The sequence below is a fragment of the Phacochoerus africanus genome, chromosome 2, assembly GCF_016906955.1.
Source record: "Phacochoerus africanus isolate WHEZ1 chromosome 2, ROS_Pafr_v1, whole genome shotgun sequence".
Classification (NCBI taxonomy): Eukaryota; Metazoa; Chordata; class Mammalia; order Artiodactyla; family Suidae; genus Phacochoerus; species Phacochoerus africanus.
Genome location: NC_062545.1, coordinates 263,288,681 through 263,432,859, shown reverse-complemented (window position 1 = coordinate 263,432,859; position 144,179 = coordinate 263,288,681). Strand labels below are relative to the sequence as shown.

The window sequence follows — 144,179 nt, the reverse complement described above, 5'->3', positions numbered from 1 at the left end:
AAAATGCTGAGTTTGGTGGAGTTCCCATCGTGGCGCAGTGGTTAACGAATCTGACTAGGAACCATGAGGTTGCGGGTTCGGTCCCTGCCCTTGCTCAGAGGGTTAACGATCCGGCCTTGCCGTGAGCTGTGGTGTAGGTTGCAGATGCGGCTCGGATCCCGCGTTGCTGTGGCTCTGGCGTAGGCCGGTGGCTACAGCTCGGATTAGACCCCTAGCCTGGGAACCTCCATATGCCGCGGGAGCGGCCCTAGAAAAGACAAATAAAAAATAAAAATAAAAATAAAATAAAATGCTGAGTTTGGGGTTTCTCTTGTAGCTCAGTGGGTTAAGGATCTGGCGTTGTCACTGCAGCAGTTCAGGTTGCTGCTGTGGTGAGGGTTTGATCCCTGGCCCAGGAACTTCCACATGTCATAGGCGCAGCCAAAAGGAATAACAGATTAAATAAATTAAATTAAATGCTGAGTTTTGTCCCAAAAATAGAAATAAATAATATTTCCTAAATTAATAAAAAATTACTTTCCCTTTGGGGAACAAATCAAATCTATTATTTTTTCCATTTTTCAACATTCAGCGAATATTTATTGAGCACCTTCCTGGTGCTAGGCTATGTTCTAAGTGCTGGGAAAACAGTAATAAACCAAAATGACTACTGTTATGAAGTTTTACATTCTAGGTGGAGAAGATGGGCAATAAGCAAAGAAATATTTAATGTTATGTCAGGAGCACTGTATTTTTGTAATAACACAAAGAAGAAATAAATAAAGCAAGGTAAGAGGAAAGAGAGTGTTGTGGGTGGCTATTTTAGATACATTTTATTTTAATTTATTCTTTCTTTTTCAGCCTCAGCCATGGCATATGGAAGTCCCCAGACCAGGAATTGAATCCAAGCTGCAGAAATACAAGATCCTTAACCCACTGCACCAGGCCAGGGATCTAACTGGCACTGCCACAAGAGACAAGCTAGAACATTAACCCATTGCACCACAGCGGGAACTCCTAGATACATTTTAAATTACATTAAAGTTCCATCTAACAGGAATGACTCAAAGTAACCTGCTATAGAAACATAGCTATACTCAGAAACATACTTGTTAACCTGATAAATTTCTCTCACATAGAAAAATTCAAATTCTTCCCTCCTCAGTGCCTTCCTTTTTATGATCTTTTTTTTTTTTTTAAAGCAATGTAATGTTACTGTATGCTATTTGAAAGTCAGCTATATTGTGGAGCCAATGTCTTTTAAAATTAATTCTATTGCTTTGGTATCGTATTCTACATATCATTTGCCCTCCTGGGGTGTTGTGCCTTAATAGAAAGAACTCTTAGTCATTTGTAATAGTATTAATATCATCTTTTTGAAAATATGCTATCTTGGTCAAAAAGGACATAATAGATCATTGCAGGCTTGGATTCCAGAACTGGAATGTCCTGTCGGAACTATATGCCATGTATTCCAGAAGAGTAGCATTATGCCTGGCACATAGTAGATGTTTACTAATTATCTGGCTAAGGAGTGAATGAAAGGATCTGAATTCTAGATATTTTTTTTGTTATTCTAATTGCAATCAGCATTGTTCAAATTTAACACTAAAATGCCCTTTTTTTCCCCTGTATCTGAAGACTAAAGAAGAACCTACAGAAGATCCATCTCTGCTGGTAAGAATCTTTGTTCTATAAGTATTTTACAAACTCTATGAAGGGCAAACTGGCTGGAGTCAAGTGGATTCTAATGGTAATGACAATCAAAAAGAACAGAAAACTAGACTGAATTCTCTAGAGGTAATCACTGACAAATGCCTTGGGTATCAATTCAGAAATATTCTATGCACATGTGTATATGCATGCGTGTGAGTTTGCATGGATGAGTATAGGCATATATTTTGCAGTTTTGTTCCCAGGGCACACTCATCTGCTTATACCAGACAAAGTTTTTGACATTTGCTATAGTTTAAGTACCTCTGTCCAGGATGATCTTTTTCTTTAGATTGATAACCATATTTTTCTTTAGTCAACCATGTTTTCTATCATTGATCATTATGTAGGACCCAAGAAATTAGTGAAACCAAACTTAAAAGAAAAAAAATAACTTTTTTTAAAGTTCTCCATTTGTCACTGTATATTTTTAATAAAGTTGGGCATGGACAATTCGGATTTTAAAAGAGCACAAATCTTGAGCATTCCTATAATGAAATATCTTTGGCTAAAAACACCAATGAAATGTCAAAAAGGGATAATTTTTTTTCTTCTTTTTTTAGGGTCACACTCACGGCATACACAATTTCCCAGACGAGGATTTGAATCGGAGCTGTAGCCGCTGGCCTACGCCACAGCCACAGCAACGCCAGATCTGAGTTGGGTTTGCGACCTACACCACAGTTCACGGCAATCCTGGATCCTTAACCCACTGAGCAGGCCAGGGTTCGAAACTGCGTCCTCATGGATCCTAGTCAGATTTGTTACCACTGAGCCACAAAGGAACTCCAGGGATCCATTTTTAAAGTTATTTTTTAAGGCTTCCCTTCGTGGCTCAGTAGTAACAAACCTGACTAGGATCCATGAGGATGTAGATTCAATCCCTGGCTTCACTCAGTGGGTTAAGGATCCAGCATTGCTGTGAGCTGTGGTGTAAGTTGAAGATGTGGCTCAGATGTGGCTGTGGTGCAGGTGCAGCTCCAATTCAACCCCTAGCCTGGGAACTTCCATATGTCCCGGGTGCGGCCCTCAAAAGACAAAAAAAAGCTATTCTTTAGTATTTGATTTTAAAATAATTATAGATTCACAGGGAGTTGCAAAGGTAGTACAAAGAAGTCACATGTATCTTTTGCCCCATTTCTCCCTATGTTACATCGTACATAATCATCATGTAATAACAAAATAGGAAATCAATGTTGGGACACTGTATGTGTATAACTATATGACATTTTATCTCATGTGTCAATTCATGCAATCACAGCAGTCAAGATACAAAACTATTCCATCACAAAGATCTCTGAGCTACCATTTATACCCACACCCAACTCTTCTCCCTGACTCTCCCCCACCCCTTAGTACCACTAATCTATTTTTATCTCTATAATTTTGCCTCTTCAAAAATGTTTTTTAAGTGAAATCATATAGTATATGATGTATTGAGATGAGCTTTTTTCACTCAGCATAATGCTTTGAGATTCAGCTAGGTTGTTGCCCACAGTAATAGGCCATTCCTTTTCTTGCTGTGTAGTATTCCATGAAGGGATGTACGAAAGTTTGCTTAGGCATTCACCTACCGAGGGACACTTTAAAAATTGTTCTTACTGAAGTAGAGTTGCTTTACAATGCCATGTAAATACACATACACACACTCACACATATACATATATATATATATGAGAATATAAATACATATTCTTTTTCAGATTCGTTTCCCTTGTAGGTTATTACAAAATATTGAGTATAGTACCCTGTGCTATAATAGGTCCTTGCTGGTTATCTATTTCATATATAGTAGTGGATATATGTTAATCCCAAACTCCTAATTTATCCCTCCCCCATTTCCCCTTTGGTAATCATAAGTTTGTTTCCCATGTCTGTAGGTATATTTCTTTTTTGTATATAAGTTCGTTTGTATAATTTTTTTAAGACTCCATTTATAAAAAATAGCATGTGATATTTCATATATTTGTCTCTAAGTCCACCCATGTTGCTTCAAATGGCATTATTTCATTCCTTCTTATGGCTGAGTAATATTCTACTATATAAATATAGCACATCTTCTTTATCCACTCATCTGTCGATGGACATTTAGGTTGCTTCCATGTCTTGGCTATCATAAATAGTGCTTCAATGAACAAACAACCCAATCAAAAAATGGGCAGAAGATCTAAATAGACATTTCTCCAAAGAATACATACAGATAGCCAAAAGGTACATGAAAAGATGCTCATAATCTTAAGGAAATGCACATCAAGACTGTCAGAACAGCCTTCATCAAAAAGTCTACAAGTAATAAATACCAGAGAGGATGTGGAGAAAAGGGAACCCTCCTACACTGTTGGTAGGAATGTAGGTTGGTAGAGCCACTATGGAGAACAGTATGGAAGTTCCTTAAAAAACTAAAAATAGAGCTACCATATGATCCTGAAATCCCACTCCTGGGCATATATTCAAAGAAAATTATAATTTGAAAAGCTGCATACACCCCAATGTTCATTGCAGCGCAATAGCCAAGAAGCCAAGGGATATTTTGATTGACAGTTAGGTTCATTCCATTTGGGATTCACCCAGCTTATTGAATCTGTATGTTTGTATCTTTTACCAAATTTTCGGGAATGTTCAGCCATTTAAAAAGTAATTTCTAGCCCCATCCTCTTTCTTCCCCTCTGGGACTCCAATTATATGAAGATTAGATCTGTTCTGAGATGGTGTGGGTTTCTGTTTGTTTGTATTTTCCTCTCTGTGGTTCAGTTTGAGTAATTCCTATTATTCTACCTTCAGGTTCACTGAATTTTTCCTCCATCCTCTCCATTCTACTGTTAAGATTATCCATTTAGTTTTTATTTCAGGAATTGTATGTTTAAGCTCTAAACTTTATATTTGGTTCTTCTTTTATCTTCTACATCCTTGATTTTCTATATCTTTGACTTACTACTTCTTTGCTGTGACTTTCTACTTTTCATGTTTCAAGTGTTTGTAATTGCCCATTGAGGCATTTTTACAATGACTGCTTTAAAGTCTTTGTCCAATATCTGTGTTATCAAGGCATCTTCTTATTGTCATTTCTCATTCAAGTTGTCTTCCTAATTCTTGGTATGACAACCATTTTTTTTTATTGAAACCTGGACATTTTGGGTATTATGAGACTCTGGTTCTTATTTAAATCTTGTATTTTCACAGGCATCCTCTAATACTGCTCCAGCTGGGAAATAGGTTGGCACCTCCCTGCTACTGTCAATTGAAGGGTGAAATTTCAGGTTCTCAATTCTGCCTCCAGTAGAACTCAGTGGAGAGGTGCTCCTTGTAACTAATGAGATGAGCGTTTAGGCTCCCCACAGGGTCTCCGCTGACACAGACCACAGGAAAATGGCCATACTTGCTGAGAAGTGGTGAAGGTTCCAACTCCCACTAACCTGTTCCAACTCCACGCCAGTAAGGAGGGGAGGGGAGCCTCATTACAGTCTGGTGAGGGTGGAAGTTTAAGCTCTCCACATGGTCTTTGCTGGAGAGATGGATAATGGGGGGCACAGTTTGTCTGTGGTATTGGGCTGGAGTACAGTGATTAGTACTTAAAGTTTTGTGTCTTGCTGGGTTGCCCTTTTCCTGGTCCTTTAGTTGTAAAGAGTAGGCTTTTCTCAGGGCTCTTTTTGTGTCTATACCCACTGGCATTTCTGGGTTGCTCACTTCTCTTGCACCCAATATGGGATACATGGGGCAGAAAACCCAGGGAACTCACTGCCATGTCGATCCTTGAGTTCCAAGTTGCCTACCTGAACTGCCTTCTCTTTCAGAGTCTTCGTTTGCTTGCTTTCTATATAATGACCAGGCTTTTTAGATATACTTAGTGGTAGCAATAGGGGAAATTAGGACTATTCCATTTTTCTGGAAGCACAAGTTACTTAAAGTTATTTTATAAAAATCCCCAGTTTATGAAAGTAAATTCCCTCATTACCTTGTTAATTATGTAATTAACTTTTAAAAGTACAAAAACTTAGGTGCATCCTATCTTTAAGAGGAAGTCCATGACAAATATCTGGACCCCAACTCCAACCCCTTTATTTTAATGCATAAGAGTATTTATCATATAATAAGCTACTAATGTTTGATAAATTAAATATGCATTTTTCTATGAATATGCATTATTTTTCTGGCTCTGTTAATTTTTAAGATATATCCTCCCCCGCCCCCCAAGAACCCTACTGTTCCTTGCCTTCCTTCCCTTGGTCATAACCTCCTCACCCTACACCACTTTCCTAATGCAGCACTTATCCTCCCAGGCTCAGTTTACATATTTCTTCTCCAAGTGGTTTTCCCTAATCCCAAATCTAGTTTGGATAGCTCATTTATATGGTCCCATGGAGATCTGTTTTCCTATTGGCACTTATTACTCTGTATTGTAATTATCTACTCAATAGCCTCTTTCCCACTCTCAGCTTCCTGAGGGCAAGAGCTGGTCTAAATTTTCAGTTATAGAACACCAAACAGTGCCTGTCATATTATAGGGTTGTGACATATATTTGTTGAATGAGTGGATTGTTCTTAACTTGATTTTCTCTTTGTATCCAGGGATCAAGAAGCAAGAGAACATCAGCTCTCAGACTGGTTTAAACCTAAGTAAGAACAAAAAATTCTGCTCATAAAATAATAATAATGATGATAATGACTTTATTTGAATGGGAGAAATCTTTTTTCATCATCAAATTTTAGCTATCCTCTGAGGTTTCTAGGACTTGGAATTTCTACTTTTAAGGCTTTTATATAAATCCTAGGGCCTATTTATCGAAAATTAGGCAATTAAAGTTCATAATGACAAAGCTGTTATCTGGTTTAACATTCCTGGAATGTTAATAAACATTCTTTTATTAGGGAAAAGAAAAAAATCTCTTTAGTAACAGCCTGAAAATGCCATTAATGATGCCTTTGGGTTTTGGCATTAACATTTGGGGGAGAATTTCATTCTTTATAAGGGCTGTATACCACAATTTAATTAGCCATTCCCTGTTGGTTTTGTACTGTTTGCAATTTGGGGGCTACTGTAAGTAATATTTCAATGAATATCTTTGACTATTATAGGATAGCAAATATTTGGCAGCAAATATTTAATCCCTGGGGTTCTATATGCAGCCCTCCTTGCCAACATTGTGTAACTGCCTCTTGGTAATAAAGATGAGCCACCCCAGCCAGTGAAGTAATGCCATTTTCTGCTTCTTAACTAAGCAGCATGAAGAATCCCAGTGACCTGCTCTCAGGTTCCTAGAACCATGACTTATTTCCTTCCTTGGGGTCTAGTCGATATAAACCTACTGAATCTAAGGTCACAACCATGGCAAGTAAACATTCTGTAAGTGAGTTGTTAGATGCAATCATGAGCTAGAATATCTTCATATCCATCTTGCTTTATGGACCATGTATTTTAGCCTTGGAAGGAATAGTACCTCATATCGCTCATTTATTCAAAGCATGAGTGGTGTACTGTAGGACAGTACATCAACATTTCAGGGAACAATCTCTGAACTAACACTGAATTGAGACATTCCCCGGCCATTTCACCTTCTACCAGGCCAGCTGCTCTAGACAATGAGGCACATTAGTCAAACCAGAGAACTTCATGGAAGTGAGCCAAATGCCATACTATTTTCACCATGAGCTGTACCTTAGGTAGAGGTAACGTTATGTGCGATATGATGGCAATGAATAAGATGTCTGCAAGTCCACTAAGCTGACAGATGTGTAGGCAGAGAAAGCAAATGTCTATCCAGAACATGAAACAGTCCCCTGAGAGAAAGGTGCTATCCTTTCATCATGGGTCTAATATAATCAAGCAGCCATCAGTTGGCTGCTGTCCCTGAAGAATGGTGTCATATAGTGAGCTCAGAGTTGGCCCCTGCTATTGGCAGGTTGGGCACTCATCACTGGGGGATATTTATGCATAATCTCCACTGGAGTCCAAGTAGCTGGGGCCATTCTGTATATAGACACTAAGCCAGCCACAAGGGAGACTAGGCAAGACATCTGGCTAACATCTAGAGGGTAGGTCATCTGGTCCACTGAAAGCCACCTTTGCAGGGGATGTCCTCTGGCCAGAGTTTACCTTCCAGGTGAAGAGTTTCATATCTATAATGTAAATCTAATGACTCTTAAGTCTCTTCTTCCTCTTCTGTTTTATCAAACAATTTCTAAACAAAGGTTTGTAATTGCTTTCTGCTTTCAAAGACTCTTTATCTTTCATTCTGGAAGCAAATATTTAATCTGATCTAATGAGGAAAGAAGGATAATCTTCAATCCCTTTCATTCTCTCAAATAGATATTGATTTGCATGTATAGCATGCCTAATTTCTAAGCATCGTCACTGTAACAAGGATATATCTGGCCAGTTTTAAGGTGGAGTTTGAGACTTATGAGTCAAATATAAGTGCATGACTATTAATTTGAAGAACAGAGAGGTCTAAAAATAAATGTGTGATAAATAAATATATAAGCTAAAACAGTAAGAGGGTCACTTTTGAAGAATTTGTTATTATATTATTATCAATATACTATTACGGGTTGCCAAATCCTACCCTTGTCCAGGTCTGGATTTGGGGTTAAAACCTGCAGTCACTAATAACAAAGTAGTTTCTCACTTTGTATTCAGTTCCTTCCAAAATGAAGGCCTTAATTGGCTTTAAGAGATTAAATGCCCTGCCTTCAGCCAAACTATTTATGACTGCTGCTACTACTGCTGTGGTTTTGTTATTATTAGAAGCAAATCTAATGTCACTCTTCCTTTATGGAATAATGATATTTTCTTCCAGCTTACAGTGATGGGCCTAAAACATTAAGGAGAAGGTGAAAAGAAAATACTTTGATCTTCTAGGAAAAGAGGAGAGAGAAAGAGGGGAAGGATGAAGAGGGCAGGGAGAGAAAGAGGTAAGGATACAGAAGTGCTGTCTGCTTTAGGCAACAATCAGAGAAATGTCCAGACAGTGGGATACTCCACTTTAAGCTGCAGAGCTCAAAGAAAAAAAAAAATCCCTGGGCTCAAAGGCCCTATGGTTTAATGACTAAAGCATAGATTCTGAAGCTCAATTGGTTGATATAGAGCCCTGACTGCCATTTATTAGCTGTGTGATACTAAGCAAATCACTCAACCAATCTGTGCCTAAATTTCCTCACTTGAAAACATGGATAATAATAGTACTTATGTTATAGGACAATTCAAGGATTAAATGGGTAATGGAAAGCACTTAATCACCATGACTAGCACATATTAAGTACTTGATAATCACTAGCTATTATCTCTTGGACAATAAATTTTCCTGTCATAATAAAGTGGTACCTGTTTAATTTATTTCTTGACTGTTCAACAGAGAACGTTCTGGCTTGCTCCAGTCATATGGGAAGGAACTTACAATAGACAGGTCCTGGAAAAATATTACAAAAGGCTGAACATTACTATAGGCTTGGCTGTACTACATTTCTGGAAAGCAGGTGCTCCTTTTCTGTTTTTTTAATTTTGAAAAAAATGTAGTTAAGCACCCACAGTCTTTCTATATTCAAAGAGCTATTCCTACTTAATTCTAATTATTATTTCTGGCTTACCTGTATAATTATTTTTAGTAATTACTTTCTCTAGCCATGTCTGAGTCCTTAACACTACTTGGGAATCCTTTCATTAGTATCTAGTAGCTCTTCTTCATCACAAAGTTCTAGATCCAATTGCTCTACCCTTACCTACTGATAGTTCTTAAGCAACAATGACACATGTGTTAGCATGTTTAAGTGAAAGGTAATTTCCTCATGATTTTCAGCAAAATACATCTTTTCTGCTGTGTGCGTTTCATGTTTCACAGGTTTTCAGCTCAGGACCTGCAAGAGTTCATCCACTCTGCTAATAAGCACTTTATGACTGGCTACAATGTTATCTTTTACATCTTGGTGGATAATTTCACCACACTGTCTCCCATAGAGTGAGGTCCCCTTAGAACATTTAAAGTATTTTTTGGTGTCCAAAGGTGGTAAGAAGAACTTATATCACTATACCGTAACACACATCCAGCATGAAGTCAACTTTCTCTTCGTGATGACTGCAAACCAGATGTTCAAGGATGACTTTGGAGTGGAAACCCTGGGAGACTCTGGAGCTCAACTTAGCGCATGGTGGTATTTTAAAAATGCTAAAAATTTCCCTTATGAGAGACCTAAATCAGCAGCTTTCATCCCTTTTGAAGAGGGAGATTTTTACTATCAGTGCAGTTGTTGGTGGCACAGTCCAGGAGGTTTTAGACCTTCTGAAAGAATATCAGGAGTTCCCGTCGTGGCGCAGTGGTTAACGAATCCGACCAGGAACCATGAGGTTGCGGGTTCAGTCCCTGCCCTTGCTCAGTGGGTTAACGATCCGGCGTTGCCGTGAGCTGTGGTGTAGGTTGCAGACGCAGCTCGGATCCCGCGTTGCTGTGGCTCTGGCGTAGGCCGGTGGCTACAGCTCTGATTCGACCCCTAGCCTGGGAACCTCCATATGCCGCGGGAGCGGCCCAAGAAATAGCAACAACAACAACAACAACAACAGCAACAAAAAAGAATATCAGGAAGGAACTATTCAAGATATCAAAAATAGACTTAGCAGCACATATGAGCATCACCTAAACAAATATTTTTTTTTATCAAGAAGCTGTTATCACCAGAATACAATTGGGGTCCAAGTTTTAAAACTCCTCCACAAATTAAGTGTGTTAAGATAGCATGGCAGCCTAAAAGTATTTGATGGTTATATCATTAGATTTGTGGAATAATAAATTAATGACAATAATTCCTCAAACATAAAACTTATTAGAATTTTCATTGTATTAGACTTATAAAAATGTGCAACCTTCCAAAATGTTTCTCTCCTTGCAATTTTGAACCATCTAAATCTACCTATGCTGGATTAAGAATAAATGAATGTTATTTAATGTTAATGCACAGTGATGTTACTATATATATATTATAAATAATGTATAAATACTTTCTGAGGCATAAAATGGATGTTTTATGAAGAAACACAACCAGAATCTAGTTCAGAAAACAATAATAGATAAATAGGTAGATAGGTAGATAAACAGATACACATACACAAACTATCAAAGGAGGATATGCATAAGGGGAAAAATATTCATCAACTCACTCATCAAATATTTACTCAATTTTTTAGAGTTGGGATATGTATTGACTTGTTATTAATCTCTTCAATTAGTATGCACTCTATCTAGTATCTGATTGAACTTAAGTGAACTAGAGACATTCTGTCAAATATATATCTTACTTTTATTGTTTCAAATATGTTGAGTTCACTTTTTTAATGCTACAAGAATTTTATTTTAAAAAATTAGATATCTAAGTGTTCTAAACAGAAAAAAAAAATAGATATCTAATGAATTCCATGGTATATATATCAGGTACAGTCAGGGATAGAAAAAATGTTTCAAAAATATATATTGTGCCCTCGAGCAGCCTACAATATAACAAAGGGAGATAAAACTAATCATAAATATCTCTTTTACAAGTTTATAAGTGCTAAAAACCCATAAGGAAGACACGGCTAGGATGGCACAGTGGTTAAGGAAAGGGAGTAATCACCTCCTTCAGAATCTTTCTGTAGTTATACCCACTATGTTTCCATAAATTAATGGGGCATTATAGCATAGTTATAAGAACTAGAGGTTTTAAAGTCAAAATAAGCTATTATTTTAATCCTCTTTTATTTTTTGTTTGTTTATTTGTTTTTACAGCCACCCCTGCAGGATATGGAAGTTCCTGGGGTAGGAACCGAATCAGAGCTGCAGCTGCCAGCTTACACCACAGCCACAGCTGGATTTCAGCCCCATTTGCAACCTACACTGCAGCTTGCAGCAACACCAGATCCTTAACCCACTGATCGAGGCTGGGAATCAAATCCGCATCCTCAGATACTATTCGGGTTCTTAACCCTCTGAGCCACAAAGGGAACTCCTATTTTAATCCTCTTTTATGGGAGAAAAACTGAGGCTTAGTAAGTAGTCTATAAAAGGCAAGGATTATTAGCTATTAAAACACTAAAATTATAAGGAATATTGATGATGACTGTGGCAGGCAGACTTATGAAGGTTCCCAATGATCCCTCTATCCTGGTATTTGTGTCCTTGTATAGTCCTCTTCCACCACCACCCACCTGTAGTGTGAGCTCAATGTAGTGACTTTCTTCCAACCTATGGAAGGACCAAGATGATGGGATGTCCCTTTTTTTTTAGCAGCATATGGAAGTTCCCAGGCTAGGGGCCAAATTGGAGCCGCACCTGCAATCCTATGCTACAGGCACAGCATACTGGATCCCAGCTGCATCTGTGACCTACACCACAGCTTGCAGCAACACCAGATCTTTAACCCACTGAGCGAGACCCACTATGTTGAGATCTGAACCTGCTGAAGCACAAAGGAACCTCCGATGTCACTCTAATGATTAGGTTACATAAGACTGTGATTTCTTTTTCTTTTTTTTTTTTTTTTGTCTTTTCTATGGCCACACCCGAGGCATATGGAGGTTCCCAGCCTAGGGTCCAACTGGAGCTGTAGCTGCTGGCCTGCGCCAGAGCTGCAGCAGCATGGGATCCAAGCTGCATCTGTGACCTACACCATAGCTCACGGCAATGCCGGATCCTTAAGCCACTGAGTGAGGCCAGGGATCGAACCCGAAACCTCATGGTTCCTAGTTGGATTCATTAACCACTGAGTCACAATGGGAACTCCCAAGACTGTGATTTCTATCTTACTAGCAGACTCTCTTTCTTGCTGTCTTCGATGAAGGAAGTTGAAATGTTAGAGAGTCCCTTGCAGCAAGAAACTGGGGGAAGTCATCAGCCAATAGCTAGAAAGGAACTGAGGAACTGAGGGTCCAACAACCCTCAAGGAACTAAATTCTAACAACCATGTAAATGAGTTTAGAAGCAGATCTTTCCCCAGTTGAGTCTTCAAGTGAGATCTTATCTCCAGACATCTTGATTGCAACCTTGTGAGAGACCCGGAAGTAGAAGATCCAGCTTAACCCCTGCCCAGATTCCTGAATCACCGAAACTGTGAGATAATAAAGGTGTGCTACTTTAAGACATCAAGTTTTGGGATAATTTGTTATGCAGCAATAGGTAACTAATAGAGATATCATACCTGGAAGTGAGGTGATGCCATAAAAAGACACTAAAATGGTGGTGGGAATGGTATTGGAACTGGGCAGTGGATGGAAGCTGGAAAGACTTTCCAGCATGTGATAGAGAAAGCCTAAACTGCTTCAAGCAGACTGTTAGTAGAAATCTGAACTTTGAGGATATTGCCAGTGAGAGCTCAAAAGGACCCAAGGACCTATGATTGGTAACTGGACGAAGGGGCACCTTTGTAAGACAGTGACAGAAAGCATGACAACACTGCACTGTCCAGTTACATGAAAAATAGAACATGTATCTAATGAGCTTGGTTTTGTAGATGAGGAGATTTCTAAGCTTTCTTCCTGCTATTTATATTTAAATGCGTGGAAATAGACTGAGGAAAAACTATAAAAGAAAATAGCCTATTTCTTTGTGACTTCTGGCCTTAGACAAGATGACAAAGACTCACTTTCCCTGTTATTCCCCTCTAAATACAACTTAAAATCCTGGAAACAATTACAGACAACCATAAAAGGACTCTGAAAGGTAGAAAGAGGAAGGCAGGCCGGCTACGGAACTTAGAACTTGAGGAACAACATGGTGGTGAGTTCCCTGCAATTTCTTTTCATCTCCCATATATCCCAGCTCCATCTTCACTCCATACATGGCTGGCCCTGCTCTGCCTACACCAGCAGCACCTGCAAGAGTGGGCAGCTAATTCCATCCAGAAGCACCAACAAGTTGAGTGTCTCCTGGCCCTCCACTCAGCAGTAGAGGGAGACTCATATCCAGCATCTCCTGGTCTCCATTCAGTGGCAAAGGATGAACCCCCAGCACTACCACCAGACACAGAAGGAGGCCCAGGTAGATGCTTCCCTCTTTCAGTGGTACTGGCCCAGATCAAATAAGAAACTTGTTGGCACCAGGTGACCTAGAGAGAAGGCCCTGAAAAACTCACCATCCTACAGGCTCACCATCCTCCGGAGGCTCACCATCCTCCGGAGGCTCACCATCCTCCGGAGGCTCACCATCCTCCGGAGGCTCACCATCCTCCGGAGGCTCACCACTTGGCAGCGCCGGGGAGCCTAGGAAAGCACCTTCCACCCACCTCAGGCATCACCATCAGTGGTTAGGCAGGTATTGCATGGTACCCTGGAGAACAGCTTCCGGGAAGCATTCACTACCCCATGGCCCAGCATCTCCCACACATCCCCTAACAGGAGCTGCCTGGGAAAGTGCACTCAGCCCCTGCAGGCAGCATCATCAGGCTCAAGCAGGAGCACCACTAGTGCCAGGTGAATGAAGTGGACCAGAAAAGCACTGTATAGGATCTGAAACCTATATTGTCATTGGAACCAGAGCCAAAAAAATAAGCTAAGGACTATGCACTAAACATAAACAAGGTGACTGCTTGCTGAAGGAAAAGACTTAAATAGAGTCTTATAACTCAATTCTCAAAAGGTCCAGAATACAACAGGAAAAAAAAAATCACTCATCATACTAAGAACCAGAAAAGTCACAACCTAAATAAGAAAAGGCAATCAAGCGATGCCAATAGAGAGATGAATCAGGTGTTGGAATTATCTGACAAAGATTTTAGAGCATCCATCCTCAAATAGTGCTTCAACAAGCAATTCCAAGTTATCATCTCATAACAAATGAAAAATAGAAAACTTTAGCAAAAACATTTCTAACTGTAGAAGGACATATACCATACACTATCATTTATATAAGACTTTATAAATCACAAAGTTAATCTACATACTACTTAGGGATATATACATATGGCAAAAATATAAAGATATGAATTGCAAGAAGGATCACCAAATTTGTGATTGTGGTTACCTTTGTGATAGAAAAGAAACCCAATTAGAAAGGGATACACAGTATACTTCGGTGAGATATGAAACGTTTCACTCCTTAAGCTTGAAATGAAATGTTTCACTTCTTAAGCTTGATTTGTTGGTGCATGTTCATTATAACAGTCTTCACATTTTTATGTCTGAAATATTTCATAAGAAAAATGACTTTATTAAAACACTCTACTAAGTGATGGTCTGTCTCTTATAGTTTGAAACAAAGCATTAGAGCTTAATGTGGTTAAGTTTTGCTTTAACTTTTAAAGTTTCAAAAAATATAAATATAAAATATAAACATAAAAGTAGAGAATTAGAATATTTCAAAGAATTTGAGTAGAAGGGGAAAATATCTTTTCACAAAAATAACTCTAGACTCTTACCTCATACATTTTACAAAAATAAAAATCATTCAAACATCTAAATATAAGAGATAAAACGCTAAAATTCTTAGAAGAAAACATAAAGATAAATCATGACCTTGGATTTGGCACTGGTTTCTTTAACATCAAAAATACAAGCGAAAAAGAAAAAAATATATAGTGTAACCCCTCAAAGTTCAAAACTTTTGTGTATCAAAGGACATAATCAAGAAAGTTAAAAGACAACCACAGCATGGGGAAAAATATTTGCAAATAATTTATCTGATAAGTCTAGTATCTTCCTGGCTCTAGACTTATCTATACAAAGAATTCTTGGGGAGTTCCTGTCGTGGTGCAGTGGTTAACGAATCCAGCTAAGAACCAAGAGGTTGAGGGTTCAATCCCTGGCCTTGCTCAGTGGGTTAAGGATCCGGCGTTGCCATGAGCTGTGGTGTAGGTCGCAGACACGACTCGGATCCCACCTTGCTGTGGCTCTGGTGTAGGCTGGCGGCCACAGCTCCGATTTGACCTCTAGCCTGGGAACCTCCATATGCCACGGGAGCGGCCCAAGAAATGGCAAAAAGAAAAAAAAAAAAAAAGAATTCTTGGAGTTCTCTGGTAGCTCAGTAGGTTAAGGATCCAGCATTGTATTGCTGTGGCACAGGTTCCTGGCCTGGGAACTTCCACATGTTGCAAGTGTGGACAAAACCAAAAATAATAATAATTCTTACATCTCAAACAACAGGACAAACAACCCAATTTACAAATGGAATGAACATTTCTCAAATATATGTATATATATAAATGGCCAAAAAGCACATGAAAAGATGCTTGCTGATGCCACAGCAAGAACTCCTATTTGCAGAATTTTTGATGATGGCCACTCTGACCAGTGTGAGGAGATACCTCATTGTAGTTTTAACTTGCATTTCTTTGGTAATTAGCAGTATGGAGCATCTTTTCATGCACCTGTTGGCCATCTGTATGTCTTTAGAGAGAGGCCTATTTAGGACTTCTGCCCATGTTTTTGACTGGGTTGGTTGGGCTTTTTATATTAAGCTGTATGAGCTGTGAAGCCATCTGATCCTGGACATTTGTCTGTTGGAAGTTTTTGTTTTTTATTTTTATTTCTTTAGCCACACTGGCAGAATGGATGTGGAAGTTCCCAGGCCAGGGATCAAGTTCCCACCACAGCAGCAATCTGAGCCACAGCAGTAACAATGCCAGATCCTTAACCCACTGTGCCACCAGGGGAACTCCCCGTTGCAAGTTTTTAAATCACAGTTTCAATGTCAGTACTTGTGATTGGTCTGTTCATATTTTCTATTTCTTCCTGGCTCAGTCTTGGGAAATCGTGCCTTTCTAAAAATTTGTCCATTTCTTCCAAGTTGTCCATTTTATTGTTATATTGCTGCTTGTAGTACTCTCTTATGAGTCGTTGTAATTTCTGTAACTTCTCCTTTTTAATTTCTAATTTCACTGATTTGGGCCCTCTCCCTTTTTTCTTGATGACTCTGGATAAAGGTTTATCAGTTCCATTTATCTATTCAAAGAAACAGCTTTTAGTTTCATTGACACTTTCTCTCTTTTTAAGTTTCATTCTCATTTATCTCTGAATTTATGGTTTCTTTTCTTCTACTAACTTTGGCTTTCATTTGTTCTTCTTTCTCTAGCTCCTTTAGGCATAAGGTTAGTTGCTTATTTGAGATTTTTCTTGATTCCTGAGGTAAGTTTGTATCACAATAAACTATAGGTTTTGGATCATTGTGTTTTTCATTTTCATTTGTCTCTGGATATTTTTTATCTCCTCTGCGATTTCTTCAGTGATCCATTGTTATTTAGCAGCATATTTATTTATTTATTGCCCTTGGTCCTGGCGAACATGAGGCTTTGTGCTCCCCCCTTAAGAGTGAAGTCTCTATTTCTACCAATCCTGTGGAGCTTCTGCAATCAAACCCTGCTGACCTTCAAAGCCAAATGCTCTGGGGGCTCCTCTTCCTGGTGCCGGACTCCTAGCCTGGGAGGCCTGACAAGGTCTCAGAACTCTATCCCCCCCTGGGAGAACTTCTGTAATGTAATTTTTCTCCAGTTTGTGGGTTGCCCACCCAGGGGGGTGTGAGATCTGACTATATCACGAATCCACCTCTCCTACTGGTCTCACTGCAGTTCCTTCTTTTATGTCTCTATTTGTAGACAATCTATTCTGGTAGGTTTCAGTCTTTTTCAGTGATGACGGTTATGCAGATTGCTGTGATTCTGGTGTGCTCTTAAGAGGAGGTGAGCTTAGGGTACTTCCACTCTGCCTTCTTGGCCACTCTCCTCTGCCCTTGCTTCCTTTCAGTCTCTTCTTAACACATCCAGCCAATGTGATGATATTAAATTGGACATAGGACCATACCCCTGCTCAAAACTCTGATAATTTCCCATCTAATTTAGAATAAATGTAATAGTCCTTGCTGTGACCCTGAATGCCCTCATCTCCTAACACCGTCCCCCTAGTTCAGTCTACTCTTCCCCACTGTTCCTTGAACTCACCAGGCACACTTTCACCTCAGGGCCGTTGCATTATTTCCTCTGCTTGACATGCTCCTTCACTACCTCTGTCTTTTACTCACAGGTCATATTCTCGGTGAGGCTTCCCTGATCACTTGGTCTAAAATTATCAAGTCCCACCCCCCCAAAATTTTTTTAAACTTAATTCTTCCTTCTTTAATTTATTTTTTCTCTTTACCATTCATAACTACATAGCATACTATATATTTTACTTATTTATTGTCTTTCTCCCCATAAGAATGTAAGCTTTCATGGGTTCAGATGTTTTGTCCGTTTTGTTCATAGCTGTACTTCCAACACCTAGAAGAGTAACTGGCATATAGAAGGTATTCAGGCAGTACTTGTTGATAAACAAAAGAACACATGACTGATGACTTTAGAAACTGTCCTCAGATTCTTAATTCACTGGCTTTTTAATCCTTTAACTAGCACAAAGGAGTACATGAAAAGTAACACTAGATGGCGCAATATCATTGGTAATATTTGGAAAGTAACCCTAACCCATTCCTCTGGACTGGAATTGCTTCAAGAAAAGTCTAAGCGTTGCCAAGTTGCCTCAGGCCTCCCTACTCCCCAGCCTGCTGATGTTATGTTTTGCTGTAATAACTTAAATTTGACTGATTTATGCCCATCTGTATAAATATTATTCTGCCCTGCTAAGTATTCTAGTGCTTCTGTGTGCCAGTCCACATTACCAAGCTCTTCCTCCCATTCCTTGTAACCTCCAAATCCATCTTTAACTGAAGTCACCAGTGCACTGAAGCCCTCAAGTTTCTAGAGCTGTGAGTGGTCTGCGGAGAGAAAGAATCTGTCCCCTCTGGGTTACACTCTGTTGGGTGCAGGGGTCATAGATTTTACCCCCAACCTCCTCTCTCCCTAGAGAACACATTGCACCCATGGGTTCCAAAGACTGAGGATAGATTTGAATGACAGCTACCACAGAGACTTAAGAATCAGCATTTCTCTTCACCAGTAAAGGGTCTCTTACTGGGTCAAACTTAAGGCATATTAACTGTTCACTCCCTTAAGACCTGGTTATCCCAGAAGGTGCCTCGACATTCATGCCAAAAAGTTCCTGTCACTAATTAGCTTTTGCCGTTCATAGTAGGATGTGGTGACCAACTCATCCTGGTTTGCCAGGGACTTTCCCTGGTTTGATTCAGTTTTGTTGCCATTGTTTTTGCCATGCCCTCAGCATGCAAAATCTCCCGGGCCAGGGATCGAACCTGCACCACGGCAGCAACCTGAGTCACAGCAAAGACAATGCAAGAGGTTTTAGGTTCCAGAAAATCCTTCAGTCTGGGGCAAACCTGGACACTTGACAATTCTACATTAAGCCCAGATCTCACTTCACTCAAACGTAAACCAGAACTGTGTCACATTTGTATGAAATGTTTAACAAAAATATAGATTCTTGTTCTCTCTCCTCCTACCCTACTGTTGTCAGTCACCAAGTCAATTCTGTCTACTTTGTATCACATATATCTATTTTCTGCTCTATATTCTCACTGCAAAAGTTAGTGGGAAACCCAGTAACCATGAAAAGATAGGACCAATGAAGATCCAGAACCTTCAGGAATAAAGTTTTATTTTATTTTATTTTATTTTTTTCCGCTTTTTAGGGCCGCACCCACAGCATGCGGAGGTTCCCAAGCCATGGGTCAAATAGGAGCTGCAGCCGCCAGCCTACACCACAGCCACAGCAACGTGGGATCCGAGCCACGTCTGTAACCTACACCACAGCTCACGGCAACATTGGATCTTTAACCCACTGAGCAAGGCCAGGCATCGAACCTACGTCCTCATGGATGCTAGTCAGATTCATTAACCGCATGCCGGGAACTCCAGTAATGAAGTTTTAGATCACTCCACCTGGTACAGGTGCTGGCTCAGAGCAAAGGAAACATGAAATGAGTAGAGGAAGAAGGAAGTTACAAATATCAACTACAGACTCATGACCAGAGAGAAGAAAGGAATAACACACAAACATTATTTTCCTCTTTAAGGTATTTTTGTATATGTGTGTATCTATGTATTTGTGTATACACAAAATAATTCTTCTTTCTTTTTTTCTTCTTTTAATTAATTGTAAGAATTAATGCCAGTGGTTAACTTCATAGTTTCATCTTTAGCTTACAGAATATTCAAGAGGGAGTCAGAACTTGAGTAATTCACATCATCAGAGAGCAATAAAATGACATTTGCAACCTTTTTTTGTGTGTGCAAAAGGTCAGAGTGCCTATTTCTACAAAGGACAGTTATATCTTGTTAAAGAAAATCTGAAATTTATTACTGCTGTAAGGAAGTTGAAATGTATGTAGAAAGCTGTGTACAGATAATGGGCAAAGTGATGAGCTGTCCCAGTTATTACACCATTGTCTCTCAGGCCAAACCCACACTTTTATACTCTGCTTGGTGACGCTAGGGTTGGGACTATGAGAGCAATATTCCTACTTTGCCAGTTGACTTCCTGTTTGATTCTGCAAAGTGGAGGAGGAAGAAAGGATACACTCCCTTCCTGACAAGTGGTTATAAACTATATTTAGCTTTGGGGGGGGACTCCGAGAACTAGCCTCATCATGCCTAATCAAAGATATCAGCAGGAGTTCTGGTCGTGGCTCAGCGGAAATGAATCTAACTAGTAACCATAAGGATGCAGTTTTGATCCCTGGCCTCACTCAATGGGTTAAGGACCCGGCATTGCTGTTTCCTGTAGTGTAGGTTGCAGATGTGGCTCAGATCTGGTGTTGCTGTGGCTGTGGTGTATGTAGGCCAGCAGCTACAGCTCCGATTCAACTCCTAGCCTGGGAACCTCCATATGCCATGGATGTGGCCCTAAATGGAGGGGATATCAGCAATAGTCAGCCAGTGCCCAGCCTCTGAGTCTCAGGGTCCTCTCCTCCAAGCTTCTTTTTGTCCCCCCAGTCCCAGGAGAGACAGCTTCATCATAAGATTCCTACCTCTGGGTTAGCTCGGTATCCCCTTTTTGGCTTTTTCAGTTCTCCAAAACTGCTTAACCAAGTCCTTCTATTCAATTCTCTCTTGGAAAGCCAAGTATGTTTTCTGTTCTTGTGAATAGATCCTGACAGTCACTCTGTGATGTAAAGAACCCTAACCACCTGCAGAGCTAGCTGAAAACAAAGGAAATACAGACTGAGTGGTAGAAGAGGAAAGTGATCACTATCAACTATAACCTTTTTACTACAACAAAGACTATAGCACTAATACATATTTTTGTTATGTACTTATTAACCAATGATTTCTACTCTTCTCCCTTCCCTTCCTTCTACAGTTTTGTATGGAGTGTTGGTGGAACTTAATTTAAAATTTCGTTCAGTAGGTCACCAGGCTACAGAACGTCACATTCTGGGCCTGCGGGAGAGGAGGGAGGCTCACCAGTGGATCTTGAAGTCCAGAAGGAGACAATGACTAATGGGACTTTAAGTCCCTCATCTTGTTTGGGGACAAGGGGAGAGTGTCACTGCATGACAGGCAGAAGTATGACGGTATTAAACATGGGCAGAAGGGTGAACTTGAATGCTGAGTAGCAAAAGGGATGGGCTATATGATTTTGCCCTCAAATCCATTCTTTGCCCTTCCACTGCTCTGCTCTGGACTGCAGGGGGCTTGACCTCTGTGAGCCATCTTGCTCATGCTCACTATGAGCTGGTTTCTGAAAGACAGAAAGATAAGGAGAGAAGGAATAGGCCAGGATATTTCTCTCCCTCTCTTCTTCTTCTTTCTGTTTTTTTTTGTTTGTTTGTTTTTTTTTTTTTTTTTTTTTGGTCTTTTTGGGGCTGCACCAATGGCATAATCAGAGCTACAGCCGCCGGCCTACACCACAGCCACAGCAAAGCAGGATCTGAACTGTGTCTGCAACCTACACCACAGGTCACGGCAATATTCAATGCTTGACACACTGAGCAAGGCCAGGGACTGAACCCACATCCTCATGGATACTAGTCAGGTTCATGACCTGCTGAGCCACAACAGGAATTCCCTCTCCCTCTCTCTTCTAACTCAGGCACTTCTCTGGCAGTGACTGTACCTCCTTAGTGGCCCCAGCTCCCTATAGACAGGTCCCTAGAGGTCCTAAACTCCACCCTCCAGCTCTGAGACTCAGTAACACAGGCTTCTTACTTTTGTTACAGGCTACAAGCTGTGGCTCTTCTGCTTCATTTTTTCACTTAGGTTCTCAGTTCTTCTATCACCTGGCAACCACTTCCCTGCATTATATTTTCTTTGTGGTAAATACTAGAAGTGGTTGCTATTTTCCTGGCTGTCCCTGACTGTTAAAACAGATGATAGCTAATCCCATTCTAGGTATACTGTAATACTAAGTCAATATTATGCAACTCTCCTACTTTTGGGTATTTATATAAATACACCTACATGCCTACAAAATGAGGTTTATACAAATTATTCATTACAGTGCTGTTTGCAAAGCCAAAAATGAGAAACAAACCTCAGTCATTTTCTATAATGAACTCCTTAAACAAACTGGGACATCCATGGAGCTGTAAAAAAGAATAAAACTCTCTATATACTAATGTACATTAGTCAATGAAGAAAGTAGAGTACAGAACAGTGTAAATAGTGTTATTATCTTTTATGTAAGAAGGAGAAGAATAAGAATATATGTTTCTATTTGCATAAAGAAACACCAAAAAGGCACACAAGAAGCTAATAAAAACGGTTACTAATGGGGGACAGAGCAAGGAAGAGCAAGGTAGACAGAGACAGGAGGGAGAATTTTCAATATACATTCTTTATTTTATTTTGTTTTTTGAGATGAGAAGATGCATTACCTATTGAAAAAGCAATAAAAATTATTAAGATGCATAAAAAAATTGCAGCTGAGTCACTAAATGATAAACATAACTGATATCAAAACAGCATAAGGAGTTCCCGTTGTGGCGCAGTGGTTATCGAATCCGACTAGGAACCATGGGGTTGCGGGTTCGGTCCCTGCCCTTGCTCAGTGGGTTAACGATCCGGCGTTGCCGTGAGCTGTGGTGTAGGTTGCAGATGCGGCTCGGATCCCGCGTTGCTGTGGCTCTGGCGTAGGCCAGTGGCTGCGGCTCCGATTGGACCCCTAGCCTGGGAACCTCCATATGCCGCAGGAGTGGCCCAAAGAAATAGCAAAAAGACCAAAAAAAAAAAAAAAAGCATAAAACACTTTTTATGGTGCCGTGGGTTAAGAATCGACTGCAGTGCCTCGGGTTGCTGTGGAGGAGTGGGTTCAATCCCCAGTCTGGCAGTTGGTTAAAGGATCTGGTATTGTTGCAGCTGTGGCATAGGTCACAGCTGCATTTCAGATTCAATCCCGGGCCAAGGAACTTCCATAGGCCACAGGTATGGCCTTACACTCAGAAAAAGCTACGAAAACAGTAAGAAGATCAGTGGTTATTAGGGACTGGGGGAAGGATGAATAGGCAAAACACAGAGAATTTTTAGGTAATAAAAATACTCTGAATATTGTACTGATGGATACATGTCATACATTTGTCCAAACCCAAAGAATGTACACCAGGAGTGAACCCCAACGTAAACTATGGACTTTGGGTGACTATGACATGTCAGTGTACGTTTATCCTTGGTAACGAATGAACATTCTGGTGAGTGACGTTGATCACAGTGGAGGCTATGCATATGTGGGGCCAGGGAGTACAGGTATACCTCACAGATGCTGCAGGTTTGGTTTCAGACCACTGCACTAAAGCAAATAATGCAATGAAGCAAGTCACATGAAGTTTTTGTTTTTCCAATGCATATAAAAGTTATGTTTATCCACACTGCAGTCCATTAAGTGTGCAACGGTAGTATATGTAAAAAAAGAATATACCTACCTTGATTAAAAAGATACATTACTGCTTTAAAAAATGCTAGCCATCACCTGAGCCTTCAGTGAGTTGTAATCTTTTTGCTGGTAGAGGGTCCTGCCTCAATATTGATGACTGCTGACTGAACAGGGGGGTGGTTGCTGAAGGTCAGGATGGCAATTTCTTTTTTTTGAAATTTTATTTTTATTTTTTTTTACAGAATAAAATACATATATTTAAACACAATTACATTCACACAGATTATTACATCATGGATCTTAAGAAACAGATTAAGTGACTCCCACTAGAGAAGTGGAATGGAAAATATGCTGAGACAAATAGGAAATTTATTCTATACTTTATCCCATTTTGTATGGCTTTCATCTTTACTACTTAGTATTATCTATTACATTTCAATTTTTCTTTAAAAATTAGCATTATACTAAAATTATGTATATTATGCAACTAAAAACTTATAAAGAAGAAAGCCTTTTATACCATTAAATATTTTATATAGCATAATAAAAAGAATAACTTAACTGGTAAGAATAACAAAAATAATACACCCTCTGAAAATAAGTAAAATATGAAATGCATAAATTGGTTAAAAAACAGTGTCACTATATAAATATGTCCTCCCAATTTGTTGCATCTTATTGATTCTTCAATATTGGCATTACGCCATTCTAGGTGATGTGATAAACAAGACATTATAGACCTTACATTGTACCATGGAGAGAAATGGTTATTAATAATACAATTGTAGAACTGTATTATTTAATTGTACAGTGGCATTATTTAATTATAATTATCATAAATTCTTTGATGGAGAGGAAATCAGAATCAGATCTAAGAAGACTTCAGCATTCCAAGAATGATGTCAAATGACCCCCTTCATGGTGGATTATGCACTTATTTACTATGAGATATATTTCTTCTCCAGAGATTCCTTGTTTGTGTATCAATTGTAGATTTTTGGTTTGCAGTTATTCTGAAGTTTTGACGTAAGAGTCTATATGTATATGAGATTATTTTAAGTTGTTGGTCTCTTAATTGCAAGTTCATCTCCAGTGTCCCACATTTGTACCCACCTCTTCTCATGATTTCTGATTTTGGTGGTATAATTGTGCATGGATGATTTCATTATCTTTACTGTATATATACCTTTACTGGTGAGCATTGTCATTTGTGGCATTTTTGTTTCTGATTGTGGCCTTTTCTTTTCTGCCTAGAGAAGTTCCTTTAGTATTTGTTGTAAGGCTGGTTTAGAGTTGCTGAATTCTCTCAGCTTTTGCTTATCTGTGAAGGTTTTGATTTCTCCTTCAAATCTGAATGAGAGCCTTGCCGGTAGAGTAATCTTGGTTGGAGGTTTTTTCCTTTCATCATGTTAAGTATATCATGCCACTCCCTTCTGGCCTGCAGAGTTTCTGCTGAAAAATCTGCTGATAACCTTATTGGGGTTTCCTTGTATGTTACCTTTTTCTTTTCCCTAGCTGCTTTCAAGATTTTCTCTTTGTCTTTAATTTTGGTTAGTTTGATTAATATGTGTCTCAGTGTATTCCTCCTTGGGTTTATTTTATATAGTACTCGTTGTGCTTCCTGATTTTGAGTGAGTGGTTCCTTTCCCATATTAGGGAAGTTTTCGGCTATTATCGCTTGGAATATTTTTTCTGTCCCCTTCTCTCTCTCTTCTCCTTCTGGTACCCCTATAATACGGATGTTGGAGCATTTCACGTTGTCCCAGAGTTCTCTGAGACTCTCTTCATTTCTTTTCAATCTTTTTTCTCTTTTCTGTTCTGCATCCATAATTTCTTCTAATCTTTCCTCCACCTCGATTATTCGTTCTTCTGCCTTCTGTATTCTGCTGTTAGCTGCTTCTAGTGAATTTTTTATTTAGTTATTGTATTTTTCATCTCTTCTTGTTTAAGTTTTATATCTTGTATCTCTTTGCTCAGTGTTTCGTGTAAGTTATCCATCTTTGCCTCCAGTTTATTTCCAATGTCTTGCATCATCTTCAGCATCAACAATCTAAAGTCTTTTTCCTGGAGGCTGAGAATCTCATCACTTAGATGATTTTCTGGGGTTTTTCCTTTCTTCCTCATCTGAGTTATAGTTCTCTGTCTTTTCATTTTTATAGGTTTTTGGTGTGGTGACCTTTTTATAGATACTAGAGTTGTAGCCTCTCTTACTTCTGGTGTCTTCCCCCCTTGTGGCTGAAGTTTGTACAGGGCTTGCTATAGGTTTCCTGATGGGAGGGGCTGATGCCTGCCCACTGGTAGGTGGAGCTGATTCCAATCCCTCTGGTGGGTGGGGCTTAGTCTCTGGATGGGATTAGAGGCAGCTGTGTGCCTGAGGGGTCTTTAGGTAGCCTCTTTACTGAGGGGTTGGGCTGTGATCCCACCTGGATTGTTGTTTGCCCTGGGGCTTCTCAGTGCTGACTGATGGGTGGGGCCAGAGTTTCCCAAAATGGCCACCTCCAGAGAAAGGCACACTGCTGAATATTCCCGAGAGCATTGCTTTCAATGTCCATCCCTCACAACAAGCCACATTCACCCCTGTTTTCCCAGGATGTCCTACAAGAACTGCAGTCAGGTTTGACCCAGATTCCTATGGAGACTTCGCTCTGCCCTGGGATCCAGTGCATGCGAAAGTCTGTGTGCCTTTTAAGAATGGGGTCTCCGTTTCCCCCAGTCCTGTGGAGCTCCTGCGCACAACCCCCAGATGCTCCAGGGGCTCTTTCTCCCAATGCCAGATCCCCACACGCGAGGGTTTGATGTGAGGCTCAGAACTCTCACTCCTGTAGGTGAGTCTCTCTCTGTGAACCAGTTAGTTTTCAGTCTGTGGAGCTTCCCACCCAGGAGGAATGGGGTTGTTTATACCGTGAAATCGCCCCTCCTACCTCTTGATGTGGCCTCCTCTTTTTATTCTGGAGTAGGGTATCTTTTTTAAGGTTTCCAGTCCATTTGGGTGGAGATTGCTCAGCCTTTACTTGTGAATTTTGTTGTTTTTAGGAGAGAAGTTGAGCTCCAGTCCTTCTATTCCACCATCTTAATCCTCTCTCCCCAAATCAGCAATTTCTTAAAACAAGACAACAATGAAGTTCCCCATACCAACTGAATTTTTATTTCACGAATGATTTCTCTGTGGCAGGCTATGCTGTTTGATAGCATTTTACCCACAGAACTTTTTCAAAATTGGAGCTAATCTTTTCAAACCCTGCTGATGCTTTATGAATTAAGTTTTTGTAATATTCTAAATCCTTATTGTCTTTCAATAATCATCACAGCATCTTTGCCAGGAATAGTTTCCAGCTCAAGAAGCCAACCTCTTTGCTCATCTATGAGAAGAAACTCCTTATCCATTAAGTTTTATCATGAAATTGGAGCAATTCAGTCACATCTTCGGGTGCACGTCTTATTCTAGTTCTCTTCTACCATATCTGCAGTTACTTTCAACTTAAATCTTGAATCCCTCAAAGTCATCTATGTGGGCTAGAATCCACTTCTTCCAAACTCCCATTCACATTGATATTTTCACCTATTCCCAGGAATCAGGAATGTTCTTTCTTTTTTTTTTCTTTTTTTTCTTTTTTTTTTTTTTTTTTTTTTTGTCTGTGCCTACAGTATGTAGAAGTTCCCAAGCCAGGGATCAAACCTGAGCCACTACAGTGACACCAGATCCTTAACTCACTGCACCACAAGGGAACTCCGTGATTGTTCTTAATGGCATCTTAAATGGTGAATTCTTTCAAGAAGTTTTGCAATTTACTTTTCCAGATCCATCAGAGGAATCACTATGTACAGCAGCTATAGCCTTATGAAATTATATTTCTTAAATAATAACTTGAAAGTTGAAATTACTCCTTGATCCATGGGCTACAAAAATGGACAGTTAGCAGGCATGAAAACAACATTAATCTCATTATACATCTCCTTCAGAGCTCATGGGTGACTAGATGTATTGTCAATGAGCAGTAATATTTCGAAAAGAATCTTTTTTTTGAGCAGTAGGTCTCAGTCATGGGCTTAAAATAGTAAATCATGTTATAAATATATGTGCTGGAATTTGGGCTTTATTGTTTCATTTCCAGAGCATAGACAGAGTAGAATTAGGGGGTCACTGGATATTCAAAATGGTAAATGAGCACCGGCTTCAACTTCAAGTCACCACCTACACTAGCCTCTAACAAGAGTCTGTCTGTCCTTTGAAGCCAGGCATGACTTCTCCTCTCTAGTTATGAAAGTCCCAGATGGTATCTTACTCCAATATAAGCCTGTTTTGTTTACAGTGAAAATTTCTTGTAGCCACCTTCATTAATTATCTTAGCTAGATTTTCTGGAAATTTTGCCGCAGCTTCTACTATCAACTCTTGCTGCTTCACCTTGTACTTTTATGTTATGGAGACATTTTAAATTTTATGTTAAATTTCATACCAGCCTCTGCTGGCTTTAAGCTTTTCTTCTGCAGCTTCCACACCTCTCTCAGCTTTCATGGAATTGAAGATGGTTAAAGACTTGCTCTGAGTTAGACTTTGACTGGAGGGCATGTTATGGCTGGTTTGATCCTCTATCTGGACCACTAAAACCTTCTCCACATCAACAATAAAGCTGTTTCACTTTCTTGTCATTTGTGTGTTCACTGGAGTAGCATTTTTTTGGGGGGGTGGGGGGCTGCACTTGAGACATGCAGAAGTTTCCAGACTAGGGATTGAACCTGCTCTACGGCAGTAACCAGAGCCACAGCAGTGACAACACTAGATCCTTCACGTGCTAAGCCACCAGGGAACTCCTGGAGTAGCACTTTTAATTTCTTGCCAGAACATTTCCTTTGTATTCACAACTTGGTTAACTGGTGAAAGAGGCCTAGCTTTTGGCCTATCTTAGCTTTCCCTGTGCCTTTCTCACTAAACTTAATCATTTCTAGCTTTTAATTTAAAGTGAGAAATATGTGACTCTTCCTTTCACTTGAATGGTGAAACTTAAGAGTTTCACTTAGAGACTATTCTGAGGTTATTAACTGGCCTAATTTCAATATTGTTGTGTCTTAGGGAACAGGAAGGCCCAAGGAGAGAGTCACAGGGAACATTTATCGGTTAAGCCTACCATCTTATATGAGCATGGCTCGTGACTCCCCAAAATAACTGCAATACTAACATCAAGGATCACTGATCATAAATCACCATAACAAATGTAATAATAATAAAAAAAGTTTGAAATACCGCAGTAATTACAAAAATTGACACAGAGACAAGAGATGAGCAAATGCTGTTGGAAAAAAATTACACCAATCGACTTGCTCAATGAAGGGTTGCCACAGACCTTCAATTTGTAAAAAACAGTATTGACAAAGCACAATAAAACAAGATATGCCTGTATGTGGGAAACCTCTGTACTTTCCTCTCTATTTCATTACACCTAAAGCTGCTCTTTAAATGCCTTTTTAAAAAGAAGAAGAACGATGAGAGATAAGGAAAGGAAAGAGAAAGAGAGCACATATACAGAAGGCTACAGTCCTCATTTACACAAATGGCCAAGAAGCCATAGCGGAATTTTTTTTTTTTCCTTTTTAGGGCCACACCCATGACATATGGAAGTTTCCAGGCTAGGGGTCGAATAGGAGCTGCAGCTGCCGGCCTACACCACAACCACAACAACTGTGGGATCAGAGCAGCGTCTGCAACCTACACCACAGCTCATAGCAATGCTGGATCCCCGACCCACTAAGTGAGGCCAGGGATTGAACCCACATCCTTATGGACCCTAGTCAGATTCGTTTCCACTGCGCCACGAAGGGAACTACCCCCACAGCGGACATTTTAACTCCCCTCCTCTACTCATTTAAGCTATGGTTGCCTTTGCCCAGTGTAAGTCAGTTAAAGTTCTTTTCCTGGACAAGTGACTCAAATTTTGATTCCTGAGGTATCCTAGCCTGCTTTATTTTTTGAAACTTAATAACTGGGCATGTAAAAGGAAGATTCTAGACTCTGTGTAAACCTCACTTACAGCAGTTAACTCTAATTTACCTTTGATAACCACTGCCAATAACATCAACCAATACTAGAAGCCTAATTTCTCTAGCTGTGAATTGTGTTTTTTGACTGATCACAATGTTTTATGAAACATAGCAATAGTACCAAAAAAAAAGGCATTCAATTATTATACAGATTATATCAATGGTAGAATTATGACAAAAAAAAGAAATGGCAAATAATGCAGATTAAATGTCAGTTTTAATAATTAAGAAATGTTTTCCCCAAGGCTTCCAGATAAAGATGGCAAGTTCAACATAATAATTCAATTTCACTTCCTCTGAAATTCCACTAAAACCACAGTAAAGGTATATTTTTAAAACCCATAAACTCATAAATCCAGAAAGAAGAGAAAAGGAGACAACAGCAATAAAACTGTGGACACTGGAATGCAGAAAAAGTGACTTCGAATATAGTGGGAAAAGCTAAGAACTAAGTTGATGTGTATCACAGACTCTTCCAAAGGCTCAGGAGCTAAGTGGACTTCCAGAAGTGGGAGGTGGGGAGTAGTAAGAAGGGATATTAAATAAGCAATGATAGAATACAGGTATGTTTTGGGGGTTCTTTTGGTCTTTTTAAGGGCCTACCCCCAGCATATGGAAGTTCCCAGGCTAGGGGTTGAATCAGAGCTGTAGCTGCTGGCCTGCACCCCACCCACAGCCACAGTAATGTGGATCCGAGCTGCATCTGCCACCAACACCACAGCTCACAGCAACGTCGGATCCTTAACCCACTGAGCAGGGCCAGGGATCCAACCCGCGTCGTCATGGATACTAATCAGGTTTGTTACCTCTGAGCCACAATGGGAACTCCATGAATGCAGTTTTAAAATACATTCCCCACCCCTAGAGGAGTGCTGGCTGGGCTTGGTGACTTTCTTCCAAAAAACAGGGTATGGAAAGAAAGATACAAGTAACTAGAGAAACCAGAGACGCCACTTTAGCCAAGTGAGCACTCAGGGTTAAGGTCACCAGTCATAAGTCGTGTTGCTGTCATGGACTCCTGATAGGATACAATGAAAAAGGCAGTTCATCCCTGTGACTTTCTTCCTCCATATTCCTGATGTAATCATGGCAAACCCAAACATTAGGCAAACTCAAATTGAAGGACGGCCTATAAACTACCTGACCAGGACTCTTCAAAACCGCCAAGACCATGGAAGACAAAGAAAAAACTGTCACAGCTTGGAGACCAAGGGAGCATGATTACTGAATGCAGTGTAATATCCTGAAACAGAGAAAGGGAACTGGCGAAAAAACTGTTGAAATCCAAACAAAGTCTGCGGTGATGTTTTCACAGTGTTGCACTCACGGCAATTTCTTGGTTTTGGTAAATGCCGCTGGATTATGGAAGATATTACCATTCAGGGAAGCTTGGGGAAGAGTATACCCAAGCCTGTACCATCTTTGCAAATTTTTGTAAATCAAAATTACTTCAAAATAAAAAAATTTTAAATATTAAAAAAAAAGAAAAGGAGCTAGAGCGCTAGCTCCCCTCCCTCATGGTATTAACTCCTACAGAAAACTGGAACTGGTGGCAGAACGATGGAACAGCTGTGGGAACAGGTACCCAACTGGGAAACAGGAGGACCATCTAAGCATGTGGACACTGAATGATAAGAGCCAGTACCAGCCTTAGAGCTGGGCGCATGGGCCCCACTAGTTAGAGAGCCCCACCTATCAGAGAGATAGAGAAAATAAGTTCATGAAAGACCATATGGGTATCGTTATCAAGTCGCCGCACTCAGCACTGGCATAGTACCATCTGTAACTTTAAATATGTCCCTTTTGTGCCTCTAACTTCATTTGAGCCCCAGGGAGATGCTTCTCTACATCTCTTGCTCTTGTCCTCCTTTCTCCTCTAAATAAAAGGTGACTGTCCCTGAATGCTGTGTAGGTGTGTGGGTTGTGCTCTTATGTCAGACAGACTTTGCTATGGAAAGAATGTGAACAGCAGAAGCACTTCGCTAAGAGAAAATACAAATTAATTAGTTTGACAAATCGTTCTGAGAGCCTGTGTGAAATAGATACTTATGTATTAAATTCTCAGAGCATCGGATGTCCATTTTTTTTATTTCATTTTGAATTCCAGTTGGAGGATCCGGTGACATTCGCTAATTAACATACTATTCAGCACCATTATGCATGACAGCTGAGAAACATTTTGCAGTATTAAATAATTCATATTACTTTTTTTTTGGCTGTGCCCACAGCATATGGAAGTTCCCAGGGCAGGGGTCAAACCCAGCACCTCTACAATGACCTGAGCCACTGCAGAGACCCCATCAGATCCTTAACCTGCTGCACCACAGCGAGAACTTCCATATTACTCTCTTGATGTTGTTTTATTTTTTTAATTTTTTATTATAGTTGATTTACAATCCCATATTACTTAAGTCTGTGTGTACATATATCTAGATGTAGAAAGTGTGAAGTGAACTGTATATTTCACAGTGAATGATGGATAGTGATTCTAGGATTGCTATTTGTTTTACTTTTACAAAATTTTTAATGATTTAAATAAAATGTTAAATGTGAATTACCAGACAAGCAACGAGAGAAAGCATGAGATGACTTCTCAGTTCTCTCTCTCGATAAGTTACAGTTTCCTCAAGCAAGGTTTGCACAACAGGTAACACTTATCCAATGTTTCTCAAACCCGAGGCAATTTCCTTCCCTGCCTCACCTTGGGGACAGGCATTTGGCAATACCTGGAGACGTTTTTGATTGCCATGACTCAAGGATGGGCTGCTACTGGTGTCTGGTAGGTAGAGGCCAAGAATGCTGCTAAACATCTCACAATGCACAGGGCAGCCCCCCGCAACAAAAAATCCATTCCAAAACGTTAATAGTGCCACAGTTGTGAATTCTGTTTTACGTATGTCCAGGAGTTTGGGGTTCTCTAAGCCTTGTTGTCTCTCACATACTGCTATTCCAGTTGTCAAGACCCCACTCTTCCCTAATCTAACTTAACCTGACATTCACAAAATGTCTAGCAAAGTATGTGAACTCATGTACTAATATAATTTGCCAAATCATGGAATCAATCTCTGAATATGGTAGTTACCTCAGCCCTATGACTACAAGCTGCAAGAGATTTTTTACAACATTATCCCATAAAGGCTTTAAGTTTCATTCCATTAAGGCAATGCTTTTGCAATGTGAGTATGTCACCCGCTTGCTTTAAATTATCCCATGCCATTAAAGGCATCTATCATGGCTCAATCACTCCTGTTCCCCTTTTTAAACTGGTCTATGGCAGCAGCTATCTGATTCACCAGAGCTTTCTTCTCAGTGAGTACACAGTCCCACATAACCTACAAGATAACTGCATTAGCTATTTTTCAATCTCATAGTATGGAATACCACTTTACCACCACGGAGTATGAAGGGAAGTCTCTGCATTTTGCCTGACCTCTATGTAATGACCATTTCCCTGAGGTCATGTCTGCAATCCACTGTCTGGAACCACTAGACAGTAAGCTCCGTGGAGGAAGGGACCACACCTGTATTATCAATCACTGTATCCCCAGTGCCTAGGCTGTACTTGGCACATAGCAGGTACCTAGTTAAATTTGCTGAAAGAATTAATAAAGTCAAATGTCAATTCCTCTAAGAAACTTTTTTTACTACAATGCTTATTACATATTTTTCTTCATCTGTTTTTCCTCCTCAACTGAGTCTCTCGAGACAGAGGCCTAATAATAAAGATATGTAGTAACCTAGTAACCAAGGTACAAGAAAGACCTTTCAAACAACTCAAATAATAAAACCAACATCTCCACTACCACTGCCAAAAGAGACAGCATTAAAGAACTGAGAACTTAAGAATTTACGGGCTTTTCACATAGGGAAGTAAAGCTGTGGAAAGGCTGGAACAGCTTAGGTTTCTAAGTACATGCAGAACTTGTCTCTAAGAGATAACCAAACTGCTTTCACTCCTACCAAAAAAAAAAAAAAAGGCCTCCATGGAGTTCCCGTCATGGCTCAGTGGTTAACGAATCCGACTAGGAACCATGAAGCTGCGGGTTCGATCCCTGGCCTTGCTCAGTGGGTTAAGGATCCAGCGTTGCCGTGAGCTGTGGTGTAGGCTGCAGATGTGGCTCAGATCCCGAGTTGCTGTGGCCCTGGTGGTAGGCCGGTGGCTATAGGTCCGATTAGACCCCTAGCCTGGGAACCTCCATATGCCAGGGGAGAGGCCCCAGAAAAGGCAAAAAGACAAAAAAAAAAAAAGCCTCTTGAAACAACCTTTTTTTTTTTTTTTTTTTTAACATCCTATCAATTAAACAAATTCTTTGGGAGTTCCTGTCGTGGCTCAGCGGAAACGAATCTGACTACTAACCATGAGGATGCGGGTTCAATCCCTGGCCTCTCTGCGTGGGTTAAGGATCCAGCATTGCCATGAACTGTGGTGTAGGTTGCAGACATGGCTCAGATCTGGTATTGCTATGGCTGTGGTGTAGGCCGGCAGTTATAGCTCTGATTGGACCCTTAGCCTAAGAACCTCCATATGCCACTGGTGTTGCCCTAAAAAGACAAAAAACAAACAAACACTTTTATAAATTACTGTATTGTCATTCTATAAAAACATGGTAGCTTTTACATTAAAAAAAAAAGATGGGAGTTCCTGTCGTGGCTCAGTGGTTAACGAATCCAACTAGGAACCATGAGGTTTCAGGTTTGATCCCTGGCCTTGCTCAGTGGGTTAGGGATCCAGCGTTGCTGTGAGCTGTGGTGTAGGTTGCAGACGTGGCTCGGATCCCACATTGCTGTGGCTCTGGTGGAGGCTGGTGGCTACAGCTCCGATTAGACCCCTAGCCTGAGAACCTCCATGTGCCGCGGGTGAGGCCCTATAAAGACAAAAGACAAAATAAATAAATAAATAAATAAATAAATAAAGATAGATAGATGAAACTAGAGACTTTCATACTAAGTGGAGTAAGTCAGAAAGAGAAAGACAAATACCATATGATATCACTTATATCTGGAATCTAATATATAGCACAAATGAACCTTTATACAGAACAGAAAGTCATGGACTTGGAGAACAGACTTGTTGCCAAGGGGGAGAAGGAGAGACTGGGATGGGCTGGGAATCTGGTGCTAACAGATGCAAACTATTGCATTTGGAATGGATAAGCAATGAGATCCTGCTGTATAGTGCTGGGAACTATATCTAGTCACATGTAATGGAGGATAATGTGAGAAAAAGAATGGGTATATATGTGTGTGTGTGTGACTGGGTCATTTTTCTGTATAGTAAAAAACTGACAGAAAACTGAGCCAAGCATAATGGAAAAAATAAAAATCATTTAAAAAAAAAGACAGTTAAAAAAAAAAGACAGTTCTAGGAGATGGGATTAAGACGGCTGAATAGAAGGACTGGAGCTCACCTTCTCTCATAAAAACAACAAAATTACAACCAAATGTTGAACAAACTTCAACCAAATGGACTGGAAACTTTCAAAAAGATACTTACTCCAGAAGACAAAGAGGTGGCCACATCAAGAGGTAGGAGGGGAGATAACAATATAAGCAAGCCCATACCTGCCATGTGGGAACCGACAGACTGGAAAGTAACTATCACAGAGACTCACCTATGGGAGTCGGAGTTTTGAGCCCCACATCAGGTCCCCACGCCTAGGATCTGGCACTGGGAGAAAGAGCCCTGGAGCATTTGGCATTGAAGGCCAGTGAGGCTTGTGTGCAGGAGTTCCACGGGACTGGGGGAAATGGAGACCCTATTCTTGAAAGGTGGACACAGACTTTCATGTGCACTGGGTCCCAGGACAAAGCAGAGGCTCCATAGGAATCTGAGTTGGACCTGACTGCAGTTCTTGGTGGATCTCCTGGGAAAACGGGGTGACTATGGCTCATTGTGGGGGAAGGACATTGGAGGCAAAGCTCCTGGCAATATTCATCAGTGTGTGTTCCTCTAGAAGTGGTCATAACAGGAAAATCTGCCCCCCCATCAGCGCAGAAAACCCCCAGGCCAGACTTACCAAGAAAAAAAGAGAGAGGACTCAAATCAATAAAATTAGAAATGAAAAAGGAGAAATTACAATGGATATCACAGAAATACAAAGGATCTACTATATAAAACAATATGCCAATAAAACAGAAAACCTAGAAGAAATGGACAAATTCTTAGAAAAGTACAACCTTCCAAGACTAAACCAAGATGAAATAGAAAAGATGAATGGACTAACCACAAGTATTGAAATTGAAACTGTGATAAAAAAAGCTTCCAACAAACAAAAGTACAGGACCAGATGGTTTCACAGGTAAATTCTATCAAAGTTTTGGAGAAAAGGAGTTCCTGTTGTGGCTCAGTGGTTAACAAATCTGACTAGGAACCATGAGATTGCAGGTTTGATCCCTGGCCTTGCTCAGTGGGTTAAGGGTCCAGTGTTGCTGTGAGTATGGTGTAGATTTCAGATGCAGCTTGGATTCCACATTTCTGGGGCTGTGGCATAGGCCAGCAGCTACAGCTCCAGTTAGACCTCCTAGCCTGGGAACCTCCATATGCAACGGCTGCAGCCCTATAAAAGACAAAAAGACAAAACAAAACAAAAAACTTTTGGAGAAGAGCTAACACTTACACTTCTGAAACTATTCCAAAAAATTCCAGAGAGGAAGGAACACTCCCAAACTCATTCTAAGAGGCCACCATCACCCTGATACCAAAACCAGACAAAGATACCACAAAAAAAGAAATTACAGGCCAACTTCACTGATGAACAAGATGCAAAAATCCTCAACAAAATACTAGCAAACCAAATCCAACAATACCTTAAAAGAACTGTACCTCATGATCAAGTGGGATTTATCCCAGGGATGCAAAGATTCTTCAATATCTGAAAATCAATCAGTGTGATACACCACATTAACAAACTGAAGAATAAAAACCATATGATCCTCTCCATAAATACAGAAAAAGCCTTTGACAAAATCCAACACCCATTTCTGATAAAAAAAAAAAAAAGCCTTCAGAAAGTGGGCATAGAGAGAATATACTCAACACAATAAAGGCCATATATGACAAACCCATAGCTAACATCATTCTCAGTGGTGAAAAGCTGAAAGAATTCCCACTGAGATACATGTACTTCGGGAGATACATGTACTCATGTACTCCTGAAAAGATACATGTATTCCAATATTCATTGTAGCACTACATACAATTGCCAAGACATGGAAACAACCTAAATGTCCATCGAAAGAGGAGTAGATAAAGAAGATATGGTACATACACACAGTGGAATATTACTCAGCCATTAAAAGGCATTTTTAGCAACATGGATGGACCTAGAAATTATCATGCTAAGTGAAGTTAGTCAAATAGTGAGATACCAACATCATATGCTATCACTTACATGTGGAATCTAAAAAAAAGACACAATGAACTTCTTTGCAGAAAAGATACTCAGAGACTTTGAAAAACTTACGGTTTCCAAATGAGACGGGTTGGGGGGTAGGGGATGCACTGGGGGTTTGGGATGGAAATGCTATAATTTGGTTGTGATGATTGTTGTATAATTATAAATGTAATAAAACTCCTTGAGTAATTAAAAAAAGTGTAAACCACCATCATTCCTCATTGCTTTGGCTCATAGGAAGCTCAAAGTCAAGCAGAATGCACAAGGATGCCAAGGGGCCTAAGGACATGTTCTAGGAAGCAACCTCTTCCTACCTCCATGAAAAGCGATTGTGACTTTGCTATGAGAGGGGAGTGGCTGTGTTGTTTAAAAAGGCATATTAAGTATTTTCATACAATTGTATATCTGAACAGCAAAATAGCAATTGTTTTGATAATACAAATTATGGAAAATATAGCTCAATAAAATCTCCTTGCTTCACAATGATATACCAATGACACAAGATCAGTTCCTGGATTTGAAAAAACTGGCCTAAGAAACTGTCGGAAGGAGTTTCTGATGCCCATGTTGACTTTTTAATTAACTGGAGGCTTGCATATATGTTCTTACTATAACCACCTAAAATATATTTTTGGAAGTTGGGGGGAAATTATTAATAAATATCACAAAAGCCCCAACCATATCAACAGCCCTGACTTAGGGCAAGGACTTTCTTTGGAGAGAATCTCAAGAATTGTCCTCATTAACAGTTATCACATTTTGTAACATGCAATTATGTGATGGTTTGATGTTTTGTAGGGCCTGGACTACAGGAGGTGCTTGGTTAACTATTTCTTAGATGAATGGATGAATCATTTATTTCAAGAGACCCCAGCAGTACAAAAGTTATATATGTAAACTGACAAATAGAATAAAGTAAATTTTAAGTGAACATAGTATCGTATTAGGGAGGTAGGATTTGGGGTTATCTTTTAAAGTTTTTTTTTTTAATCTTCATTCTATTGTTTTTATAATTTAAAAAAGGGACAAAAGGAAATGATGTATGCAACAGTTCAGAAAAAGTAATATGTATATAAAGCAAATGTACTGAAACATTAAAAACTGGTAAATCTGGATGATGGGTGTATGGGAGTTCTAACAACTTAGCTGTACATTTAAGAATTATTTCAAAATAGAAAGTTTTTTTTTTAAAAAAAGATACTTCCACTATACTGACTTAAAACTACTTTGTTGAATGTAACCATACTTTTACCAATTTTGAAATTTGCATAAAATTGCTCTAATTTTATGAAATGCAGATAACAACACAGACTGATTGCTATGATTTCATGCATAGCTTGTCTTTTTATTTTCCTTTCAGTCTATGTATAATTGCTTAACAAACAATAAAAATAGAATTAAACACAGCAATAGTTCTCAGCTTCTTTTCCTCCAGTTTCCATATCTCCATGGAGAAACCAACACTTAAGGGAATCATAGGGTGACAAAAAGCCATTAGTTTTTACATCTCAAGAAAAATAAAGTGAAAGGACAAAGTAATCATTATCTTATTTCCTACATACAGTTTGACTAACTTTTAGCAACCACAACCCCTATGTTTAGAACAGATTAGAAGAAACCTTATACTTAGACCACTTTAACTTTTCAGGGGATGTGGATTCTACCAGGAATAAACTTTTTATTAATCTTTAACTGAAACTCCGTGTTTACCATTAAAGAAAACCACATGCCACAGAGAGGCATAAGAGAAGACTTGAATAAATGAGATGTGTATTTATGGATCATAAAACTGGCCTTGCAACTATCCATGCACTGCCAACTTCTGCCAGAGGTTAACTTCCCCAAGCCTGTCATGATCTCCTGGTTCCCCAACTAGTCAGCTGGCATCTCTGGATTTTCTGTTTCACTCTGAGCCACCTGCCATCATCTCTCTGCCTTTCAAATTCTATACACTATAGCCTTCGAGTTTCCTAAAAATGACCCTTCATTGCCATTTTCTGTTCTTGGTTAAGAGGCAACACTTTTTCCCCAGAACATGCCAGCGAAGGGTAAGGTGGGATCTCAGTAAGTCTCCCAAATCCATGTCTCTGACTCAGAATCTGACTTGACTCTGAACTTCACGAGCTCCAGCTTCCCTGCAACAGCTTTGGGTGCTCGAATGGCTGCCTCATGGATACTCTACAGAAAAATCCTCTGGGTTACCCACATGGTTGGCACATTTGCTCCTCTGCTGGTGATTTTCCCTGGTGCTAGTAATGAACAAAACAAGAGCCAGGCCCACTGATGGCACTAAAGCCACCTATTGGGACCCACCAACAGGTACCAGTGCTGATGGAACCTTCCAATGTCTGTGCCATGAGTCCTGTCCCATGGCACTTTCCAAGCTTTGCAATAGATGTTACTGACATTTTCTGTTCTCATTGTTACAGCCACTATAATTCCTACACCATTTTCCACTGCAGCTACCAAGCTATATCATCCCAGGTCTAGGAGCCAGGCTGTAGAAGCCTCTGCTACACTCAGATCATTTGTCCACTACAATGCTAGCCAAATGTCCTTCAATCATACATAGGCTCCTGCAAAATCTTTTCTAAGGAATTAGGCATTTACTTATGCTGCCTTTTTAGGAAAAACTTAATTTATCTCCAGTTGATAAAGGAAAGCTCTTCTTTTTTAAAGAATGCTTGATAATGATACCAAATGTAGAAAGAATGCTAGAATTAGAAAATAACCATTTGGCACCCTCTGCCCCTCAATGAAGCAATTGCTTCAGGCACAATCATCAGTGGATGTCCAAAACAAAGCAAGTAAAACAAATATGGCAAAATGCTGGCACTTACTGAATTAAGTGGTTGGTAAATTCTTCTTCTGTATGATTAAATTTTTTTCAATAAAAAGTTGGGGCAGGGTCAACTTAAGGTAAGGTCTTTCTCATGAGGGTTGGTACTCCCTTATATAAATGGAAACCTGGAGTCATCCAGGCATGCCATAAGTCAGGTATACTGACTTGTGAGGTGAGCACAGCTTCAGTCTGTGTTGAGAACCTTGCTGTGCTAAGACATCATTTATGCCCTGATGCCTTTTTCTTTCTGACCTTTTCAACCATTTTTTCCCCACCTGTCTTAAGAGCAACACTTGAAAACAAATAACTGCATAGTTACAACAGGGAGCAAACCAGAACCTCTGGGCAGCTTTGTTGAGATACACATGGAGAGCCTGACCTTGAGATATTTCGATTTACTAGGTCTTGGGTGGAATCTGGGCACAAGATTTTGAAAAGTCTCCAGATAACTCTGATATACTCCTCTGAAAGGGAGGTGTTTCTCTGAAACTGTATTTAGGCTTTTCCCAAAGATTCTACACAGATAGCCCCCAACTTAACAATGGTTCGACTTACCATTTTTTGACTTTACAATGGCACAAAAGCAACATGCACTCAGTAGAAGCTGTACTCTAAACTATGAATTTTGATCTTTTTCCAGGTTATCGACAATACTCCCTCTCAATGCTGGGCAGTCACAACTCCCAGTCAGCTTCCCGATCATGAGGGAAAACTACCTATACACTTACAACCATTCTGGTTTTCACTGTCAGCAAGGTCTTCATAAATTGCGTGAGATAGTCAACACTGTTATAGGGGAGCTCCTGTTGTGGCTCAGGGGAAACAATCTGACTAGGATCCATGAGGATGCAAGTTCAGTCCTTGGCCTCGCTCAGTGGGCTGTAGTGTGGGTCGAAGACGTGGCTGGGATCTGGAGTTGCTGTGGCTGTGGTGTAGGCCGGCAGCTATAGTTCCTATTCAACTCCTAGCCTGGGAACCTCCATGGGCCATGGGTGCAGCCCTAAAAAAGACAAAAAAAAAAAAAAACCACTGTATTATAAAATAGGCTTTCTGTGAGATAACTTAGCTCAACTGTAGGCTAACATAAGTGTTCTCAGCACCTTTAAGGAAGGCTAGGCTAAGCTACGATGATCGGTAAGTTGGGTGTACTAAAAGCATTTTTAACTTACAGTATTTTCAACTTATTGGAATATAGCCCCATCATAAGTCAAGAAAGATCTGCATATCTAAGAAAGGTGGGAGGCAGATTTAGAAACTGAAAAGATAAATATCAAATTAGGAAACTGAAAAAACTCAAATTATTGGTATGGTAGTCATTAATGCTGCTCACTGATGTCTAATTCTCCTCCTCTGCTAAACCCAGAAAACTGAACTTTTCCTTGTGTGTCTGACGTTAGAACTGGCTGTGTTTTTTGCTTTGGCCAATGAAATATAAGCAGAAGCAGCAGTGCCTGTGTCACTTCCAAGCAGGAACCTCCAAGAGACAGTGCACAAGTCACCATGTCCCTTTTGCCTTCCCTTGGTGATGGTGGAAGCACCTGTCAAGACGGAGCTGCCATCAGCTGGGATCCCTGGGTGACTATGATGACAAAGCCTCTGTCATTCCCATGTAGGACATGAAATGGGAATAAGAAATAAAATTTTTTGTGATTAATCACTGAAATATGAAGGTTGTTCTTTAAGGCAACATAATCTACTCTAACCTGACTAATAAACTGGCAAACCTCTGACACAGCCTAAGCAATTTAAAGAGAATTAGTTCTGTCTTCATCAATAACTAAAAATTTAGAGAGACAGTGTTGAATAGAGGGAAATGGAGGAGATTTAGGGTCAGAATGACCTAAGTGTAAGTGTAAAACCATAATGTCACTCATTTGTTGTAATAATCAAAATAGTATGTAATCTCTGTATAATATACAATTACTTTTAGTAACCACTAACATTTATGAAGTGCTTACTATGTGTGAGGCACTGTGCTGAGCACTTTCACATGAATTATTTCCTTATTCTTCCATTTTACAGATGAGAACCATGAAGTTTAAAGGAGTTAATTAACTTGCTCAAAGTTAGAGAGCTAGGAAATGGTGGAACAAGGATTCTAACACAGGCAACGAGACCACAAAGCCTGTGATCTTCACCATGCCTCTGTACTGTTTCCCACAGTGACTTTGACCAAATTATCTGATGTCTTTGAATCTTAGCTTCCTCAACTTAGAATGTGGTTGAGAAGCACCAGGCGGGGTTTTTCATGAGGATTAAAGCAGATAATTGGGTAAAGCAATTACTATGATTCCTGACGTAGAGTAAGCATTTAAGATATGGTAGCTATTATTTTCCAGTAGCTAATATGTCACTCATTTGCCTCATCTACAGAGATTAGACAATACGAAAAAAAGGTAACATGACAATACTTGTACTGACCTATGAGAATTCTTTAGTCCTGTCAAAGACAGACACATAATCAAATCCTACATTACTATGCTTGCATTACTTTTTTTTTTTTTTTTTTTTAAGGGCCGCACCAGTGGTGTATGGAGGTTCCCAGGCTAGGGGTCGAAGCTGTAGCTGCCAGCCTACACCACAGCTGTAGCAACTCAGGGATCCGAGCCATGTCTGTGACCTACACCACAGCTCATGGCAACACTGGATTCTTAACCCACTGAGCGAGGCCAGGGATCAAACCCACATCCTCATGGATACCAGTGGCATTAGTTTTCTGCTGCATCACAGCAGGAACTCCCCTGCTTGCATTACCTAATGGTCAGTAGTGAAATAATCATTGTTGATCCCTTAAAATAAACATCTTTAAATTTTTTGTATTCTTTTTTTTTTTTTTTTTTTTTACTGTCACACTCTAGGAATATGGACGTTCCCAAGCTAGGAGTCAAGTTAGAGCTACAGCTGCCAACCTATGCCAGAGCCACAGCCACTTGGGATCCACGCTGCATCTGCAACCTATACAACTTGCGGCAATGCCAGATCCCCAACCCACTGAGCGAGGCCAGGGATCGAACCCGCACCCTCAAGGATACTGGTCTGATTCATTTCCACTGAGCCACAATGAGAACTCATAAACTTTTTTTTAAAATAAAGATACAGTGTACAAATAGCACCCATAAAATTCCCAATGATGTAGTAACTACATCCAGTAGCTTCAAGCCATTATGTCTGAAGGTCCAATAAAAAAGATTTCAAGGATAGTGAGAAGATATTTTATGCCCAGCAAGTCCCAAATGATATACTGGGATTGATTCATTTCAGTAAACTTATGTTCATATATTAATTGTGAACGACATAAGAAAACACCTTATTAAATGTAAAACTATTTGTTATGGGTCTTTAACTTCCTTTTCTGCTTCCTTATGTAATACTGGAAGAGTCCAAGTACAAACTGTTCCATAGACAATCATGTCTTCTGCAAACAAAGACAGTTTTATTTTCTTCCCTTCCCAATCTGTACACCCTTTTACTTCCTTTTCCTGACTTATTCATTAGCTAGGACTTCCAGTAAAATGTTGAAAAGGAGTTGCCCTGCCCCGATTTTGCGGGAAAAACTTCAAGTTTCTCACCATTAAGTGTGATGTTCACTATAGGTTTTTTGTATGTTCTTTGTCATGGTTGAGGAAGTTCTCTCTATTCCTAGTTTACTCAGAGTTTTTATGATGAATAAGTATTGGATTTTGTCAAATGCTTTTTTTCTCCATCTATTAACAGGATCATGAAACTTCTTTTAGTCTGTGGATGTGATGAATTACATTAACTGATTTTCAAATGTTGAACCACTGTATATGAAATTGTATATAATTTTTTATACCTTGTTGGATTCATTTTGCTAATATTTTGTTGAGAACTTTTATGCCTCTGTTCATGAGAGAGATTGGTCTGTAGTTTTTCTTTTACATAATCTCCTTATTTGATTTTGGTATTAGAGTAATGCTGGCCTCATAAAATGAGTTAGTTTTCTCTACTTCTATCTTATTGAAGAGATTGTAGGGAACTGGTATAGTTTCTTACTTAAATTTTTGGTAGAAATCACCAGTGACCCCATCTGGGCCTTGTACTTTCAGTATCAGAAGATGACTAGTTATTCAATTTGGTTAATAAAGGCCTATTCAGATTGTCTATTACATGATCTTTTTATAAGAGGGGTTCATTCCACCCCTCTTGCTACGATCATTCATAGCTTACAGCTTCATAATTACCTCCTAAGTTTGGCATATGCCTTTTAGTCCATTGTCATCTCTTATCACTCCCACTCCCTGCATATCTGACTACTTACATTTCCCCCCAGATATCGAACTCTGTTATACTCCCATGCATTTATAAGGGCTTTTCTGTATTCTTACACAATCTTTTTTTTTTTTTTTTCTTTTTAGGGCCTTACCTGAAGCATATGGAAGTTCCCTGGCTAGGGGGTCAAACTGAGCTGGAGCTGCCAGCCACAGCAACAGCAATGAGGGATCCAAGCTGCCTCTGCAAACTACACCACAGCGCATGGAAACACTGGATCATTAACCAACGGAGCGAGGCCAGGGATTGAACCCACATCCTCGTAGAGACTAGTTGGGTTCATTACCGATAAGCCACAGCAGGAACGCCCATATATTCTTAAGGCGTCCTTTTAATATCTTTTTACATATTCTTAAGGCATCCTTTTTTATTCATCCTGCTAAACCCAACTTTCCACATAAGATTTTCTTAATGTCTCCAGGCAGTTAGCTTCCCCATTCAACTTTCACAACAGGAAAAAAAAAAAAATTCTTTAAAACTACCAAAAAAAAAACCAAACTTTTTAACAGTTTTTTTAAATGTTCAATGTAATTCAAGGTAATACAATGAAGATACTGACCTAGTTGTGGATTGTGTCCTTTATAAATTCAATATCTAACACTAAAAGACACATTTTGACACATCATATCAACCATAACACAAACTCTGAATAATAAGGTATCATTTCAGGATAAAGGTTAAGTATACATCAATACTGAAGACAAATGTGAATACTCATTTAGGTGTATTCTTAGATGTGTCACTTATCAGGAATGCATTATGAAATGTTTGAGTCTTTTTGTTTCTTTTTATTTATTCTGAATGATTAAGGGCTTACACTCTGGAGTCACATAGACTTGGAGGAAACGGTACTTATAATCTGTGAGTCCTTGGGCAAGGGATTAAACCCAGTCTCAGCTTCCTCATGAAGATATAGGTAAATAGTAATTGATGGTGACAGTAAATGATAATATTGCTATTACTTGAATAATTAAAAATAATGTCATTATGTAGACCTCTCTTTCTTTCCACATATAACAGTGGAAAAAAATATTTTCTATCATGAATCCTTAGTGCTGAGTAAATAATAACACATTGAAAAGAGAACCCCTTTCCAACACAGTTCCCTTTATTCATTTTTATAACTTTGACCAAAGTAGTTGAATATGGTGGTCACTAGATGGAGCAACATTCCTAGCAAAGTAATCCTTCCTAACCAAGTACTTACCTTTTATTATTTAAGAAAAATAAATCACGTTTAGAAAAATAATAAACGTAATAACAGATTACCTGGATACCATTTGCAGGGAAACATAAATGACTGTGAATACCTCAGAGATATCGATATGAGAAAACAGGCAAGACGAAGATTTGGACACACCACTGTCATATGTGGTTTTATGGGCTGAATTCTGTTCCCTCAAAATTCATATGTTGAAATCCTAACCCTCAGTACCATGTGACTGTTTTTAGAGGCAGGGTCTTTAAGAGGTAATTAAGTTAAAATGCAGTCATTAAGGTGGGCTCTAATCCAACATGACTGGGGTCCTTAAAAGAAAAGAAAATTTGGACGTAGACATGTACAGAGAGATGACACTGTAAAGACAAGAAGACATATAAGTCTCATAAAACTCAAAGAGAGAGACCTGAAACAGATGTTTCCCTCTGACCCCTTAGAAGAAACCAACTCTGTTGAACCTTGATCTTGGACTTCCCATAGCCAAAACTGTAAGAAAAATAAACTTCTGTTGTTTTTAGCCATCAAGTCTGTGGTACTTTGTAATATAAGCTCTAGCAAATATCATACATGTGAAATGGAATACCAGAATGTAAGCTCCATGAAGACAGACATTTTTGTCTTTTTTGTTGACTGATATATCCCAAGCACCTGGAACAATGCATGGCACATAATAGGTGTTCAATAAATATCTTCTTTGTGAACTAATAAAGCAGATTAATAAAATTCTTGCCATAGATGACTCTATAAGATATTAATATTTCAGTAATTTTTTTATTTTCATAAGACCTGAGAACATGAACACCCAGTGCTCTTACCACATGCTGCCACAGCCCAAAGGTATAAAATCCTCTGTGAAACTCTTGTTATGACTCAGTTCCTGGAGTACTTTCCTGAAGAGCTAAGAAGACAAAAATGCTGCTGTAATACAATAAATGTGAATGAGTCTACACAGAAACAGATCAACCTTGTTAGATGCATCCTGGGGAAAATGCCACAAACACATGTAGCTTACTGGTACTGCTGTTCATTCAAAAGCATCTGGTTGGCTAACTTCACTATAGGCATTGAGAACAGCCAGGAATCACAATCTAAAGCGGAAAAAATGACTTTACTGTTCTCAAAGCATTTCTTATGTGGACACAGGGAAAAGACTAATTAAATTTCCTTTGGACTTATTCAATTATGAATTCATGGTACATGTCTGTCTTCAAGCCCATCTCCATGTCTTAATGTCATCACTATCACCATCAATCAGTACTGAATATGCTAGGGAAATAACAGCAAAATAAAGCAAGAAGGAAAATATGAAATACATACTCGGATTTTTACTTATATGCAAATATCCTTTAACTAATAGCTAGAGGAGAAATTCACCAAAATGATAACAATTCTGTTAGAGGCAATAATACTGTAAGTGATTCTTTCTTCACATTATTTGTAATTTTATACGTCTCAATTTTAGGTCCTCAAAAATTATTCTTTTTTTTTTTAGGGCTGCACCTGTAGCATATGGAAGTCCCAGGCCAGGGGCTGAATCAGAGCTACACCACGGCTACAGCCACAGACAGCAACGCAGGATCCAAGCTGCATCTGTGACCTATACCACAGCTCACGGCAATGCCAGATCCTTAACTCACTTAGTGAGGCCAGGAAATTAAACCCACATCCTCACAGATACTAGTCAGATTGGTTTCCACTGCGCCACATTGGGAACTCCCTCAAAAAACATTCTAACTTCTAACCATTACTGGAAGAAAACTTAGGATTAAAAATCCTCCGCAAAGGGAGAGGACGATACACTAATATTTATGTTTAAAGTATGTTTAATCAATACACTTATAAAGAATATGCATGAGAGGCAGAATACACCAGTTCATGGTAAGTGAAATTCAGCATTATAAAATCAAAATCTGTAAACTCCCATCTATCCTGAAAGTCATTTAAAAATCGAGTCAAAACTTGTTCTTAGTTTGGGGCCTGAAATTAGCTCCTGAACTGATGCAATCTGAAACCAGAGCCAGCAAGTGTTTACCAAAGTCTTTTTCCCAAAGGGAAAAGTCTCTTGTCTAATTCTCTAGAAGTGATGCTGTTGAGATTGCCTTGAGAATTGAACAAAGGTAGCAGGTAGGAGTACAAAAAATAAATTCATTCTGAAATATTTTCCTTTCCAGCAAAAACGAAAGCTAAATACTTTTCCACAATATGCAATTTTTAATCAAGCCCTTTTTTTTTTCTGGACCCGTGGCTTATGGAAGTTCTTAGGCCAGGGATCAACCTGGAACCCAAGCCTCCACAGCCACCCAAGCCGCTTCAGTGACTCCAGATCCATAAACCACTGCACCACAATGGGAACTCCAAGCCCTCCTTTACTAGAGGTTTTAATTAGCTGCTTGTGCATTTGCTCCTCTTTCCTGGAAACCGCAGCATAAACAGGAAATCCAGGCCTCTGGGGCTTATTCATTGCGGAATGGAAAAAATGAAGCCATGGACTTTCTCAAGGATGATTTAGAAAAGGATCATTAAATTACTGTACTCCCCTCCTTATCTTCTCCAGAAGGCTTATAAACCAAGTGACTGCACAAGCTGTATTCCACCTCCAGGAATATAAACAGCTCTTTTCCCACATGTGGCTGGAAATAAACTTGAGAGCTCTGCACCAGGCTAGTATCACATGCTAGAGTGTACACCCCAAAGCAAAGGTGATCAGCCACTCCCCTAACACCTGTTACAATTGTGGGTGCTCCACTTTCTACCCTGACAACCACAAGGCAGAGCTACAACTAGAGAGAAACCCTACCATTTCAATTATGCAGACACCACAGGGTTGGGTGTTACACAGCCAAAGGGAGATCTTGGTGGTGATGGAACAGTGCTGTTATCTTGACTGCAGTGGTGGTTATATGAATCTATGCATGAGACAATATGGCATAGAACTATGTGTACACTTGTGCCACTCTCAACTTCCTGGCTTTGATATTACAGTTAAGTAAGACATAACCATTGGGGGAAACTGGGTAGCGGGTACACATAACCTCTCCGTACTGTCTTTGCAACTTCCTGTGAATCTGTATTTATTTCAAAATAAAATGTTTTTACAAGTGCACCTGCTGGTGCACATCACCCTGCTTTGGACGGTTTGCATTAGGACAAGTCATGGAGAATACAACAGAGCCTGGTTTTCAAATGTGAAGTTTCAGTCACCACCTAACGCAAAGCTTGAGGTCGGGGATACCCTTGCCTGTGCTTTTCCCTCCTCCTGGAATTCCCTTTCTGACCTCCTGTGTCCCGCCTGTCCCCCTTCCCAAGGCCGGCTCCTTTTCATCGTTGAGGTCACAGGTCAATGCCACCGCCTTACAGAGGTCTTTCCTTGTCCCCGTAACTAATGTAGCTGCCTTCGGCTATCCTGAGTCCCCTGCGCCCTTCCTCGAGATCTTCCCCACGCGTGACGATTTGGCTTGTTTGCTTGCTGGTTACCTGTGTCAATGCCACGGGGGCGGGCCCGCTCTACACCCAGCAATGAGCACGCTGCTCGGCGACGACAGGAGCTCAGAAAGGATTGTATTTGAATAAACGCACCTCACTCGAATTCATTCCCTTAGGCTCGAGGGTGGTGGCACGGTTTCTTCCCCTCACACCATCGGTCCTCTCAGGTCAGGGCGGGCCTCGTCCCCCTCACTTTGGCACACGGGTGCCCCTCCGCCTCCTCCCCTCATTCGGAGCCCACCCCGCCCAATGAGGGCACCATTTTCCTCTAAGTCTTCGGTCCAGAAGGGCGCCTTTTTCTTTTTCGTAGCCTTTTCTCAGGCCATCACTCAACTTCCCCTCCCCTCTCTCTTCAGCAGCCGCCCCCCGGCTCCGCGACTTCTGCCTCTCCCTTCCGGTGCCTTCTCTCCCTTCCGGTGCTGCCAGAGTCCGGATCCCCTCTTTCGGGGCGCCTCGCCCCTCAGGCCACGCCCCCCAGCCCGGGAACTTGAGGGAAGCGCCCCAGAAGCGGCAGCACCGGAGGGGAGGGCGGCGGAGGGTGGGGGCGTGTCCTCCTTGGTCCTGGGCGTCGATTGGCCCGGCCTCAGGGAGGGGGCGGGACCGCTGCCTGGGTCTCGAGATCCTGAGTCTTCGCGGGGCATTCCGCTCAGCTCCCTCTCCAGCGCCGGACCTGGTGACTGCGACGCAAGAGTAGATACTCTGGTTCGGGCAGCATGTCTGACAAGCGGCCAGCAGCGGACGCCCAAGCTCGGCGGCTCCCCGACTCCTTCAAGGGTGAGCCCCGTGCCCCTGACGAGGCCCTTGGGGTCTCCCGCCCACCCCTTAACCCTCCCCTCGGAAACTAGCCCCAGCCCAAAGGTTCCAGGACTGTGTCCAATGTTTCTTAGACGAGCGACCGCTGCCCAAAGCCGCGGTTTCCCCACTTGTGCGCTGAGGATGACGAGCCCTGCTTCTCGGGCTAGGGGTCAGGTTTAGGGATGTTAAGGTGCAGAGTGCACACCCGGTGCTCGGCACTGAGTGGAAGCGCCAACAGAGGGCGCGTCTCCGATGCTCACAGCCAGAGCAGGGGCTTGCGTTATCCAGCGGCTGCCAGATGCCAGGCCCTGTGCCAGCGCTTTCCGCTCATTATCTCGTGGCACGCACGCGGATGTGGAAATGCAAGAGAGACTGGAGGCCAGCGAGTGATGCAGCCGCGATCCAAAGGCGCACGCCACACCCAGGGCCTGCTTTTCCCTTCCCTCTTCCTCGGAGGCCAGCTCCACCACCCCGCCTTCGCCCACCCCGAGTGAGCCTCCCTCCGCCTGAACTGGAAAGAATTCCTGCTCCCCACCCTGGCCAATTTCCTATTAGCCACAAGACAGACCTGTATGGTTTCTCCACAAGTTCCTGACATATTTGCGGAAGAAAAGAAGAAAGTCTCTTTTTGGCATTCTTCCCATATCTCTTAGCAGCTTCACTTTCTGCCCCCTTTACTTCCTTTGTCCTAGGAACCTCGCCTTCAGGGCTTTTGTTCCTCACAAAGCACAAGTTCCCTACCCTATCAGGGCCTTCCCGATCTTGAAGGCAGAAATCGTGTGAGTGGCTCAGTGTGTTCCCATGTGAAGGAACTAGTACCCTTGAGAGGGGTATCACCTTGAACCTTTATGGCTAACTCCTTGGGGAGGAGGGCGGGTTTCATAAAGAGAGGCAGTAAACCCCTCTGGGTACCGGTTCCTCCCAGAGGCGCTTAGAGGTCCAAAGGAATTATTTCTAAGGATGGAATTTCAGATGGAATGATATAGTGAAAGAAATTTAAAGGACTGGGTGGGCTTTTACAGCACCGCACAAAGAACACTGTGCTGGCCGCATCTATTCTGATTATTTTGTAATTCCAGCCTTGTCCACTGATCCTGTCTTTCCCAGTTTCCCTTCACCAGCAATCTTTGTCTTTAGTTCCTTCAGGAACATCAAAGGAATTATAAAAAATCTTAATCCCTCACTTGTCTCTGCTAAGTACATTGGAGAGTTATCTTCCCAAAGCCGGGGAATGTAACAGGGAGGATGTTTTGAAGTCACAAATTTCTAAGGAATGGAGCCATACTTTAAGTCTGAGTTTGCCCATATAAAAATTGTGCAGTCTGCCTCTTTGATAGTTGTCATTTCCTAGAAAGGGAGGTGGCAGGATCCTTTCCTCTGTGCCCTGACCTGGAGGGAGACTAAAGGGCTGTGGGAACAAGGTTAGGAGTTTGGTGAAACTGCAGTGGGAAATCTGCAACCTGTAGAAGTTCTTTTGGAATAAGCATGATCTTTGTACTTAATGTTAGTTGTTTTTCATGGTTACAGACCAACTTTCACTCCCAGGTTCTTTTTCTTGGTTCTACGCTTCACTAATTTTTAGACAGAAATCTTTTAAGAATCTGATGAAAGCTATGCACCCTCTCCTCTGAAAATCATACATACAAACACAATTTTGCTTGGTCTATGTCACCTTTTTTCATTTTTCTTTAATTATTTCTTTATTTTGCTTTTTATGGCTGCACCTGTGGTATGTGGAAGTTAATCAGAGCTGCAGCTCTGGTCTATGCCACAGCCACAGCAGTGCAGGATCCAAGCTGCATCTGTGACCTACACTACAGCTCTCAGCAGTGCCAGATCCTTTAACACCTTGAGCAGGGCCAGGGATTGAACCCGCATCCTCGTGGACACTAATTGGGTTCATTACTGCTGAGCCACAAGGGGACCTCCCTGTCACCCTTTTTCAAAACGTAAGCCTTAAAGATCTGGTAGGAAATCCATTACTAGAATTTATTAAATAGAATTTATCAAGTGCTTGTCAAATGCCTGAAAGCTTTATAAGCATTATCTAATGCAATCCTCTAACAGTTCCACAAGGAGGATGTCATTAGCTGACATTTTACAGCGAGGAAACTGAGGTTCAGAGTGGAAAAATCACCCACACCTGTGAACTAGGTTCAACCTTGGGCTGATATTCCAAATCATTTTCCCTATCCTAGAGCTACCTCCAAAGTGCATACCCAAAAGGAGGAACTTGTCAGACATCAGTACTTCACTGAAAATGAGAGACAGCAAAGCCCAAAGGAACTTCGCTTTCATTAAGATCTCTTGGATATGACAGCTCCAGGGGGCTGCTTCTGAGAGAAGCAATGGAATCTAAAAAAAAAAAAAAAAATGCCCAAACTGTCCCTTTATGATTTTCCTGACAGTTAGTCTTAGGAATGTAATAGGACCAAAGCAAGGGCAGGACTAGTTTTTCTTTTTTTTTTTTCTTTTTTTTTCTTTTTTTGTCTTTTTGTCTTTTTTAAGGACTAGTTTTTCTTAAAGCCAATGCATTCGATTTGTAATGAAATAATGCAGGTGGATTGCAAAGAAATGTACGATTATAATTAAGAGCCGTGTCAACAGAATAAATCTCTTTGGGAGAATGCCTGAAAATAAGCAGAATCAAGGGACTGATTTGTTTATTTCAGTTGTTACACATGATCCGATTGGGGAGAATTTTGTAACTTATTTAGTAATTAATCTGAGTTGAACCGTCAAGGTCATAAATTAACTCAAATGACAGAAAACTAAGTCTACAAAAGTTGGCATTTATATGTTTTTTATAATTAAATAGGTTAAAAAGACAGAGTGGCTGATCACCTGGTCAGCTCTGAAGAAAAAAACTTTAGATGTTGGTAATGTGATAAAGATTGGATTCAAAGTCTGTTTTTTAAGAAGGCGTGGAAAAATGTTTTCCTGAAAACTGTTGTAACTGGAAAAAGGGATCACTTCCCCCCTTGTCTACCTGGCATCCTATGTCTACCTCTATCATAATGTTTATGACACAATATTGTCAATTATAACCACCTTTGTTAGACCAGGAGAGCTTCGGAAAGCAGAGAATGTATCCTTCCTCATGTAATAAGCTCAAGATCAAGTGCGTAGTAGGTTTGCAAAAATGTTTGTTGAAATAAAAAGGAGTGACTCAAGCTATTTACATTATTACATTGTTACAGCGTTGGTGAAGACATTTTTGCTGTTTATAATTTATTTTATTCAGTTATTATCCACACTATTGATTTTAGGGTGTGAACATCATTTCCTCATTACAGATAGCCTGTTTGGGCTTATATTATCAATAAAGGGGTTATAATTGTCATGATAATATATTGTACTTAATAAGGAATCTCCTTTTATTTATTAAAGGGTGGAAAGAGCGGTCACCGTCAATAGAAAGAAGGAAGTGTGTGTCAGTTCCCTGTTGACACACACATTGTTTCTCCATTCTTTTTGAACCTTCGCCTATATTGTGAGATTAGTAAAGACACCTGTACCCCAAGCATTTAGCCTGACATTTCAGCAGATTAGCCTTGGGGATGGGAGCAATAACCTAATGTATCTGTCCTAAAATATAAGACAATGAAAGTTACATACCAACCTTGCCTAGTTGTGGATGTGCACTGATGGTAAGATGGTAGAGGATAGCAAAATGAGAGTGGAATTTAGAACTTGGAGACCTGAATTGAGACCCCAGTAGCATCCCTTACCACGTGGGTCACCTTGGGAAAGTGTCTCAGTCTCCAGAGTCACTTCCTTGTCTAACTATTGAGCATAATCTAACTGAGGTATCAGTCTCCCAAGGTTTGAGTTATGAAATGAGAACATCTATGCAAAGGTACGTATGAAACTTTAAAGTGGAAATTACTAAGATACTATTTAATGAGGAAAACAAAGAATAAAAACAGTTAACAATAACTATTCAGGAAGCCTAGTAATTATACAGGAAATTAAAATTTATGGACAAAAAGTGATATGAAAGACAGGCCATGGGATATTCTTGTGACTCAGTGGTAATGAACCCAATTAGTGTCTATGAGGATGTGGGTTTGATCCCTGGCCTCACTCAGTGGGTTAAGGATCTGGCGTTGCCATGAGCTGTGGTGTAGTTTGCAGACGCGGCTCGGATCTGCTATTGCTGTGGCTGTGGTGTAGGCCAGTAGCTGCAGCTCCAGTTGGAGCCCCTAACCTGGGAACTTTCATATACCACAGGTGCAGCCCTTTAAAAAAAAGAAAAAGAAAAAAAAAAGGCAGGCCAAGAAAGTTTAGGACTCTGACTTATCTCCCCAAAGTGGTCTGTTTCTTCTCCAGAGACAAAGTCCCCAAGCATGTTGTTAGTCTTGATATTTTCTCCATGGTGTGCAGGTCCCAGAAGGCAATTCACTTAACACCAAGTTTATTCCTATCAACTGTGGCAGCAATGATCTTAAGGTTCTGACAACAATGATGGCTCTTCTTTACTGAACACTTCCTAAGTGTCAAGCGCTTTCTATATTTTCTCATAGGAGAAAACGACTGTTCTCTTCCCTTATTTTACTAGTGAGAAAATGTAGTGGTAGAATGAAAATCTGACACCACAACCCCAAGCTCTTAGCCACTGCTTTGCTACTCAGCCTCAGTTCCTCAGCTGAAGAATTGAGACCCTTATGATCTGGTTTCCTTATGCTTGTTGCCCATTTTTTAATTAAAAGGATGTTACTCTCCAAAGACTTGCATGAAAAAAAATTAATTATAGATGCTTTTAAGATGTCCAAGTGAAAGAGCTGGAGGGGAAAAAAAAGAAAGAAGAGGGTTTTGTTATGTTTAATGTATTTCAGGCCTCGTCTAAATTCAATTAACTTAATAACATTGTGAAATTGTTTTTCTCTCCAGTTTTTCTGAACATAAATATTTTTATCTTTCCAAACATGCATCATATTCAGCCCATTCTTCTTCCTTCCTGAATTCTCTAACCTCATGGGTGAGAAGGTCTGATTTTAAAAAGAGAAAAGGGAAGAAGATATTTGGGGGAAGGAGTATGACTACTGCTTTGGGACAGAGGATGATTCCGAACTGTATTCTTTTTTTTTTTTTTTTTAAGTTACATTGGTTTGTAACATAAGTTTCATGAGTACAACATTTTATTTACACTACAGCATGCTCACCACCGAAAACTGATTAACTGTATTTTGGGATCCTCTATGCAGACGTGTAATTTCCATGTATCTTATGTAATAGCCTCTTCTTCCCCTCCTCCAAACCTGGCAGAATCACTCAACTCATCAGCAGCTGTTTACTTAACAGATGTTGTTTGAGCACCTGTTATGTACTGGGTATCTTCCATTTTAGCTCACTTACGCTTCACACTAACTCTCTGAAGAGGTACCCTTATTAACCCTCTTTTTAGACGGGCAGACTGAAGCACAGAGAATTAAGACACTTTCCAAAGATCACACAGCCAACAAGTGGCAGAGCCAACCCTGAAGTCATTATGCTACACTGCTTTAACAAGACCAAAATCTCATGAGGACGGATATTGGATAAGATCATGACAGTTATGATAAATGATGTTTACAGAAGGTGAAGTGCTATAGATGAGGAGAGGGAGTCCTATTTAAGACACGGGGTTCAAGCTTAAAATATTATTATTATTATGATATTCTCACCTGTTTTTTCCCTCCCATTTTCTGTTTAGAAACATTTGAATGAAGGGAAGCTACCAAAAAAATCCTCAAGATGCTTGGGAAATAAAACATGTATTCTTATTTAATTTCCTTATTCTTTGCAAGCTAAGCACGGTTCCCCTTATTTCAATTTTTATGGGGAAATCTTTCTCAAAAGGACCTGTGCATTTCCTTTCCTTACTGTCTCATGGTAAACACATTTTAAGTTTTGTAATTCAGGTCACGTTATGCTTCATCAGTATCAGTTCTTTTAGTCTAGTATTTAGAGGTTTGTAATAGGGAGGAAAAGTTACAGTCTTCAGTCATGGTTCTTAACTGGATACCATCTGGCCTACAGCCACTCCAGCCCAGAGAATAATTTCTTCCCCAGTGGTTTAAGGATAAGGGCATTCGAAGAACAATAAACCATGCCTAATTAGAATAATCATTTGAAAGTTGGGTTATAGTGTGTGCCTGTTTGCTTTCAAAGCCTCTGCCCAAATGAACTGTAAATTGTGGTCTCCAAGTAAATACCGTAATTTATTTGGACATATATTTCTTGATACCCCACTGTGTGCTAACCTCTGCCTCTCTCCCTTCTACCTGTTTTAGTTTTTCTCTCTACTCTTCTCCATTTCTCTTATTTTCCTTTCCTTTTATTGTTTCCTTCCCTTCTCTTTCTCCTAAAAGCTCAGTCATGGGAAAAACTTAGTTATAGTACAATGTTGATTAATTGGAGACATTTACATTCGCACATTTTCTCTGCTCTTTTGCCTGTTTCCACCTTGAATTCTTATTTATTAGGTCTTTTGAAAGCGCTCTTTCAAAGCAATTAAAGGGAAGAAAAACTGGGAATCTGGAAACTGTACCCTTATTTGAAAAGCTGGAAGAAGGATCAGATATACTATTTAATTTATGTTGTCCTCCTCCTCAAATTACATAACATAGAACAGGAATGGGTCCTATGGCCTGTGCACCAAATTTGGCCAAGTGCCTGCTTTTGTATGCCCCACAAGCTAAGAAACAGTTTTCATATTTATCCTTTTTTTTTTTTTTAAAGTGTATGAAATTCAGATTTCAGTGCTTATAAATTGTTTTCCTGGAACACAGCCATATTCATTCATGTGTGTGTAGTTTATGACTGCTTTTGAATAGTATTCCATGGTTGTGACAGGCTTTATGGCCTGTGAAGCCTAAAGTGTTTATTCTCTGGCTCTTTACGGGAAAAGTTTGCCAAACTTTGGCAGAGAGTCTCCAGTAAGGAATAGTCATGACCCAAAAAAGCACTTATATTGCTGAACAGATAAGCTTCTAATTTAAGAAAAACTCGAAAAATGCCAAGACCTTTCATTTTGCCTTACTGTTGCTCCTTAGAACTTGCTGTTAGAAGCAGATAACCTGTTTTTGAGACCAAGTTCCTAGCCATTCTATCTTTCACCACCCAGGCAACACTGTTTTTTGGCAACTTACAACATGAAGTATTTCACCTGCATTCTGGGAAAGAGGAAGGAAAAGGGTGTGCTTAAATATTGGTATTTCAATTGTTTTTTTGGCTCACCTTTTCCTCCTGTGTGTAGTAAAGCATGTGACCCACTCAGGTTTTCAGCTATGGCGTTAAGGTATGTTTCTGACCTTTGCTTGAAGAGGAAATCAGTATCTTTTGAACTTTAGAATGAAGTCCAATAATAAATGGATTTATTACTTCACATGATTTCCAGTGGTGCCAGATTCAATAGACCTTAAAAGACGTCATCTGATGTAGGATCATTAACAATATTATGCCTGTTATCGTGAAAAGAATATTTTACTGCTTCTCTGGAAGCCAGCCAGAGTAGTACACTGAAAGTTACTGTACAACTTGTTTTGCTTTTGTTTTTTTCATTTGTTTCATGGTTTCGTTTTATTTTCCTTTTTTTCTTATGGCCACACCCACAGCATATGAAAGTTCCCAGGCCAGGGATTGAATCCAAGCCACAGCTACAACCTATGCCACAGTTGCGGCAGCAAAGGATCCTTTATCCCACTGCATGAGCCAGGGATCAAACCTGCACCTCCGCAGCCACCCGAGCCACTGCAGTCAGATTCTTAACCCACTGCACCACAGTGGGAACTCCTGTTTTGTTCTCTTTCGTCTCTTCCCAGAAAGTGTTTTGCTTTATTACTTTGGGACTCCAAGAGGGATATTTTACACCTACTCTACAGATTGTTGTAAACATGAGAAATAACGTAGCTTGTGGAGTTAGCTTGTGGCTGACATGTAAGAGACATTCAATAAATGATTAGTATTAGTATTCATAAAATGTGCCTCCAGAATGAGATAAATTTAAGAATTGTGTAATTTCATCTTTTCAGCAAAATTAGTCTACACAGTAAGGATGCCTGGAAACTTTGCTAAAAATATATTCAAAGCAGCAGAGTTTCTAATTGAGAATACTGGATACAGTCATGGTCCATTATATGGAACAATGGAATATTATTGACGTTTAATAATAAAGAATATTTACAGACATGAACAGATGTCCACAATATAGGGGGGAAATAAATTTTAAATCATTATGTATACCATTATTTCATTTTTGAAAAAAAGCAGGGTAAAAACAGTTTAAAGGACATATATGGCAAGGCAGAAAATAATCACCATCCAGAGATAATGAAGGTATATATCTTTTTTCTTCCTCTATTCATTAAGCTCTAATTTTAATTTTATAGTGACAATATTTTGCTTTTTAAAAAAGTAGTATTTGTAAAAATTTACTTTACCTTCTTGGATAAGCCCAGTTTGAATGCTCGATTTAAAAATACTAGCAGGAGTTCCCATCGTGGCTCGGTGGTTAATGAATCCGACTAGGAGCCATGAGGTTGCGGGTTCGATCCCTGGCCTTGCTCAGTGGGTTAAGGATCCGGCATTGCCGTGAGCTGTAGTGTAGGTTGCAGACACGGCTCGGATCCCGAGTTGCTGTGGCTCTGGTGTAGGCCGGCAGCTACAGCTCCGATTTGACTCCTAGCCTGCTGGGAACCTCCATGTGCCGCAGGAGCAGCCCTAGAAGAGGCCGAAAGACTAAAAAAAAAAAAAAGTTAACGTCTGGGCTTATATCCATTTTCAAAACTTTGCTTTGGTTAAAAATTTATTCTAATGCAGTTTTCAGGAAAGAGTTTAGTCGCAAAATTAAAAAAATACTGTGAATAATGGCAAAGTAGTGTTTATAACCAAGTATCATGGCGTCCTACTCGGTAAATACCAAGTATATCAACAAAAATATCTCAGAAATACCTGCTATTCATTATTTGTCTTTTACCTAAAAGTGGGAGGGAATTCAGCCCTCCAGGTAATGAATGGGAAACCTGAAAGAAATGAATTTCATGAGATTTTGGGAGTAACTGAGAATTTTCCCCTTTGGCCTATAGTCACTGGTAGGTGACTAGGGTTCATTAATAGCCTGGCGGAGTTTTAGCCTCACCTCTATGAGGAATTTGATTTATTTTCAAGTTGTAAATGGGGGGGGGGGGGGTTAAGGGCTGAGAATGCAGTAATTTCATTTTAAAGGCACTGGAATAATATGAAACAGTGCCATTTCTAGGTGAGCATTTGAAATGTGAAGGTCCAAACCCACGTTTTCAGGAGACCAACTTAATTTCTTACTCCTCTTGATTTGCAGTCAAATCCCATATATACGCATCAGGGGTTTTCAAGAACATGATGGAAAAAGCATGAAAAAATCTGGGCTGTATTTTCCAGCCCAGGTTGTCCTTATGTAGATAATTATTCAATAACTTAATAATTCAATTCATCAGTGAACTTCTGAGGGCCTTTGAATGTCCAGCCCTAGCCCGGGAGGAGGGAGGCACAAAGTAAGGGAAAAATTAAGTAGTTTCAGAAACTTTTTCAAGAAGGGTACGTGCTACCTATTTTCGCTTTTTTCGTGGTGGAAATTGAACACTTGAGTGAAACAGAATGATAGAAAACTCAGCTGTGTTTACGATCACTGCCTCACCCTGCAAGGCCAACCTAATTATCTTTACTTCAAGTAAAGACATAAAGGTTCGGAGAGGTTTCACACCACTAAAAAGTCACAGAAAGTTGAAACTTACTCTCTATTCTCAGGAAATCTCATCTAGTAAAAGATATAAATGCATAAGAAATTATTAAAGTATTAGGCAAAATATGAGCACCTAAGTTAAAATTGCTCTCAAGATTCAGAGGAAGGAAAAGACACATTTAGCTGGAACGCTGGCTAGGAAGTATTTTATACCCACTCTGCAGGATATTGTGCTAGACAAGGATATAAAAATGAAAACTACCCCTGCTCTCAGGGAGTTTATAGACTAGTATGTTCAGGACACAGAGCTTTGCCTGGAATATGGGAGACTTGGGGCAGTGTTTTTGAAAACCCCAGATGCTGTCAAATAAGTATTTGTGGCCCATTTGTCGCTTGTTTGGAATTCATTTCACTTTGGAAACATAGACCTGAGCCTGGCAAAGAGCCTTGAGACTGTCTTTTGCTATAAATAGGCACAGCTGGAATTAAGAGGGCTTCCTCTACAAGAATGTCAGATTTCATTTTCAGAACTCCTATCCTGCTTTCCTGGTTTGGATTCTGTCTTGAGGAAGTGCTCCAAACACAGCTTTTTAATAGAGGTTTTTTCGTTTGGTTTGGTTTGGTTTTTGTTTGGTTTTGTTTAATTCAGTGGCAAGGGGTCAAAGAGTGAGTTGATCTAAAACATGGATTTTGGAGTGAGATGACCTGTATTTAAATCCCAAGTCCTCCATTGTGTGAACTTGGGAAAGATGTTGCTTCAGTTACTTCATTTGTACAGTGGAATTAAAAATGCCTAACTTCCCAGGACTTCGTAAGGAGTAAATGTCTTAAGTAATTTAACACAGTGCATAAAGTATAACGAACCATCTAAAAATGGCTGCTGTGATTAGTGTGAGTTTTATGACAGCAGCACTGTGGCCTTGTTTGGAATATTCTCTCAGTGAATATGTCTGTGCCCTTCAAAATGATAACTTAGAAACCTCCAGAATTAACTTAGCTCACTTTGATTTGAGTATGCATCGGGATGTGACCTCACACTGTGACCCAGGGTCAGAAAGGCTGTGTAACTGAAGGGCTCGTGTGTATTTCCGGTTTTCCATCCTATGGTTTTTAGAGCACTTGACCTGGATGCCAAGATGTGTCCCTCTTTTCTCCTGAGCTCCCAGCCATCACTCTGCTCATTTCTTGGCCTCCTGTTTATTCAAAGCCAGGTCTCACTGCCATCTTTGCCCCTCCTTCTGATCTGAGTAGTAACCCACACCTGGCCTACCTCCTCTCCTCTGGCTACCCTCCCTCATGTTATTGAAACAACCCCTGGGAGTTCCCACTGTGGTGCAGCAGGTTAAGAATCCAACAAAGCAGGGGCTTGGGTAGCTGCAGAGGCACAAGTTTAATCCCTAGTCTGGCGCAGTGGGTTGCAGCGTGTGTCGCAGCTGTGGCTTGGATTCAACCCCTGGCCCAGGAACACTGCAGGTGTGGCCTTAAAAAAAAATAAAATAAAACAACCAGCTCCTGGAAAGACAGCAGACACTCTCTGCGGTTAGGAAAAGTGATCTATCCCTCGGCCTGTTCAGTCGCTCTGTCCCCCACAGAAAAAAAACAAACAAGGAGGAAGTCGCCAGATACAGAAAGTGGGAAACACAAACAACTCTGGAAGGGAAGGGAATTTCCCAGGATGATAGTGAAAGGCGATCAGAGGAATCCTCGTGGCCCTGGGAGCAGGAATTGGTCCAGACACAGCTCTGAGATTTGCTCAGAAAGTAAAATTGGTAGACCACCTGAGTCTGCTGAAAGGAGCTGTAGACAACTGATGAAAGGTTTGGGGTTGGATCAAGAAGTACATTGAAAACTAAGCAGGGGGGCGGGGGAAATGAGACATTGACTGTGGGGAAAAAAAAAACAAAGTTGTGCTGAAAAGGAAAATGAGCTATGCTTCATCATGTGGCTTAGCTCTGAATCACACATTTGCATCATCATGAAATATAAAATGTGACATTGACCTAACCAAAATTATGATGCAATTCAAAGGATGGGTGTATTTATGTGATGGAGGGAGGGGTGGAAAGTCAAAAGATAATACTCAAAACTGAAAAATCCACAGGTAACAAAGCCAGTGTATTATTTAGAACATGGGGTAAATACCACGATTGTCAGCCAGAGGAGCAGTTGCCTTTGGATAGGTGAAATTGGAAGAGGTGAGCAGGGCACTCCCCGCTTTGTACTCATCTTATAGAACTATTTGACTTCTTTTAACTTCATGCAAGTGTAACTGATAAAAAATTAAAACAGAAGATGCACAACTGCACAGCAACAAAGGCTAAAAAAGGTAAAAGAACAGTATCTAGAAGAGAGAAAAATAGTTTACAAATTTTATGTATTTACTTATAAACGTGTGCGTACATAGAAAAGATTTGGAAGAATATGATCTCTGTACTGATTAATTTTTCCCTTTTTTATACTTTTCTAAATTTTTTTTGCAGTGGAACTTAAATTCTTTGTGATCAGACAAAAAGCTGTTTCATGTTATAGAAAAGGGAAACTATTAGACACATGAGAGGACAACTATATACAAAATTCTTCATTATAGCATTGGAGTTTTTTGGGTTTTTTTTTCTTTTTAGTGTTTTAAAACAACCCAATTATCTTGTAGTTAATTGGGTTAGAAGTCCAACATAGGACTCTTTCTAAAAAAAAATGTTTTTCAGGCTCCCACTGTGGCACAGTGACTTAGGGATCCTGGCGTTGTCTCTGAGGCAGCATGGGTTCAATCCCCAGTCCAGTGCAGTGGGTTAAAAAAAATTTTTTTTTTCATGTTTTAAAGCTTTATTGGAATATGGGCTTTCCCATTGTGGCTCAGTGGAAACAAGTTCGACTAGTAACCATGAGGTCGCAGGTTCAATCCCTGGCCTTGCTCAGCGGGTTAAGGCTTCGGCGTTGTCATGAGCTGTGGTGTAGGTCGCAGATGCAGCTCGGATCCTGCGTTGCTGGGGTGTAGGTTGGCAGCTGTAGCTCCAATTCAACCCCTAGCCTGGGAACCTCCACATGCCATGGGTGAAGCCCTCAAAAGCACACACACACACACACACACACAAAATTGTTATTGAAGTACAGTTGATTTACAGTGTTGTGATGATTTCTGGTGCATAACAATGGTTCAGTTATATATATACACACATCTATTCTTTTTCAGCTGCTTTTCCCATCTAAGTTATTACAGAACAATGGGTAGAGTCCCCCGTGCTATACAGCAGGTCCCTATTGGCCGTACGTTCCATATACAATAGCATGCATTTGCCGGTCCCAGACTCCCAACCCATCCCTCCTCCTATAGCATTGTTAATAAGAAGAAGAAATCAGAACCAACATGGATGACAAATTGTGCATATATCCAGTGAGATATTTTACAGGTGTCACTTTTAAAAAGAAACCTAACGAGCACATACCTGTACATCGTATGGTCTTCACCTTTAATTATGCTGCACCCTTGGCTTAAATGTCCTTTTCCTTCCTTCCCCTGTCTTTTCGTTGTGTGTTCCTTAACCATTACATCCTGCAAGAAGCACCACCACTGCCTATGCACCCCAGCCAGCCTTCACCTCCATCCCAATAGTGTGGCATGTGTTCCCCGATTCTGGGCTTTCAAAATATTCTAAACGGACACTGTATCTGTGCTAACTGCCTAGTGTTGTGGGGATCTGTGTATCTTTCCCTCTAAACTTTAACCTTCTTGCTGTTTGGAGTCCAGTCTTGCTTTTATCACTTCATTGCATAGTAAATATTAAGTGCTTAATAAATGTTTGCCAGCTGCAGGAGAGAGTCATGTGGAAAATGCTTGTGTCATCATGTTAAGTAGATTAGGGAAAGTAGCATCTGCACTTCAGGAGGATTTGATGGGAAAATACACGTGAAACAGCTAGTGTACTGCCAAGTACAGGTGTCCGGTGAATGTCAAGGATTAGGCCGGTGCGGTTGCCCTAAGAACCATGACGAGAGCTGCGTGCTTTTTGTTTTTGCAGATAGCCCCGGTACAGGCCTGGGACCCTGTGGATGGATTTTGGTGGCTGTATCATTCTTGTTCACTGTTATAACTTTCCCACTGTCAATATGGATGTGCATAAAGGTAAACACTATCTCATTCACATCTGGAAAGAGGGCAACTCCTAAGGCCATGAACCCACTGTGTGCACCCTGCGTATGAGTAAGAGACAGAGAGACCGTACTGGCCTGTGACTCTTTTTCCTTCATCTCTCTTTTGAAAAAATTTCACTCTGTCAGCTATTGTAATAGCATCTGAAAACGTCTTTCCAGCCAACATCCAGTCAGTCCTTCTTCAGGGTTAAAGTGGGGATCACCATCTCAGATTTGCTGGAGTCAGGGGTGCGGAATGGTCCTGCGAGAACAAGTCCTCCAGGGACAGGATGCTGAGGTTTAACTGTTGGCATCCTTGTTTACCTTGTGACCTTTGCCGGTTTTCCTCGCCTATAAAATGGGAGGAAATAGTAACACCTGCTTTGTAGGGCTGTTATGAGGATTAAATGAATTACTACTTAACACAACATCTGGCATGTGGTTAGTGCTGCACCCCCGCCACCCCCCCACACCATGCCGGTTATTTTTTTCTATAAAGTTACTAATACTTGATAATGACTACCATTTACATATTCCCAAAAGATAAAATATGCTCCAAAAAAATTTTTTTTTTGCTTTTTAGGGCTGCACCTGTGGTATATGGAGGTTCCCAGGCTAGGAGTCGAATCAGAGCTACAACTGCTGGCCTATGCCATAGCCACAGCAACGCAGGATCCCAGCCATGTCTGTGACTACACCACAGCTCATGGCAACACACGATCCTTAACCCACTGAGCAAGGCCGGGGATCAAACCCGCAACCTCATGGTTCCTAGTGGGATCCATTTCCACTGTGCCACAACGGGAACTCCAGATAAGTTACTATTTATAATTTAAGGACTCAAGCAACAAACTGAGGATTTTAGCTTTTTTCTTTTTCTGTATTGACAACACATGGGTAATTGAATAATAATGTTAAGAACTGAGAAGTGCAGCGGTGGATTTGCTTCTGTAGACTCTTCTAGGCTTTCCAGATTTTACAGAAATTATCTGTTGCTTTTATAATCAATAAGAAAAAGTAAATAACTTTTGAGCAGGGGTAATTAAACATTAACCGTGTTACCTGTAGCTATTACTGGATTATAGAGAAAAAAGCCAAAACAGAGGCCTCAAACCTATTTAGAGCAGAAATGTATATTTTAAGAACTATGCATATAAATACTTGTACGCCTCATGTGAAATTACTATTTGTGTTTTTAATCTAGATCATAAAGGAATACGAAAGAGCCATCATCTTTAGACTGGGTCGCATTTTACAAGGAGGAGCCAAAGGACCTGGTCAGTACTATGATTCTGAACTGTTGGCCTGGGGAGTAGGAATCTTTTTATGGCTGTGGTTTCCCTTATGAGGGTCTCTGTTGACTTAGAAGAGAGTTCTCATAGCAGAAGTTGTACAATAGCAGGGCTGCCTGCCAGAAATCACCCTTTCCTTCCCCACTCTCCCCTCCCCTTCCTATTTGAGTTGATAAGATTATCTCAGGCCAGGAATAGCCCCAGCTATCAAAATTTGAGCGTGAGAATCCCTACTGAAATAAATGCTTCAGTCATTATTTTTGGCAAACTTTGATGAAGCTCCCACTGAGTTTGAGTTCTGGGAATGCAAGGGAGACTAAAACCCAGGCCCTGCCCTCAAGGATCTTACCGGCCTGGTGGTGGGACACCAACAAGGAAACGGTTACAATCCCATGTGATACGTGTTATGGTCAAGTAGTCACGGAGAGCTGTGCAAACCAGAGAGTGACCGACCCCAACTAGTAGGGTGTTTTCTGGAGGTGACACCTTGGCAGGAAAATGTTCCCGGAGGAATCAACAACATGTGAAAAGCAATACAGAGGAGAGCATTGCAGGCTGAAGGAACCGCAGGCCACTGAGCCCAGTGAGAGTGCAGGGCGGGGCGGCTGAAGAGGTGGAGGGGGCGCAGGTCATGCAAGACTTGGTACAGCTTGTTCAGGGGTTTGTATTGTAGGAAAGATTGCTGTGCTTGCAGTTTAAGAATGGATTGTAGGAGAGAAACTAGAAGAAATAGATGATGTGGGGAGCTATTGCATTGCTCAAAGGGAAAACAAATGAGCGACAGTCACAGTGGAGTCAGGAAATGTAATCCACTGCCTTGTGGGGACCATTAGACGTGAGAAGAAGCTTGCCTGGCTTCTGGCTGAACCACTGAGATGAACTGGTTTCTTTCGGTGGATCAGATTGATTCTCCCAGAACTGAGTGGTTGGTCTCTCACTGATCTCATGCGTGTTTCGGCTGCAGGTTTGTTTTTTATTCTGCCGTGCACTGACAGCTTCATCAAGGTGGACATGAGAACTATTTCATTTGACATTCCTCCTCAGGAGGTAAGAGTGTCTTTTGCTGTGAATAACTGAGCTCTCACGGGTGAAAGTGCCTGACGTTGAGAAGCAGCAGGGCACAGTGGTCGGAGCACAGCTCTGGAGCCCAACTGCCCTCGCTGTTTCCTGGCTATGCGACCTCCAGCACGTTCTTTAACCTCTCCGTGCCTCGGCTTCCTCATCTATAAAATAGAGGTTGTGATAGCGGGACTTACTTTATAGGGTTCTTGCAAGGACTAAATGAGATGCTTAGAACAGAGGCTGATACGCAATAAGTGCTATGAAAGTGCTTGTTATTATCACAAAACCGAGTATAACGTTAATGTAAGTGTGATGTTAGCGTCATCCCTGTTGTCATCATTTTTACTCCCACTCTTCTACTCTGTGGGTTTCTGATACAGTGTTCTTCTTAAGGACCTTGATTTCATTCTGGTTAAGTCGGTTAGAAGCCAGAGAATTAGAAACTTCTCATTTGGTATTTTAGATAAGCATATATGTATTACATTATATGGTATATTACATTATATATAACGTATATATATATAATAGTGGTTATTTCAGACCTTTTCAAACCACATCACAAATCACAGTTGAAACTCACAGCAGAATCCGAGAAAGTAGATGGTTGCAGGGAGACAAAGGAATTCCTCCAGACTGCAGTGGTCAGGCCAGGACTCAGCTCCGGCCCTTCAGATTCCCTGTCCAGTGCTTTCCCCATAGCTGCAGGCTCAGCGCTGTCTCCGTGAGCTCCATCCTGGCCCTTGACGGAGTGACGGCCATCCTGGTACAGCCTGGTATAAAGAGGCGCCACAACCATCGTAGAGTGAGGGCCGAGAAACATGATGAGGGGAGGGACAGAAGAATACGGTCAATGTTTCCTGGCAGAAACGGTACCAGTTTCCTGGTACTCAGCAGAATGGTAGAGCCTAGCCCCTTTGCCTTCTCTTGTCACAAAATCCAGAAGCCAGTTTAGGAACTTTCCTGCTGATCCTGAGCCAGGTAGTTAGTTAGTAAGGTCAGACTGTTATTCACACATACATGGCGACACCAGGAATTGTTTCACCCACAAGAACGAGACCGAGTGCACGGCTGTATTCTCCACATGGAAGATTGATTCTCAGAGGGAGCCCCTTTCAGGCTAGCTGGGACTTCTGGCACTTTCCTCTGTAAACATGGCAGGCATCTGGCAGGGTCACTATAAGCTTCTGCCTTCCAGCTGCTTTCCACTCTCCTGCAAGCTGCTGAGTGCAGAGCAGATTGGAACTTGGCAAGCAGTCCTTTTTCCAATCCCCTGTGAAATTACAGCAAAGGGAGATAAACACTCTGCCTACGATAATCAGTAGACAGAGAGGCGGCTGCTTTAGAAAAGGCTCCGGCTGTGGCAGAGTCACAGTGGCAAGAATTTGTTTTAAACACGATACATGTTTTCCCATCACATCATGAGAAATAATTAATTTTCTTACAAGATGATAATATACTATAGACCTATTTACAAATCCCCTACTTCTCTTCCAAGTTAGAAGTATTTTTAGGTTGCTGAAAGAAAGGATTACTGCTTGGATGCCTGACAGGACTAAACGTCTATATAATATCATTGTCATTATTACTTTCCATGTACATAGCTCTTTACACTTTCAAAAGGGCTTTCTTTGCAAATATCTTCTTATTTGGTCTCCAAAGGAATTTGCATAGAATTGGGCTGTGTTATTATCCCCATCTTACAAATGAGGAATCTCTAAGCCAAACAGTCTAAAAGCCTTGCTAGAGGTCACCAAGGGAGGTGTAGACAGAGCTGGAACCAAGGTTGGGATCTCCTAACTCTTCCTCCCCTGCTCTTCATCCATCACTGTGTTCCTAGAACCACATTTCAATCTGTCTCCTGTTTATCAACTACCTATTATATATTAAGTATTCTGCCAGTGCTAGAGATATAAAGACAGGCTGCTCTTGAGAAATTGTCTAATGATCATTGTACAACTATAAATGTAATAAAATTCATTGGGTTAAAAAAAAGAAATCCATAGTCTAACAGAAATAATGATGTAAGTTATAATGTTCCCATTATGCAGTTCCCATCGTGGCTCAGTGGTTAACGAATCCGACTAGGAACCCTGAGGTTGCAGGTTCGATCCCTAGCCTTGCTCAAATGGGTTAAGGATCCGGCATTGCCGTGAGCTGTGGTGTAAGTCGCAGACGCGGCTCGGATCCAGAGTAGTTGTGGCTCTGGTGTAGGCTGGCGGCTACAGTTCCGATTAGACCCCTAGCCTGGGAACCTCCATATGCCGTGGGAGCAGCCCAAGAAATGGCAAAAAGACCAAAAAAAAAAAAAAATGTTTCCATCATGGCTCAGTGGTTAACGAACCTGGCTAGTACCCATGAGGGTGCAGGTTCAATCCCCGGCCTCGCTCAGTGAGTCTGCCATCTGGCGTTTTCCTGAGCTGTGGTGCAGGCTGACAGCTGTGGCTCCATCTCCATCCCCTAGCCTGAGAACATCCATATGCCACGGGTGCAGCCTTAACAAGCAAAAATAAATAAATAAATAAAAATAAAAGCTAAAAAAAAGGAAGAAAGAGGTGGTTGGCAGTTGTCAAATCTTTTCTTCGCTTTGTAGATCCTCACCAAGGACTCAGTGACAATCAGTGTGGACGGCGTGGTCTATTACCGCGTTCAGAACGCCACCCTGGCGGTGGCGAACATCACCAACGCTGACTCCGCCACCCGTCTTTTGGCCCAAACTACCCTGAGGAACGTCCTAGGCACCAAGAACCTTTCTCAGATCCTCTCCGACAGGGAAGAAATTGCACACAACATGCAGGTGAGGCGTTCACCGGTGCTGCAAAGGGTCAGTGCGTGTTTGAGAGCTCAGTGGGTCAAGTTGGGGAATCACTGGCTTTTTTTTTCTTCATAGAAAGGTTTTCCCAAACTTGATGGAAAGGGGTGTTTCACTTAACTCGTGGGTTAACCATACTCCCATGCAGGCATTGTTTTTTTCTTCCCTCTAGTGTGTGTTTTTTTGCCCCTGGAATTAGTGTTCATCTCTTCCTTGAGCGTAGTTGCTCAGAGGCCGTTGCGAGAGAGTGCAGGTGTCGCTAAAGCCTTATTCTCTGTGCGTCCCATGACTTCCCTTGTAACGCCTGTGCTTTCTAAGCTTGCTCGCCTAAGAGATGGTGACTCGAACCTGACTTGTTCAAAAAAGACATAAGGCACTTGACAAATCCAAACTCATTATTTGTATAGGCTTCATTATGTGTAAAATCTCTGATCTTGCTTGATACTCAGGCAATAGATAGTATGATTTCGTGCCAGCCATTGTAAAGGGAGGAAATGGAAGCACAAAGAAGGAATACAACGAGTCACATCAGCATGGGAGTTTGCTGGCCACCTGTTCCTATGGGTGAAGTTTTATTGGAATACAGCCACATCTGTTGACATATTATCCAGGGCTGCTTTTGACCTGTAATGGCTGGATTGGTTGCAACAGGGACAGAAAAGAAGCAATCACTCTCTGACCCTTTTCGAAGCTGACCCACCCGAATTAGCTTAGGAGTAACAGCGTCAGGCTCAGCTCTCAGGCAGCCCAGCCCCCACTTCAGCCCTCCTTCCTCCTGGGATAACTAGTCTCTTGACCACTCTCCACCAGCATTACCTGCTCCAGATCCCAATGAATACAGCTCCTTTCGGCCTCTGAGCCCCAGGGCTGAACATGTCTGTCCTGCCCTCTCTCTTCCTAACAGTGTACCCTGGATGATGCCACTGATGACTGGGGAATAAAGGTGGAGCGTGTGGAAATTAAGGATGTGAAGCTACCGGTGCAGCTCCAGAGAGCCATGGCTGCAGAAGCAGAGGCATCCCGGGAGGCCCGGGCCAAGGTCACTTTTTTTTTTTTGTCGTTTATTTGTTTTTCCTATTGAGCTTTCTTTTTTTAATGATACAAGGTAAAACCGACTTGTTCAAAAAACAGTTGAAATAACCCCAAAGTAGGAAAGATGAAGGCTCTCCCCATCACTTTAAATCCTCTTCCCCCCAGAGACTACCACTCTTAACAGAAGTACTTGCAGATTTTCATCCGAGTTGTATTTGACGAAGTTGTTAGTCCACCGGCGTGTTTGTTTTACAGTAGAGTCAGACAATGTGTATTGTTCCTCGCCTTGCTTTTCTCCACTTAACAACATCTCTGGGGAACATCAGTTCATACCATAACTGTATGTTTCTCACACATTGTTCTCTCAGTCCCCTGTGAAGGACACGTTAATAGTTCTGACTTCAAAGCTGATGCGCAATCTCAGCAACTTACTTATCACCCCTCCCTTCCTTAATTTTTGTCTTCTCTTTCATTCTCACTTTGCTCAGAATCTTCTTCCTTCTTATTATTCCCTCTTCCTCTCTCTCCTCCTTTTTTTTTTTTTTTTGTTGTTGTCTGGTCTTTGAGTTTTTTTAAGGGCCATACCTGTGGCATATGGAGGTTCCCAGGCTAGGGGTCGAATTGGAGCTGTAGCCACCAGCCTACACCAGAGCCACAGCAACTCGGGATCCTTAACCCACTGAGCGAGGCCAGGGATCGAACCCACATCCTCATGGATGCTAGTCGAGTTCATTAACTGCTGAGCCACAAGAATATACTTTTAGCCAGCACCAAATAGAATAGTAGTTCATTTGATATACTGCCTCCAGAATTTTCTACTAACCAGAATTGTTAGATTTTCCTAGTGTGATAATTGATGCTTCTGATGATACTACAGAACCCTCGAGTGCTTTTTCTCAAAGCCATCATATTTTATTTAGAAGATTAACCTATGTTTATGATAATGATATTAAATATACCCTAATATTTTTGAAAATTAGGAATTGCTTTTACCTAGAATTTGCCCTTAACCCAAAGCCCTATTTCCAAACCATATGGAATAATAGAATTTATCATGCATACTCTATGTAGAATATTGGAGCCTAAAGAGTCCTTGGAGATTATCTTCTAAAGGTGACAAATACCTGGCCCAGATGCTGCCACTCTGCCCTCTTGCTCCCATGCCAGTAATTAACCACTGCACCATTTTCCCCTGAGCTTTGGCTTGACCTCAGAACCCTGCTGAAGCACTTCAGGTTACAACTCACAACTGCTTGGAATTGGCCCTAAAAAAAAAAATTTAAAAAAAAATGAAACTTATTGGCCATCCTCCTATTTATTTATTTATTTATTTTCATATATAATGACTTTTTTTTTCATTATCGCATCCCCCTATTTAGATGAAAACAGCGAAGCCCACAAACGTTGTGTAATTTCTTCAGAATCTAGAAAAACTAGAAACTAGAACTTGCCCTCTGCTCCTCATTGCCTCTTCCGGGACTTTCCAGGATGGCCTGAGCCCCTCATACAGACGTTCTCCCCAGTTAGGAAAGAGAGCTCCTGACGTATCTTTATGACAATAAGATGTGAAGGGCAGTTCCCGTTGTGGCTCAGCAGGTTAAGACCCTGACATACATAGCGTCCATGAGGATGCGGGTTCGATCCATGGCCTCGCTCGGTGGGTTAAAGATCCGGCATTGCTGTGGCTGTGGTGTAGGCCTGCAACTATAGCTGTAGTTCAGCCCCTAGCCTGGAAACTTCCATATGCCACAGGTGGAGCTATGGGGGGAGAAAAAATTACCATAAAGGAAGCGCCCGTTAGAATTCTGACCTGCTCTGCCCTCACTTGGATGGGGCCGTAGGGTTAATCAGGAAACAGTCTTATGGACACAGGTAGGGACCATCTTTGAGGTTTGAGTTTACCCACAGAATCGCAGTGAGTCTAATCCTTCCATAAAACTCAGTAACCCCCCCAACAACCATAAGGCCCTGTATTCAAGTTCTCAGGGTCAATAAAGGCCACAGTTTCTTTAACAAAGGAAAAGGGTGGAAGAGTCTATACATTAAGAGACTTCAAGAGTGAAATTCCTCAAGTGAATTAGCCATCAGGGACATGCAAGTTCAAGTCACAGGCAGATGCCACATGAGGCATCCACCAGTACAGCTTTAAAAAAAAGAAAGGGGGAGTTCCCATCGTGGCACAGCAGAGACGAATCTGACCAGGAACCATGCAGGTTCCATCCCTGGCCTCGCTCAGTGGGTTAAGGATCCAGTGATGCCATGAGCTGTGGTGTAGGTCACAGACACGGCTTGGATCTGGCGTTGCTGTGACTGGTGTAGGCCAGCAGCTGTAGCTCCGATTTGACCTCTAGCCTGGGAACCTCCATGTGCTGTGGGTGCAGCCCTAAAAAGCAAAAATAAAAAATTTTTTAAAAAGAATATAAATCGGTGCCACTCAGGAAGACTCAGGTCATGTGTCTCTAACAGAAGTGCACTTATTTGTTTACCAAAAGGCATATTCCCAGCAGCATTTTGTAATTAACCTCCGATTGGAAACCACCCAGATATCTATTGCTGGTTGGTTGTGTAAATAAACACGGTTTATTCATACAAAGGAGTACTGTATAGCAAGGAGAATCCACACATAAGTGCTCACAAGCATAATTTGAGAGAAAAGTCACAAAAGAGGACAGATTGTCCCAAACATGTTATGATACCTTAGCGGAACCTCTTTTTAAAGTTTTTGGACCAACTTCTTTTTTTTTCTTTCTTTCCTTTTCTTTATGATTTTTATTTTTTCCATTACAGTTGATTTACAGTGTTTTCTGTCAATTTCTACTGTACAGCAAAGTGACCCAGTCATACGTATATACATATTCTTTTTCTAACATTATCCTCTATCATGTTCCATCACAAGTGATTGAATATAGTTCCCTTGCTATACAGTAGGACCTCATTGCTTATCCATTCTTTTTTTTTTTTTTTTTTCACTTTTTAGGGCCGCATCCATGGCATATGGAGGTTCCCAGGAGAGGGGTCGAATCGCAGCTACCCTACACCACAGCTCACGGCAAGACCAGATCCTTAACCCACTGAGCAAAGCCAGAGATCGAACCTACAACCTCATGGCTCCTAGTTGGATTCATTTCTGCTGCACCACAACGGGAATTCTGCTTATCCATACTAAATGTAATAGTTTCCCCATTCATCCCACCTCCTCCTCCTCTTCCCCTTTGGCAACCACAAGTCTGTTCTCTGTGTCAGGACAACTCTTAATGACTGGAAATGTCATGCCTTTTGTGCTTGCAAATTTTTCCTTATTTCCCCTTTCATGACTCAAAAAAACACCTGGCTTTTTGGCTTTTGGGCTCACATCTCTGGGCCTCTGTCATCTGTTAATCGAGAGGGTGGAATGTAATGCAGATCAGCTTTCTCTGCCCTTCTCTCCAACCAGGCCCCTCCCCTCTCCCACCTGGACTGTGAGAGGAGACAGCAGGACTCACCCCACAGACCTGAAAATACCAGATTTTTTTGTTTTTCTTTTCTTTTTATGGCCACACCTACGGCACATGGAAGTTCCCAGGCTAGGGGTCAAATCAGAGCTGCAGCTGCCGGCTTGTGCCACAGCCACAGAAACACTGGACCCGAGCCACATGTGCAGCCTACACCACAGCTCATGGCAATGTCAGAGCCTTAACCTGCTGAGCCACAACCGGAACTCCCAATGAAAATGCCAGCTTTTGACATGATGGTCTGTAAATATGAAGTATTGATTAGCAGAGGACTATGGCAGCCTCAGCCAAAGCCCCACATACCCATGGGCAGCTTGCGTTGCTTTGTAAGATCCTACCCACAGCATCCACTTGGCCTATATTTAGACAGAGCCAGGGATGTTGTGTTCACACCTTTGGCAGCTCACTCAGAGCAAGTTTTCTAGTATCAAAATGTGTGCCCAGCCTGGTGAGTGTGATTTCCCAGCCAAGAGATGCTGTATTGATTGGTAGCGGGATGCAAGAGCTCTTCCCTATTTTCTGTGACCAGACAAAAAAAAAAAAAAAAGTGCCTAATTGGACATCTGAGATGACATGGAAAAAATCAGAGCCTTGTCATTCTCGTGGCTGAGTTGACTCATGCATTCTCTCCAACGCTTGCCAGTTTCTCTCAGGATGGCTGGCACTGGCCCCTCCTCATAGCCCGAGTAGGACATAATGGATTGCCTTGGTAAATTAAGGCTTCCATCGTCTTTTTTTTTTTTTTTTTGTCCTTCTGCCTTTTCTAGGGCCGCTCCCTCAGCATATGGAGATTCCCAGGCTAGGGGTCTAATCGGAGCTGTAGCTGCTGGCCTACGCCAGAGCCACAGCAACTCGGGATCCGAGCCATGTCTGCAGCCTACACCACAGCTCACAGCAACGCTGGATCCTTAGCCCACTGAGCGAGGGCAGGGGTCAAACCTGAAACCTCATGGTTCCTAAGTGGGATTCGTTAACCACTGAGCCACGACAGGAACTCCAAGGCTTTCATCTTCTAATTCAGGTCCTATCTCCCACTAAGAATCCCGCTCTCCCTGAACACACTTCCTTGGCAGCTGCAACCCAGAAACCTGAACTCAGCTTCTGTTCCCCGTTTCTCCCATCCAGTCACAGTCCTTCCCCTCCCTCACGCTATTGAATCTCCCTCCTGAACAGTGCCCTGGTCCCTTTCCTTCTCCATCCCACTGCCACTGACTGGCACTGAATCACTCTGAGGTGTTCTGCCTACAGCTCTCAGTCTCTTACTGATGCTCAGACATGTGTCAGAGTGTTTTCTCAAACTAGATCTGGTAAGGCTTCCCATCACCTATAGGATGAAGACCAACACCAGGCCATGCTGCCCTTCCCACCCAGCCCCGCTCCCCGCTCTTCCCACCCAGGCCCTGCGGCATATGGAGGTTTCCAAGGTCAGGGTCCAATCTGAGCTGAAGCCACTGGCCTACGCCACAGCCACAGCCACACAGGATCTGAGCCTCATCTTTGACCAACGCCACAGCTCACGGCAGCAACGCCGGAACCTTAACCCACTGAGCAAGGCCAGGGATCGAACCTGTGTCCTCATGGGTTCTGCTCAGGTTTGCTAACCACTGAGCCACACCAGGAACTCCAACATCATTCTTTTAAACGTATCCGGTGAAATTTAGATACCTAATGATTTCATCATCTAGTTTATAACATGACCAAAGCATAAGCTCTGTAACAGTTAGGAATTTTTCCTTTGTCCTTTTTCTCCTTGAACTTATATGTCCATTCCACCTCCCCCACAGAATCTTTTCCTAATATATGTTGTCATGAATTATTTTATCACCCTTCTACAACACATTTGGTACATAAGTTAAAATATTTAAAAATTTTCTCTTACTACAAACAGGCTCTCAATGAAATGAATGAGGAATGAATTCATGGCTTTGTGGATGGCTATTACGTATTGCTAGAATAAGATGAAATTCAGCATCAATTCTACCCTTATTTTTTGTTTTTACAGATATAAGGAGTAAGAAACCTTATTTACATAAATAAGTGAATGGAAATGGAAGGATTTTTTTTTTTAAAGTAACTTTATCCACCTCCTAGCAGTCACCCTGAATGTATGTGCTAAGAAATCCTATGGCCATCTCTCATATCAAAAAATATTTTCAATGATCTATCAGCTTGCAGTACAATAAGGTCCTCTTTCCTTTCTTTGAAATGCAAGAATTGGAAATCCATCTGACTTGCAAAAGGCTTTGTATCCAGTCTTTGGAGTCATTCGCTTTCTCCACCCCTACACAGTATTTTGAATTGTCCCTTTGTTTGGTGCCCCAGAAAATGGGAGAAAAGCAACAAATAGTAAAAGAGGCACATACCAAGGCAAATCAGTTATAGGAAAAAAAAAAAAAACACATATAGAAACTGAGTATCAGGAAATTGATTTCCTTACAACTATTCTGGCCAACTCCCTGGAAAGCTTTGTGTACCCCCTGAGCTGGACGTAGCCCAGTTTGAAAACTACTGTTGGTCTCCCGCCATTTTCTCCAGTTTGATCTCTCTTTGCCACTGTTCCGTAGGTCATTGCAGCTGAAGGAGAAATGAATGCATCCAGGGCTCTGAAGGAAGCCTCCATGGTCATCACTGAATCTCCCGCCGCCCTTCAGCTCCGGTACCTTCAGACACTGACCACCATTGCTGCCGAGAAAAACTCAACCATTGTCTTCCCTCTGCCCATAGATATGTTGCAAGGCATCATGGGGGCAAGAAAGTGAGCCATGTAGGCTGATGCAGACAGAGATGAGCTCTTCCCTCCTAAGGATGATGTGGGGACCAAACCAGCCTCTAACCCATAAGGAGGGGGTGGGGCAAGAACCTTGACTCCTCCCCCCCCACCCCACCCCACCCACCCCCCGCCTTCCTCTTTCCATATGTCAAGTGTAATGTTCTTAGAATGTGTAGCGATCCTAGCACCAGATGAAGATTGTTAGCTTGTAAATACTGTATGAGAGAGAGTGGTGATTTCTGTAAGATAATCTCTTACTCTAAAATATTTAAAAGTTCGTGTTCTTAGGTCATTATGGAATAGGTTAAATCCCTCTTCTTTTGAATTTCGTTGAGTCATTCTGGGCCCTCTAGCAGCAGCCAGGCCAAAAGCAAGAAGGTAAACTGTCACCACCACCTGACACCTGGCTGGACAAATGCTTTGGAGAACAGTGACCTCGGGCTACAACCAGCTTCTCTGGGCCACATGTGCCTTACTTCTGGGAAATCTTAGTTAAAGAAATTTTCCTGATATCTGTTTACCTTATGAATTCAAACCATGTTTCAGAATTATCCTTACTTGACAGTAGGCATTTTCTTGCCCATACAGTCAGCACTGGAGAAAATGGTCAAGATAAGGAAAATGATGACCCAACTCCAGAAAGACTTTTAAATCCACTGCTATCGAGGTCCTTTTAAAGTAATACGAGGGTTTTTTTGGTTTTTTTTAAACTTTTCTGGGCCTCTTTATGAGTAAATGATTCCTCTGTGGTCTGTCTTTCAAACCAGCTAAATACTTGTCACAAAAGTGCTTTTTTTCTCACTTTTGCCTACTTTCATATATCAGGTTCTAAATAGTTTTGATTTTTTTAAAATAAAATTTGCTCTAAGTTCTATAAACGATTGTTTATATACCATTTGAATAGCTTAAGGACTAATACTTTTAAAAAATATATCTTCAGAAAACCATTATATTTTACTGTCTGCATGCTATGAACTCTTGTACGCTGTGAACTGTCTTGGTCACCATTAAGTAGTGTGAGGAATTCACAGACTTTTTTAAAGGGCATGCAACATCCAATGAGCTTGGGAAGACACTGTCAAACTTAGTCTATTTATTTAGCTATAGATCTTCTTTTATTTGCCTGGTCTTTTTTTTTTTTTTTTTAATTCCTATTATATATGTTGATGCTGAAAAAGGAAGTGGTCCACCCTTCTGAACCACGGCTGCTGCGTCTGTAATAGTAGGAAGCATCCTCTGTTTCACAAATGCCTGTGAAGCTGAGTAACCTGGCATTTTCTTCCTCTTGGTCTGGAAAGCCAGCTGCTGACATTGGTACCACTTCCTCTTTGAAGCTCTGAGTTTACCTGGAGAAGTCTAAGAATAGCGGCTTCCTGACCCAAAGCCACCCTTCTTATCTGTCCTTAGCTGGGTCACGCTGTCAACCCCAGCCTATGAGCCTTCCCTCCCCTGCATCCCATTTCCAAGCTTCTTTTAGAAAAAACCTTGAGCCACCATGGGTCCAGGTGCCCGGCTGAGTTCATTAGATGTCTATGGAGCATTCTGGCTTGGAACTCAAGCTCCGTCTATATTTTGAATTTTGAAATAATGATATTTCTCTCTTTTGTGAGGTGACTCACTGCTGAGGACCAGGAATCAACCAGCTCTCCTGGCTAAAAATCTCTTCTCAGACTTAGAGGTTCAGTGCTTTCTATTCCTTAAGTTGCTCTGTCTCCAGATACCAAACAGCCTTTGCCCTCTGCCTTGTGGCTTCATAGTCCAAAGGGTTGGAATTCAGTCGCTTGGGAGGGAGGAAGCAGAGAAGGAGCTGAGCTCTAGGATGACAGTGTTAGTGCGAGAGAGTGCTTCCCAGGTGGCCTCCCTTTCCAATGCCGTACGTAATAAAGTGTGTGCTTTTACTCATTTTCTGCGGATGAGAGTCTGTTTCTGCCTGCACTTAGCGTAGATGGATTTCGTTCTTCAGAAGTGGCACATTGGTTCCTCCAGGCCCGGGTTGGCTGCTTCAACATCTGTGCGCTCTTCTGGGCCAGAGGAGGAGGAGTGGTGGTGGTCCATCTGCCATCTCTCGTGCCTTGGCTCCCCCGCCCCCGTGCACCTGCCCCCACATTCTCCCTGGGGACTTTGAGATCCATCCATACACCCCCTGAATCCTTGGCTGGTTCCATTTCCCTTCACCTTCATCCAAACAGGGCAGGAACTCACTTCTTGCTGTCACCCAGCTAATCACACCAGCAGACCGCTTACTTAAAAAGAAAAAAGTAGGAGTTCCCATTGTGGCTCAGCAGTTATGAACCTGACTAGTATCCATGAGGATGCAGGTTCAATCCTGCATCAGGGGGTTAAGGATCTGGCATTGCTGTGGCTGTGAATAGGTCAACAGCTGTAGCTCCTATTTGATCCCTAGCCTGAGAACTTCCATATGCTGCAGGTGTGGCCCTAAAAAGACAGAGACAGAGGGAAATAAATGATATAACACCAATGGGTGTTACCTGCAACATTAGCCTTGAAAGAACTGTCTTGAATTAATGGCTACCATTTGTGGAGCAGGAGGTACCCTCCTCAAATATTTGTACCTACATTCTATCGTTTTATCTTCCAAACAGTGTGACAAGATACTTCATCATCCCTTTTCTCAATGAAGACCCTGGGGCTCAAAGATTAAAACTTGCCCAGAGTCACATAGTGTAAGGAGCAGACTTGAGATTCAAACATGGATTTAATCCCAAAGCCTCCTAAGGTCTAAATGTAGCCTTGTGTGATAGCACCTGCCTCCACTGCTCCCATATACACACCACCAGCAGCAGGCATTTTATGTATAGGTCACATTTTTTTTTAGTTTAATGATTTTCATTTTTTTTCCATTATATCTGCTTTACAGTGTTCTGTCAACTTTCTGCTGTACAGCAAAGTGACCCAGTTACACATACATGTATACATTCCTTTTTCTCACATTATCATGCTCCATCATAACTGACTAGATATAGCTCCCAGTGCCATACGGCAGGACAGATCACAATTTTTTAAGACTGGCAAAGTTGATTTGACTACTGAAACTTTGCAATGATCCCCAAACAGGCCTTAAACTTTAGTTTTGGACCAGCTGGTGTAGGCCAAAGTTCCATCCAAAAGAAGGAAGTAGATGGGGTGTTTGTAACCATGTGTTGTAACACACTGGCCTGAGTGGCAGGATACTAGGGTTCCACAGATCTTTCAGGTTACCTGGTCCTTTAAACTATGTTATTTCTGTGATCTTCATTTTTTTCAAAGGAAACTATACACCAGTAAAATATTTAAACTTTTTTTTGTTTGTTTGTTTTTGTTCTTTTTTTTTGACCGCACTGCGGTGTGTGGAAGTTCCCAGGCCAGAGATCAAATCAAACCCTTGACAAAGTAGCCACTCAAGCTGCTGCAGTGACAACACCACATCCTCAACCGGCTGTGCCACAAGGGAACTCCTAAATGGTCTTTTTTTATCAGGAATAATTCTCAGGTTCACATTTATGACACTTAGTGGATGTCAATCAATGAGGTTGTTTTTTAAAAAAAATAGTTAATATCAATCAGAGTAACAAAAGATAAGCACAGTCTTGAATTAGGCTCTACATTCAATTTCTCCATTTTCTTTCAAGTGTCTGTGACCTTTGTTACCGCTTTAAAAACAGAATTTGAGGATTTTGAGAAAAAGGGAATTTGAGGAATTTGAGAATTTGGTGCAGTGGGTTGGGAATCCGACTGCAGTGGCTCCAGTCATTGAGGAGGTTGGGGTCCCATCCCTGGCCTCGCTCAGTGGGTTAAGAATCTGGCGTTGCCATGAGCCGTGTAGGTTGCAGACGCGGCTGGGATCCGGTGTTGATGTGGCTGTGGTGTAGGCCAGCAACTGTAGCTCCGATTGGACCCCTAGCCTGGGAACCTCCGTGTGCTGCAGGTGCGGCCTAAAAAAAAAAAAAAAAAGAGGAGTTCCCGTCGTGGCGCAGTGGTGAACGAATCCGACTAGGAACCATGAGGTTGCGGGTTTGGTCCCTGCCCTTGCTCAGTGGGTTAACGATCCAGCATTGCTGTGAGCTGCGTTGCTGTGGCTCTGGTGTAGACCGGTGGCTACAGCTCCAATTTGACCCCTAGCCTGGGAACCTCCATATGCTGTGGGAGAAGCCCAAGAAATAGCTAAAAAGACAAAAAAAAAAAAAAGAAAATTGCTGCTCTTAAGAGCTTTTCCCACTTTACCATTGAGCATGTAATGTGACGTCAGACATGTCATGCTCCTTTCTTGTGTGTGTATGTGTGTGTGTGTGTGTGTATTTTTAGGGCCATACCCACGTTATACAGAGGTTCCCAGGCTAGGGGGCAAATCAGAGCTGTAGCTGCCAGCCTACACCACAGACACAGCAACATGGGATCCAAGCTGTGTCTGTGACCTATGCCACAGCTCATGGTAATGCCAGATCCTTAACCCACTGAGCAAGACCAGGGATCAAACATTTGTCCTCATGGATACTAGTCAGATTTGTTTACACTGAGCCATGATGGAAACTCCATCATGCTCCTTTCTGAGCCTCATTTCCTCACCTGAAAAATAAGGCATTCCACCTGTTTGGGTCTCTTGACCTTTTAAGAACGTGTTGGACGCTAGAGAGCACAAACCTGTACCCAACTTTCAGGGCTGTGTCGACCCCACCGCCATGCCTGTCCCAGGACTTAAAAACCATTGGACTAGATGATGTCTCAGATCTTTCCTAATTTCAGCAACTCTGGGCTCAGATCGGGCTGGGATTTGCCTAAAAGGGTCACGCTTGCTAATAGGATACAGCCCTTGTCCTTCTACCCTATAGTCAGAAGAGTTTGTGGACAAACGCAATTGAAACACTAACAGGTTTTAGAAAGCTCTAGAAACTTAGAACCATGATGGAGGCTGGGAATCTTCCCTCAAAGATTCTAAAAAAACACAGGCTGGAAATGAGGCCTCTGAAAATTATTCATTGTCCTAAGACTATAAGGAACCGTTACTGTTAATTAACTTTTTTTTTAGGGCCGCCACATATGGAAGTTCTCAGGCTGGGAGCTGAATCAGAGCTGCCGCTGCTGGCCTATGCCACAACCACAGCAATGCAGGATCCACACCATGTCTGCCATCTACACCACAGCTCACGGCAACTCCGGATCCTTAACCCACTGATCGAGACCAGGGATCAAACCCACATCTTCATGGATACTAGTTAGGTTCCTTACCACTAAGCCACAATGGGAACTCCTTAACTTTTTTTTTTTTTGCTTTTTAGAGCCACACTCATGGCATATGGAGGTTCCCAGGCCAGGGGTCAAATCAGCGCTACAGCTCCTGCCCTACACCACAGCTCACAGCAGCTACAGCTCCTGCCCTATACCACAGCTCACAGCATCGCTGGATCCTCAACCCACTGAGCAAGGCCAGGGATCGAACCTGCAACCTCAGGGTTCCTGGTCGGATTTGTTTCCACTGCACCACCACGAGAACGCCTTAACTATTATTTTTAGCATCTGACTCCAAAAAATTCTCCCACAAAAGTGTTGTCTACCAGCATCCATTTACCTGCTTCCTCCCTCCTGGGGACTCTGATTTTGTTTAGGTACATTCCTCTTAGAGCTCTCAGCTCAGGGGGAGAGGAATCCAATCCCAGCTCCAGTCATGAACTTAATTGGCCGATGGATAAGTCTGTCCCCCAGCCCACGATCCGGTCAGGAATGGTCATGTAACCCTACAGAGCTCTTGAGATCTGAGGGGAGGTTTTTTGTGCCCTGGGGCATAATTCCTCCTCCCTTTTCTGGGGAACTTCTAGAAACAATCCTTTATCGTTTCCTTTGGGCATTGCCATGAATGGGCGTTGCCATGGATGGGTGTGACCATCCGGGTGCCTATAGATAAGTCATTACGGGATCAGGAGTGGCAGAGCCAAGAGAGTCGACAGGAGACCCAGACAGACCCATTGGGTTTAGTCAACCAAAAGGCCCCTAAACTATCATTTAGGAGGGTACTGAAGTGCCCTTTAGGTTTAATTTGAGTTGGCTTTCCATTGCTGATAGCCAAAAATAAAAATATATCTGATCCACAATGCAGTGGATCTCTACCTCCAGGTAAAGGACTAGATGCTTTAGTTTTCCAAAAAAAAAAAAGAGAGAGAGAAGAAAAAAAAAAATTTTTTTTTTTTTTTTACCATTTTTGAGTACTTACTATGATTCAGTTACTGTTTGAAGCATAATAGGTAGGCTCTGTTCTTATTCCCATTTTGCAGCTAAGGAAGCTACTGACAGTTTAAGATCACACTGCTGATCAGCGGTATAGCTAGAATTTGAATCCACGCCTGAACCCAAAATCCAGCTTTCAACCACTGTATTGTTCCACATCCAGTAAGGTACTATATGAATACAATATTACCATTTTGCAGGTGAGGAAACTGAGGCTCATAGAAACTTCTGGGCCCTCTCTCTAGTGTCTTGCACACCACCTGGAACAAAGTACTACACATATATTTGTATATTTTTATGTATTTATACATATTTATGTATTTATATGTGTGTGTGTATATATATGTGTGTGTGTGTGTGTGTATATATATATTTTTTTTTTTTTTTTTTACCTGAATTGGCCAAGGTAGGACGCAGGCTCCAAGCCCAGGCCAACCTCTTTCGAAGAGACCATTTTTGGCACCTGCAAGGCACTACCCAGTGGCTTCTGCATCGTGCGTGATGGACGCTAACGTTTCTCAAAAACCATTAGGAAGAGAAAAATGTGTGGTTGAAGTGATGGTCTTCCTCATTTTGCCTTTGGGAGAAAAATACAGAGTCCAAGCAACTCAGTTGCTTCAGGCAATGTCCTTTCTCAGAGTATGCAGCCCATTCTCTCTGAAGCCACAGACACCAATAAACCAAAACTGGCCAATCAACTGCCTTGATTGTCAATAAACAAAATTAAGACTGCATGGCAGGTTCACCTGCATTTGACCTCCCCCAGGTTTCCAGGAGCTGAGCTGGCTCAGTCTAGACAGGCCTCCACCTGCCTCTAGTGAAGGCCCTACAAGATTCAGGTGGTAAATGCTGCCTTGGTTCCAGAACTTTGCATTTGTCAGGTTGATAGTTTTGACCAAGTTGAAAGCAGCCCTTTGGAGTAGGTGAGGCAGGCCTTACAAGATCAAGTCCAAACCCCTTAGAGTAGCATTTGAGGCCCTCTGTGAATGCTGGGTTTCTCCACTCTCTGTTCCAGACGCCCGGGCTGCTGTCTGCCCTGAGCAGGACATTCTTCCTGACAGCTCCGTCTTTGTACTTTGCCCCACACTCTGCCTGAGATAACTTGACTCACCCCCCCACCACCTCCCACTCCACATTTCACCTGGAAAATTCCTTCTCCACTACCCTCGTCATTTCTGCAACAAATCAGTATCTCTGGAGGTGGGGCCCCTGGGGAAGTTACGCATTTAAAAAACTCCCCGGACAATTTGGGTGATCAGCCAGCTTTGAAAACAGCAATGTAAACACACACCCTCTTCCCACTACATAAACCCTCATACTGGTTTCTGTTCTTCTGGAGTCCTATGCTGCAGGAGTCTTCACTCTGTAACTTGATGGGGATGGGGTCGGGGAGGTGGCATGGAACAAAAGTGGAAAACATGGAGAGAAAAGACCAGAAAGGATAGAGGGGAGAGAAAAGGGGTCTGTCTCTCAGCAGTCATTTGGACTGGTTTGGAATCTCCATGGAGAAAAACTTTATAGAGACACAAGTTCACAGATACATGTAAGAGGGACTTCGTGACAACAGGTGCACGTGAGCCAAGAATCAGGGCCCAGGAGGACAGCGGGGGCTGAGGGGTCCCTCTCCACACCTCCAAGGCTACAAACTTCGGGAGCATCCAGGGGCACCTCTTGACAGCAGAAACACTCCTGGGAACCAAGGGAAAAGAGGAAGATCTAAGCTGATGCTACAGAGTGTGGTACCTTGGCCTACTTTCTACTATAGGGCATGTAAGTGACGCAGGGCCCCGCTACTGGCTTCAAACCCCTTACCCACCGTATTCCAAGGCCATGCCTCCTGGTGACTGAGTGTCGTGGGGAGATAAGCCACACCGCACTGGCTCCTGGGAGAGCTTCAACTCCTTTGTTGGCAGATTTGACTTGGGCTCGAGTTATATCTTTTTTTTTTTTCTTTTAGCCGCACCCGTGGCATATGGAAGTTCCTGAGCCAGGGATCGAATCCAAGCTGCCGCTGTGACCTACACCACAGCTGCAGCAATGCCAGATCCTTAAGCCACTGTGCCACAGTGGGAACTCTAAGAACATACTGAAGCAAACGGATATTTGTACACCAATGTTCACAGCAGCATGAGTCACAACAGCCAAAAGGTGGAAACGAGCAGAGTGTCCATTGATGGTTGAACAGATAAACAAAATGTGCTATATACACACGATGGGATATTATTCAGACACAGAAGGAAATGAAATTTAGATACATGCTATAAAATATACAAATACTGAAAGCATTATGCTAAATGAAATAAGCCTGACAGAGGACAAATGCGTGGTTCCACTTAGATGAGGCAGAAGAGGCAAACATACGGTGACACAAAGCAGAATAAAGGTTACCCGGGCAGCGGGGAGGTGAGAATGGGACTTATTATTTAATGGGCACAGCATTTATGTTGGGGATTATGAAAAAGTTGTGGGTCTAAACAGTGGGGAGACTACACAACATTGTAAATATATTTAATGCCACTAAATTGTACATTTACAAATAGTCCAATGATATGATGTTATGTATAGTTCACCACAATAAAAAAAATAATGATAAAAATGGAAATATACTGGGAGTTCCCATTGTGGCTCAGTGGGCTATGAACCCGACTGGTATCCATGAGGCTGCAGGTCCAATCCCTGGCCTCGCTCAGTGGGTTAAGGATCCAGCATTACTGTGAGCTGTGCTGTAGGTTGCACGTGGCGTGGCTGTGGCTGTGGCCAGTGGTTGTAGCTCTGACTCAACCCCTAGCCTGGGAACCTCCATATGCTGCACAATGCGGCCCTAAAAGACAAAAAAAAAAAAAAAAAAAGGGACTATATCGTTAAAGTTTATTTTATTTTACTTTGGCTCGAGGACTCCCCAAAAGCTTTGCTGACCCTTCCTGGACTGCATGGTGGTCTAAGATGCTTGCGCTCAATCCCTCTTCCTCTCCCCTTCAGCTGGGGTCAGACTTGCTTCTTGGTCTGATGGCTGACGGCTCTACAGCCTTCCCTGGTTCCTCCCACACAGGCCTTTCCCCCAATACAATCTATGCCCATCTCATCTTGTTGCTTCTCAGGGCACCAGAATTCACACACATAGGACAAGGAAGCTGACCCACTGCTTCATAGGCACCAGGGAGCCCTCCCCACCCCCAAGGCATTCTCAGAACAATGACTAGGACGCTCAGTCACAGGAGGCTAACTCACTTCAAAAAGCTTTTATTGAATTCAATTTCCCAAAGCACAGATACTGGAGACAATTTTGCAAGGACCCTGTATTTTCTCAGGGCTGTATTTGGCTACTATAAAAACAACAACAACAACAACAACAACAAAAAACCAACAACAAAACCACACACGCACAACACCAGAGTGGCCCTGCACGCTGTAAGGTCTCCTTGAGGGATGGACAGTTCTGAAAGGCACTGACCGGTAATGGGTGGGGCCTGCCCTTCTTCAGGCAGCCAGCTCAGCGATGGCCCTGTCCAAGGGATCCACCGACCAGTAGTTGTCATCCCAGCCGAGGAACCAGCCCACAAAGGAAGGAGGCTCAAAGCCTTGCTTCACCAAAGTGATGGGGGTTCTCCTGTCGCGATTAGCTGGGTCTGTCTCGATGTACCGCTTAGCTGCAGACACACAGGCATGAGAAGAATCCTTAGAGCCTCCCTCATCAAGGAGAGGTGGTTCTGTTGCCTAAGATGGTTTTTGGTCCTACTGTCTCCCTAATGCCCAACCCCTGCCCAGGATGCCACCATCCCTTAAAGGCAATGACACCCACACGGCACCTCCACCACTCTGCCCAGAACACAGGAAAGGACAGGGGGCACAGCTGAACCTCCTGGTTCACAAAGCTTTTATCATTTTTCTCTAGCTGCCCCTTACTGGAAGACATTAAAGAACCAGCTTTGGGCTGCCCAGCTTCCAAATCAGACCTACTCAGCTCCCAGGGATCTACTTTCCAACATCTATACCGGGACAAAGGTGGTCCCTGGGCATCCTGGGAACCTGAACAGCTTCTATCTGCTCCTTCCTTTCCTGACATGACCTAAGGCTTCTGTGGGAACTGAGCTGTTCTTTACGACCCCAGGGAGGGCTCACCAGGGGCTGACCTTGGATGAGGAAGTCCCCACCCTACTGTCGGGAACTCCCAGAGCCAGGCATGAAGCTGCCCCCAGCCCCTGGGGACATGAAACAGCCCCACAGGCACAGTCTCCTTACCAGAGGTCAAGGCTTCCGTCTTTTCCTCCTCTTGGGAATCCTTTCCAACCCAGACAAAGACCTGGAGGAGAGAGGTGAAATGAAAGACACGAAAAGAAAAAGGTGTGAAGAGTGCTGACCAAATTCGCTGCTGGAGGAGGAACGCGGAGCTTCCAGGTGCTGGACTGGCACCCCTTTCCGGAGACCGCAGGCTGACTACAAGGATCTGGGACAGAGACTGCAAACTGGTGACCACATACCTCCTAAGGGGTGGTTTGCAAAGTCTTTTTAGATAAACTGAATTCCTAGTTGATTACCTTCAACCTAGACTTGCAACTTCTCTTGAAAACAGGGAGGATCTGGCAACTTCACCTTCAGGTGGGTGAAGCTGAGTGGTGGCTGCCCCTCCAGATGGGAAGTTCCAGTTTGCCTCAGGCTCCACCCTGCCTTTCCTCTCCCCATGGCAGCCTGCTCCACTGCTAACATTGCCATCAGGCACTGAGATGGAGATTTCTCTCTAGAAGTTCAGGAATGATCCCTTTTCAGGCGTCTATTTGTTCAACAAATGAGCAGCCTAATATATGCTATGCTCACTGGTTTATTCATACAACAAATATGCATTGAGAGTCTGCTAGGTGTTAGGTTCCCTGTGTCTCAGCCAACATGAGACACACAGAAGGTTTGGAATTAAAAATGACTTGCCACCACTACCAGCATTTTGAGATTTTTTTTTTTTTTTCTTTTTAGGGCTGCACCTGCAGCATATGGAAGTTCCCAGGCTAGGGGTCGAATCAGAGCTGGAGCTACAGGCCTACAGCCACGGCCACTGCTATGCCAGATCCAAGCCACGTCCATGACCTATGCCACAGCTTGTGGCAACACTGGATCCGTAACTGACTGAGCGAGGCCAGGGATCGAACCTTCATGCCTATGGATTCTAGTTGGGATCTTAACCCACTGAGTCACAATGGGAACGTCCCATTTTGAGTCTTATTACAAGATTTGTTACACCAAGAAATCTATTCAGCTGACTTTCATTTATCATTTTGATGCATATCAAATATTTTAAAGAGCACGTGTCATTGATAAAATAGTACCTGACAATAATGCCAAACTTTTCTCTCCTACTTATTTACAAGTGTGTTCCCTACTATATCGGCCCCTCCACTGCAGGTATCATGTCTATTCTGCTGTCATGGGATCCCCAGCACTCCAGCAGTTTGCCTGGAAGACATGGAGCTTCATAAATGCTGGCTACATGAATGAATAAACCAATGAACAGATTAAGTAGCCAATGGAGCAATCACTGACAGCAGCTGAATAGCTATGCTGCAGACATTTGGGTACTGATCCTCTGACTGGGGAGCCCCAGAAGTAGCACTGTGGATTGACGGGAGTCTTTTATTTTCTTTTCATTTTTGGCATGTGGAATTCCCAGGCCAGGGATCAAACTTGCACCACAGCAGTGACTGGACCCTCAGGGGTAACAATGCCAGGTTCTTAACCCACTGAGCCACCAGGGAACTCCTCAATGGCTGCTATCTCTGACCTGACAAACTCAGGAAGAAGCCAACTTGATAGGAAGGGCTGTTGACTGCCAACCCTCACTAGAATGTAAGCCCCTCGGAGGCAGGGAAATGTCCACTTCCAGGTGACACTAGACAGTTTATGCTGCAAAGTTCAACTTTCTTTACCAACAGATGTAAGAGTTCACTCTCCCCTAAGGCCTGGGAGCAAATGCTGGCCGCCTGATTTGCATTTATATGGTGCTTTGCAGTTTCCGAGGAGATTTTAACATTTGGATTATGCAAGGTGGTTACCGTCACTCCCATTTTGCAGATGAGGAAATGGAGGCTCAGAAAGGGAAAATGAGGAGTCCCCATTGTGGCTCCAAACCCAACTAGTATCCACGGGGATTCAGGTTCAATCCCCGGCCTCTGCTCAGTGGGTTAAGTATAAGCGTTGCCATGAGCTGCAGTGTAGGTCACAGACTCGGCTCAGATCCTGCATTGCTGTGTCTGTGGTGTATAGGCCAGCAGCCGCAGCTCTGATTCAACCTCTAGCCTGGGATCTGCCATATGCTGCGGGTATGGCCCTAAAAACCCCCCAAAAAAAGAAAAAAGAGGAGTTCCCGTCCTTGGCTCAGTGGTTAACGAATCCGACTAGGAACCATGGGGTTGTGGGTTCGATTCCTGGCCTTGCTCAGTGGGTTAAGGATCCGGCGTTGCCATGAGCTGTGGTGTAGGTCGCAGATGCGGCTCGGATCTGGTGTTGCTGTGGCTATGGCATAGGCCGGCGGCTACAGGTCCGATTTGACCCCCGGCCTGGGAACCTCCATATGCCGAGGGAGTGGCCCAAGAAAAGGCAAAAAGGCAAAAACAACAACAAAAAACCCCCAAACCTAGAAAAGACAAAAAGACAAAAAAAAGAAAAAAGAAAAGAAAGGGAAAATGACTTGTAGCAGCATTCTTCACCCACCTGGTCCCAGGTGTCCAGGAGCATGACATCATCAGTGGCCAGGTCCTCCTGCATGAGCTCGCCAGGAACCTCTTCGATCTGGGAAGGAACAGAAGAGGCGAATGAAAGCGCATGAGCTCCTTCCCTCTCAGGGTGGGCTGGCTCTACCTGCCTGTGAGGGAGCTAGCAGGCTCTAGCCTGCAGCAGTCTGGGCTCTGCTGTCTGAAGGGTTTCTCCCCAGCTTTGCTGGGAAAGCAGAGGTAGCACCTCCCACTGGGGCTCACCACAAAACGTCCAATCTTGTTGGAGCAGGCGAAGAGGCGGGGAGGGTGGGCGTCCATCTTCTTGTCCTTCAGCCGTGGGGACGTGCGGTAGGCAGCCTTCCCGCCCAGGGCCTCCCAGAAGCTGTCTGTGAGGGGAGGTGGCACCAGTCACCAACGGACACCATCACCCCACCCCAACACCCCCCCCAGCACTTCTCCCCAGACCCCAGGACGAACCCTGCTCTCCATCCCCACCCTCCACCTTCAAGTCCCAGGGGGCCAAAGAAGGAAGGGGCCTGAGGGATTCAAAGGTGATGAAACAGAGGCCCAGAGAGGGCAGACTTGGCAGTAGACACACAGCCAGGACTAGCTCTGGTTTGAGACTGACAACAGCACTGTGGGATGGGGATAATTACCCCCACTCAACAAATGAGGCTCAGAGAGGTCAAGCAACTCATCTAACATCACACAGCTTGTTACGTGGTGCAGCCAGGATGCCCACCTCATCTTTCTCCACTAGACCTGCTCAGCCCACAGGCGCTATTTACATTTAAATGCATTTTCCTGCCAGTCACATTTCAAGTGCTCATTAAGATAAACATGTGACGAGTGGCCCCCAGATTGGACCTGGCAGATATAGAACATGCCCATTCTCTCAGAAGGTTCCAGTGGACTGTGCTGCTCTAGACAGAACTACTCTTCCCCATTTCTGCTAAGCATCAAGCAGGAGGGAGCAGGCAGAAAGACCACTCTGACCTGGGCTCTGGAAACAAAGCAGGCCTGTAGCATTTTTGTCCAGGGAGAATCTCATGATTAAGACACATCGCAGCCCCTGTGGGGCTATTACCCTGCCTACAACCTTTCTTTCTTTTTTTTTTTATTACTCAAATGAATTTATCACATCTGTAGTTGTATAATGATCATAACAATCTAATTTCACAGGATTTCCATCCCACAGCCCAAGCACATCCCCCCACCCCCCAAACTGTCTCCTCCGGAGACCGTAAGTTTTTCAATGTGTGTGAGTCAGCATCTGTTCTGCAAAGAAGTTCTGTCTGTCCTTTTTTCAGATTCCACATGTCAGATTCCAAAGCATTTGATGTTGGTGTCTCATTGTATGGCTGACTTCACTTTGCCTACAATCTTTCAAGGCTTCCCAGCAAGTGACCATCTCCTGCAGAGCCTTCCCCGCCTGCCCCAGGCCACACTGAGCTCCTTTCTCTAACTCCCGGAGGCCTCCCTCTCACTGACCGCAGCCCTCATTTTCATCCAACCCGCTGTGATTAACACACATCATGGAGAGAAACCTAAGGGCCGCATTCCCAGAGAAGAGTGGGTCCCTCTGGCCCCCGCTCCTACCTGGCTCGCTGCCTTCTGCCACCTGCACAGGTTGGGCCCGAAGCACGCGGAGCAGCTCCTGGGCCCCGGTCTTCTCGGCCTCGCTGGCTCCTGTCCCCACCCACAGGTAGGCAGCCGAGGGGGTTTTCAGGACAAAGGCATCGTTGGAGTTTAGTGCGCCGGCCTTGGGGATCACCTGGGAGGACCATGCTCGATCAATCAGGAGCCAGACCAAAAGCCCTCAGCCCCCCTCCTCACTGCCCGGAGATGCTGCGGCAGGACCAGCTCCTAGGTGGGGACTCGGAGGAGCATGCCCCGTCAGAGCTGAGGACATGGACTTGGACACGGAGGGGCTTAGCTGACTCCCATGAGTCATTAATGCACTGTGACTAGGAATGTGGGCCGCAAGAACAGAACTGAGTGCCCAGAACAGAGGAGGTGTCAGTCCCATTCTCCGGAAGGCTGCTCAGGAGGATTGCGCTCAGGTCTGTACCTCCCACCGTGAAAGGGAGAGTAGCCAGCTGGAATGTAATCGAGAACAAAGTCCAGAGTGTGAAGAATGGACTCCCAGCAGGGTAGTGAGCTGCCCGTTGTGGAAGGTATGCAAGACAGGGGGCACTGGGCATTCTTGAAACGAGAGGAAATCTAAGACATACAATCCCACTGCCAAAGCTGGAAGGTATGAAGAGCTGTGTGTTAACCCCTTAGCCAACCCCAACCGACCCAGTGCCCAGAGATCTGCCCTTCAAGCCTGGGAGGTTTCAGAAAGGCCAACCCTGCCCGGGGTCCAGGCCTTGGGTGTTACCTCAACGGCTCGGGTGGCTCCAGAGCTGCTGGCCCGGACCTGGAAGAGGCGGGTACTGGCAGGGGCTGTCTGTCCACCCTCGCGGGAGGTGCCACCCCTGTAGATGATCATGGGTTTCCCACCAAACAGGCTCATGAGGTGAGCGGGTTCCTTGCCTTGGACCACACGGCTCTGGGAGGGAGAAAGAGGGCAAGTCAGGAAAGGGGTGGGGGGCAGCATCAGTCCTGTGCTGCATCAGGCTCATTGCCACCTGCTGCAGCCAGCAGGGCCCAGGCTCATCCCTCAAATGAGGTTGTCACGCTTCTGTCTGTGCTCTGGGTGGAACGTGACCCTACAGCACTCGGGGGGTGGGCAAGGGAACGGGAGTTCCAGGAAGGCTGGAGATAGCACTACAGCCTGAGGTCCCCTGGGCACTGCTCAGCCTCTTGCTTCCCATGAGGCCCTGCCTGGCTGACCCTGAGTCTAGTCTAAGAACCAAGAGAGCCCGTTTGCAAATATTCCCTTAAATGGAAGCACAGGGATTGTTCGTGGACATTCTTCCAGGATGGTGACGTCAGCCCCGGGCATGGAAGCCAGCACAGTAGTGAGGATAGAGCCTCTCAGATCTGGAGAGACCCCTCCTGCCCAGCCAGTGTCCCCCACAAGCCAACTGCAGTCAGGGGCTTGGTGGTGGGAGGGAGGGGGCAGGGAGATCTCAGATACAGCATACCTGATCCTGGCTTGGGGGCCCATTTCAATTTTGGATCCCAGTTGTGACCCTGGCCCTAGCTAAGTCTAGAAGATAATCTTGCATGGACGCTGGGAGTATTGGGGTCATGTCCCAGCATGAACAACCACTGCTGGGTCAGAGCTCAGATCCCAGCTCCACCCTGATGGTGAGAACTCAGGCACGGGACTCACCCTCTCAGGTCCTTCCTCTGTGAAATAGGGTCAAGAATGCTAACCCTAAAGCTCTTGTTGAGATGAGCTAAGACAGTAATCATCCTGCTTGGCATCCGACACCCCAAGGACCCCCCCCGGTCATGGTCAAAGTTTGGGGCACCAACCCTGGATCCAAATCCAAACCCTGCTGGCTCCAAGGGTAGGATCGAGGAAGGAGAACTCTGGCTCCCCCTACATCTCCCCACCTGGCTCTGCTGCCCCCTGGGCCCCACACTGTGGCCAGGGCACTGTTTAAACCCACAGATCCCTTCACTTTACAGTTATCACTTTAGCAATGTCCCATTGTTCTCGGAGTCAAGGTCACATCCTCACTGTGACTTCTGGGTGGTCTGGTCCCTCTGATCACCTCCCCAGACTCCCATCATGGCACTCTCCCCCTCGCCTTAGTACCCAATGCCCTCTCCCACCTTAGGCCCTTGGCATAGTCTCTTCCCTCTACCTTGACTGTGCCTGGCCAACTCCTACTCATCCGTTAGGTCCCAGCTGAAAAACCCCTTCCTGGCTGGGGGACTTGTCTAATCCAATTAGAGCCTACCTGGGATCTATGTGTCCTTATACTTAACACACATGTAGAAGGGGCTGTTATGGGCCAAGCGTGGCTCTAAATGCATTACAAATGTTAATGCTTCATCCTCACAGCAATCCTGGGAGACAGGTACTGCTAGTACCCCCAGTTTGAGAACATAAGGGCACTGAGAAGCTAAGTGATTTGTCCAAGGTTGCCCGGAGGTAAAGATGGATTCAAACTCAAGCAGGCTGGCTCCATGTTCATCCTCTGAAAACTCCCCCACACCACCTCTCCTCTCCTCTCTCTGCAACGCCTTGTCATTTTCATGCACTGCCACAGTGCATGACGTTATACATCCATGGGCCCACATGTCTGCTGAACATCTTTCTCCCCCCTAGACTTTAAACCACATGAGGGCAGTTTGGGGTAGGGCAGGGGTGGGATCTGTATCTTCATGGCTACAGATGCAGTGTTGGGTACACGGGAGCCCTACATAAGTATTTGTTGAAAGGATGGATGGACAGATTGATGGGCAGTCAGACACATGAATGAACAGAGGGACAGGGCCCAGGGTGCGGCCCGAGGGGTGGTGGGCTGGGCTCACCTGGACCGGGGTACCTCCCAGCTCCTCATCCAGCTGGGCAGTCAGGATGGCAGACGCGGCGACCTCATCCTGGGTGGACTGGGCGCCCTGCCTGGAAGGGAAGTGAGACTCAGTCTTTCCTTCACCCTGGGCCTGAGAAACCCGCAAATCTCCAGATTACAGGTAATGAAACTGAGACACAGAGAGGGAAAGGGGTTTTCTCAAAAGCAACCAGAGCGGGAACCAAACCAACATGCCCTATGGTCTGCTCAGCATCTCGCCTCCTTATAGAGATCTGAGCACAACCAGGGGACTTCTTCATCCTAAATCTGCCCCGAGGGGAGGTTTGTGGTGGGTGACTTTCTGCCTCACCTCTTCCTTATCTAAAGTTCCCATAACCAACATTTTGTTCGCGAACAAAAATCTGACAAATTGCAAGTTCCCGCTGTGGTGCAGTGGGTTAAGACTCTGACTGCAGTGGGTTGGATCGCTGCTGAGGTGCGGGTTCAATCCCTGGCCCAGAGCGTGGGTTAAAGGATCCTGCATTGCTGCAGCTGTGGTGTAGGTCGCAGCTGTGGCTTGGGTTCAGTTCCTGGCCTGGGAACGTCCATATGCGGCAGGTGGGGCCCTAAAAGGAAAAAAACTACAAATCCAACAAATCAGTGTCATGATGTATCTAATTTTTAAAAAATCCTGCCTTCTCATGAGTTTTGTACCATGTATTACCTAGTCCAAAAAAAAATTTCTTTCAAGCTGCTTTTAAAAGTCTGAGGTTGTCAGGGTGTTCCCATTGTGGCTCAGCAGCAACAAACCAGACTAGTATCCAAGAGAATGGAGGTTCGATCCCTGGCCTTGCACAGTGGGTTAAGGATCTGGTGTTGCTACGGCTGTGGTGTAGGCCAGCACTTCCAGCTCTAATTTGACCCCTAGCCTGGGAACCTCCATATGCTACGAGTGCCACCCTAAAAAGCAAAAAAAAAAAGTAGAAGTAAAAGTCTGAGGTTGTCAAGTTGAGAGGCATTCTACAAAATAAGACCAAGGCTCTTCCAAAGCACCAAGGCTGTGAAAGAAGACTCAGGAACTGTCATAGATTAAAGACATGATGATTAAATGTCATCAAGGAGACGTGATGTCTAAGTACCATGTGGGATCCTGCGTTAGATCCTAAGGCCAGGAGAAAAGATATTAGTGGGAGAAGTGATGAAATTCAAGTAAGGTCTGTAGATTAGTTAGCAGTATTGTATCAGTGTTAATTTCCCAGTTTTGAAACTTGAGCTATGGTTAGGTAAGATGTGACCATAGAGGGAGCTGTGTAATGGGTACATGGCAACTGTCTGTACCATTTTTTGCAACTTTCCAGTAAGTTATTTCAAAATAAAAAGTTTAAAAAAGAAGAAGTTCAATGAACTTTAAAAACTTTGAAATTCCATAGAGAAATGAAGTGAAAAATGAAAAATACGGGAGTTCCCATTGTGGCTCAGCAGTTAAGAATCTGACTAGTATCCATGGGGATGAGGGTTTGATCCCTGGCCTTGCTTAGTGGGTTAAAGGATCCAGCGTTGCCACAAGCTGTGGTGTAGGTTGCAGATGCAGCTCAGATCTGGCGTTGCTGTGGCTGTGGCGTAGGCCTGCAGCTACAGCGCTGATTCGACCCCTAGCCAGGGAACTTCCATGTGCCGTGGGTGAGGCCCTAGAAGAAGAAAAAAAAAAAAAGAAAAAAGAAAAATGAAATAGTATACTGAGACACCATTTTATAAGCTATCAAGTTGACAAACAGCAAAAGTGTGATAACACAGTCCATCGCTGAAGCTGTGGGGAAAGAGACATTCTCATTTGCTGCTGGTGGCAATGCAAATGCTACAAACTCCATGCAGGGAGCTGGGCAGCATCTATCAAAATGACAAGTATATTTATTCTTTGACCTGGCAATTCTGCTTCTGGGAACTCACTCCAGAGACATTTCTCTACACATTCAGAGTGATGTTTGTTTAAGGTTACTAATCACAGCAATGCTTGTAATGGCAAAAGTCTGGAATCCACCCAAGTATGCCTCAGCAGGGAATTTGTTAAAGAAACCGCAGGATAGCCACACGATGGAATATTATGCAGCTATAAAAAAAGAGAATAAGAAAGCTCTTGGAGTTCCCTGGTGGTTCAGCAGGTTAAGGATCCAGCGTTGTCACTGCTGTGGTGTGGTTTGACCCTGGCCTGGGAACTTCTGCATGCCACAGATGCAGCCAAGAAAGTAAATAAATTAAAAATTTTTTTAAAATTAGAAACCATGGGAGGATAAACAGCACTTTGAGTGGAACTGTGGGAAAGATTTTGTTTGTTTCTCCCTACTCCCCCATGTCTCCTATAATGGATGTATAATGCTTTTTTTTATAATTTTTTTTTTTTTTTTTACTTTCGGGGGTCTCTGTTTTCTTTTTCTTTTTTTTTTTTAATTACTCAAATGAATTGTCACATCTGTAGTTGTATAATGATCATAACAATCTGATTTCACAGGATTTCCAGGACGTATAATGCTTTTATGAGAATAGTTTAAAAGTGGTTTCAAGAAATAAGACAAGCCGTGCTGGCCTCCAGATGACAGCCTTTCCCAGTGGCGTGTGGCTGTCCTGCCTTAGGTCCACGCACCCCAGGCTTGCCTCAGGCCTGTTTCACGGGCCTCCTTGTTGCCATGCTCAGGGCCCAGCCAGTGCCCCCCATGCCCCCCACCCACAGCACAGGGCCCCAGCCCCTCACCAGTTGTAGATGATCTGTCCCTGACGGCCACCATGACGGTAGTTGTACAGGATAATGTAGCTGTCACCACCGTAGAACTGTCCGTACGTGGCAGGGTCCACAGGCACTTTGTTGGAGCCTTCGATTCTCCAGATCTGCCAGAGCCAAATTGGGCTCAGACATGGTGCAGCACCCCCAGCCCCATCCCTACTCAGGCCAGCTGGGAAGCCACAGAGTAGTGGGCAGTGCTTACCCAACAGGACTGCACTCGGACTCAGACTGAAGTTAAATAACTTGCCCAAATCACAAAGCCACTAGGATTCAATCCTGCTCAGGATCCTTACAGCGCACGCCTGATCTCCTCACAGAGATCAGCCCAGGCCCTGGTAGCTGCGTGGACCTAATTCAAATCATGCTCCACCCCCTCAGAGGTTGTACGACCTGGGACAATTTGCCTAACATCTTTGAGCCTCACTTTCCTCTTCTGAAAAATGGGAATAGTCAGGGTTGTTGTGAGGATCAAATGAGTTTATTCATGAAAAGTCTAGCACAGTGCCTGGCACAGGGCGATGGCTTTGCAGGGGGCCACTGCTCTTAATTATGAGAATTATTATCATTTTATTACTAATATGACCACTATTGAATTTTCAGGATTTTATAGATCACCTACTGAGGCAGGTCCATCACTAAGTGACTGACTCCCGCTGGCACATCTCTTTACAGAGCTCTGGTGACACTGATTCCCCTCAACTCAAGTAGGCATGAAGCCCTGCAGCGCCACCTGGTGGTGCTAAAAAACCCCAGGAGATAGAATCTCTGAATCTTAAAAATCCTTGAAGGTGATGGAATGGGATGAAACCTCATTTTTACAGGTGAGGAAAGTGAAGTTCAACAAGGTTAAGGAACTCACCCAAGGTCACACAGATGAGCTGCCAGGGCTCTTTCCACACTGCCCTATCCTGATCATTTTCATTACATCCTCCCCTCCCACTGAAGTGATAAATGAGAAATGAATGAAGAATAACACCAATGACAAAACCAATAATAAATAAAAACAAACACTTTTGCTATTTCTATTATGTAGAATGGAATCAATGTTTTCCTGAAGCAGATTCTACCTTGTAAACATCTCTCAACTCCACCCCCCCCCACCTCTCCACCTTCACTGTGACCTCCCTGATTTCAAGGTCATCGTCTCTTCCCTAAACTATTATAACAACCTCCTCGTGAGATTTCTACCCTCATCCTCCTGCCTCTAATTCATTTTTATGATGAGTTCCAGAAGCACAGAACTGACCCTATCACATTTCTGCTTTTTAAAAAGAAAAAAAAAAAAAAAAAACCTCACACATAAAACTCTCACTAGCGCCTAATGGTTGATACAGGATCAAGTCCACACCCTTGGACACAGAACTCAAGGCTCCTCCTTGAGGATGCCATCAGCACCAGACTCCCAAGACAGCTCCCTGCCTGGAATACCCACTCTTCTTCTGTGGCAGCAAACTCCTACTCATACTCTGAAGCCCAACCAAAGGGTCCCTATCTCTGTGAAGACTTCCCCAATGACCCCCCTTCACTGCTCTTCCTGTGTTCCCATAATTCCTGTACACTTCCCATTTACCACTGACCACAGAAGTCTGAGCAACCAGAATGGCTGTGTCACCTCCCTCCCCAGATCAGGCGCTCTTCATGGGCCGGGTGGGGTCTCAGTCACTTGGCATAGGGCCTGGCAAACAACAGTACTTAGGATATGTTGGTTGTAAAAATCAAGTAAGACAAAAAGAATCTCATCCACCAAAACTGTGGCCAAAACCACTTAAGAGAAACATCCTTTGAGAAGCAGGAGGCAGTGGGTGGGCCAGAAGTGCCTGGGAGGGAGCAAGGGAGGGGCCTGAACATACCCAGCCTGGCCCCCCAGGTACCTGTTTCTGGCCTGTGCCATCGTCATCCATGCCATGCTGGGCAGCCATGGCCGTGGAGGTATGCAGAGTGGCAGCGTCGAAGGGCACACGCTCCACGTTGGCGATGTGGCTGGAGAGATAGCTCAGGCCCGGGCCGTCCACCTGGTCTGGGTCCCGCCAGTTCTTGAAGAACTGTTTGAACAGTGGGGTCTCGCCGCCCTCCGGAAGGACGGAGACCTGGAAGCAGAGGGAGGAGAGCGGGATGAGCCGGGCTGGGGTCCTCAAGGGAGCCTCAGACAACTAGTCCACAAGAAGGGACTGCACCCACTGCAGCCCAGCCCTTCCCCACCCAAACTGGACCTATCCTCACTGTCCTGCCTGGCTCCAAGACTCACCTGGGTCTGCTTGGGATAGTCCATCTTGGAGATGAAGTCGGAGGCCGTTTTGAGGGCAGCCTTCCTCTCCTCCGTGTTGGCCTGCTTGCCTGTCGGCAGATGGAGGATAACGGACCTGGGGTCAGCCCAGGGTCCCACATCCATGGTGCAGGGAAAGCAGCAGCCAAACCTCCCTCCCTCTTCTTTTCCGACTGTGGACAGTCAAGGCCAGAGACCCCCGAGCTGACCATGCCACCAGCTTACCCATTACTGAGCTCAGAATTATACAAAAGTGATTGCATTTCATCCACATGACCTCACGTGACAAAGATCATTATCTTGCCCTATTACATATCAGGAAACCAGGGTCTTAGAGAGATTAAGTGACTTGACCAAGGCCACTCAGTCAACGGGAAAGCTGTGACTCAGACCCTCGGGAGCCCCCCTCCCCTAGGCCAGCTGTCCACAGGGGGGGCTCCCCCAGTTCCACAGTCAAATTCACCCCAACCCTGAGAGCCTTCCCACACCTAGATAGCTCCTGGCTAGCTGGTGCCAGGCCTCAGACCCCAGCTTTCTCATTGTCAAGGCTGTAGGGCCCAGATAAAAATAATAATAGTAACATCACCAACAACAATAATAATAATACTATATCCACAAGTGCTAATCCCTCTCTCTGCCATTCTCTGTCCACCCACTGCCTCCTCCCCATTTTGTCCCCTTCCTAGGACTAGTCGCAGAGCTTCCCCAGAAGATGCTGATGGGTCCTCTCAACATCTGGGCTTCTCGGAAACATCAAGGTCAACCTTCTCCAAGAGCCTCCCCTACTCAGTCCCACATGACATTCCACAAAGAGTTCCATGGACCCCTCGCAGGGCATTTCCCCAACAGAACACTGATCACCCCAATATACACTAGCAAGTTAAAGGCTCTTAAAAGTCCTGCAATAAACAAGCTTGTTAACATTGTAGAATCCAGCATAAGTCCATAAACTTATTTGACTGTAAAATTATATGGTTTTGGTTTTTTTTTACATATTTTTCACATGATATCCATTAAACTTTCTAAGAAATAGTATTATAACACATTTGGGAAACATCAGTTTTGGCCCAAATAGGAAAACTGAGGCCCAGAGAGGCAAGTATGGTGCCCAAGATCACACAGCAAGTCAACTGCAAAGCCAGGGCTTTAGCCCAAGACTCCTGATTTCTACTGCCCAAGGTGTCCAGAACACACATGCGACCCTCCCTCGTGAGCCGAGTGCCTGAAAGGCTGCAGGAGCTCCCACCTGAGGTCCTGTTAGAGCCCTTCCCCTGTCCCCGGTACCTTTCCAGACAAAGATCTTCCCATCTTTGCCGTGGTCCAGGATGAAGCAGTCCTCTGACTTCAAGGCCCCCTGGGCGAAGGGGTTCTCATCGGCCACGAGGGAGACTGTCATGGTGCCTGCGCCATTGGAGACCTGTGGGGACAAGAGACAGGTCCGTGAGTGACCTCCACCGCCTCAGCCTACCCACAGGCGCCCCCAAGCCCACACGTGGGGGGGGGGCCCACATCCCACTCCCACCCCCACACACACGTGGCCTGGCGCCCTCCACCCCTAAGGCTCATTCAGGGTTTCTTTGTCCTTTTCGGCTTTGTCACAACCACACCTGTGACCTGCACACAAGCGTAGCGTGGAAACTGCACGTGGAAAAGGAAGGAGGGATCAAATGTAGGAATGCGGTGGTGAAAAGATATTCAACCCCATCAGTTAAAAAAAAAAGGAGATAAAAAATAAAAGTGGGGCGGTCTCATCATGGCGCAGCAGAAATGAATCCAACTAGGAACCCTGAGGTTCCCCACAGATGAGCGTGACTCAGATGGGTCTGCGGTTGCTCACACGCTCTCATTCCTGGGGCAGGAAGGCAAAGGCAGCGGATGGGCATCCTCTGGAAACGTGAGCACCGCGCCCCCTTCCCCCTAAAATCCCCCCCTACCCCAGCCCTGCACCGCGTGCTTTGCTCAAGGCCCCGCAGCAGCAGAGCTCAGGAAGATTAGACCTCCTGCCTTCCCGTCCTGACCCCAGTCCCAGGGGGCCGAGCGGCTGAGGCTCACCTTGTAGAGCTTGGCCAGCTTGCGGTTGGCCGCGTCCTCCTTCGCTGTGTCCTCTGTACCTGCGGGCAGAGTTGGCTTGGGGCCCAGCACCTGCAGCAGGTGGAGAGATAGAGGGAAGAAAGGGTGGTCGTGAGCTCCCGGAGGCCTCCTCCTCCAGGGAGGGGCCTGGGCTCCTGAGAGAGCTCCCTCCCCAGGCAGGCAAGGACCACACGGGCGTCCACGGTGACCTTCCACTCAGGGCAGGGCCCCCTCAGGAGATGTCCTGCATCTCTCGACATGCCCCTTGTGAGCGGAGCTCAACCAGGGCTGCCTGTCAAGTCCTTCCCTCCCTGTCCCCTGTCCCCTGTCCCCAGGAGCTCTGTGAGAACCCCTTGCTCCTCTGCCTCCAGGACAGTCCTTCAGATACTTACTCTACCACTTCCTCGGAGCCGTCGAAGAATAACTACAGCTCTGAACACCTTTCCCCGCATGCCTTTAACAGACCTCATTTCATCGTCACACCCATGCCAAGAAGCACATATTACCATTCTCATTTCACAGGAAAGGAATCAGAAGTCCAGAGATGGAGTCTCTTGTCCACAGAGCTATGAGGTGCTTAGGTCAACGTCTGAACCCGTATCCCTGTGACTTTAGAGCCTATTTTCACGTCTCCATTCCTAGCTACCTCTAACCTCAACGGCCCCCGCTACTGCCCCTCCTGACCCATGTTGGCTGCCCAGGCCTCTCCCCATAACAATCGCCTTCTACTCTTCCTAAAAACCAGAACTCAAGGCCCCCAGACCAGCAGGAGCCAAGTGACATGGAGCACAGCTCACAGTCTCCTCCTTTTCCTGGCAAACTTCGCCTCTATTGATATATCCCTCAAAGTACAAAGGCTGGCAATGCCATCATGCTATACACTACTAGGAAATGGGGGGGAGGTGGTTTCCCGTCGAGGCTCAGCAGTAATGAACCTGACTAGTATCCATGAAGACTCGTGTTCGATCCCTGGCCTTGCTCAGTGGGTTAAGGATCCAGTGTTGCCGTGAGCTGTGGTGTAGGTCACAGATGCAGCTTGGATCCCGTGTTGCTGTGGCTCCGGTGTAGGCTGGCAGCTACAGTGCCAATTTGATCCCCAGCCTGGGAACATCCATATGTCGCAGGTGTAGCCCTAAAAAGACCAAAAAAAAAAAAAAAAAAGCCCAAACAAATAAAATAAAAAACAAAACCCTACTAGGAAATGGGCTATAAACTACCAGTAACAGTGAGAAGAGGAAAGAGGGGATTGGACTCCATTTTCTCTTTCTGACCCGGCTCCAGCACCAGGCTGGCCCTCAGAAGATGCCAAGACCCTTCTACTCAGCTCCTCTGGCGGACCTGGTCCTCCCCGTGAGAGAGTGAGGTCCTGGGATGCCAGCCCCGCCTCTCAGAGGAGTCTGGGAGTTGTCCTGGAAGATGTTCTTCTGGCTTGGCAGAAAAACAAATTCACCTCGAAACTGCCTACTGGGTGGAGGAGAGACATGAGCATTCTGTCCCCAGGCTCTGCCCCCCACTGCACTCCTGGGATGTGGCTATGGGTACCTGGAGCATCCCGGCAGGCTCGGCATCCTCCTCAGACACGTGCACACGGGCCCGGCCACTCCGCTCATTGTCCCGGATGCCCTTGGACACCTGGGTGGCCTTCAGCCTCTCATACCGATTGCTGTTGGAGCCACACCACTGGTAGATGTCCTGTAAGACAGGGACCCCACGTAAGGCAATGCACCCAGCTTCATGCAAGTCCTACCCAGTGATATAACAAGGAGGAGACTTTGGGGGTGTGTAAGCTCACTTTGGTCTCTGCTTGCCCGGATGAGGGCCAGTGGAGCACACTCACCCACATCCAAGCACAAGGGGTGTGGTCTGTGTGCACTGGGGTATGTGAGTGTATGGCTTGGGTTCTATGTTTTATCAAAGGTACAGCTACACATGGAATGTGACTATAAATGTTTGCCTGCTGATGGGAGCAGAGATTGGCATAACCACTTTGGGAAACTATTTGGCTATGCTTCTAAAGCTCACTAGCCCCATATCCGAGGACCCAGCAACCTCTCCTAGGAATATACCCAACAGAAGGGGATTCACACATCCACCAATGGGCCTGTGCAAGAACATTCAGAGTGGCACCACTTGGAACAGCCCCAAACTGTCCCAAGTGCCCATCAATAAGGGAATGAATAGGAGTTCCCGTTGTGGCTCATTGGATTAAGAACCAGACACAGGGTCCGTGAGGATACAGGTTCAATCCCTGGCCTCACTCAGGGGGTTAATGATCCGGCTTTGCTGAAAGCTGTGGCATAGGTGGAAGATGAGGCTCAGATCCGGCACGGCTGTGGCCACGGTGTAGGCTGGCAGTTGCAGCTCCCATTCAACCCCTAACCCAGAACTTTCATCTGCCACAGGTGCATCCATAAAAAGAAAAAAACAAACAAGAGAACAAATAAATAAACTGTAGCATATCCACCCAATCAAACCTTATATTGCAAGGAGAATGAACAATCTACAGCTAAAGGCAACAATGTGTATGGATCTCAGAAAGAGAATACAGGAGTTCCCTGGTGGCCCTGTGGGTTAAGGAGCCAGCATTGGCATGACTGTGGCTCACTCAGGTCACTGGCTGCTATGGTGTGGGTTCAGTGGGTTCCTGTCCCAGGAATTTTTGCATGCCATGAGTACAGCCAAAAAAAAAGAAAAAAGAAAAAGAAAAAGAAAGAGAATGCTGAGCAAAAAGTCAGACATTGCAAGGAATGATGCCATGTACATGGAGCTCAGAAACAAGTGGAACTACGTTGTGCTGTTGGTTGGGAGAGTGCAGGATGATGGTTACCCTTGGGGATGAAGGGACTAGAAGAGGACATGTAGGGCCTTTTGGGGGCTGGTGACGTTCTGTTTCTTGATCTGGGTGTTCCTCCCACACATGTGTTCATGCTGTGAATCCATAAAGCTGTACACGCTTCTGTGTGTCCGTTACATGCTGACAAGAAGCTTACACTAAGTGTGCACCTCTGTTTGCATGTAGAGATGGGGGTGGGGGGGTAGCTAGCCATGGTCTTTTGTGGGTACAATTACATGTGGATTTGGGAAAAATGTGTACAAAGCATCACATCTGAAAGGTGGGCCTGGGTAAGTGTATCCCACACACACTGCCACATACAAGTGTGCATGTGCAACTACAGGTATGACACACATAGGTGGGTCCTTGAACAACACGCTCACGTCCCCACATGCAGGCATTCATTGTGGTGCCATGTCCATGCCTGCTGGGTGAGGGCTTATAGTACGCAGTGCCAGGGTCTGTGTGCCCATAAGTGCCAGGTCCGAGTCTACACGCCAGGCACGTCCACACCCGAGTCTCTGCAGGTGCGTCTGTCTCATGCACAGGGGCTGCTGTCCCCGTGACTTGCCCTGCTGTGTCTTTGCATTTGTCCATGTGGATGTGTCCACCTCCAGGAGTCAGGCCCGGCTAGGCCTGGAGGACTCAGAGGCCCTGGGGAAAGGGCAGGGCAGGACTCACGTTGCCCAGGTCCAGGATGAAGCAGTCGCCATGGTTGAAGCTCTCCCAGGACACAGGCACCTCGGTGGCACGGACCACACGCCGCCCTTTGACCTGGAAGAGTCTCTGCACCACCACTTCGTTGGGTACCACGTGCTTGAATCCTGATGCCACGCCTCCTTTCTGTTGGTCAAGGAGACAGCGTTAGTCTGGGGAGCAGGCCTGGGGAAGCAGGGACGGAGGAAGGGATAGGGATGAAGTTTAGGAAATTCTGGCTTGGTCACCAGTGGCCTTCCAGCAGATTCCCTCCCCATTGCACCTTGCTGTCACCCCTTTGAATCTCATACTCTACTAACAAAGATTCTTTTTTTTTTTTTTTTGGTTGTTGTTGTTGCTATTTCTTGAGCCGCTCCCGTGGCATATGGAGGTTCCCAGGCTAGGGGTCGAATCGGAGCTGTAGCCACCGGCCTACGCCAGAGCCACAGCAATGCGGGATCCGAGCCGCGTCTGCAACCTACACCACAGCTCACGGCAACGCCGGATCGTTAACCCACTGAGCAAGGGCAGGGACCGAACCCGCAACCTCATGGTTCCTAGTCGGATTCGTTAACCACTGCGCCACGACGGGAACTCCAACTAACAAAGATTCTTGGGCTCCCTTTCCTGGATCAAAAAGCTGTAAACATTCTGTTCTCAAAAACCTGCCTTTCCCAAGGGATGTTCTAAAGAACTCTAATCGGGAGTTCCCGTCATGGCTCAGCAGAAACGAATCTGGCTAGTATCCATGAGGATGCAGGTTTGATCCCTGGTCTCGCTCAGTGGGTTAAGGATCTGGCATTGCTGTGAGTTATGGTGTAGGTCACAGGTGCTTGCTTGGATCTGTTGTTGCTGTGGCTGTGGCGTAGGCCTGCGGCTACAGCCTACAGCTACAGCTCCAATTCAACTCCTAGCCTGGGAACCTCCACATGCCATGGGTTGTGGCCCTAAAAAGACAGGAAAAAAAGAACTCTAATCTGCCAAGATATACTGCAAGGAAAGAGTTCCATGATCAAATAAGCACAAGGAATGCTCCTTCCTTGCCCCCTGACCACATGCAAAGCACATCCACACGATAAAAGCTCTGGGAAGCCCTTTGGTGATTGAAGCTGCCTTTTCTTTACATAGAACTTCCCTACTTTACTGAATCCAGAACTGCTTTTCTCCTTCACATCCTGCCTGCAATCTGCTTGCAGTGTTCTGCAAAACCCACTTTGAGAAGCCCTCATCCAATGCTTTCCCATCCTTCAAGGCTCTCTAGGAGGACTGCTCCAGCTGAAACCATCCTCCTCCCTCCTCGACGGTGCTGCAGCAAGTCCCACTCAGCTGTGCCTTCAGAGGCAGCTGCAGGTAAGCGACAGAGCACCGACCTCAGGTTCAAGTCCCTGTCCTGGCACTACAGTGCTGGGTGACTTTGGATAAGTCTCTTTCCCTCTCTGAGCCTCATGCCTCTCCCTTCTGCAATGGTGACATAAGCTTCTGCAGTGCCACCCCCTGTAGTGGGCACCAAGTCCCAGGGAATCTCAGGAAGGCTTCCTTGCAGGGGTCAAAACTGTCCTTGGTTCAGCCAAAGGCCAAGTAAAGTGGGCTGGGCTTCCTCATGAGCAGTCCCCAGCCCCATTGCTCAGGGATCCCAGGCCCCAGGCCTCAGGGACATCAAATCAGAGCTGAGAAGGTCCTTACAGAGCTCCTCATTTTACTCATGAGTAAAATGAAGCCCAGAGATGTGAAGTGACCTACTCAACGGCACTCAGCAAACGTGTGGCAAAGCTAAGGAGTAAAACCTTGCCTCTTGTTCACGATCTGGCACACGCCACCCTGGCAGCTAAGACCAGACGCGTCTCTCTGGCCACTAAAGCCAGAAATGTGGCCATCTCCTCCAGGCCCCTGGCTGCCATCTCACTTTGCAGAGTGAAGCCAAGTCTGACTGGCTGCACTGAGCCCATGAGGGCCAGGGACAAAGGGAGAGAGGATAACCGGGTTCCCCTTATGTCTACACACAACAGTGAGCCATACAGAAGTGATTGTGAAATGATAATGCCTGCTGGGCTGGCATTTTGCATGTGTCATCTATGAGGGGGGTGTCATTATCCCCATCTTATGAGGATGAGGAAAGCAGATCCCAGAAGTGAAGAGACTCGCCCAAGATCTCAAAGCTAGTAAATGGTGGAGTTAGGATTCAAACCCAGGTGTGACTAAGTCTATAAGGCCCACTTTCCCCCCCAACATCAGGTGTTCTTAGAGTGAACATTACTAGGGTCACCCAGGAAGGGAGGCAGGAATAATCACTCCATTGTTCAGAGCAAGCTCCATCAAGTAAAAAATGTGGTGGTGTGGTTTTCCCTCCTGTTGTGAGCTGAGCGCCCCCTGGTGTCCTTTCTTGGTACCAGCATGAGGCTTTCAAGAGCATCCCCTTGGGCTCAGCAGGGTGGCCAAGGTATTCACAGAGCCTTCAGGGGCCCTCCTGCTGGGGAGCAGTAAGGAAGAGCAGCTGGGGAAGAAGATGCAATACCCTGTACTCACTTGGTAATGACCACAGAGGCTTCCACGTACTAAGCCCCATGCTTTGTGGCACCTGCTTTGTGGATATGCAATGTGGTCCCCACAAGACCCTGAGTTAGTGACTCCCTTTACCCCACTTCTCAGGCAAGGAAACTGAGGTCAGACCCCATGCCCAGGGTCCTAGCGAACTGGGGGAATATTTACCCTGAAGTTTGCCCTTCCAGGGACCAGCCTCCCACAAGTCTGCTAGCCCAGGAACTCCTCAGAGTCTGTGGGCAGCACTGAGCCTGGGACCTCATTCAACTAGAGATAAAGAGACAGTGGATCTGAAAAGTTTTTCCAAAAGATACTAGACAGACACACAGACTATTTCCATGGATTCCTCAGAGAGGAGGAAATGGCGGAAAGAGGGAAGAGAAAAACCTTTAAAACTTTTTTAATACATCTCTAGAATATTTTACTTGTTCAAGTGTACATTTATTCTTGGGGTTTTTTTTGTTTTGTTTTGTTTTGTTTTGTTTTGTTTTGTTTGGGGGGGGGGGCATTTGTGGTCTTTTTAGGGCCATACCCACAGCATATGGCAGTTCCCAGGCTAGGGGTCTAATCGGAGCTACAGCTGCCGGCCTACACCACAGACACAGCAATGCGGGATCCCAGCCAAGTCTGCGACCTATACTACAGCTCACAGCAACGCCAGATCCTTAACCCACTGAGCGAGGCCAGGGATCGAATCTGCGTCCTCACGGATACTAGTCAGATTAATTTCCGCTGAGCCACGATGGGAACTTCACAAGCATTTATTCTTTATTGAAAAATAGAGGGAGCTCCTGTTGTGGCTCAGCCATAATGAACCTGACTAGCATCCATGAGGATGTGGGTTTGATCCCTGGTCTTGCTCAGTGGGTTAAAGGTCTGGTGTTGCCATCAGCTGTGTCGTAGGTCACAGTTGCAGCTCGGATCCCACATTGCTGTGGCTGTGGTATAGGCTGGCAGCTGTAGCTCTGATTTGACCCCTAGCCTGTGAACTTCCATATGCTGCACAATCAGTCCTAAGAGCAAAAAGAAAAAAAAAAAATAGAAACTTTCTTTTAAAAAAGGAAAAATATTGTTCAATGTCATAAATCTCTGTTCCAACAAATTCTTTTCTGTGAATATATAAATTAAAAAAATACTTGATTTCTAGTGAATGTGGACAGGCATTTCCTGATTAACTCCTCTAATCTTACTGATCTAGGAAATTAGACTTGGAGAGATTAGTTAACAAAAAATGAAAGTAAGCTCTTAGGAGACGTTTGCGGATCGCCAAGTACAAGCATAGGACTTTTTTGAAAGTTTTACAATTTTTCACTCTTTTTACTATAACATTTAAGACTGATGTTGCTTTCTATGGTTTAATCATCAAGTGGGCAGAGATTGGCATCAAATTATTTGAACAAAATTTAATAGGATAAATTGACAGATCACTGTCAATCAACTATAATAATTTTTTTAAATTTAATAGGATATTATTTTAAAAGTCACTTTCCAAATTAAAGTGATGATATATATATATATATATATATATATATGTTCTCTATATATGAATAATACATACTTATATGTTCATATATAGAGAAAAATTATGTACCATGTGGTGTATATCTCCCAGAGTAGAATCATGGGGACTTTCACTTTCTAAAAGCTCTATTTCTATGTTTGACATTTTACTATAAGCTTGTATTACACTTGTAGTTAGAAGAAGGAGAAAAGCTATAAAAATCTACGTTTTAAAATATGTTAAGCTGTTTCCAAAACAGAGAAAAACCTATTGATGGGGGCTGGTCCTCGCCACCTGCTAAACTCAGGGTTCCTTAGCTAAGAAATGGGATGGAGAATAGGAAGGGGCTCAGTGATTCTGCGGGTTTCCCATTGTGTTCCTTGAGGCCAGGGGACTGCGCAGCTCAGACTCTGCTTAAACAAAGGGTTTCAAATAACCCAGCCCCAATGGGTCTCTAGGGTTCTGTATGGGAATCAGGAGGAAGGAGAGAAGGGATCAATAGCTCTGAACAATGCAGTGACTTTTAAGGCTTTGGGGGTCCCAGCTCAGGACAGGCCAGTCTCAATGGTAGCTCTTTCTAGCAGCTCTCATCCCCTCTCTGCCCCTTCTCACACCCCGAGGACAGAATTAGCTCTGAGGAGCAGGCTTTCACAGGAACAAGTCTTGCATAACAGGCTCTGCTCCTTGGAGATCTATAATTGATGAGGGCGCCAGGCCAGGAACCTTGGGGCTGGGCCTGCCAAGTGCGGGGGCAGCTGGAGGACTTGCGGAGAAGGTGGAAAACAGGACTAGCCTTGGATCTCACATTCCCACCAAAAGCCAAGGCCTTTCAGGACTGAAGTCCCAAAGGCAGGCCTGGGTTGGGAACCCACCCCTTGAAGCCTTCCTCGGAGTCCAGTCCAAGAACACCTCGGAAGAACCACCAGAGGGTGGAGGTCCTAACGATGCAGATTCCTAGGTTCCATTTGAGCTGAGATCAGAGACCAGGGAGTCTTCAAATGTCCACTGAACCAGCTCTGTACTGAGCCCTTCACGCCTGGGTCTAAATTCCAGCTCTGTCACTTATCAGCTGTATAAGCTGCTTAGCTTGTCCACAGGTTGCTGTCGTCCACACAGCAGCAGTGAACAGGCACTATTGTTTTTGTTTTTCTTTTTTTTTAGGGCCGCACCTATGGCATATGGAAGTTCCCAGGCTAGGGATCAGGCTAGGGGTCAAATAAGAGCTACAGCTGCTGCCCTATGCCACAGCCACAGCAACGCAAGATCCGAGCCATGTCTGCGACCTAGAGGACACAGCTCACGGCAACTCGAGATCCTTAACCCACTGAACGAGGCCAGGGATTGAACCCGCAACCTCATGGTTCCTAGTTGGATTTGGTTCTGCTGCACCACGAGAACTCCAAACAGGTGCTATTGTTACAGGGGCTTGATAAATGTTTGTTGAATGAATGACAAATGGACCCACCCAGAGGCACACAGCAGTGAAAGGGGTAGCCTTGGGACCCGAACCAATCTCTGCCTCCTGATCAAGTACTCTTTCCACTTTCAGCTCTAGGGGTTGAAAACATTCCTGGTCGTTCTCCCAGTCCAGGGCCTGCGTCTCAGGCTTTTCACCTCTCCTGCTGGTACCAAGGCCCCAGAAGAGGCTATGGGAAGAAGGTAGAGCTGGATGGACCGCAGGAGGTGCTGTGGGCATGGATGAGCTGGCCGACAGGGGGCGCTTGGAGGCTCCAGGGAATCCCGCCCAGCTCCACCAAGCCCAGGGCTGAGGCCCTGTTCCCAGGACACACCCTTCCTCTGCTATCTCAGTCTCACGAGAACTTTCCCATCATCTAATCTCCAGTGTGTCAGCTGTGCAGGCAGGGTCACCACCCTGTTAACACAGAGGACCCAGAGACCCAGAGATGGACAATGACTTCTCTAAGGTCACACAGCACATCAGCAGGATAGACTGGGCTTGATCCCTATCCTAGACCCCTGCTCATGAGAGGCAGGTTGATGTAGTGGGAAAAAGCTGGGAGTCAGGAGATCTGGGTTCTACTCCTGGCTGTGGGACTGACTTGCTAGGTGACCCTGGGTCAGTTGCTTAACCTCTCTGTGCCTCAGTTTCCCAGTGTCCCCACCCTCCCTTAAAATAAGAGATCTGAACCCTAACATTAAGGCCATCAAAGCTTGTGATCCCCTCCCTATCCTGACAAAAGATAAGCCCGGCTTTGCAAAGTTACAGCTTTCCCAGAACCCTTCCAAGTTACCAAGCCCTGTGCAAAGCATTTCCCAGCTAAGCCTTCACTAAATCCTCTCCCCAGGCCTGAAGGGCGGGTACAACTGGCTCTCCTACAACTAAAGGCAAAAAGGAGGTTCAGACAGGCCAAGTGGCTTGCCAGAAGTCACATAGCATATGAAGTCACAGGCTCTTGGGGGGTCTCAGCTTGGCTTTGCTCAACCCCACCTGGCTGGGGGCTGGGGCTCAGACTTCAGAGGTCAAGTTCAAGGGAGATTCTAATGAATTCTAATGTTAGGTCAAATACCTAACATAAGCCCCTCTCTTGGCAGGGCCTAAGAACTAAAGGCTACAGGCTCAAGCCCCAGGCAAGCAAAGTTCCCACCAATGGCCCACCCCTTACCAACTGGGGCTAGAAAGACCACCCTGTGATGTGATGGGGAATTTTCTTCTCTCAATTTAGTAAGAAACCAGAGGCTCAGAGAGGGAGTGTGATTTGTCCAAGGTCACACAGCTAGGAAGTACCTAGAATTCAAACCCAGGGCTGGCCAACTGCAAAGGCTGAACTCTGACCTGTCTGCCCACATTACCGCACAAGACTGAAAGATGGAGAGACCTGAGTGAACTCTGCCATTGGTGCATCTGTCCCTGCTGCCTGGCACTCACCTTGTACTTGAGACCAGACTTGAAGTAGCCAAGGAAGGTGGCCGACTCGAAGCCCTGGACCTCGCGGTGCTGCACGGCCCGACCGTTCAGGTAGTCATCCAGCTGCACGGTGAAGATGGCAGCTGCCCCGCTCTCATCCTGGCTGCATTCATTGCCTGGGGGACATCAGAGCAGCATGAGCCTGGCTTCTAAACGTGGTCCCAGCCTCCTATGGAGGAGGAGCCTGGAGCCCCCAGCACTGCCCTGTGATGCTGCCTCCCACGAACCTCAGTTAACACATCTGTATAACGGGGGAGGTGCAGGGCCTGACTCCAAGGTCTCTAAGAGTCCTCCCAGCTCTGAGATGCTCCCCAGCACGCACCCTGAGCCCTCCTGAGCATGAAGTCAGGCCAGGGAGCATCAGGAAACCAAAGCACAGTGAGGGGGAAGGACTTGGTCACACAGCAGAGCTGTGGCAAAACTCCAGGCCCCCAAGTCTGAAGGGCGAGCTGGGCTGAGGCTAGAGCTATTGGCGGGGGGGGGGGGCAGGTCTAGGGTCCCCAAGGCATCCCCAGTTCTGAGCGCCATAATTTAACCCTCACAACAGTCCTATGAGGTGGTCTGGTGCGATCATCATGTCCACTTCACAGAGACACTGGATATCTTGCCAAAGGGCAGAGCTGAAGTCTGAACTTGGGCAGGTGGCTCTAGAGTCTTGGGAACACATAACCAAGGGCCTGGCACACACCTGATGCTCAACAGTCCCGTAATTCTCATGGGCGCTTCCTGGAGACCATGACTCAAAGGTCTGTGCTCTGCAGCAGAGGGGCTGGGGTGGAGGTGGAGGGACTGGGGTGGGGGCCAGCCTCACCCAGCCAGTAGTGGAGGTCATACTGCAGGTTCCCGTTCCTCAGCTGCACCGTCTTCAGGATGACATAGGCATCGCCTGTGAAGAAGTCTCCGTAAAGGTTGGGGGGCACAGGAACCAGGTCGAACTTCTCCACACGCCAGATCTGCAGTCCGGGCTCCTTCCCTGCCTTGAGGAACTCGGGGTGTTCCACCACCATGCTGCTGGGCTGCAAGAGACCGGGCAGAGCCTGAGCAAGGGCAGGGGCCTTGGCGAGGAGTGACCCCGGGGCACGAGGGAGGGTGGTTTCCAGCACCAAGAGCATCTCACTTGAGCCTCTAACTCTCCCCACCCCGGAGGCGAGTTTACTCTCTTCTACGCCCCCTGCCTGGATGAGCAAGCAAACAGGGCAGAGCTTAGGCTCCAAGCCCTGTCCGTGGCCAACGTATGTCTCTCCTATTCAGCTCTCTGGCGATGGGGGAAGAGAAGGCTCTCCCTCCTTTCTCCCTTCCTTTCTTAGTGCCAATTAGATGTGACAGCTGAGGCATGGAGAGGTGAAGTGACTCTGCCAGGGGCCCCCAGTTAAGAAATGACATAGCAGGAATTGCCCCCAGGTTCCAAGAGTGCAAACTCTGGGACCATGGGGAGACCCCTCCAAAGGCAGTGGTAAATCTGGGAGTCCCCAGCGGCTCAGCTTTTTCCCCTCCAGCATCTTCGGTGGCTCTTAGCACTAGAAGGGTCCTCAGAGAGCTTGGTATCCAACACCACCCTGCAGATGGGGAAATCGAGGCCCCAGGAGGGGAGGGGACTGGCCCAAGGTCACACAGCCTGTCTGGTTTTGCTCTCTGGAAGTGAGATTTCCCATGCCCCATTCATGTCCCCATCACACCTCCAAGAAGGGCAGAGATGACTGAACCCAAGTGGCCTCCTGCGCTGTTTGCCTCCTCCCTCCTGCCCCCCCCAACCCCACCCCCCAAATTCCAATTCTTGGAAAAGGTGAGAGGACACAGCAGAGGCGGGGAGGGAGGAGGGGTCTGCAGGAGCCTGTTGGAGAAGAGACGGGTCAAGGCTGAGGGAGGGGAAAGGCCATCAGACATGCACTGGGGCTAGAGATGGAACAGAGCGGGATTGGTTAGCTTGGGGTCAGAGGGTGGAAGTCAGCAGGCGCAGGTCACCTCGGGCCGGATCTGGTGGAAGAAGTAAAAAAAAAAAAAGAAAGAAAGAAACAGATGGGAGAACTCAGGCAGAGGGGTGGAGAACAAGAAAGGGCCACAAAAGGGAGGAGAAACCAGACAGCACAGAGGAGACAACCCAGAGAGGAGACTAAACCAGAGAGGAGACTAAGCAGGTGGAGATAAGATCACAGGAGTAAGGGGGGAAATACTGAAGAGGGAGGGAGCAATTAGATGAGAAAGAGGAATTTGAAATGGAAGAAGAAATCAGAAGAGGGGAGGGGAGAAGTGAGGCAGTGGGAAGGAGAAATTAGGCAAGCAAGAGGAGAAATCAGGCGGCAGAGATGGATATAGAAACCAGAAGGCAGCCGCGAGGGAAAAAGAAATCCGGCCAAGGTCAGGTTAGCCTCCAGGGAGGGAAACAGCCAGCACCCTGAGGCTCCCACCCCCATCCACCGGAGCCCCAAAGCAGCAAGATACTTACAAAGCAACAAAACAGTTTTTCCATTCTAGACCTGAATTACTCCCCTTTTCCTAGAGCTGTATCTGCAAGAACTTACAATAGAGAGTTACTCCGGGAGCCCCCGGGCCCCCCGGGCACTCACCCGCGTCGGGGACACCCGCCCCTGGGGCGCCCGTGCCTGGGGCGCCCCCCGCGACGCGGTGGCCGCGCGGGCGGCCGGCGACAGCGCGCACAGCGCCAGGACCAGCGCGCCAAGCAGCGCGGAGCGGTGCGGTGCCATGGCAGCGACAGCGGCAGTAGACCCGGGCTGCAGCCACGGCCTCTCCAGTCACCGACTTTAAGTAGCCGCCCGCCCATCCCGCCCAAGCCGGGACCGCCCCACAGGGAGGGCGCGCGGGGTAGGGCTGGGCCCCCGGGGGGCCGGGAAGGGCGGGGATCTGGCCTGGATTTTAAAGTCAACAGGATTCCCACCGGGAACGACCCGGCTGGGCGCGGCCGCCCCTTCACCCCAGCTCCCAGGATGCACAGGGCCTGGCATACAGCAGGCACTAACTTGGTGCACACTAAATGGGTGCTCGCAGAAATAGCAGGGGAGCCCACCTAGCTTAGCCTCCTGTGTGACCCATGCAAGACCTCTCTCTTCTCTGCACCTAAGATCTTCAGCAAAAAATAAAGTGAATATATTTATTGAAGGTTTTCCATCCGTCACACAACCATCACTCGAGAGCTGACACATCCTAACATTCTTTTTACAGACTGGGTACTGCCGACAGCCCCATTTTACAGAGGGGAAAACTGAGTGCAGTATGGTTAAGCAGCTAGAAAAATGAAACAGCCAAGATTTGACCACAGATGGTCTGGGTGGACCACCCACTTAAGCAGTATGTGGCTGTCACCAGCTAAGGACACAGTCCAGATGGTCTGGGTGGACCATCCACTTAAGCAGTATGTGGCTGTCACCAACTAAGGACACAGTTCAGGGGGCTGGCCTTCACTGCATCCTTAAGCAGGCAAGACAGAGAGGGTGGGCAGACCTCTAAACTGGGATCGCAGGTTCTTTTTTTTTTTTTTTTTAATTTTGGCCACACTCACAGTATGTGAAGGTTCTTGGGCCAGGGATCCAACCTGCACCACAGCAGGGACCTGAGCCACCGCAGTGACAATGCCAGATCCTTAACCCACTGAGCCGCTAAGCCACTGAGCCATAAGAGAAATCCTGTAGGTTCTATTTTATTTTGTTTTATTTTACTTTTTATTTTATTTCAGCTGCACCCATGGCATATGGAAGTTCCTTGACTAGGGATGGATCTGAGCTGCAGCTGCCCACCTATGCCACAGCTGCAAGAACACTGGCTATTTAACCTGCTCTACCACAGTGGGAGCTCCAAGCAGATTCTATTTTAAAGATCGCCCTACTTTTCTTCTTTCTAAAAATTTTTGATTAATTTATTTATTTGGCCACACTCACAGCATGCATAAGTTCCCAGATCAGGGATCAAACCCAAGCCACAACAGAGACCTGCGCCACAGCAATGACAACACCAGATCATTAATCAACTGAGCCACCAGGGAACTCCCAAAAAGTTTTCATTTTTTAGAAGGTTTTTCTTTTTTTTTTTTTCCCTAGGGCTGTACCTGCAGCATATGGAAGTTCCCAGGCTAGGGGTTGAATCAGAGCTGTAGCCGCCCACCTATGCCACAGACACAGCAACAGCAGCACGGGATCTGAGCCTCATCTTCGACCTACACCACAGCTCACAGCAATGCCAATCCTTAACCCACTGATCGAGGCCACGGACTGCGTCCTCATGGATACTAGTCAGATTTGTTTCCACTGAGCCGTGATGGGAACTCCTTAGAAGTTTATTTTTATCAGAACTTAAAATCACTTTATTAGAACAAAGTTCTGCCTCTCAGATCCTACTTACTTCAACCTCAGGGCAACCAACCGTTTCTATCTTCCTCCTTTATCTGATGATTTCAGAGTTTGCCTTCACATCTTAAATCGCAAGCCCTTGTTGTCTTGGGTTTCTTTGGGGGGCAGGGTGTTTGTTTTGCTTTTCTTGTTTTTTTTGGTTTTAGGTCCTAGCTATTGACTCTGCCTGGGGAAGACAAGAATTCAAGTCTCCTCCCCTACTCCCAGGCTCCCTTCTCATCCTTCCCCTCTCCTTCTGGAGGCTTACAATCAGTGGGTTAGACTCACCCCCTCCCCTCCCTCCCACTACTCTGCTGGACTCAATTTCTCTATTTCCAAGTTCCCTTTGTACCCCAGATCTCCCTCTTTCCTAACAGCCTGGTGCAATGACAGGGAAGAGACCTAGGGAGTTGGGGACGTGGGTTTCATTCCCACCTCCACTGTGTGTAAGTTAACTTTCTTCTCCTATGCCTCAGTCTCCACCTCTGGTAGATGGGTGTAATGGTAGCTAAAGATTAAACCAGTCTCTGTGCATGAAAATGGTCTGGTCTGCCAATTAGTTAATGGGAGTTCCGATCCCCCTTCCCCACAAACTCTAGCCATCTGTTCTAGCTCCTCCTGGAGCCCAGATTCCATCTAATCAGGCTCAAGTTTGCCCTCCATCACACCCAACTTCTTCCTATTTAAGGGGGACTGTGGGTCTGATAAAGAGCTAAAGGAACACACAAAGAAAGGAGATAAATCTGATTGCAGGGGTTATAAGAAGGCTTCATGGACAAAGGGGCTTGTGACCTGGGGCTTGAAGGACAAGGACGGCGCTTGAGAAAAGGCATTCTAGGGGAGGGAATGGCATGGGCAAAGGGCGGGCCACATGCAGTGACTAACGAGGGGTCCTTTCTGAAACACACAAGCAAGAAGAGATGAGATGGGAGACAGCAGCAGAGGTCACGTGGGGGGGGGCTGTGTGCCACATTAAAGGATCTGGGGAAGACAAGAATTCAAGTCTCCTCCCCTAGGGTCTTTGGGGAGCCAAAGAGCGGTGCCAGAGTTCTCGAAGCTGCAGAGCCTGCACTGGATCAGCTCTGCCCTAAATTTAGAGAGCTCTTCCCTCTCCTTAGGCATTTGGACGATTATAAAACCCCCACAGTTCTCATAGGCTCTTGTTGGAAGCATAAACCGGTTTCCCCTCTCTGGAAAGCAATCTGACTATACAAATTCGAAACACGCAATGTGAAAACAGTGCCGTCTCCTTCAGTATTACTTACAGAGGAGCAGAAAAATATACGTGCAAGGATGTTCACTGAAGCATTGTTTGAAGAAAACTGGAAAGGACTCAAATGTCCTGATTAAATAAATTATGGAGCCACTATACAATGGAACACTTTGCAGCTGTGAAAAAAGAATGCTCTAGTGCTGACTGTGCCTGGCACATAGTAGGCGCTCAACAAGCACGGAGAGATCTCCAAGAGCAAAAAGCAAATTGTACAATGATTATAGTATGGTTTCTCTGGTCTTTTTTCCTAAGGATGTCTGTTTTTGCATATGCCCTTAAAAAAAAAAAAATCGAGAGTAAACACCAAACTGTCAAGCCAATTTGTTTGAAAACCATAAAGAGGAAGAATTTTACTCCCCAGTGCAGCCGAGGCTGCTTGAGGCAGGGGTAAGCACCCACAACTGGCACAAAGGAACATTTTAGGGTGATGAGAACATTCCAAGACTGGATTATGGCGATGATTACATAATCGAAAAATGTTCTAAAACTCATAGTGCTATAAGCTGACAATGAGTGAATTGTTATGGTATCTAAATGAGACCTCAAACTATTTGTGTAAAAAATTTTTAAACGTGCTGTAGCGTTTGAAACTATTTATAAGTATTTATCCAACGTGGGTTTTGTTTTGCTTTGTTTTGTTTCAATGAAAGACTGCTCTAGAAATAGTACCTTAAAAATAGACATTAAAGTGACACCTGCTCATTAAGACGATTTGAAAAATCCAAAAAAAGTAGGAAGAAGAAATTTCCCTCCCATCCTACCCCGCAAAGTGAACCTAAGTTGGCATCTGGCCCAGCTGAGCTGTCCCTTCTGCTCAGTTGGTGATTAACAGAGGGCAGCTGTGGCTTGGCCTTGGCCGCAGGGATCCCTGACCACCAGCCCAGGGTCACTGGCCCCCAGGTTAATGATCACAAAGTCCCTGCAGCTTTGTCTGTCACGTACCTCTGGAGCCTGGGTCCTCGGTGCTGGAGACCTGGTGAACAGGTCCTGGTTCCTGCCCTTGGGGAGCCCATGGCCTAGAAACTCTCACTACAGGGCAGTGACGTGTGGAGTCTGTGATGGGGACAACATGATCTTACACTGCTCCCTGCCTGGAAGAGGATGTCTGAGTTCAGAAGAGGCAGGGTGAGTTTAAACGCAAAAGAAAAACATCGAGGTAGAATGGAAGATGCCTTGGCTCAGCCTGCCTCTGCTGCTGTCTTCCTGGGCGTCTTTGGGCAAATCACCATCCCTATCTGAGCCTCAGAGTCTCTATATGCAAAAGACGAGGTAGGCCCTGCTGCTTTGGCTCTAAGGCTCATTCCTGGCCCCAGCATTCCCAGATCCTGGCTGTGCAACCACATCTGGAACTTATAGGTCTCTGAGCCTCAGGGTTCCCATCTGGAAAATCGGGGCAGTGGTCCAGGTTGCCTCTACAGGTCCTTGTGAATCAGACAGCCAGGGCCCCTGGCCTACACAAGGGGGCATGGCTGTCACTGATGGCAGTGTGCCACCTCACCTGTGGGTCTGGACATCTCTGGGAGAAGAGAGGGAAGTGGGGGGGTTGTCCAATACTGAGTCTCCTCACAGCTTCAGGGGAAATGGGCATCGAAGCTCCCATTTTACAGACCGGGACACTGAGACTCAAGGAGTTTCGGTCACTTGCTCAGGGTCACTCAGCTGGAAAGAGGCACTGTTGAGATTCATACACAAGTCTGTCTGGCTCCAGCCCCCAATCTCTGTCTGAGGATCAAGCAGGGCCTCCCAGCACCATCCCACCTGGGCAGGAAGGGAGCAACTGTACCTTTACAGGTAAATGGTTGCAGTTGCTGAACTGCTCAAGCCTAAGCCGAGCCTTGCAGAGGTTGCCTTGAGAAAGCCCTCTAGCCCTGCACCTGTGTGAGCATCCAAGACAGAGGCATGTCCTAGGAAAGTCTCCAGGCTGCAGCCACTGGGTGAAGAACAACTACAGCATCTCTAGACTCTGTGCCACTCCTGGGCACACAGGTCAGGTGTGGTTTCCTGTACTTGGGAGGCAGCCCAGCTCTGCCACCACTTGCTATGTGAGCACATCCTAGTCCCTGCCTTTCTCGGGACTTCAGAGATACCCTTAACTTCTGATCTTGGGTGTTCCTGGCTCCCACCTAGTGCTGCACACAGTCAGGCAGCTTTTCAGCATCTGCCATGGGAAGGGTCTGTGCAGCCCATGTCCCTCCCCCATAGTTGATCCAGGACCCCCATACCCAACCCCGGCCCTGCTCCCTCTGTGACCTTAGGCTAGCCTCCGGGTCTCCCTGAGCCTCCCGAAGCCGCCACCAGAGACAGGAGGAGGCGGCCCCACCCTCCGGCCACAATGTCCAAAAGGCCTTGGCCGGTCCTTGAAGACCCCACCCTGTTCTTTTCTCTTCACCCCAAACACTGCTATTCTTGATTCCCAGGCAGCCAGCCACTCATGCGACACCCTCTCTCGGAGCCTGTGTGCTTTCCAGCTCACTGTTGTGCTCTGGGTCCTCCTGGGAACACCCTCCCTTCTGGCCCAGGGTTTTGCTAAATGGAATAATGGTCAGTAAACAAAGAAGCCAGTTACGAAACTCGAAACTCGGTGAAACTGGACAGGACTTTGGTAAGGTCTGGGGAGCCCTGGGGGCTTGAAAGAACATGTGTTTTGGAATCCGGGAGACTCAGCTCCTGTGACTGGGGCCTCAGTTTCCTTATTTATAAAGTGGGGAGAATGATACCCAGCTCACAGAGCAGTGAGGAGGCCCCAGGCCTGGCACATGGTAGGAGCGCCCCAAAGTTCCCATCCTTCTTCCTGAGCTGGTCCCTTTGCACAGAGGCCTCTGTTCCACACAAACACACCACGCAAGAGCATTGTGATGGCGCAGGAGAAAGGTCGCAAATTTCACAGTGAGATTCTTGACTTCAGGTCTGGGCTGTGTGACCCAGAGCAAGTTACTTTCCCTCTCTGAGCCTTGGGTCACTCATCTGTACAAAGGGATAGGAATGCTCAGTGGCAAGATGATTGGTTGCTCTGGAGGAAGACTATTGGAGTTCATTGCACAGAAGAACAATGGTCACTGGTCCACCCTCTCTTGTAGACAATGACCCCAAGAATAGGAGTGTAACTTCTCAGAGTCCCATAGCGAGTACCTGGTAGAGCAGACCTAGAACCCAGGCTTCTGTTCCCAGGCCAGAGCTGAGGCCTGAGCCCATGATATGACAAGGCTCCCTATAAGGGCCAGCTGGACCTCTGCACTGGCTTGGTCTATCCTGGGTGTGGACAGCTGTTGGGGAGATGGCCAGTGGGGCTTGGCCGAAGCCACCTCCAAGAGGCCAACTCTCCCAGGGACCGAAGCCACTGGCTCTTTCCCAGCTTCCGGAGGCAACTCCACCTAGTGCTGAGGGCCAGGGCAGGACATTCACAGACAGCCTGGCCCTGCCACTTCCTGACCTGGTGCCCTGGAAGCAGCCAGATCTGGCCATGGTGAGAGCCAGAGCCTTTCCTGCCTGGGCCCACTTCGACGTCGGTCTCCCATTCTCTGGGGGAGGTGCAGGCCCTGGAAGGTTCAGCAGGCCAGTAGCTGGGGCTGTAAACAGCAGCAAACATTTATATCCTGGTCCCTCCAGCACCCCGCAGCCCACTGACAGGGGGGTCCAGGCACAAACCCAAACCAGCAACAGGATGAGACCCAATGATAGGCACTGTGGCATAGGACCAGGAGAAAATGGGAAACAGCCTCTAATTTAAAACCCCTGGGGCAGTGGGGCCTGTGGTGCCCCAACCCAGCCAGAGGAGCAGAAGTCACAGGAGGTAACTCCTTGCTCCACAGAGGAAGGGCTTTTCTGAGAGGGAGAAAAAACAATATGCCTGATTGTGGAAAGAGCTTCTGCCAGGAAAATCTGGTTTAAATCCCTGACCTACTGCTTCCTAGCTAGCTGTGTGGCTTCTGCTCTCTAAGCCTCAACTTCCTCATCTGTAAAATGGGGACTAGAACACCTTATTCCCAGGGTTGCTGTGAGAATTTAATAACATAAAATACGTTTGGGGCGTAGCCCACTGCTTGGTCTGGAAATATACACGTATAAAGGAAGCTGTGGTTGTTGTCTGCTAGAGGGTTGAGTGAGTTTCTGACTCTCTGACACTCAAGTTCCTTTTGTATAAAATCAGGATAAAAATGCTGGAGTTCCCATTGTGGTTCAGCAGGTTAATAACCCAACTACTATCCATGAAGAATGCGGTTTCGATCCCTGGCCTCGCTCAGTGGGTTAAGGATCCGGCGTTGCTGTGAGCTGTGGTGTAGGTTGCAGATGCGACTCGGGTCCCACGTTGCTGTGGCTGTAGTGTAGGCCAGCACCTGCAGCTCCTATTTGACCCATAGCCTGGGAACCTCCATATGCTGCAGGTGTGGCCCTGAAAAGAAAAAACAAAACAAAACAGGGCAAAAAATGTCTTTTCTCAAAGGCGAGTGGAGAGGATTGAATGAAACCATGAGGACCATGTCTGGTATTAGACAGATGTTCAAAAATGCCAGTTCCCTTTCCCCTCTTGCAGAAAGATAATGAGTGGTCCAGTGGTGACCCAGCCAAGGGGACTCAGGTGACAAGCAAGCTATCCTATGTCCAAGGACCCTTCAGGCCCTGGGACTTTAAGATTCTGAAAGAAACAGCAAAAGGAAAATAATGTTTGAGCACTCCCCCTTGTCTGTCTGGGGGTCAAGTTCATCCTTCTGCAAGATCCAGCAGGGACAGTGGAAGGACCCTAGGCCAATAATCACCACGATAGGAACAATAATGACAGGACTTCAGAAGATGGTGACACATCCTTCCTGCTGCAGGCTCTGAATGAAGCCTTTCTCTGTCCCCAAGCCATGCACAGCAGAGACTTCCCTGTAAGCGGGAGCCCACTGTCTGGGAGTCAGTTTGCATTCTGCAGGCAGAACTCTGGAAAAAACACAAAAGGGGAAGATGTAGGGCAGAGGAGAGGCTCCAGAATCCAGGAGCAGTGGCGGCACCTCAGTGTGCTCAGGATATCAAGAATGACCAACATGGCGAAGGGTGCAAATCTGCCATCCAAGAGAAGACAGATAATGTCAGGAGTTCCTGTCGTGGCTCAGCAGTAATGAACCCAACTAGTAACTAGTATGAGGATACAGGTTCGATCCCTGGCCCCGCAAGGTGGGTTAAGGATCCGGCGTTGCCATGAGCTGTGGGGTAGGTTGAAGACAAGGCTCAGATGTGCCATTGCTGTTGGCAGCAGTGTAGGTAGGTCGGCAGCTGCAGTTCAGATTCAACCCCTAGCCTGGGAACGTCCATAACCCACAAGTGCAGCCCTTAAAAAAACAGAAAAAATGTCCAAGGTGGGCCTGCTCAGAGCCTGAATCCCTACCACAGGGGGAAACTTGCGCAAATGGGCCTTCTGCAGCATTTCCATTTCCCTCTCTATAAAATGAGGTGATGAGTCCTGCCCCATGGGAGGACCAAAGGAGCTCCCGGCCCTGTGCCTGGCACACAGCAGGCGCTCAATAATCACAACACCCAAAGACAACCCTCCAGCATGTGTTCAGGAGGCCCCAGTATGCACACTTGACTTCTATCTCTGCATCCTTGCATCCAAAGCATAGGAGGACTGGAGGCTCAGAGACCCGGAGGGTGCCTGGGACTAAAGATGGGGAAGCATCTCAAGAGAGAGCTTTGAAACAGCACTCAAAGAGCCCAGCTTGCCTCCCCCCGCCCCCCGCCCCCATCCACATATCTCTTTATAATGCCCTCCCCTCTGGTCTGCTCCCACTTCAAGGAACAATTGTTCTAGGGTCACCACCCAATCCCAGCCCTGTCTCTTACTACCTAGGTGACCCTAGGCAAGTGACACAACCTCTCTGAGCCTGTGTCCTTGGGTAGAGCATAGCCACACTATCTCACAGGCCAGAACTTGATCCTAGTAAACATTAGTTATGGTAAAACTCCAAATGCGAGCATGATTAGAGATTCTTTGCAATGGTATCTCAAACTTTGAACTACAGTAGAACTACCAGAGACTCAAAGATATTTTTCATTCAAATATTTCATTTTAATAAGGCTTTTTAAAAGCACTTTCCCCCCTTAAACATAAACAGAGGTATGGTATGGAATGCTTTTGTTCCTTTCCCAGCTCAGGGAATAATCAAAACCAACTGGAAGAATTAAATGAGATCCAGCCCACAAAACCCAGTGCCTGGCATGCGACAGGCAGGGCTCCAGAATGGGTGCTGCCTCCTCTCCCAGGTGTGCTCCTGGCCTCACCAGCATCCCAGCATCCGGGGACCTTCTCAACCACCCATATCATCTGCCAGGTGCCTGCCCTTCTGGGGGTTTCTGGAACCCTCTGGGACACTCTTCAGGCAGAGTCTGGCCAGCATCATCCCAATAGAATATATACTAGGGCTGAGGCCAGAGCAGCACTGCTCAACCCCAGGTACTCCCTACTGTACACCCACTTCCCTCTCCCGCATCCCAGCCACTGTCCCATTCATGGTCCCCATCTTTTCCTTGGAACCACCACATCAGCTTCCTCACTGCCTTCAACTCCCATTATCCACAGAGATTGTATCATTCCCTACTCAAGACCCTTCCGCAGCCCCCAGTGCAGACAAAAGAAGCCAGGACTCCTCAGCTTGGCTTTTAAGGCCCTCTGGGGTCTGCTATCCACGTGCTCTTTTTTTTTTTTTTTTTTTGTCTTTTTGCCATTTCTTGGGCCGCTCCCACGGCATATGGAGGTTCCCAGGCTAGGGGTTGAATCAGAGCTGTAGCCACCGGCCTACGCCAGAGCCACAGCCACGTGGGATCCGAGCCGCGTCTGCAACCTACACCGCAGCTCACGGCAACGCCGGATCGTCAACCCACTGAGCAAGGGCAAGGACCGGACCTGCAACCTCATGGTTCCTAGTCGGATTCGTTAACCACTGCGCCACGAGGGGAACTCCTATCCACGTGCTCTTGCAGTTTCATCATCACTGACCTGCCCTCCCCCACCCCCGACACCCTCAGGGCCACCTCTTGCCTCTCTGTGTCCTCAATGTCCTGCCTCCAGGAGAGTGGGAGTCTAGCTTCAGCTCTGCCTCTGACTGTGTGACCTCAGGCAAGCGCTCTGTCTCTCTGAGCCTCAGTCTCCTCATCAGTCTACCAGGGGTCTTGCGCAGATGAAGCAAGAAAAGGGAGTGCGTGTCGGGAGCCAGGAGGGCCCAGGAAATCCTAGCCTGTGAGTCACAGCCTCCTCCCCACACCTCTGTTTCCATTACCCCAACAGCAGCTGGTAGGGATCTCTCTCCCTAAGCCCCGGAACGGAACACAGACATGCTCACGGCCAGCAGCGGCAGCCAGGGAGCAGAAGGCGGCTTAGAGGAAAATTACCCAGCTCTGGCCCAGCCAACACTGGTGCTCACAGCTGTCTCACAGAGGGGACCAGGGGGTCTGGCAGCCTCTTCTGGAGCCATGGACTTGGCCCCAAGTCTTGACCCCGTCTGAGCTGGCAGGATGATGGGGGGTACTCTGGGACACTCCCACTCTTTGGCATCCAGAGAGACGGGGAGGAAGGAAAAAAAAAACAAAAAGACAGGCCTTTGTGAGAGGAGAAAATTGGCTCCTGCTGCTACATGCTGAGGCCCCAGGCACGGACACGGAAAGGGGACCCTCTGTGCCCCATTGCGATATATCAAACCCTGCACCCTGGGTACCTTCTCCCTGCATCATGTACTTTGAACACACCTGGCATCACATACACAGTGTTCCCTCTGTCCCACATCAGGCCCTATGTCCCTCATATCTTGTCCTGCCTGTGTACCCTGGTGCACTGTCCACTTGCTGCATCCCATGTCACTCATGCCTTGCAGCAGGCTCCATGCACCACATCACATCTGCTGTATGATGTACAGACGGTCCCCCAATTTGCAATGGCCCAGCTTAATGATGTTTTGACTTTACGACAGTGCAAAAGCAATACATATTCAGCAGAACGCATACTTTGAATTTTGATTTCCCCTGGGCTAGCAATATGCCGTATGGTCCTCTCTCGTGCCACGGGGCTGTGGTAGCTCCCGGTCAGCCCCGCGATCACAAGGGGAAACCACTGGTACACTTACAACCGTTCCAGACCCATACAACCTCTCTGTTTTTCGTCGTCCATACAGCGTTCAACAAATACATGAGAGAGTCAACACTGTATTATAAAACAAGCTTCCTGCTAGATTTTGCCCAACTATAGGCTCATGTAAGTGTTCTGAGCACCTTTAAGGTGGGCTAGGTGAAGCTATGATGTATGAAGGTGAGATATGTTAGGTGTATTCAAGGCATTTCGACCTAAGATATTTTCAGCTTATTGGGACGTAACGCCTTTGAAAGTCAAGGAAGATCTGTACCACCTACCATCTTTTGAATCCCACGTCCACTGTGCCAGGTCCTGTCCCTGGGAAGTATGTGCCATGAACCTTGCCCTGGGTCCATGAACTGTGTCCCTCACTCCATGATTCTCATCTATCATGTGATGGTCAAGGAAGGGAGGTCCTAGGACAGACTCCTAGCCCGACCCCACCCCCCCTCCCCGTTACCTACGTGTCCTTGGAAAAGTTACTTCCCTTCCCGGTGCCTCAGTTTCTTCAGCTACAAAATGGAAATGATATGAATGCTCACCTCATAAGTGTTATGGGGATTGAAGGAGATACAGCAGTTAAGGGGCTTAGCCCAGGGCCTGGCACACAGTAAGTCTAACAAATGTTTGCTGAATTGTTAACAACTGTGTAGGGGTGTCTGTACTACAACCTGGACCCTGCCTGCCAGGCTCCTACATGCACCAGACACTATCACATTAGTGAATTTCAAACAATGAACTGCAAGGAGGCTACACTCCGTCTCCTACAGAAGAGAAATCCAAGGCTCAGAGCGGGGCAGTAATCTGCAGAGGTCACACAGCCGGAAAGGGTGAAGCTGGGAGTTGCACCCAGGTCTGGGCATTCAGAAAAACAGAAAGTAGATTATTGGTGGGCTAGGAGGTGGATGCACAGATTGCCAGCCAGCAGGCACAGGCACCTTTTAGGGGTGATTACGGGTGATAAAAACGTTCTCCTACTGAATGGTGGTGGCACTGTGTAATCCTGTAAATTTACTACAAAATCATGGAATTAATATTATATGTAGGTAAATTTACCCCAGCAATTTACATAAATTACACTTCCATAAAGCTAGTTTTTATGGCTTTTTTTTTTTTTTAAAGACCATGCACTTCTAGTGCACCATTCTGCCGAAGCATTCACCAAGAAAAGTGCTCGATGAGTTCCCGTCAGGGCTCAGCGGTTAACGGACCTGACTAGCATCCATGAGAATGCAGGTTGGATCCCCGGCCTTGCTCAGATGGTTAAGGATCCAGCATTGCCGTGAGCTGTGGTGTAGGTCGCAGACGCTGCTCGGGTCCCGCGTTGCTGTGGCTGTGGTGTAGGCCGGCAGCTACAGCTCCGATTGGACCCCTAGCCTGGGAACCTCCATATGCTGTGGGTGCAGCCCTAAAAAAAGCAAAAAAAAAAAGAACAGAAAAGAAAAGTGCTTGCTGTGAGTTAGTGGAGATGGTCAGACAGTCAAGCAGAGGCCCAGAGGAAAGGAGCCTCAAGCCAACACCTCTGCAGGCCAGGTGTGCATCAGAATCACCTGGGGAGCTCCAGGAAACTTAGGTTCCCAGGCCCCACACCCAGCTTCTGAGTCTATAGCTGGAGTCTATACCTGGGATGCTGAGGCTCACATGGACTGGGAACAGCTTCATCAGAGCCCACCTCCTCCTTTGCACTTGGGGAAACTGAGGCCGGGCAGAACAGAGGACATGCCTGATCTAGTCCATCAAGCAGGGAGAGAGCCAGGGCTGGAACTGGGGCCCCTTCCTTGTTCCTTCTCCCCTTTCCCTCCTCCTCCCTCCCCCCTCCTCCCTGGCCCTCAGCCTCCTGGTGACTCAGGACTCTGAGTCATCCAGTGGCACCACAGAGGAAACTTCTTAGGAAAAACAATCCCCAAACAAAGCTTCCCCTGATCTGGGGAACAGAATAGGCCCAGGGGGCTAAGAGAGGGAGGGGAGGAGAACACAGGGTGGAGTCGGAAGCCAGGACCCCAAGACCACTTTCCTCTTGGCCTTGGAGCCCTAGAGAAGGCACTTCCCTGCTCTGAGCCTATTTCCCCTGAGCAAACTACACCTCCTACTGCACACAGAAGCTCAATATGGACCAGGCAACATGATAAGTACTTACCCGGTTGTCTTGTGAACAACACTTCCCTAAAACCCATCATGGCCTGGCATCATGCCCACTTTACAGATGGGGAAACTGAGGCTCAGAAAGGTTCAGCCCAAGGCTACACAGTTAGGAAGTGCAGAGCAGAGTCCAAAAAAACCCAGGGCGATCTTTACTCTCACTCCTGCACATCTTCTAACAGTACCAACTGCATAGCCTGGCATGCAGATCATGGCTCATCAAAGGTGTGAAATTGTGTCTCTTCTCCTTTCTTTCCTGTGTCAGACCCTGCCTTGGGACTCCCCAGCCCAGTGCGGCGCACACATAAACTTGGGTAATCTCTCAGGTGGCTCTCAGCAGCAAGAGCACAAGGTAGGAAGCACCCAGGGCCTGAGGAGCCACAGAGGAGGAGCATTTGAGCAGGGCCTTAAAGGATGAATGGAGGTTTGTCTTCAGAGAACAGGGAACAGGCAGATCAGGTAGAGGGAACAGCAAAAGCAAAGGCTCAGAGGTGCGGCCTGCATAGGAGAATGCAAACACTGGAAAGGCATGGCTGGGGTTAAGACCTGGTGGGTAAACACTGGAGAGGCCTACCTGCTAGGGGTCCTGGCCTGATCTGAAGCAGCAGAGGACTTTGAAGCCAGGAGGGAATAGGATCAGAGCTGGTTTCATCTCTGCAGAGGGCCTGGTTGGTGGCTGAACCGCGAGTCAGGACAGGGACTTCCCCGAGGCATCCCTGGAGCCCCGTTTCTGAACAGGCTTTGGGGACAAGTAGATCCCTTGCTACTCACCCATGGGTCAGAGTCACCCCCGAGAGCCTCTTCTTCCGCCATAGCTGGGCTGGGCAGAGGACAGGCGGGCCGCTTCTGCCCACATCAACCTAATCACATCGGCCTATAAATAGGACCCTGTGGCTTGGTCTGAAATAGCTGTGCCAGGCCCGGCTCCATGGGCATCACATGGGCACGCACAGTTCCGGATACGGTCCTTCTCCTCAACACAATTAAAACCCAGAACTTCCTCAGGAAACCACTGATCATGCTCTAATTCACTTTCTTAGACACGAGACAGTGGGCTGCGGGGAAGAGCCCACCCACCTACTGCAGGTTATTGGAAATGGGCCTTGTGACTGCTTTTCTGCCCTCTGGCAACTCTGAGCCAGTCTTTACCTCTCTCTGGGCCTCGGTTTCCCCAAATGTAAACTGGGAGGTTGGACATGATATCTGTGGGATCCTTCTAGCCAGGAGATTCCCCAGAATTGCTTTGGGGTGACCCCAACCCTCAAATGTCCATTCCATTGGTACCCCTCCCCTGGCCAACTTGGGAATTCTTTTAAATTATCAGTATTTTAAAAATAAGAATTGTAAAAAATACAGGAGCCAGGTCCAAGCCCTGCCACTGAAGGGCTGGGTGACCTGAGATGAGTCACAGTCCCTCTCTGGGCTCCAGATTCTTCAACCATAAGATAAAGGTATTAGCAGGATGATTGATTGACTGATTTTTAAAATTTTATGGCCAAGTGTGTGGCATATGGAAGTTCCCAGGCCAGGGACTGAATTAGCTGCAGCAAGCTGGATCCTTTAACCCACTCCACTGGGCTCAGGATTAACCCACACCTCCACAGTGACCCAGGACACTCTGAAGTCCAATTCTTTTTTTTTTTTTTTGTCTTTTGTCTTTTTTGTTGTTGTTGTTGTTGTTGTTGTTGCTATTTCTTGGGCCGCTCCCGCGGCATATGGAGGTTCCCAGGCTAGGGGTCTAATCGGAGCTGCAGCCACCAGCCTATGCCAGAGCCACAGCAACTCGGGATCCGAGCCGAGTCTGCAACCTACACCACAGCTCACGGCAACGCCGGATCGTTAACCCACTGAGCAAGGGCAGGGACCGAACCCGCAAACTCATGGTTCCTAGTCGGATTCGTTAACCACTGCGCCACGACGGGAACTCCTGAAGTCCAATTCTTAACCCACAGCACCACGGCAGGAACTCCCTTAAGTTTTGTTTGTTTGCTTCGTATTTATGGAACCATCATAGGCCAGCCTTGTGCTGAGTGCTAGGGCACTAACAGACAGCTAAGACCTGGTGTAGCCTCTGAGCCCAGCCCTGGGCCACACTCCCAGTGGGAGAAAGGAAAAGGCCAAATCACTCGGCATCCCACCAGAGGCCTCCTTCGGGGCTGCTGGGGACACTTTGTTTCCAGTTCAGATTACAGACTTATGGCCACAGAGAAGGAGTCCCCAAAGGACCGTTTATGACATTGGCCTGGGCCATTACCATCCAAAAATAAAGATAATCGAGCCATCACTAGGTACCAGGCATAAGCTTAAGACTTTACTCTCCATCATCAACCCTATTATCACTCCCATTTCACAGATGAAGAAACTGAGGCTGAGAGGGGTTAAAGGATGTGTCCAGAAGCACCTAGAAAGTCTGAGTCACAGTGATGCTCACACCTGTTTGCCTGGAGCCCAGGGTGTGACCAAATCCCAGTGAAACAGCTCAGGAGGGCCAACCAATGGGGAAATGACCCATCAGGGCACGGGACAGAAAGAGGCACAGAGCCTTTTACTGTGTATGTGTGGGTAGGTGGGAGTGACAAGGTTTCACCCAGTGACCACTCATTCTCTCCAACCAGTTCACAGCGCTGCCTTTCTGATCCTCCGCCTCCCACCAACTCATTGTTCTCACATCCCATTGCTCAAGCCACACCTCCCTGGTACCCAGAGGATCGGGACCCTGCACTCCAGGCATCTCCCATCCCAGCTCTCCCCATCAACTCCTGCCCCTCTCCACCTCCACCCCACCCTCCTGCTTTAGCTGCTCTGCTCACGAGTCCCCAAGCACAGCAGTTCCACCAGGGGGCTAAGCCTTTGCACACGAATCTCCTTCGCCTGGAGTGACCACTGCATCCTCTAGTCCAGCCCAGTGCCAGACTCAGGAGGAAGCCCTCCGTGGCTCCCAGCGCTCCTGGCACTTATTGCCTGGCTCTCGGGGCATCAGCCACCAAAAGTCTGGATCTCCCAGGACTGGATCTGATTCATCTCCCCTCACCAGCACAGAAGCTCAGGAATGAAAAAATGCAAGGAGCCCAGGGAATGCTGGAGAGTGGTTTTTTCCAGAGAAAGCCAGAGAGTTTTCCAGGACTGCCCAAGACCAAGCCTCATGCTGAGGCACGGCACCAGGACGCCACAGTGTGGAAGAACCAAAAATTACATCCTCAGGGCTCATCAGGGTGGGATTTGCGACCCTCTTTCATGGGTTCTATAATTAAGTCAGGGCAAACTTCTTCCCTACTTTAAACCTTCCAGTGTTTCTCCAGGGGTCTAGGATAAAATCCAAACTCTAAGCAAGGACCCCAAGGGCCCACACGACCGAAGTACTGCCTGATCTCCGGTTCCTTTCCCCATCACGCTCCTGCCTTTCAGTTCCTCAAGGACCACACATGCAACATCCTGACTCAGAGCCTCGCTCATGCCATTCCCTCTGCCAGGGACTCTGTTCCCTGCCCACTCAGCCACCTTCTACTCCATCTTCAGGTGTGAGCGTTTTCAGAAAGGCCTCCCTCATCTGTCCAGAAAAGACCTCAACGCCCCCCATCCCATATACCCTCATAACACTGGTTGTTCTTTTACAACTGAAGAAAGACTGAATTTGTTATGCACATAAGGACTAATGTAAGACCCATGAAGGCTTGAAAAATCTTGTTCTTTGCTGCTTGTCCAACACTCAGTCTAGGGCCTAAATATCTGCCAAGTGAATGCACGTATTAATGAATGAATGAGTGAATGAATGAACCTAACCAAGTAACTTAAGAAGTGGTTGGTTGGAATCCTGTTGAACATTTGAGGCAAAAAAAAAAAAAAAAAAAAAACAGGGCCCTGATTAAGAGGTCAGAGGAGTAGGAGAGAAAGTGGACAGTACAGGTTGCCAGAGCAAAAAGGAAAGTAAGCTTCTAGAAGAAGGAGATATCCAAGGCTCAGAGAAGTGGGATGTGGAGACCTTGGGAAATGCCCCTGGATTTTGACCAAAAGGTGGTCCCTGGAGCCCTCTTGGAGGTGGGAGAGAAGCAGGGCACAGCTCAGGGATGGGGGGGGCGGGGGGGTGAACACGCAACGTCCTCAGCTGACACGCACTCCATGGGTGCTCACTTCTGTAAAAGTGGGGAAAGCAGAAGGTGGTCCCTGTGTCATTGTCACCCAAAGCGTTAATTACATGACTCTCTTTCTGGTGACAGATCACTCTGAGGCACTTCAGCTCTGGGGGTGGTCAGGGCTCAGTCTCAAAATCTGGAGCATCAGAACCAAGACGGTCCCCAACCCTCCCACCTCAGCAGCATCGGGGATGCCTCTGTGTCTAGAACCTTCTGCAGCTGAAGTTGAACAAGTGCCCTGCTCTGGGCCCAGTGGGCCTTGTAGGCATCCCCAGCCTTGAGGACAAAGCTTTCTGGGGACTATTGGAAGGCCCTTTTCATCTAAGTCTGGGGAAAGAGGAACAACTCCCATGGTGGTTGGCTTATCGTGTCCCCCCTGCAGAAGCCAGCTGGACTGCAGGAATGAGTAAGCCCTGGAGGCTCTCAGCCTCTTCTCCTTTTGGCAGCCAAGGGTGATGTCATGACCTGGTTGTGGCTGGGGGGGGTGTTTTCCAGGCTCTCCACATGGCTGCTATTAGAAAGTCACTCCTTTCTGTTCCGACACTGGAAGCTGGGTAATTCCCCTAGTGAGGATGGTTCCTCTTTGCACAGCTCACGAGGCCCTTCAGCATCTACGAGCTCGGTGCAGCTCTCACGACAACCTTGTGAGGTGGGTGGGGGAGACCAATGCAGCCATTTTACAGGCCGAGAAACCGAGGCCCAAGCTGGCACCTGAACCAGGTGTCCTGCTTCTAGCTGAGGCCTCTGCGCTCCACCCTCTGCCTCTCAGCCTCCTTCAGCAGGTCACCTGTGAATCTGATAGTCAGGTGGGCCCCACCCTGCCAGCCCTACCAGCCGTCCCCAGGTGGGTATGACTCATCCACCTTCCCCTCCACTCACACTCCTCTCTCCTCCTTAGGTCAACAACAAGCCAGGCCGCACCAGTCTTTTCTCACCTCTCCTAAGCCTCCAGGGAGAATTCCTGCACCTCCTCCTCTCAGGGAGGAGTCCACCCTCTGACAGCAGAGCTTACAGAGGCCTGGAGAGGGAAGGCACTTTCCTGCAGTCACCCAGTGAGCAAGCAGCACAGCCAGGGTGGGGGCCCAGGCGCCCTGGCACCCAGCCCAGTTCTTGTTGCTTCCCCACGGGATCTCCCTTGCCTGGTGTCCCGCTCAAGGGATTGAGAAGCAATGCACAGAAACATCCTCTGAGTCTAACTGGAAAAAACCTTAGGGACTCCCTTTGAATCCCTTTGAGGCCACCAGAGGCGGCTCTCACTGTCCCCTCCAGACTCCCCTGGGCAGCCAGGGCTGGGTTTAGAAGGATGCTGGGCTGCACTGCACTACCTACCTCACAGGGCTGTCACGTGAAAAGGGATGCTTTGTCAAGAGGTGTCAGGACCAAGGCTGAAGTACAAGGGGTTATCAGCACTACCTGTAAAGAGAGGACCAAGATTTTTAGGGTCAGGGGTTCCAGGTCATCTGGTCAAAGCCTCATTTGATGCTTCCACTCCTCCCCAACACCCACCCCTATCCCCGGGGTCACACAATTCCTACTTGCACACCTCCAGCAATGGGGCACTCACTTCTTGCCAAGACCTTTTGTTGGACAGTTTGGCTGGTTAAAAGAATTGTCATTAGGATGTGCTAAAGTCTCTCTCCCTATTCCAGTCCTAGCTGTACCCGCTGGGGCCACCCAGAACAGGTCTGTCACTCTGTTTCCCAATGGCTCTTTAGAGACTTGAAGACAGTGACCCTGGATCCTTCAAGTCTCCTACAAGTTGTACCGCCCCACTTCCTCCAGCTTTTCCTGAGACCGAGGTGGCTACCCTGTTGCCCTGATCTATTCCAGATGAACCCAGTCCCTCCCGATAGCATAAAACTCAGATTTAAACATTTAGATGAGCTCTATCTAGAGCAGGACAAGCAGAACTCTCACCTCCATCATTCTAAATATCATGCCTCTATTTATCCAGCCTCAAATCCCATGAGCATTTAAGGTAAGTCCATTGCATGACCAAATTTAGCTTATGGTCAACTTCAGAGCTGTGGTTCAAGATTCTGGTGTTAGACAAAACGGCCCCTCATTTGACTAATCTGTAACTTAACCAAGTTACTTCATGTCTCTGAGTCTCAGTTTCCTTCTCTGTGAAAGAGAGATTATGTTAGAACCTACCCCCATAGGGTCATTGTGAAGATTAAATGAGATAAAACATGTCCAGGGTATCTGAACAGTGCGTATGTTTATTCTGATGCATCAATTAAATCTCCAAGTCTTTTTCTAGAAATTACCTTTCTCATCCTGTATTTGTGCAGTCTGGGGACCCAAGCTGTATGCATGCCATATTCCCACCTCTCTGCCCAGCATTGCTCTATTATTGCAAGACTATATTGTGATTATTTGGTGATAGGTCTTTCTCTCTCATCAGATGTGACTATTTTGCCTTTGAAGCTCCAGCCCTGGCACCTGACCTGGCAAACAGCAGGGCTGGTGGGTGTATGCTGAATGATGCAAAAAGGACCAGCCAACCTCAGCTCCAGAGTGGCACAGCCCAGCCTTTCAGCCCCCACACTTTCAGGAACAGCCATATCTTCACTCTTCCTCACTCCCCAGAGTCCTAGTCAGCTACACTCAGAGAGCAGCTGACTCCTGAGCAGCTGAGCGAACTGGCTCCTGCCTAAACTGGAAAATTTCTCTGCCCAAACCAGCTTCCTGAAGCCAAGGGGAGAGAGTCCAAGATCCCAAATGCAGGCTCCTGGGATTAAGACACAAATGAACCCTATTCTTAGCTGACAATAAATGGCCCAGACATTCCTGTGGATTTTTTCATTGTGAGTGGCACCAGTGCATAGCAAGGGATCTGGGAAGAGGTTGGGCACTTATCTGGGCCCGAGGACCTGAGGTTAAATGCCACCCCCGTGGGCTCTCTTCAAAGAGTTCCACAGAAACTTCCTGGTTCCATGAGAGAGATCAAAGCAGAGTTGAGTTCCTGCCAATGAGTAATGACTTCCCACTTTCTGTTAAGTCCCCCCTTTCAAATCCAGCCCCCCCACTCTTCCATACACTTCCAAACCTCATGCTCATCCTTACCAGCGGTGCTGCATTTGTTTCCAAGGGCAACCTGTCCCGCCCTCCATGCTCCCCATCTCTGCCATCCACACACTGTGTCAGGCCAGACACCAGGGCACCCCCCTCTTCAGCCTCCCCTGCTTTGTCAAACTCACCTCCAACATGGTCTAGTCCTGCCGGTTCTATCTGAACGCATCCACTTCCTCCCACCTCCACTGTCAACATCTTGGTCCAGGCAACATCGCCTCTCATCTGGGAAACTGCAGGGCTTCCTACCTGGTCCTCCCACTTCCTCTCTCCTCTCCAACACTGCCATCTGCCCCAGGCAAGCCCAGACCACATCACTCCTCTGCTCAGACTCAACCATGGCTCCCGAGAGCCCCCAGGTAAAAACTCAAGATCCTCGGTGAGGCTTTCAACACTTTTCATGATCTACCCCCATCAGCGCCTTGAGCCTCGGCTCTCATCAGTTCCTGTCTTCCACCCACACCCCTCCAAGCTCCAGGCAAACGCAGCTGCACTCCGTTCCTTGAATCCTCCTGTAATCTTTGCACAGACTGTTTCCTCTGTTCCCGGACTCCCTTTCGTCGCTGTTCTTCTCTTCTCCTTCCGCTCATGATCAAGCCCAGATTTCCTCCACGAACTCTTCTCTAACCACCCTTCCCCCATGAAGCTGAGCTCTTCTGAGCCCCCACCCATCTTCCCTGTCACACTATTAAGGTCTACTCCCAAGTCAGCCTCCCCCATAGGACTAAGACCTGTTCCAGTGTGTCCCAGCGCCTAGCGCATGGCCACCACAGCTCCAGATTCATCAAAAGAAGAGACTCATAAATCACATGCCTGCACACACACGTGTAAACACTAAGGCACACACACATTCACGCAGAGATGGCGAAGGGTGCGGGTGCTGCCATCTATGGGCAAAAAGAGTATTACATTCTTCCCCGGGCTCTGGACACCAGGAGCTGGAGCATCTCAAACTGGATTGGGTCTAGAATAGCTCCAGATAACTCCAAGTTGGCCAGTTTTCCTTTTTGGACCTTAAGGCTGCTGCAACTTAGAAACAAGGTCCATAAACCATTGGCTATGGTCACAGCCCACGTGCTCCAAGGGGAGCCATAAAGAGCAGGGTCTCCCCCCAGTGCCTGCCATCCCAGCCTGGGGATCATGGGGTGCCTGTTTGCTGAATTATATCTTAGAGAAGGGAGAGCAGACACTTTCTAATAGTGGGAAGAGTGGGTAGAGAGCGTGCAGATAGTGAAAGTACAAATACCAGGAACCCCATCTATCCAGGTGGCTGAAGAGAGGCTTTCTGCCCTGGGGGAAGAGGTGGTCGGGAAAGGATGGAAAAGTGGTGTTTTTTTCCTAAAGACTGCTCCCAGCTCATTGGGAGGACCCTTCAACTTGGTGGGGGCAGCATATCTGCCCAGCAATGCCACAAGGGTTCAAATGGCCGCCCCAAGGACAAGGGTTGTCATTTTCTGAGCACCCACCAAGTGTCACAACCTTTACATACATCATGTCTCATCCTCACAGTAACTTGGCCAGCAGATGTCATAGTCCCCCTTTTGTGAAGGAAGAATACAAGTTCAGAGAGGAGAAATAATGTGCTCAGGGTCTGTCTGGGAAGCTCCCACCAAGTCAGGCTGCCTGCCCGATATGTTAGTTTCACTGCGTTTCAAGTTGTGAGGCTGGGCCTCTTGCTCACTAGAGAAAAATATAAAGTTCCAGTTATTCTAGACCAGAGGGTCATTAGCAAACTTTTACTATAAAGGGCCAGATAGTAAATATTTTAGGTTTTGCAGGCCACATACCCTCTCTGTTGTATATTTTTCCTTGTTTAGTTTTGGATTTTTTTTATACAACCTCTGAAAAATTGAAAAACCATTCTTTGCTTAGAAGCACACAAAAGCAGACTGGGGTTTCCCGAGGGCTGTAGTTTGTGGCCTACAGATGTAAGAAAATAATATTTATAATCTTAAGTATAAAAACTTCTGGTGGAAATGTTTATGCCAAATGCTCGGTTCTTCAACTCTATTTCTCCCCCTTCAAATGGCTTCTTACTGACTCATTCTCTCCTAAAGAAGGGCCCTACCTCAAGCTGCAATTAGGCAGCAAAATATTTCAAGGGTTGTTCAGATTCTAAAAACATAACTGTGGACCAAATAAGGTCCAACTCAGTGCTGGGAAGAGATGAGGAAGGCAAATATGACAGGTAGAAAGAACCTCAAAGATAAGACGTGAAGAGAGCCGGGGAGTTCCTGCTGTGGCTCAGTGGGTTAAGAACCAACACAGTATCACTGGCCTCACGCGGTGGGTTAAGAATCCGGTGTTGCCACAAGATGCGGCATAGGTCACAGTTATGGCTCAGATCCTGTGTTGCTGGGGCTGTGGTGTAGGCCAGCAGCTGCAGCTCCAATTTGACTCCTGGCCTGGGAACTTCCATATGCTGCACGTACAGCCCTAAAATAAATAAATAAATACATAAGTAAATAAATAAACAAGAGATGGGGGCTCTAGCGTAGGCCCTTAACAAAGGATTTAGAATCTTACCATGCAAAGGTGGTCTGCATCATCTGGGGGGCTCATTAGAAATGCAGAGTCTCAGGCCCCATCCAGACCAACTGAACCAGAATCTGCGTTTTCACTGAAGGCTGGTGGCAACCCTGTGTCCAGCAAGTCTATGGGCACCGTTTTTCCAACAGCATTTGCTCACTTTGTGTCTCTGTGTCACATTTCAGTAATTCTCACAGCACTTCAAGCTTTTTCATGATTGTTATTATACTTGTTACCGTGGCAATGTGCAACAAGTGAGCTTTGATGGGACTACTATGACTTACTAAAGGCTCAGATGACGGTTAGCATTTTTTAGAAATAAAATTTGTTGTTGCTGTTGTTTTTAACAGTCACATCTTCGGCATATGGAAGTTCCCGGGCTAGGGATCAAATCAGAGCTGTGCTGCCAGCCTACACCACAGCCACAGCAACACCGGATCCGAACCTCTGTGGCCTGCACCACAGCTTGTGGCAATGCCAGATCCTTAAACCAGTGAGCAAGGTCAGGGATTGAACATGCATCCTCATGGAGACTAGTCAGGTTCTTAACCTGCTGAGCCACAATGAGAACTCCCAATAATCTTTTTTTTTTTTTTTTGTCTTTTTAGGGCCGTACTCATGGCATGTGGAGGTTCCCAGGCTAGGGGTCAAATTGGAGCTGGAGCTGCTGGCCTACCCCACAGCCACAGCCACAGGATCCGAGCCCCAATGGTGACCTACACCACAGCTGCAATTTGGCAAAATGTAGCAAAAGATGGAAACATGTCATTTTTGACCCAACGACTCCATTTCTTGGACTTTCTTCTAGAAAATAATGAAAGAAGATTAATTTATGCACTAGGATGTTAATCACAGCACTGTTTATAAACAGTCTGAATGCCTACTAACAAGAGAATCAGTTAAGTGAACCATTTACACGATAGATATAATAATAAAGGATGATTTTTAAAAAGCAGGCCAGCCATCATCATTTTAAAAACAAAAGCATAAAACCTGTTTTTACAAATAAAATGCATTATTTCATTTCTTTAACTCCCCAGAGTACTGGGATAAAAGGTTTTTTAAATAAACACACATTTATCTACTTGGGTATAGTATAATTTTAAAACTCTTTAAAAAATTAAAGTCCTAAATAACGTGAGAAAATATTTATGTTGTAATGTTGGAAAAAAATGAAGAGTCAGAATAGATGATTACAAACACGATACGACCACAATTATGTGGGCGGGGAAAAAAAAAAGTGCTGAAAATATTAGGAAGGAAACAGGCCCAAATGTTTGCAGTGATTATCTCATGTTGGCAGAATTATAGTTCTTTTTTTATATACTTTTTTATTTTCTAAATTTTCTATGATGAACAGCTGTTTTTCCCCTTTTTCAGGGCTGCACCTGTGGCATACGGAAGTTCCCAGGGTATGGGTCAAATGGGAGCTGCAGCTACCGGCCTACACCCGATCCTTAACCTACTGAGCAAGGCGAGGGATCGAACCTGCCTCCTCATGGATACTAGGTGGGTTTGTAACCCACTGAGCCATAATGGGAACTCCAAAGAGCTACTATATTTAGAAAAAGAAAAGAAAGTCGGAGTTCCCATTGTGGCGCAGCAGAAACAAATCTGACTAGGAACCATGAGGTTGCAGGTTCAATCCCTGGCTTCACTCAGTGGGTTAAGGATCCAGTGTTGCTATGAGCTCTGGTGTAGGTCGCAGACACAGACTGGATCCTGCATTGCTGTGGCTGTGGTGTAGGCCGGCAGCTGTAGCTCTGATTCGACCCTTAGCCTGGGAACCTCCATATGCTGCAGATGTGGCCCTAAAAAGACAAAAGACAAAAAAAAAAAAAAGAATCTGGCATTGCCCTGAGCTGTGGTGTTGATCACAGACAAGGCTCGGATCCCACATGGCTGTGGCTGATTCAACCCCTAGCCTGGGAATCTCCATATGCTGCAGGTGTGGCTTTAAAAAAAAAGAAAGAAAGGAAAGAAAGAAAGTCATGGGGTATTTCACCCATATCGCTTTGCCACTCCACCCAAATTAACTAGTATTTACCGAGTATCCACCAAAGGCTCAGCCCAGCCACAGCCACTAAAGAAGGAAAATTAAGGGCCATGCCCCACCCTGAAGGCTCACATACACGGAGTGTATATATTCTTTGTTTGGCAAATAAACTGGACCCAGATGATATCCTTGCTGAGGCTGGAAAGAAACAGGCTGCTTGCTTAACCAGTTCAGCAGAATAAATAAATCCATTCCCACCGGTGTGGTACCTCCATTGGAGTTCCCTGAGAAGCTCCTTGGCTCTAACTGCTTCTGGAGCCCCTTGGGGAAGAGCATGTTTCAGGGACAGGTTACAGCCCAGGAAGAAAACTCTTCTCCGAGTCCAAGCTTTGAATGCAAGAGGTGCAGAGGCTCCCTCCAAGGCAGAACCAGCCAGGTACCAGAAAGGAGTGGGGGGGGGGGGCTGGGAAGGAGCCTCACTGGCCATGTGGCCCCTGGGGACTCCAGGCCATAAGCAGTCACATTTCCAGGCCTCAGTTTCCTCATCTAGAAAATGGCACACATAACAATCTTAGGGCTACTGTGAGGCTCGAAGAAGAGAAAGTCATTTCACCTCTCTAGGCCAAGCCTCAGTTTCCTCATCTGTAAAACTGGGTCAATATCTCCTCCCTAGTAGGGTTATGAAAAGATTAACACGTCAGTGAAGATAAAAAGTGAACAGGCAATAAGAATACTACAGACAAGGGCCCTGATCCTTATTGCTGGGAGAACAGGAACTAGGATACATGAATGAATCCTAGGCCTCAACTTCCTCATCTGTAAAATGGGCAACTGATTCAGTCCACAGAGACCAAATGTATGAACAGTAGCTGAATCTCCAGCCAGCCCTGGTGCAAGTCACTTAAACACGGATGACTACTGCAGGCTCACTTTGCGCTTACAGACGAGAGTGAGTTCCCTGTTCCTGCACTGAGCACAAAGTCCTCTGACTCAGAGGCCACCAGAGCCAGGAAAGCCTGACATTATTCTGTCCACCCCCTAGTGCCAGGTAGCCACTGGGGCCCAGAGGAAGGCACAGATTAGCTCAAGTCACTCAGGATTTTGTCAGTGGCAAAACCAGGGCCCAAGCCCAGGCCTTCTACAGTCTAGCCTTGCCTGCCACGCCCACCACTGTCCTCCGCCCTGCCCTTAAATTGCTGATGTGGTCCCAGGCGGGGCAGGGGAGAGCGGTCTACAGAAGGGGGTGGGGGTGGGGAGGAAAAGCTGAAGAGCAGCAGGAACCCAGCCTGCCTGTGGTCTCCAAACTTACAAACCACATCAGGCTGAAATATGACACATGCTCACTCGGTTGAAAGAGAGGAGATATTTTTACTTCACATCCCCCAGCTGCCTGAACACTAGTCTCTTTCTTTGCCTCCCCCCAAAAATGCATGGCTCCTGGGACCTAGTTTTCCCTGCGTCTGCCTGCATTTTCTCAGGAAATGACTGTAGGGCTGGGGGTACGCACTCTTCCTGACTCCCCCAGAAAGCTTGGGCTCAAACGGTGAAGGGGAGTGGGGGCGGGGGGTGTTCCTGGGCCTGGCTGGGTCCCCTGTGAACTCACCAAGTAACCTTGAGCAAGCCTGTGTCCTCTCAAAGCCTGACATGGGAGGGAGACAGACCTCCACTCTGGAGTCCTGCAGATAAGTCTAGAAAAGCATGAATATGCTAACAGCCTTGAGAGGCCCCTCCAGGCCCCTCTGCTGCAGGGCTGTGCTCCCCAAGCCCTGCCCACTGACCTGCATCCCTTGTCACAGCCACAGCAAAACTCCCCTGCCCAGGTCTCTTAGTATCAGGACCAGGTGGAACCTTCAGGAGAACGTTTAGTGAGTAATTAAGAGCTAAGGCTCTACAGTCAGACCTCAGGCATCCCGGCATCATCACCTAACAGCCTCACAACCTGAGGCACCTTATTTAGCCTCTCTGAGCCTCAGCTACCTCACCTATAAAAGCGGATAATAGTACCTACCTCAGAGGAATGGTTGTGAGGAAACAAAAAAAGTGATGTTTTAGTGCTTGGTTTACTAAAAGGTTTTTTGTTTGTTTGTTTTTTGCTTTTTAGGTCCATACCCACAGTACACGGAGGTTCCCAGAACAGGGTTCAAATCAGAGCTACAGCTGCCAGCCCCAGCCCCAGCCACGCCCAATCCAAGCAGCATCCTCCACCAGCTCACTGTAACACTGGATCCTTAACCCACTGAGCGAGGCCAGGGATCAAACCCGCATCCTCATAGGTACCAGTCAGGTTTATAACCCACTGAGCCACAATGGGAACTCCTAAAAGGTATCATCTTTTTATGATTATCATGGAGGCAATATCCCCCCATTTTGCAGATGAGGACACTGAGGCCGGGAGAGCTGGGGCTTGCCTAAGGTCACTCAGAAGAACTCAGACTATAAGTCAATGCTTCTCTCAGTCCTGTAGTCTCTTCTAATAACCAAATATACACACTTGGCTGTAGATACAGGCTGTAAAGCTTTCCTGAAGAAAACCAGAGACCAATGCCTCAGCAAAGGATGACAGACCATGCAGAAATCATCTCCATCTCTTGGCAACTTCTCATGAGAGACCCAAACTACCCACACGGAGACCCACTGGCACCTGTTGGCTAAGAAGTATGAAGGCATCCAGTCTACAGCCCTTGCTTGTGATAGCTCAGCAGAAGCTGTCAACAGGGGCCACCTCTGGAGAGAAAAGACGGTTGAAAAGGATGAAGCTTATTCTATTCTCTACCTTTCAAACTTTTTTTTTTTTTGTCTTTTTAGGGCCACACCCACGACACATGGAGGTTCCCAGCCTAAGGGTTGAATGGGAGCTGTAGCCACCGGCCTACACCACAGCCATAGCAACACAGGAGCCAAGCCGCATCTTCGACCTACACCACAGCTCATGGCAATGCTGGATCCTTAACCCACTGAGCAAGGCCAAGGATCAAACCCGTGTCCTCAAAGATACTAGTCGGGTTCGTTAACCACTGAGCTACGACAGGAACTCCTCTACGTTACAGTCTTTAACAATTTTTTTTCTTTGCTTTAAAAGACCCAACATTGAAAAACTCAGAGTAACTCAGAAGCCTTATCCAATAGATATCAGCCTATTGTCCACTTGTAGATAAAACTTACTACAAGTTCTGATAGCTTCTTCGGTTGGGCTTCAGGAATATGTCCCTCTGGTCTATCCTATGGCCACTGCTCTGGTTCAGACTTATACTCTCTTTCACTCGGCCATCCAACAGGTTCCTCGGGGCCTCCCTGCCTCCAGTTTAGCCCCTTCCAATGCATCCCCTACATCGGCCACCAAATTAATGGGAGTTTTGATCACTGCCTTCAGGATAAAGCCCAAATCTTGATTTACAGTCTCAACTCCCACCACTCCACTCTCCCCTCCTCTGCCATACTAGCTCTGAGGATTGCTCTGAAAACCTCAGTGCCTTTGCATAAGCTGATCCTGCTTCTTAGAATGTCTTTTCTCCACTCGCTTTATCTCATAGGGAATGATTACTTACCTTCAAGGTCTGACTTAGTCACCCCTTGAAAGGCTGAAGTAATACTCAGTATTATAGATGAGAAGCATCTTGAGGACAAAGATCCTTCTCCCCCCCTCCCCCAAGGGCTCTTGGGCCCTCACAAGGCAAGACAGAACACAGGCCCAGAAGAGTGCTGAGAATCAAAGGAGAGAAAGAAAGAAATGCCCTCAGAGGCAAAGCCTACAGCCCCCTCCTAGGAGTTGCCTGCTTTCCCAAATTCATGTTAGTCCACAATAAAAAAGACTATGGAAAATTCTGGAGTAAATTCCATTCCCTGATTCACATGGAAACCTTTGCTGCTGTGAAACTCACCCGGGTGCCAACCCAAGCTCCCCCGGCTGTTTACAATTTCCAAGGCATTTATAAATAGCGAGGCCCCAAAAAGGAAAATGGAGTTTTAAGGAGCTGGATGCTGAATGTCCTGCCTCCCCTTCCTCCTCGGTTCCAAGCCTCTTCGCCTTAATTAACATCCCCAAGAAACACCACCCGGCACCCCCATGTGTGAGTGTACCTTGCGGGGGTTGCTCGGTTTCTTAGTGAATGGAACTTGAGACTCAAGAAAGAGTCTAAAGCCCCACCAGCTAGGCGTCAGCATAGGGCCCACTGCAACTGGGTCCCAGGCCTGCCCCTTCCTCACTGTGTGACTATCAGCCAGTCACAAACTCTCTGGACCCTTCAGTTCTCTCAACCGTGGAATGGGGCTGGGCTGAGACTCCAATGAGCTATGGTCACTGTATAGAGCGGTGCAGCAAGAGGTTTCCATGTCCTGGTCAGAAATATGGTCCTGGAAGAACAGGACTTGCAGGATCAAGCCTCTGAAAAGTCCTCAGAGGCAAAAAAAAAAAAAAAAAAGGCAAGAGGCACTTCCCCAGAGGCCCTGTATTCCACAAAAAGCAGTTACCCCAGGGCAGCCCTGAAGGTCTTTGGCTCTTCAGAGTTCTGGGTGTTGAAAAGAGTTCCTTTACTCTGAGGAAGGTGTGAGAGCAGATGAGGGGCTGCAGAAGAAGCCAATGTCCCCTCTGTTCCCAACAGCCTCCAAGAGCCCAGGCTTGCCTTTGGTCACTGCCCAGAGCAGCCGGCCTGCGCTGGACCAGGGGAAGGTGCTGCTGTAATCCGGGTCTGGGGTGTATGGCCCCGGGAGGAGCTGGGGGGACCAGAAAGAGAGCAGGATCCCAATCACTGTCTTCAACTCTGAAAGAAGCTTCCGTGTGAGTCAGGGAGGGTAACATAGATTCTGCAGGGCGGAGGAAGAGACAGCACGCACAGGTAGCAAATGCAAGCAGACGAGCAGGAAGAAGAACTTTTAACAGTCCTGGGCCCAGAAAGAGGAAGAAAGCGGAGGGCTCCTCATCGTCGGAGGTGCGCGGGTAAAGGCATTTTTACTTTGGACTCAAAGATCGGTCCAGCAGACTTCCCAGTACAGCCACCACCCAGACTTGCAAGCGAATGCTGGCCTGACCCCAGGCCCATTTACCTCACCCGCGCGGACCGGGTCAAAGTTAGCTCAGGTGCTCATAGCACAACCGGGCCTGTGGGTGGAAGCCCGGCCCCTTCTCGTCCCCTGCCCTAGCCCCTCAGTCCATCTCTCCTTGGTCCCCTGGAGGACCAGCGAAGTGAGAGAGGAAGCCCTTCTCCAGCGAAGCCGCGGCTGCCAGGCCGAGCTCCAGGCGCGGGCGAGCTCGGACCGCGAGAGGAGGGCGAAGGACCCAAATGCCCGGGGTTCCCAGATGCTCCTAATCCCCTACCTGCTGCTGCGGCGCTGGCGACGGCGGCTGCTGGGTCCAGCTGTGCTCAGCTGGTTCCGGGCGGCGGGGCAGGGGCGCTGCGGTCGCAGGGCGGGGGCGGGGAGGGCTCGGGCGGGAGCCGCCCTCGGGGCGGGGCCGCGGGGCAGTGGGAAGGGGGGGCGCAGGCCCCTCCCACAGGCTGCTGAGAGGATGGCGACTCTGCCTCCAGGCTAGTATTCGCCGAGTGCACTGTGTGTCACTTTGCCAACCTCCTCGCTACTTGCCCAAGGAAGGCATCAAGCTCCCTGCTTTTACTCTGGAGGAAACTGAGGCCCGGGGCGGGGAGGGGAGATCTGCAGGAGCCTAGTGGGGAAGGGAGGAGACCCAGGGAGCGCTGGGGCAAAAAGAGCTCAGTTTGGGGTGGCAGCGTGGGGAGGCAGATTCAGCTTCGGGGAGGTCAGGCTTCAGGAGGCAATGCTCTCATTGGATGAACTGGGCAACCCACAAAAGAAGAGGAGGCGTATAAACAGCAACTAGACCCACTGATAGGAACAAAGGAATAGGAGTCTCAACTGCATTCAGAAGGAAGAAACTAGAAATGCCAACGCACATCCCTTGTTAAGCAGGAGCTTTGGAGTCTGGAC

At 45.4% G+C, this 144,179-nt stretch overlaps 2 protein-coding genes and 1 pseudogene across 7 annotated transcripts; 2 read left to right on the top strand and 1 right to left on the bottom strand.

Annotated features, from left to right (window-relative positions):
- The first annotated feature begins 7,015 nt into the window (after positions 1-7,015).
- Positions 7,016-10,435, top strand: LOC125120859 (N-acetyllactosaminide alpha-1,3-galactosyltransferase-like 1; annotated as a pseudogene).
- Positions 10,436-49,284: 38,849 nt separating this feature from the next.
- STOM (stomatin) lies at positions 49,285-77,635 on the top strand. The gene is made up of 7 exons (XM_047768309.1): positions 49,285-49,428; positions 63,166-63,269; positions 64,482-64,554; positions 65,534-65,616; positions 68,222-68,425; positions 69,345-69,479; positions 75,528-77,635. Exons 1-7 carry the CDS (start codon positions 49,368-49,370, stop codon positions 75,720-75,722), a joined length of 855 nt encoding a protein of 284 aa, XP_047624265.1. The 5' UTR covers positions 49,285-49,367; the 3' UTR covers positions 75,723-77,635.
- A 7,538-nt stretch (positions 77,636-85,173) lies between these two features.
- Positions 85,174-143,691, bottom strand: GSN (gelsolin). 6 transcript variants are annotated; one of them, XM_047768306.1, is made up of 19 exons: positions 143,557-143,691; positions 131,975-132,058; positions 113,112-113,173; positions 111,480-111,684; positions 110,630-110,784; positions 103,689-103,850; positions 101,717-101,866; positions 100,157-100,246; positions 99,389-99,521; positions 98,087-98,175; positions 97,713-97,928; positions 95,812-95,945; positions 93,085-93,175; positions 91,031-91,201; positions 90,247-90,421; positions 88,909-89,033; positions 88,646-88,723; positions 86,189-86,249; positions 85,174-85,596 (listed from the first exon to the last, which is right to left on the bottom strand). In XM_047768306.1, the coding sequence occupies exons 3-19, from the start codon at positions 113,133-113,135 to the stop codon at positions 85,427-85,429; spliced, it is 2,229 nt and encodes a 742-aa protein (XP_047624262.1). In that variant the 5' UTR covers positions 113,136-113,173; positions 131,975-132,058; positions 143,557-143,691; the 3' UTR covers positions 85,174-85,426. The 6 variants fall into 6 exon arrangements, with proteins under 6 accessions (XP_047624262.1, XP_047624263.1, XP_047624264.1 ...); XM_047768307.1 differs by lacking the exon at positions 113,112-113,173; XM_047768308.1 differs by lacking the exons at positions 113,112-113,173; positions 131,975-132,058 and having other exon boundaries at positions 143,557-143,615.
- Between the last annotated feature and the right edge of the window lie 488 nt (positions 143,692-144,179).

What these genes read in the sequence shown, in the direction of transcription:
- STOM (XM_047768309.1), top strand. Translation starts at nt 49,368, where the DNA reads ATGTCTGACAAGCGGCCAGCAGCGGACGCCCAAGCTCGGCGGCTCCCC. An exon ending in AGGAGGAGCCAAAGGACCTG is followed by an intron (nt 64,555 to 65,533) that starts GTCAGTACTATG and finishes TTTCGGCTGCAG; the next exon opens with GTTTGTTTTTTATTCTGCCG. An exon ending in AAATTGCACACAACATGCAG is followed by an intron (nt 68,426 to 69,344) that starts GTGAGGCGTTCA and finishes TCTTCCTAACAG; the next exon opens with TGTACCCTGGATGATGCCAC.
- GSN (XM_047768302.1), bottom strand. Translation starts at nt 113,370, where the DNA reads ATGGCACCGCACCGCTCCGCGCTGCTTGGCGCGCTGGTCCTGGCGCTG. An exon ending in GGCGGGTGTCCCCGACGCGG is followed by an intron (nt 111,685 to 113,232) that starts GTGAGTGCCCGG and finishes GGTCTCTTGCAG; the next exon opens with CCCAGCAGCATGGTGGTGGA. An exon ending in ATGGCACAGGCCAGAAACAG is followed by an intron (nt 95,946 to 97,712) that starts GTACCTGGGGGG and finishes TGGCTCTGGCAG; the next exon opens with ATCTGGAGAATCGAAGGCTC.